The sequence below is a fragment of the Mauremys mutica genome, chromosome 7, assembly GCF_020497125.1.
Source record: "Mauremys mutica isolate MM-2020 ecotype Southern chromosome 7, ASM2049712v1, whole genome shotgun sequence".
NCBI classification, from domain to species: domain Eukaryota; kingdom Metazoa; phylum Chordata; order Testudines; family Geoemydidae; genus Mauremys; species Mauremys mutica.
In genome coordinates, this window is record NC_059078.1 from 20569183 (window position 1) to 20713361 (window position 144179).

The 144179-nt window shown below is 44.2% G+C and overlaps 1 protein-coding gene and 1 long non-coding RNA gene across 3 annotated transcripts; one reads left to right on the plus strand and one right to left on the minus strand.

Moving 5' to 3' along the window:
- The first annotated feature begins 7334 nt into the window (after positions 1-7334).
- On the plus strand, positions 7335-23124 carry KLF15 (Kruppel like factor 15). Of its 2 annotated transcripts, none has more exons than XM_045025144.1 (3): positions 7335-7696; positions 12578-13685; positions 21098-23124. In XM_045025144.1, the coding sequence occupies exons 2-3, from the start codon at positions 12643-12645 to the stop codon at positions 21264-21266; spliced, it is 1212 nt and encodes a 403-aa protein (XP_044881079.1). In that variant the 5' UTR covers positions 7335-7696; positions 12578-12642; the 3' UTR covers positions 21267-23124. The 2 variants fall into 2 exon arrangements, with proteins under 2 accessions (XP_044881079.1, XP_044881080.1); XM_045025145.1 differs by lacking the exon at positions 7335-7696 and adding an exon at positions 8692-9236.
- A 22539-nt stretch (positions 23125-45663) lies between these two features.
- Positions 45664-59712, minus strand: LOC123375001. The gene is made up of 3 exons (XR_006581287.1): positions 59568-59712; positions 48885-49020; positions 45664-46737 (listed from the first exon to the last, which is right to left on the minus strand). It is a non-coding gene; the product is annotated as an uncharacterized LOC123375001 (long non-coding RNA).
- Positions 59713-144179: the final 84467 nt, after the last annotated feature.

The window sequence follows — 144179 nt, forward strand, 5'->3', positions numbered from 1 at the left end:
CTTTAGAAATGGATCCATGTCACTGAGAAGGGCATAAGGACCCAATTTTGCTCTCAGATACACCTATGGAACTCGCATTGAAGCAAAGGAGGGTTTTGTGCATGCAGATATGGGGGCAGAACTGTGCCTAATGTACACCCAGGAAAAAATAGCATCTAGACATTTTGCTCTGATTATCTCTCTCAGCATCTGAATAAACAAAGCATTTGGGAAACGAAGAACCTTTGCCCAGCTCCCAAGCCTCTTTGATTTTCCAGAGGGCGCCAATATAACAAGCTGAAATGGGCTTCTTCCTTCATGTCTCCCTCTGGGCCTGTGACTCAGACTCCAAAAGGCAACATCGTTTCCAAACCAGCAAAATAAAATAAAATAATAGAATGCTGCCCCTGCAGCATTGATGCCCTTGTGAGGCCAAAGAAATTTGGCCCTGCGGTTACTGTTGCTATTTCCACCTTGTACTGCAATACTGCAGCAGAGAATAAACATATTCTTTGTGTCAATATTACTGTAGCACTAAGAGGACGTTATCTGCTAACGTTCAAGGACTGCAAATTAATGTGATCACAACATCATTGCTGTGCTGGAGGGCTTAACAGTTTTTCATTATTAATCCACTTTATAGCTAGGTTCCAGGATTGAAAAAAAATATGTCTTGGTGCTGAAAAATGATCCACAAGATCTCAGCTGGAGAGACCTATTTATTTTGCAGAACATAAAAAGTATTGATTTGGGAACTTTTAAGTTACAAAAGTCCCAAATAAAATCTGAACATTTTTCAGCCTGATTGTTTTGTGCTTTTGTCATGGAAAAAGCGGCTGTGATTCATAAATCACATATAAATGTGTGGGTAATTGATCCAGCATGAGGACCCTTTGTTCTGCTAAATGGCCATTTGCTTCAATTGCTTTTTAGGCATTTGCTGCATTGGCAAGTGGAAAACAGCTGGGGCTGGGAATATGGCAGAAGCAAAATGCGCAACTTTTAGAATTTGTCTACACTACAGAGCGTTGGCTGTCAAGGCCTCCTACTTTAGACTCAGAGAAAGTATAGCCATTCTGCATGCTATCTCCCCAAAACGCATTATCTGTGGAAGCCTTTGTGTCAACATAGTTGCATCTACACCAGGGATTTACCAGCGTAGCTCTGGCTGCTAGGGGATGTGGGTTTTGTTCACAGCCCGAGCCGACATAGCTGTGCTAGCAACACTTGGCTGAGTAGACCAGGACCAGGAATCCAAGGAAACGACCTTGCTCAACAGTGACCTCTCTGGTTGACCATTGTTCAAGTTCAAAAACCATCCTCTCCAGTCCCCCCAAAACTGGAAAGTTGGTGATTGTAACACAATACTTCGAGAATACTCACAGCTCACACACATGCATGGTAAACCTGTTGAAAGAAAGAAGAAAAGCAGTCCACATACAAACTGGCATGTTTAGCAATATGCAGACACAGCCAAAAAAATCACACTGCAAGGACAACTCCTGACTGCAAGCAGTGCTTAACGTTTGCCAGGGCTGAGCCCCAGTACCTTTAAGGTTGACAGTTCATATCCCCAGCACCTCAGGGCTTGCTGCATCAGTTATGAATGTAAAAAAAATTGCTTGAGTCCCAGCACCTAATTGCTTGAGGTGAGCCCTGGCACCTCTTTCGTTACAAATTAAGCACCGATTGCAGAGAAGGGGTCAGAAAACCGCACCAATCCTTTTAAAAAAAGGTTCAATCTCTACTTCCATGATTCTGTGATACATTAGCACTGAGGAAATTTAGACCACAGATTAACTTTTAGAACATGTGATCCTATCATCTGTGTGTCTGTCTTCACTACCTGCCAGATCAGCGGGTAGTGATCGATCCAGCGGGGATCGATTTATCGCATCTAGCCTAGACGTGATAAATCAACCCCCCGAGTGCTCTCCCATCGACTCCTGTACTCCAGCGCCGCAAGAGGCACAAGCAGAGTCGATGGGGGAGCGGCAGCAGTCAACTTACCATGGTGTCTTCACCGCGGTAAGTCAATCTAAGTACGTCTACTTGAGCTATGTTATTCACGTAGCTGAAGTTGCGTAACTTAGATCAATCCCTCCCCCAGTGTAGACCAGGGCTATATGTTTGTCTAGGCATTTATACCAAACTGATCACCAAAGATTGTGACACTCCAGGGAGGAAGGGATGAAATGAGGAAATTTGCCAAATAAAATCTACATTTTAAAAAAAAGGTGAGAGAATGGCAAAACCAATAATCTTTTCAATCAAAGATCATCCAACCCCAAGTCCCAGGTGCAGTGATCATGACTGTTACCTGTTTTCTTGTCATTCCCCTTTGTGCTATGGAGGTGCGGCGGGAAACATAACTGATCCCTGATGTTTGCGTAGTGGAACAGCTATTGCATGTATACAGAAACATCACACCCGTCTTTTTACTTCACGTTGGATTTAACTTCACACTAGTCACATATTTCTGTTCACAGGGAATGGGCACGATTCTGTGTTGGTTTCTGCCATGTGGCTACAATCACATGCTCTCATTAAGGCCAAGTCACTGTGAACTTCAGTGGAGTTGCACAGGTTTACTGCAGTGGTGGATTTGTCTCATTATCATCAAGACAAACTAAAGGGCCAATCTTAGTCACTACTCAGGCAAAACTCCTATTGACTTCAGTGGGAGTTTTATTTAAAGAAGAACAGAAGGTTCCAGGCCTAATACATTAAAACAAGCATGAAATTGACACCTGCACAGAGGGCAAGCACAAGACCTATGAACCACTTAAATTCCATGTAGGTGGAAGTCTGGCTCTCTACACAGTGGTGAATTTCACCCAATGTCAGCAAATATTTATTAAAAGTGTGCAATTATTAATAGTATTATAGTATTTATGTGCAATTACATGTGCTTTGGAAGGTGGGATTAAAATTCAAAATGATCTGGACAAACTCGAGAAATGGTCTGAAGTAAATAGGATGAAATTCAATAAGGACAAATGCAAAGTACTCCATTCAGGAAGGAACAATCACTTGCACACATACTAAATGGGAAATGACTGCCCAGGAAGGAGCACTGCAGAAAGGGATCTGGGTGTCATAGTGGATCACAAACTAAATATGAGTCAGCAGTGTAACACTGTTGCAAAAAAAGCAAACATCATTCTGGGATGTATTAGCAGGAGTGTTGTAAGCAGGACACAAGAAGTAATTCTTCCCCTCTACTCCGCATTGATAAGGCTTCAGCTGCAGTATTGTGTCCAGTTCTGGGAGCCACATTTCAGGAAAGATATGGACATATTGGAGAAAGTCCAGAGGAGAGCAACAAAAGTGATTAAAGGTCTAGAAAACATGATGTGTGAAGGAAGATGGAAAAAATTAGGTTTGTTTAGTCTGGAGAAGAAAAGACTGAGGGGAGACATTATAACAGTTTTCAAGATATAAAAGGTTGTTACAAGGAGGAGGAGGAAAAATTGTCCTCCTTAACCTCTGAGAAGCAATGGGCTTAAACTGCAGCAAGGGCGGTTTAGGTTGAACATTAGGAAAAACTTCCTGTCAGCGTAGTTAAGTACAGGAACAAATTACAAAGTCCTACCTTGAGTGCAGGCGACTGGACTAGATGACCTCTCAAGGTCCTTTCTAGTCCTACAATTCTATGAGTCTATAAAGGAGTCAAACTCCATATGATCCCTTGTATAAAGAAACCCTAAAAGCCAAAATCAACATATAGCCACTCTTTAATTAAAGGAACAATAGAAACTTCGGATAGCTTCTTTATAAAGCCAAGCCCATACCCTCACCTCCAATATCCATAGTAGATAATATAAAATGTAACCCCACTAAAAGCCTGGGAAATTTTGACATTTGAGAACTTACAGCTATATCAAAATTCAGCCAACTGTTTAGAGAGAAAATATTTATATTAATTGATTAAATAAAACTTGCAAAATACACCAAAATTCTATTATATCAATGTCTGCAACAGACATTTTTCAACCTCCCTCCACCAAGGCAAACCAAAGTAGAAAATAGATGGAATTTGAAAAATTACTCACTCTATCGATTCTACATACAGGCTTACTTTCTGTTCTATACAAAGTAATCTCTAGCTGTTACTTAGAGGAAATAATTACGTTCATGAAAAGTTGGAAAGTTGATGTAGCATAGACACCAAAACTGAGGAATGGGAGAATAAATTGAGCTATAGTCCCTACACCTCAACAAACACATTAATAAAAAATTACATTAAAATTTTATATCAGTGGTACTTAATTCCCCATAAAATTAAATGAATTTATAGTACAAGGACAGGCAAATTCTGGAGAGCATGTAATAAAATGGGGGGATTTCTCCAGGTATGTTAGACGTGCCCACAAATTAAGACATTTTGGAAAGTCATAAAAGGGAACTGGGTGTTAGCTGTCAGAAAACCCCTTTGTATTTTTATTAAATTGTCCTGCATCTTATAAAAGTCATAAAGAACTGATCACTCATCTCCTGGCTGCCACTAGAATTACTCCTACAAGGTGGTGGAAGAGGAGTGACTCCCCTAAAACTATTAACTGGAATCAAAAAGTGTGGGAAATTCCGGAACTAGAAACACTCTCTTATCAAGTCAGAGATCTACAGGAGACAAGCAAAAACTATATATAACTACTTAGAAGTCTGGTAGAACTTTCTGAAATTTGCTGGAAGAGGGTCATCGCCTGCCATCAAACCTGATAGCTTGAGAATATTTTGAATCCTAAGGAATCAAGAAACCCCTTCAACAAGTGTCAAAATTAAACTCAAAATCAAGATATTAAAGTAAGGAAAATAGATAGGAGGAAGAAGGAGAAAAGCATGATATTGTGTAGAGGTTTGACAGGACAACTAAGTACTGTAACAGATTGTGTATATAAATGTAAGAAGAAGAAAAGTTTGGACCTAAACATGAGATAATGAAAGCTTTTAACTAACTCTACCAACTGATAAGACAGAAAAGGAAGACAACGTAGAAAAGCATCAACCACAATATGTGATCAGTAGCACTAAGTTGAAGAAAGCGCCAGGTAGCAGGTCTCATCAATACAACTTTAGGGACTTCTATAAGCTAATTTATAATTGTGTGTTTGTGTATATACAAAGTGTATTTCTATTAATGTTGTAGGATAAGGTTTATAAGATTGCTGTTATAAAAGAATGGATCTGTTAATAAAATAAAGGAATCATCTTTAGCATGTGGAGGACAGTCCTGAAAGTCCTGTAATGCATCCCCATCCTTATATTTCAGTCATAATGATGCTAAAATTAAGGCTCTAATAAAGAACACTTGATTTTGGTTGTTCCTAAGATATTAATTACAGTGTGTGTGAATTTCACATCTGTGCAATGGGGTCTGCAGGAGTCCTATTTAAGTCCCACTTGGATCCTATTTTGAGGTCTTGGAATTTAGATGGTGCAAAAGCGTTGTTCCTGTTCCCTTTGCATGGTGGTGTATTTCACCCATTGTCAAGCAGTATAGCACCTGAATTTAAAGTAAACAATGAAGTAGGGAATTTGCAAAGTCTAATGTGGATACAAATATTTGAGGCCAGATTCTTGGCTGGTGTAACTCCATTGCATTTAGCCCTTGATATTTTCACATATATCTAACATATATAAAGTGTGTGTGTGTGTGTGTGTGTGTGTATGTACTATTAATTGAAATGTGTATATGTGTGGGTGTCTGTGTGTGTTCTTTTTTTCCAATGAAAACACTTTTCTTTTTTTAATTTAAACCTACCCCTGCAATGTTGGAAACTGAAACACAGACGTAAGTGTGCAGAACAGCTGGAAAATGAAAGACTTCAGTTTAGTTTCACTGGGTAAACTGGTGACATGCAAAAAAACTAAACCAAACCAACCAGAAGGAAAACTGATCATAAATGATGAAAAAATTGATTTTTTTCACTTTTAACAATGTATTATAATTGTATTAGTAACAAAAATAAGTATTCTTTAAAACTCTTCCTTTGAATCCTTCTAGCTCCCCTCCCCACCTGTTTTCGCCACAAGTTTAATCTTCTTATCGTCACCTTCGGCTTCTAGGTTCTGCATAGTTCCACTCCTCTCTGACCTGATTTTTTATCACATCATACCTTGCCCTCTCCTCTCCCCTAATGATGCCAGCCTCTGTGCATTATCCACCACCCACCCCTACATACAGCTGGCTCCATGTCTTCTTCTACCCCACCCTTCTGATTAGGATATCTTCCCAGCAATTGTGCACCAAGCCTTTATCCTGTGTCCATTCATATGCTCCTTCTGAGATGCTCCCAAGAAATGAGTCAGCAAGAGCAATTTCCCACTGTTCTCTCTGTTCTGTGTCTGTGTTGTCTTATTTAAGCTATAACCTCTTCAAAGCAGGGACTGTCTGTATTTTGTGCCTGACACAAGGCTGAGCAGATTATTGGCAGGCACTTAAAAATAATTGAGTGGAAGGATGGTCTGGTAGTTAAGGCTGGGACTCAGGAGATCTGGCTTTAAATCCTACCTCTACCACAGACTTTCTGTTCCACCTTGAGCAAGTGGCTTAATCTCTCTGTGCCTTGGTTTCCCCATCTGTCAAACAGGGATAAGCAAGCTTTCTTCTCAGATCCTTTTTCCTGCCTTGTCTATTTAGGAGATAAGCTCATTGGGGGCAGTAACCGTCCCTTGGTATGTGTTTCCACAGCACAGAACAACTCAGTTGGGCTTTGATATTGGTGATTTTTAATGCAAATAATTAAGAGTATTTGTTGCTGTGATTAATCATTTTAAATGTGTTTAAACACCTTTGCTAAAAACAGATCAACATTTTGTTGAAAAGAATTGAATCGGGTTCAGTGCATGTTTGTCCTGCATCCTTTCCGAACAGCAGCATCCCAGGGCCCATCAGAAACCAAGGACAGAGAAGGGAAGACTTAAAGAAAGGGAAATGGATTCAGATCCATTCATAAGACTGGCATGTGTCTTGAACATTTCCAGCTTTGCAGACTACAGTGCCACTCCAACCCTCCTCCTACACACCCCCACCAACCCAAACCGAGCCCTGTTAGAGAAAAAATTCTCCATGTGGTTTCTTCCAGGTTTTGCAGTCCTCAAAATATATTTCTCTCTCTCATTCACATGATCTTCCCTGTCATGGCTCAGAGATGGAGTAAGCAGGGAAGCAGCCAAACATTCCTGCCTGAGCTTGGTTGGCTGTGATACAGAACAGGAGGGGCGGCCAGGAGAGGGAGAGGAGGCGGAGGGGAAGGCAGAGGCAGAGAGAGGATAGGGTGCCAGACGCTTCCATTGACGACAAAACCCTCCGGCCAGCCCCTTTGCTTCTGCTTTGGCCAATGATGTGAGCGGCTTTGGTCGAGCCTCTTTCAAGCCTTCCCCTGCCTTCGGCGTGATCGCCTCCCTGGCAGTCATGTGACGGGGATATAGTACTACGCTAGGGGAGCTAAAGGACACATCAGCAGCCCTGCCACTGCTGTTGCAAATCGGGACCCTGCCTCCAGGCAGTTTTCAAGGACAACGTTTACCAAGCGGCCAGGCCCCCTCCTTAGGAGCGCTGTGGGGTTTGGTGATAGATTGCCGGGGCGTTGCGCCGGTTCTGAATGCCACGAGGAGCTGCTGCCCGCTGGGATATTGCTTGCCTTTGATCCGGGGTGTTTTTTGGTGGGTTTTTTTTTTTTTGGTGTGTGTGTGTCTGTGCAGAAAAGTTCAGGTAAGGAGCAAAGACACGTTTCTCACCCGCAGGCCGGGGGCAGGACTGTGTCCCGTAGCGTAGAGCGCCCTGCCCGCATGGGGCTGCGGGCCCGGGGTCAAGGGAAGAAGATCCAGGGTGGCTGGGGGGGACGTGCTGGAGAGACGCTCTGGGGAGGGGGAAGGAGGAGATCTGGACATGTTGAAGTGCCGTGCAAAGGGGTGTGTGCGTGGGGGGGGGGTCCTTCGTGCCATCCCGTCCCAATGGACTCTGGAAGATAAGACCCCACAAGCTGGCTGTATTTACACGGGCTCCTCTTGCTGCTGGGGCCGGGGGAGCTGGTCGGGCAGGAGCCGGGGCGATGTTTACAACCATATGTTGGCCGGACTGGCAGAGAAGGGACATTTCTCTCTGACCGGCGCTGAGACCCGCTTCAGTGGCGAGACGGGGGCCGGGAATCCCCCCTCTCTCAAAGCCAGGAGCCTGCCGGTCTCTGCCGATGCAATGCGGGCTCGTCCTGCGCCCCGGCATTAGAGAGCGCCCCCCCCCTTTGCACCCCCACCCTAGATGCGGAGGACTAGCTCTGTGCAGAAGGATAAGGAGTAGATGGTTAAAGCCCCCCCAACACACACACTCTTTTCTTTGCACGGGGGTGGCCGCACCGGACGTTGCGATGCATGGATGTGGATTGCAGAGGTCGGTTGTTTTGTGGCTCCGGGCAGGAGCAAAAGGGAGACACACACACACACCCCCGCCCCCACCCCCAAAGGAGAGCATCGGCTGCAAAGCTGAAGCCCATCTCCCCCTGGCGCGCTGGGAGGCGCGTGCCCCTCTGCCTGCAGCCCGCCCGGCCGGGGCTGCCGGAGAAGGCGCTGGTGGGGAGCAGGAGGCGGCGGCTGCGTGTGCTCTGCTCGCAGGCTGTTATGGTAATGTTGACAGGAGAAGCCGCGAGGCAGGGTTACTCCCGGTCAAGCTGAGCTCTGGGGCCGAGGAAAGGGCGGGGGGAGCAGTAGCAATGCACTGGGTCCCTTCGCTCCTTAGCCCCGCCAGGTGGGCTAAACACACCCCGGCTCTTCAGCCTTGAGTGCAAAGGAAACCCCAAGTCCTGGGCTGACTCACAACCCGGCAAGGCCGAGGGGCTCTGAACTGCAGCATCCCCGCTTTCTGCCCCGTGCAACGAGTGAGTTGCGGGGGCTCCATTCACTAATGAGAAATTAGCATAGAAATGCCTGGAACGAATGTGTGATCAGCATGTGTATGCGAGCGAGGCAGCGGATTATTGTTTCCCCAGCGCTGCAGCGGTTGCTGTAGATGAAAGCGTTTCCTCTTTAGGAAGGCAGGGGAAAGTGGAAGAGCTTTTCAAAAGCCTGCTTTCTCCAAAAGGGTTCTGGGGCGTTTGCAAGCTGTGGAATGAGGAAACCATGCGAGCTGGAAAGCATTCTTCTGAGCTTCCTAATAACGCTCAAAAAACAAGAAGGAATCCGGTGGCACCTTAAAGACTAACAGATTTATTTGAGCATAAGCTTTCGTGGGTAAAAAACCCACTTCTTCAGATGCTAATGTAAGATAACCCTCAGGCTGTCCCCTAACACCACCCCTTTAAAAGTAGCTATCACCATATCATGCTGTATCAAATGCATCCTCTCTTTAGTGCACCTCGCAGAGGTAATCCTTGGCATGACTACTCTGTATTGTAAAATGTACTGTAAGAGAGGCTCAGTACCAGGAAAATTACTTTGGAGAACTCATTTCAGTAATGCAGCTTCCAGGCTGCTAATGAGTTTTTCTATTTTAAAAATGCCTTTATATGTTAACTGGCTCCTGATTTCTTTGAAATTCAAGGCCCACAGTGTTTCAAAGTCACTTTATAGTCAGCATTATGGCCCAATTGGAGCAGGATCAGGCCCGTACACATTTTTAATCCTCAGAGAAAAGCGATTTCCCTGGAAAATGGTTGTCAGCATATCCACAGCTGCTTAGCAAGCACCAATTGGCAAAATATGCTGTTGGTGTTATCAGTTGTGTGATATGGTATTTCCTATGATGTTGTAAACATCACCAGGAATAACAGGCTGCTAAATTTCTGCCTATCTTTCAGCAAGCCTCTGAGGCCTTGACTCCTGTAATTGTTACTCTGAAACATTGCTGTACAGGGGCATATGTGTTCCATCCTTTTATTAGCCAGTCACTAAACAGACAACTGTTAAACAGAACAATGTGACTCTGGCATAACATGCAAGAAAACAAAGCTGAGAAGTCTTTTGAAACTTGGAGACCATAATGCTGCTGTGCACTGTTAATCAGCTGCTACATTTCACCCTAGAGGTGGCTGCATTTCAATGGCATAAGAAGAGAAGCCTCTTTTATAAATTGTTTTGGAATGCTTATGGATGCAAATGCTGTATATAAATGTTATATTTATGATATAATCATTATTTTGTATTAACTTAACTGGTTCTTGTTTCTTTTCAAATGTCTGGCTTGGGCCATATCTTTAGCCATGGTACTGAGGGTCTTTTGCCCTTTAGATTGGCAAGTAGTGTGGACATTTTGTCATTGATTTCAGTGGGAGCAAGAATGGCTTCCAGATTGAAATGGACATTTAAGAAATCTACAAAAAAACTTTTTTTTCTATGCTAAGTTTGCTGTCACTCAGATACACACACACACACACACACACACACACACAATCTCTTTAGTAAAAATGTCTTGTGTGCAAAATCTTTGTGGTCACAGCAACAGCAGTGAGAGGTTAGAGCTGGAGCAAAATGGGAATAGGCAGGATTTGAAGCCATCTGCCATATGGGAATGCACCCTCCCTTCTGCCCCACATTAAACTGTGGTTATCTCTGCTTTTGAGGCAAGCAAGACATTAATCAGAGAACCCTTTTTGAAAGCAATAAAAGATTCACAGAACCAGATTCTGATCTCTGTTCACTGGTCAGCTCCACTGACTTCTGTTGGAGTAATTGAATTTGCACTGAGATCAAAATCTGACTCCTAATCCCCTAGGCATATTTCAGGTATGCTGCCAATCACTTTTACCATTAGAAATGATTATAGGCTAAGGTCACAGAACATGGACACTAACCTTTGTTTGAACTTCCTCACTTTGAGCACATGTGAGTATTTCATTATCAGTTTGCAGGAACAGATGACTGACAGTGGGTGCAAACCAGGAAAATGTACAACTTGGCTTTTAATTCCCCTTTCTTCGAAATGACCACCACCCTTCTCCACACATAAACATAAATAAGGAAGCTGTAGCTTTAAGAAGTGTGTTTTTACTTCTACTTCCTGTGGAACGTTAATAGACTGATGCTGATGGAGCTTGTGAAGGTTGTTGTGCACTGCATCAGCTATAGATTGAGTGCACAGATTTATTTTTATTTCCTCCTACAAGACAGAGGCAATTTGCAGATCAGACAGCATAGGTGCCCTGGAGTAATAATAAACATCTCCCAGCCTTCCAAAAACTGGACGCTATTGACTATTCATGGCAAAGTGTCTCCAGCACAGCAACAGAGCCTGTGGAAAATGAGAGTGTGCAAGAAGCTTAACTGGCATTTCCTTCATGCTAGGTCACATGCCTTCTGATTGCCTCTCTCTCACTCTCAAATACACCCTTATTGACAGATCAAATGCTATCTATCGCTGCAATCCACATACCTTCCACAGAGAGGCGTGCTTTATGGTGTACATATGCAGCTCAGTTTTCAGTCAGTCACCTTGAGCAGAGCAGAGGACCCAGGGCGAGTGTTCAGCAAAGTCTGCACATCTTTTATTTAGCTCCTTAAGGGTTATATCATGCAGCTGTTAAGCAGTGTTTTCTCAGACAAAACTCCCAGTAAGATTGCTGTGCTTGAATTGAGGGCTGCAGGAATTGCATTGCTTTCACAGGGAGTTTCGCCTAAGAGAGAACTGCAAAATAAGCATCTGAGCCTGTAGTTCTTTGTTTAAGTGAGTAGTCCCACTGACTTCAACCAGAATGCTCAAGTGAGTAAGAGGTTGAAGGATCAGGCCCATTGGCCCTACTAAATTGCGTGTGTCCAGAATATAACAAAATGCAGTCACTTGCTGTAGTCACAATGAGCTGAAATCCTACGCAAGAGCTTGGTTCCAAGTTCCCAGTTTAGAAGTTGGCACCATGTTTAGATCATCTCAAGGCTGTGTATCCAAGTGACAGGCAGCGTGGAGTGATGAGGTGACACTAGCACAATCAGCTGGCCTGCCAGCACATGGTAATTAGCCCAGCATGGTGCCAGTCTTATTAAGGGTGATGCAGGTGATGATGACGTTGGCAAACTGATTCATTACATCTGGAAAGGAAAATCTTACTAGTAAATGCTGAAGCACAATAAATATTTTTGGCTCCTGGCAGATTGGTCCTTGCTGATTAGCCTATATTTGAATAACTGAGGAAGTTAATAATAAAGTCACTGGAAAGCTATAAGATAAGAAAAGGATTGTGTTCTTTTATGGACCCAAGTTATACACTTTATTTTTATTTGCTTTTTGGGTGGTAAAGATTTCCACACTTTTTTTTTTCATTTTCTTTATTGGCTCTCTGTTTCATTGTCAGGCAAAAGATTATAAATGTATTTCCTCTTGCCAGTAACAGTCTGAGAAGACACTGTAAATCTAAGGAACACATAGTTGTGAAATGATTTCTGAAAGAATTCTTTTGCAAACATGTGGTGCAATCTTGGAAAATGCCAAGGCACTCAGAATCCTTTGGGGGTGATCCAGCAATATGAAAGCATGTAGCAACATGTGTTCTCAGTGAAACTGCATGCCATTGACTCTCATTTGAGCTAGAGAGATTTGTAGGTCTTCTAGTGCATGAAGGTGAATGATTAAACCTGATTTCTGACTGTCAATATTTTTGTTCCCTATATTCAGGCTTTCGCTTGAACTTTCACTGTGTGGTATATGCTGGTGGGATATCCGTAACAGATTATCCAGGAATGGTGGATCATTTGCTTCCTGCTGATGAATATTTTTCATCCACAAGATCCCCTGTTGGATACTTTGGGGACATGATGCCTGGTGGGAGGTCGTATCAGATGCTGCCCTCACCTGTGTCAGAAGATGACAGCGATTCTTCAAGCTTTTGCTCTTGTTCCAGCCCTGATTCCCAGGTTCTCAGCTCTAGCTATGGAAGCACATCTAGCGCTGAAAGTCAAGATAGTATTTTAGACTATTTACTGTCCCAGGCTTCTTTGGGGAACACCCCTGCTTCTTGGTGGGACAAAAGGAGACTTCAGCCAGTAGTGAAAGAGGAATATTTCAGATTGCCTGAGTTCGCAGTGGATATGGAAGATTCTGGACCATTTCAGCCCACACTTGAGGAGATTGAGGAGTTTCTGGAAGAAAACATGGAGTTGGATCTCAAGGAAGGGCCTAAAAGTGAGACCAAGGACTTGAGAGCTTGCAGCCAAGTTTCTGTTGCTTCAGTCCAGCAAAAAGACCATCTGGTAGCTAGCGTTAATTTAAAAGAAAGTAAAAGTGAACAATCAAGTAGCTCAACAGAAGGTAGCGATGTTTCAAACGGAGCTCTATCCCTGGAGGGAGGGATACCTGTCATGCTCCAAATTCAGCCTGTACAGATCAAACAAGAGTCAAATACAAGCCCTAGTTCACAAGGACCAGCACAAGAGAATATTAAAATTGCACAGCTCCTAGTCAACATTCAAGGACAGACATTTGCACTTGTGCCGCAGATCGTTCAGTCATCCAATTTGAACTTGTCCTCTAAATTTGTCCGCATAGCTCCAGTCCCTATTGCTGCAAAGCCTATTGGGCCAGGAGGCATGATCCAGGGTCAAACGGGGATCATCATGGGCCAGAAATTTCAAAAGAACCCTGCAGCAGAACTCATTAAAATGCACAAATGTTCTTTCCCTGGCTGTACCAAGATGTACACTAAAAGCAGCCATTTGAAAGCACACCTGAGGAGACACACAGGAGAAAAACCTTTTGCATGCACGTGGCCCGGTTGTGGATGGAGGTCAGTACTAGAATGCAGTCAGACTCTGTATCCAAAAAACATATCATTCACTTGACATAATATGCCTGCCAAACAGGTTTGAACCAAGTTCATTTATAAACCATTTTGCTGTTCTCTGAAACCTGTTTGGTTGGTTTTAAAATTAAAACCACTTCTCTTAATGTTAGATAATCCAGGGACTTTGGTGCGTTGAATAGCATAGCATTACTGTTGACATTAACTGTACAAAAGTCTAAAAAAATACCCCAGTGACTGGTATTTCATTTCATAATGGCCAGATTAGACTTGCTACTGCAGGCATTGCTTTGTATATTCATTGGTCCCATTGCAGCATACCATCTCCAGTGTACCATTGATGTAAACTAGGATACACAAAGCAAATTAGGTCATTGGAGCATAGTCACTTCATCACTAATACTACATGGTTGTATGTATTTGTAGATTCAGCTACATGGAGGTCAAATACAATCAATGAAGGGCTATGAATGACATACATGCTTAATAAGACCCTAATAAAATTTTAAAACATTTTAAGCAATTTTGTAATTTCCAGAATAAAATACTAGCTTGGGAATGCTATCTCATTGTAGGATATGCTACTCAAATTTAATCTATGTTTATTTTATGTTCTGGTTTAGAAATATATATTAATGCCCATCCAGATGTGCTCCTGAGCGTTGTACATTTCAAAAGCAATCAGTGAAAACAATCAGAAGGGCTGGTTAAAAATTTTCTGTCAAAACTTTTCATCAGTGGAAAATTGAGTTTTTGAATAAGTAAAAATGTACACTGAATGTGTCAGCTTTCCTCAAAAGTTTTGATTATTTGTTGGAATACTGGAAACTGACAAATATTTCTTTTGTGATTAAAAAGTTGAAATTTCCCATGGAAACCCCTTCTCCTCCAGTTTTCAATCCGCTCTGGAACCCAGCCAGTTTCTTAACACTAGCAATGAAACTTCATACTCTGTGATGAAAACCAAACATCATCTCAAATCCCTCCTGTTAAATTATACCAAAAATATTCGAAAGACTTGGCAAAAGGAAAAACATCCTGTAGTGCTTTGGTGAGCAATGTGTGGTTAGGAAATGTATCACACTCATTGTGAACTGAAGAGATAACAGGAGAGACATGAGTAAAAATGCAGGTATGCGAGATATGGGATCACTAGGGATGGATGAATGTGTTTGAAAGTCTGAATCTTGTCCCTTTCATCAAGCTGATACACTGAGATTTCCCCATTGCCACTAGGGCTGAGTGGATCATTTGTAGCTAATACTTCCCGTGATCAGTTTCCTCCCTTTTCTAATTCATGGAGGTTCCAGCAGCAGATTGCAATTTTCCTTAATTTATTTGCTACCAACGAAATTTTTCACAAGCTTTGTTTACTTCCAGCCTTGCGATTCAAAATGAACTGAAATTTGACTGTGTCGCTCAGTTGTGATTGGTCACATAAATCACATGGCATTTTTGCATTCTCTCATTAGATGAGCATAGTCCTTTCTATCTGGCTTTCAGTATCAGTGCTTGCAGGGAGCATATTTAAGATTTGCTTTTCACTAGCATCTGTGCAAACTTAATGCTTGCTTTCCATGAGCCATGATGCTAGTGAAACTTAATTGTCCAAATTTTCACGGAAAGGGAACAAAACAAAGGGTTGAAATGTGGCCAAAATTTAATTCCTTTAAAAAGCTGAATGAATGTTTGTGGGAAATTGATTTGCAGTATTCAGCTAACCACCAGTGACAATGGTCCTGACCCAGGCATATCTGAGGTTAGAAGGTGACTTGCCAGGGCTCTGATTCCGCCTCTCTGATTCCCCATTGATTTCAGCAGTCCAAGATCAGACCTCAGGAGTCTGTTTGTGAATTGTTCTTTTGTGGATGATCTTCTGTGGATGTATCTTATGAGAACACTGGTATTTTCCAGAATGTCAGTCAAAGGTGAATGATTAGGAATATATATGCAACAATATAGTCTAATGTTCTCTTGGGTGCCTTCCATGGCGTGATACCCAGGGTGAGTTTAGCCTCTGTATGTCCATAGCCTTACAAGGGTTAAAGCCTAGTGTGAATAGTGCCTAGCAAAAGTGCCACAAGGGCAATGGAAGGGCATGTAAAGAGAAGTACTGATCCAGATGGTGAGTGCATCTAGAACCTGTAATTTAAAGAGCCAACTTCTTGGACAGCCACAACTCTTTATGGGCAGAAGCCCAGTGGAGGTTAGGGATTAAATAACTTCCATACCAAAAAGGCTTGTTTCTGGCCATTGGATGTTTTTCCAAACCCGACATTGTGATTGCGTCTTTGCATTTAGCATGACGGAGAGCATAAGCCAGAACCCCGGATCCAAATGCCCCATAACTTTGAATGAGTTCTGATCCCAGTTTGAAATTTTTCAGCTGGGGCCCATCACTACCATAGACCAAGGAGGGGGCAGACTTTCAAAGGGGCTGTTTCCCTCCATCACACATCTCTTAGAATAAACTTGAGATTCCAGCACTCCCATGTGTTCTTCTCAGACATCAAAGTCAGAGCTGCAGTGACATACCATAGCCAGACCCAAGTGAGCACTAAATTACACAGGCCCCTTTCATCAGTAAAGCATATTTACCTTTTCCAGAAGTTCAGGGAGAGCTGTGAGCTCACATGACTAAGTAAAGTACATCTGGAGTCTGTTCTTAGTATTATATCATCCCAAATGAATTTATGCACTGAGATGCTGCTGCTGGTTTCTTCCACGTTCTTTTCCGTGTGTGTATGGTGTAGTTCTTTTTCCACAAAATGAACTTAAAATCGGGGTTCATGGAAAATAGCAATTTAGAAGAATATTGCTTGGTATAATTTGAGTCATAGCGTTTAGCTGTGGGTGGGATGGCAGGGGGAGAAGCTTTTCCTTCTTCCTGTATGGGCAGAACAGCTAAACTAAAACAAACTCCCAACCAACTCTATGTAATCTTTAAGTGTAGCAAAGCAAAGTGATGGGCAAGGTTAAACTTTTGCAAGCCGCATACAGCGTGGGATTCCAAAGTTCCTTTGTTCTGAAGCTGACCTCTACTAACTTTTGCTCCTCCGTCACAGAAAGCGAGAGCTGCTCTTTTCAGTCTTAGGCAGTATGCAAACAGCAGAGTACAGAAACTGCCAGTGACCCATTTAGTCCAGTATCCTGTTGTACCGGTCAGAGCATTGATCCATGTCAGACCAGGTTACACCTTAGGTTCATCTAGGTCAGTGGCTACTGCCTGCTGCTTCTGAGAAAGGCAAAACCATGAAACGCTCACCTGAATTTCAGTCTCTTACTTGGGAAATTTGGTGAAGACAGATGCAAGCTACTGCACTTTGGAAGGAAGAGTTTAAAGGGCTTGTAAACCATGGTGATGAGTCTGAGTTGGCTGTAACTTCTCAGGAAGATGATCTTGGCAATGATATAGTATAGGCAAGTTGCTGGAGTTGCCTACTCAAGGCACCACAATGGCCCCAAATTGGGAATAAGATTCTTGGGGCTGATTATCATTTACACCAAGGCCCCTCTACACTGTATAAAGAAGTGGCTGTGTTAAAGGAAGCTTACTGGATGAGGCTGTGTATTTCCTGAGCACGCAGTGCGTTACAGGACACAAAGAAAGTCCAGGTGCTGTAACCAAAGCAGGAGGTGGATGGTGGGAGGAGATCCCTGTGGGGATTCCCTCGCAGAGATAGATCCCTCACAACATCCTGTTAGGTAGGAGGCTTTTCCTTTCAACTTAAAAGGCCACAAGGCTCAAGCCCAAGCTTCTTGGATCCCCAGGGACACCCCGGGAGGCCAGAGGCATCCACACAGAGACCCTGTGCTTCTGCTCTGGCCCTCATCCAATGTGTTGTTTCCCCATCCCTCTACCATATTCCAGCCCCTCCTCCCTCAAATTTGCTCAGTCTCGACCCCCTGCCCTAGCTGGCATCCCCAGAATGGCATAGAGGCTTCTGCAGGGTCTTGAGGACGGGGAAAGGTGCTGTGAAAATGGTTGAGCCTTTCTTCTGCATGGGAAAGGGAGATGTGCCTGAAGAACCTCTGTGTTTGGATCTTGCAGTCACAATGTGGGCCATTATTGTTCTTTCTTGTGTGGACCCCAGTAGCTCTCGGGATTGGGGCCGTGTTGTGGGCACTGCCCCTGCCTGTTTTATAGGAGTGGTACAGAAAGGGCTCGTTGGATGCTCCCTTTCCTATAATACAAGACGAAGAAGAGCTAGGGCACACAGTGAAATGTAAAAGGCAACAGAAAGAAGCTACTTTCTTAGGAAACTTCTAGTTAACTGATGGAACTGGAATGTGCAGGAGGTCAGACTAGATGATCATAATTGTGCTCTCTGAATCACCTTCTTCTCTGGGTTCCAGAGTTTTTTAAACAACATTGTAGTGAATGCCAGTTACACCAACTGCGGGGTTACTTTATTTCTGAATTCAGAGGGAAACTGTGAAGGGCTGACCCTCCCAAGTCCCTGGCAGCCTTTGAAATAAATCCCTCAGGCGGAAAATACTCTCACCTGTTCCTGAAGTGAGAATTCTAACAAGATGCAATCACTCCCTTACAAGATAGGTCTCCCATGAGCCGAAGCTGACAGTCTGTCTAAATAGTGTGATTCAGCTCCTTGACTGAAGCCAGCAGGTAGAGTGGAAGGAAGGCAACAAACTCAGTGTCATTCTGCACTTATGGGGCTATGTTCATCCTTGGCCCATCTCCATCAAGTGCAGTGGAATTACAAGAGGGGTGAATTTGGCTCCTTGTGTTTGTGTGAGTTTTCCAAACGGCCTCTGTCTTTATTTGGGAGGAGCTGTCATTTCTTAGGTGCTGGGATCATAAAATTTGGGCTCGTTATTCGGAAGTGGTGCCTCTTTTGCATTTGCTACCTGCTTGAATTTGGAATTCCATCAATTTTTTTAGACTGTAAGGCGAGATGGGACCTTTACGATCATTTAGCCCGATCTCTGCGTATCGCAGGCAATAGAATTCTACCAGCTTTCCTGTTCCAACTTTTGGGATGGTTTTTTTTTGTAAACACGGGGAGAGAGAGAGGGGTTTATTTCTGTGGGCCCGGTAAGGTGATCTTTCCATGAATGCTGGGTAACAGCATTGCAACATTCTTACCTCTTCAACTAAGGGCTTCGTTATGAGGCTAAGTGTATTTTTATCATATTAACTCACATTAGCTTCCAAGGCTCACGTAACACACACATCTCTGACATATGACTCCCTCACCTCTCCCTTGGTGCAATTGCCAGAGACCCATTGCAGTTGTCTTGCTCTGAGCTTGTTTCAGGTCCCTCCATCCCACTATTCCTTGTGTTTTATAATGATATTGACAACACAGACACCTGGATGAGGCAGCCCTGCATCTTCCGGCTCCTGCCCCTGCCATGAGGATTGCTCTGTGTTTGTGTCTCAAGGACCTCTCTCCTGAGGTGGATTTCTCTTTCACCTGAGAAAGTGACTACCTTCCCTGGCAAACAAATCAGTTCCTTGTCCAACATGTCTGATCCCATGTCTGTCAACTTGCCACTGTGATATCTTGGCGAAGTTCTGTACAGTGTATGCTGCCCTTCCCTTTCTCGCCTGTTGAGTTGCTCTGAAAAGTTTCTGAGTCCTATGAACTCATGGTTCTTAAAGATAATTCCTTTAAGGACACTGCATCAGGGCCAGCCCAGTGAAGGAGTTTCATGAGCAGTTCATGGTCATGTCAGTGTTCCAGGCTCTGGTCATGGCTGGGTACCCACTGCTGGCAAGGGCTAGCAGTGTGAGGGAAGTGTTTGCGGGTGCAGATGGGCCCAAATTCAGCCCTGGATCACGACACTCAAGAACTTTCGGAAAGTTTGGATCTGTAGCAAAATCTAAACTATTCACTCTGTAATGGACAGGGGAATAAAAACTTAGAATAAAAAAAAATTCCTAAATCCAAATACACCAAACGTTAGCAAAGTTTGGGTCCTGACCATCAACTGGTAGCGTGGGATCATCTCTAGTTGCAATTTTTATGTATTTTCTTGCATGAAGGGTTTAGAGTGTGAGCTGTAAAGTCTCTTTCCACCTGAAATGGTGCTCTTTATTTCCCCTCCAGAAATATAGTATATTTACATAAGTGGTGGTGTGATGTTTTTGTTCCACAAATGCACATTTTCCCACAGGTCCTTTCCCCTATTTATTCAGCAAACACTCACGACTTCATGTATTTATTGTAAATAAACAGCTGATACCGTTTCTTGAGAACTCTTTCTGTACCACTCTTTGTTAGTGTTCTGGCAACTCACACTCATCATCTTTATTGGACGGCAGTTCTGCATGCATACAGAAGGAACTGTCCTAGCACAACATTGTTAACACTTGGGCTCCCAGAAATAGCACCAACCCAGCTGCTCGGTCCCAAGGATTAGCTGGTTTATCTGAGTTTAAAGTGGGCCTCTGAGATTCACGACGGCTATTTGGGGACTATTCCTTGGCAGTTGCGGGTGGGAGATGTCTAAAAATAAAATGATATTGAGGAATCTAATTTTGGTAACTGAAGGCCAAATCCTTATCTCCATTTGTACCAGTGTAAATCCGGAGTAGCTGCAGTGTGGTCAGTGGAGTCATTCTGGATTTACTCCAGTATAACTGTGAGCAGGAATTGACAGTGAGACATTAATAGCCCTTTATTTAATCATTTGGGAGAGATGAAGAAAGGCCAAATTCTTAGGTCAATTCAATAAGCCAAGTGGCTTCAGAGTAAGTATGGCTGACTCTGCCTGGGTAGTCCCTCACATAGTATCTGGCCACAGTCTCACAAACTAGTCGTGATTGAGGATATTGCTGTTCCTCCAGCATTCTGAGCATGCCAACGTGAGACTGGCAGAAGCCTTAGCTTTGGAGCATTGGTGGTGGTCTCTGCTCAGGAGAGGCCCAGAACTGGAGTTTAAGGAAGATGCTGTGGGTTAGAAGTGATGTGCATTGGCAGAGCTTTGTGAGGTTTGGGATTGGAATAGCACAGGGTGCTGCAGGTCAGTCATGATGATGCAATAGCTGGGTTGTGTGTATGTGTAGTCAGGGATTAGGGTAAAGCTTATACACCGGTAACCCCTTTAGGACCTGTCTCCAGTCAGCGCTATCAGTTCTAATTTCCATAAGCACCAAAGAATGATGCAATGAAGTGGGTAGTGTGTTACTGCTACCCTCTGCTGGCTAGAATGAGAACTGCTCCACTGTATGTCATGGGCCTTATACTGCTGACAGATTCTCCTTTAGCTTAAGTGTTTGGGCTTCCGCAGCAGGAGGACTTGAGTTCTATCCCTGCTGCTGCCATGAAGTTCCATGCATGCAGCATGGGCCATGGAAAAGTAACAGTGACATTAAAGAATTAGCAGCAAAAATCTGAAGAGGTTTTTCTTTTCTAAACCTCTGCTTGCAGGTTCTCCAGATCAGATGAGCTCTCCCGGCACAGACGCTCCCACTCTGGAGTGAAACCTTACCAGTGTCCTGTCTGCGAGAAGAAATTTGCTCGAAGTGACCACTTATCCAAACACGTCAAGGTGCACCGGTTCCCTAGAAGCAACCGCTCTGTGCGCTCAGTGAACTGATTGGTCCCGCCTACCCCTTGCCACCCGTCCATCCCGGAACAGCCGACAACAGCACTTTGCTCACTATATTTCTTGTGATAATTTATTTGTCTCCATAGAACAGTCAGCGCTGTTACTTCACACTACCACCTCTGAATGTTTTGTGTCCTACAAACATGATTTGAGAACAAAGTTCTTTTGCGGGAGGGTGGGGTGGGTTTTTTATTAATATTATTATTATTATTATTATTTTATTTTATTTTCATTTCCTTCTATCTTTCCCTTTGCTGCTGCTTCTTTTTGGAAATTACAGTGTTTTATTTTTAGCTGTTTTCTGCTGCACAAGGCAAATTTATGGGCTACTTGCTGCTAGTTAATTATAGTCCTGGCATTCCTGAGGGCTTTGCTCATGTACAGGGCCATTCATTGTGAGTTTTTATTAAGCTGGTCTATTTGTCCAGTTTGGAAACAGTAAATTCCTTTTGAAATGAAAACAGCTCCTTTGTTTTTCAGTCGCCTGAGCCGAGGATTTGTGGGGGCAGGCAAGAGGAGGAGGAGGAACGGTTGGGAGGTGGGGAGTAGTGGGATTGGATTTGGTGTCCCTGATTTCGCTAACACACCATCCTTCAGTGGTCCTTGCCGTTCATAACTTGGTCGGCAAATCTGCACCCGGAAACTGGAACTGACAAGGTCTTTAAAACAAAAAACCCAAACACTCAGGCCAGATTAAATGGGCTGGAGTGAAGGCCTTTCGCTGTGGATCAGCGTAAACTGCCTGCATGCCTTCCATCTGATGTGGTCAATGTGTTGAGCATAGGGGAGATGCCCACATATTTAAGGAAACAGTGATGACACCTTGGCTCTGGCTGACACTATCCTCTTCATTATCAGGAGTGTTGTCGAGTGGTTAGAGCAGGGGGGACTGGATGTCAGGACTCCTAGTTTCTGTTCCTGGCTCTGCTGTCACCTCATGCTGTGACATTGGGTGAGCACCAATCCTGAAAGGTGCTGGGTGGGCATCTTTAACTCCCCCTAACTTCAGCAGATGCCTAGCAGGCTTGGGCCCTGAAACTCTTCATAGCTTGATTCCCCCATCTGTACAATGAGGATAATAATATTTATATCCCACCCAGGAGAGATTGTGAGGCGTAATTAATGTTTGTAAAAGCACTTTGAGATCCTTAGCTGATGGGGATCTTTAAGTGCAAAGCGTTATTTTATTATTAACAGCCATGTCAAAGCTCCACACAGCTGGGGTGTGAAAGGGTGGGAACAGTCGCCAGTAGAAACAAATACATATGGTAGTCACCTAAGTGGCTAAGAAGGGAATTTTAAACAATAATCAGATGGTAGCAGCAACAATATTATGTTTGTGTTTCTTGTTTTGTTTTTTTAACTCTGCCGATTGTAGGAATCTTTAGAATATAATAGAATTCAAAAATCAGAGACGATTATATAAAGGATATTGCATTTCCTTTCCACTCACAGATGGCATCTGTCGGTCTTCTTGTCAGCCAAATGGGAAATAAAACACTGCAATTCTCACATTAGTAGGTAGAAGTGGAGAACATACTGTATGTAAGAACAATAGAGCGTAAACGACCTTATTTTAGGAATGCATTCCTTTTGTCCTCTAGAAATTAATATAAATGAACTATCTTTTGTTGACTGGTTTATCTCACATCCTATGAATGTATGTAAATAAAACTGTACATAGATGCATATCTATATAAAATATCTTTTAATAACATATCAAAATTTGTGTAAATTGGAAACAAAAATATCTATAAAGCCAGTGTACATAAGTTACAATTCTGTATATTTTTCTTTTGTTCTTCATAAAATATATTTACTTTGACAATAAAATGAAAATGGAAATTTTAAATCCCTTTTGAAATGTTTTTTTTTCCCCAATCATCTTTGAGAGAAGAAATTAGTTCTTGAGTTTTGTTTCCCCTCGACATAACTTCTTAGGTATGGGGTGAAAGGGTGAGGCTGGAGCTGGTCCACAGTTAATTTCAGAAGCTTTTGTGATCCTGATAGGCCCAAAGTTAACTGTAGTGATGTTTGCTCTGCTTCATGTGACAGGCATAGGACCAATATTCAGCAGGGATCAAAGCTCAGAAATTATTGGGGGTCCTGAGACATTTCTGTTCCCCCTTCTGTTCTATTTGTTTTCATGCCATGCCTGTCAGTCACTGTGGTGGCCCCTGGGTAGGATGACCAGATGTCCCATTTTTAAAGGGACAGTCCCATTTTTGGGGACTTTTTCTTATATAGGCACCTCTTACTCCCCACCCCCTGTCCCGTTTTCTCACAGTTGCTATCTGGTCACCCTACCTCTGTGGTATCTGACTGCCATGGAACATGTTTGCAGTGCAAATGTGGTTAACGAATGAAAAGCTAATGGCTCAAGGCAGTGGGGTCTAATGGTTAGTGTGTAAAACAAGGACTCAGGGCTGCAGGGTTCTAGTCATGGCTCTGTCTATAGCTCACTGTGTGACCCAGGGCAAAGTACTGAACCACTATATGCCTCAGTTTCCTCATCTATAAAATGGGCATAATGATACACCACAGAAATACTGCAGGAGGTTAATTATGTTTATAAAATGCTAAGATGAAAGGTGCTAAGGAAGAGCCAGAGATTATTAGTAGTAATAATAGTCATAGGGCTAGACTGAGAAATTAAGCAGCCAATAGGAAGATCCTGTATGACATAACACAGATTTAATTGCTAATTCATTTTGGTCTGATTCTCTTGTGAAAGCCCCATATCCAACAGAATGGTACATGAGATCTGAAAGGCCTCCGTGAGTCTGGGGAGGAAGACAAATTCTGTCCTGCTTTCTACTCCTCTTTCACAGAACTGGGGCATAACATATGCTGCTCTCACGCTCTGCACAGGAGGACATCTGTACTGCCTGGAGTCTGTCTTTTCATCAATGAGGAGGAAATCAATTATGTATTTCCTGTCAGCATTGTGTCTGCATCTATGCAGGAACTGCTGTACGGGGTCAGAACAGCGGTCCACATAGTCCAGAAACATATCCCTAGCAATGTCCAGTACCAGGCTAACAAGCATTTAGGGACAGTGAATATTATTTTCCTGACCTACAGGTTACTCCACCAAAACACACTGACATATGACCCAAGTCTTTCTGTAACTTTGGTGGTGATCTTACAGAATCCTTGCATGACCAACAACATAGCTCAGTATCAGAGGGGTAGCCGTGTTAGTCTGGTTCTGTAGAAGCAGCAGAGAATCCTGTGGCACCTTATAGACTAACAGACGTTTTGCAGCATGAGCTTTCGTGGGTGAATACCCACTTCTTCGGATGCAAGTATTCACCCACGAAAGCTCATGCTGCAAAACGTCTGTTAGTCTATAAGGTGCCACAGGATTCTCTGCTGCTTCAACATAGCTCAGGAATGTGTCAAACTGGGTTCCGTTCTCCAGTGTGTGTTGTTAACTCATAAAATGTCCTAAAAACATTAGTCCTAAAAGCACTAGACTGCTGGTTGCGTGCAGGCTCTGAATAGTAAACATTCACCTTTCCCATCTCCTCTCTTTACAGACGTTATATATTAAACCAGTTACTTTATATTAACAAACACCACAATCTCATCCCCATCTTCCTTGTAGTTCTGATATGAATATAACTTTGCAATCTACTCTAAAATGAATTGGAAGCAGAAATTCTTATGCCACTGCAGTAGAAGGTACTGTATTTAAAGCAGAACTGGAGTTATTAAAAAAACCTACTATTAGAACAGAGCAAAAGTGAATATTTTTTTAATCCTAGTCTGGTTCCTGTTGCAACCTGGAATATTTTGTTTTCCATTAAATGGCATTTACCCCCTTTAAAAAAAAAGTGTATACATTCAAAAATGTGCCTGATTGTTAGGAAAACTAATATCTGTCCAAAAGAAATTAGAACAAATTGAATTTTTGCTCAAAAATAGGGACTTTTATGCGGTGCAAGTCATGCCATTGTTGAGTGAAAGTTTATAATGTTTCAGAGGTTTGTCATGAAAATTGGACAATTTTTGAAAATTCCAAATGAAGTTTTTGAATTTTACATACTTACTTGCATACATCCACCTATCGTGGACATAGGCCCTGCTCCAGTAACGCACTTATGCACGTATTTAACTTTAGATACCCGAGTCGAAGATAATAGGACTACCTATAGGCTTGAATTTAAACATATACTTACATTCTTAAGTGGATTGGGACCATAACTGGAGACACCTTCACTATGTCCCTTATTCAATAAAGCAGCTGTATTCAGCAAAACACTGAAACCCGTAACCTTTATGCACACACTTAATTCCTATTGACTTCAGTCGTCTATAGTTGCAGCCTAGAAATATGAATAAATTACATATTGACCCTACCATAAATCTAAAAGATGATTATCATGATCCCAAGGTTTGTATGCGTTGCTAAAATATTTTAATGGCCATTTTTGGTTGCTGGCATCTTAATTTCTTCAAAGTTTAGCAGAAAAAAACCCATTAAATGATAGAAGGTAAGAAATGAAGTCTGATAAAGTCAAATGCAGGTGGGGCATAGCCATAACAAGAAACGGCTGATGACATTAACATGCTTGACATATATCTATTTTACCTTTGACTAAATGGAAGCTTAGAATGGTTTAGTGACTTGTCCAAGATCACACAGCAAGGCTGAGGTAGAGCTGGGAATAGAAACAAGAAGTCATGAAACTTAGTCCTATTCTCTACCCACTGGAGCGGGCCACATGTAGATAACACACATTAGATTACAGAAGCCAAAGAGTAAAAGAACTTAAGGGCGGGACATCAGATAAGAGAAGGTCAGAACAGGGCACTAGATAAAGTTAGGTTGTACTGATAATTATTACAGTGGGAAAAGATGCCAAGGAGAGAAAAAGAACCAGTTTGCCAAGATCCTGATGTTGTGGCTCACTACTTAGCTAGGCCAAACTCACTGGGTCTGGCTCTCCTGTTACTTACATCAGTTTTATACCAGTGTAACTCCATTGGCTTCAGCGGAATTACTCCCAATTTACACCCATGTGATGGGAGAATCAGGCCTGGTCTCGGGCTCTGATTTGGCATGGTCAATATCCATGCGCCTCAATCCACTAGCTTCAATGGGCTGACTCATGTGATTAAGGGTGGCAGAACTGACCCCCGGTGAGGATTTCAACATTTGTATATATTTTTTTCTCATTGCTGTGGGGACTGTCGCACACCAAGGATTGTTGCAGTCTCTCTGCTTCCTTCCCCTGGGATTTCCTGATCTACAGGGTTGGTGGTAGGAGGAGGCTGGAACATTTCTTCTTTTCTAACATACCACTTATACATTTAAATCAAACAAGCAGGTGACTTCAGAACAAAGCACCTGGCACTGAGCCGAGGTTAATGACTACAGTGACCTCCTTCCTGTTATGTAAGCCTTTGTGTTTGGTAACACGGGCACTCAGTGCCTCCAGCTCGCTGATCCTGCCATCCCATTTGAGAGAAATAGCAAAGGTATGGACAGGGATGTAGTTTTCCTTCTCCCACTTAACAGCACCTATTAAATCTTTCCTGTTTGGTTCACTGAGCATTACACATTGTAGTAAAACACCAGTTGTTCTTTTATTTAGAAATACCATCGATGTGGCCCTTCTAAGGAGCACAGGCCTGATTGGACACTGACTTCACTGTGAGTTGTGGGCATTTAGCAACTCACAGGAGCTGCTCAGCACCGGGCTGGATCGTGCCTATAAGGCCTGATCCATCTGCCATGGAAGTTAATGGGAATCTTCCCATTGCTTTTCATGGGAGCCAGAGTGGGCCCTTAATCTGTTACAACAATACTTCCCCAAGCCTATATTGTGATCTCACTCTTTTGTGGGGAAGCTGACGTGAACCCAATTAAGGTGGCCCCTCTTTTCTCTAGATAGGGCTAAATGAGCTCCTTGGCACCGAGACGAGCACGTTGCTGAGAGCTTTCATCAGTGTACCTATCCTGCCCTTAATTTTATTCTACTAAGGAATGTGTATGTCTTGGCCTGCATTCTGCTAAAATGGGGTTATTCGTAAGGCTTCCTATGGTTTACAACAACATTAGTAAGGCGTCCTATAGTTTCAAACAACATCCGAGAAGGTTCCAGCCAGCTGGAGCAGAGGGCAGGGTTGCATCTTTCTGCTTAGCTCTGCAAGCCAAAGTATTATGTAAAACAGAAATGAAATATGTGAATGACAAGTTAACTCTTTGAAAGACTGGAAGACACAGGGCCTGATTTTCCTCTTACTTACGACAGGGCAACTAAGGAATAACTGCTCTATGGATGTCAGTGGAGTTATCACAGTTCTGAAACTGGTATAAATGAGAGGTGAATCGGACCTGGAAAGAAAGGAAAGCAAGAGGTATGTTAACAGGGAGATATTCTCCTGCCTCCTCCAACATGCACAGAGGGTTGGACCCCATTTATACAGCAAAAAGTATCCCTGCATTACTATTATATAGCACTGCAAGAGGGTCCTTGGTGGAACCATCACAGGAAAACTAGATTAGACCCCAAAAGGGAGAAAAATCTAGTGGTTAGAAATGGGGGATTGGATGAAAGGACAACAGAGGTCTCTTCCTGATGTTGCAACTGCCTCCCTGTGTGACCTCAGGGAAGTCATTTAACTGCCCTGTGCCTCAGTTTCCCCTAGTGTTAAATGAGAATAATTTATCTGCCCCACCTATATAGTATGAAGCTTAACTAATGTGTGCTTTGAGTTCCTTAGATGAAATGTGACATAGAAGTTACTGTCATGGGGTTTTTAGCACACCCCTTGACATAGTGTCTGAGCACATACCAGCAGTACAGCTAAGTAAAAGCATAAACTACTATTATTTTGCCTCTCAAAATATTCCCGCCAAAATTTTCAAACCTAGGTGCCTAACGTGAGGTTCCTAAATCTCTGGATAGGCACCTACACAAGAAAGGCATGATTTTCAAAAGTGCTAGGGAGCTGCAGCCTTCATTGATGTCACTGGGCATTGGATTGGGCTCTCAGAGTTAATATAATGTTCTGATTGGAAAGAGAAGCAGCGGGCTATTGTGCTGAAAAGACTCCAGGCATTTTATAAACCAGCCTCCAATAAGTGCAAGAATGCCACGAAGGCCGGGTTTGGCTGCTGGAGAGCTGGCTTCTTCTGAGAATTCTAAAAATGGCAGCCAGGTAGTTACCCACTTGGTGTTTTCTCTGATGTGTGCTATTTTTCCAGAGACAGCGTGTCCCAGACCTTGGAGAGCAGAAATTAGATTCATTCACAGGGAGGGTCCCCAGTGGCAGATAATCCAGCTGGGGGTAAAGTGTTTGCAAATTCAGTTATGCCAGAGAATGGCCATAATGGGGTCAGCGCTGTTCGGAAAGGGGGCTGTGCTAGACAGAGCAGGAGTCATAGCATGTGAGCTGTGGTGTGCACTGGTTCAGAAGTTCCCCTCATTGGTTGTTTCAGGCGGAGAGCATCCAATAGGGTTTAAGCTGCCCCACTGGAAAACCTGAGAGACAGTGATGATTCTACATGGTGAATTCCTGCCCAGGATATGGAACCTATCCGGTGTGTGGAGATGTAAATTACACCTGCCTACACTGGATTTTCTGTAAATGGCCTCTGAAATGGAAGAGGTGAACGATCATTTTGTCTTCCAGAAGCAAATGATGAAACATCTGCCCCCTACCATGAAGTCCATAATCAGTTCCTTATGAGTTTTGAAGTGGGAGTCCCAGCAGCATGCTGAAAGGTGGAAGGGAAGGTCACCTGCTGAGGTTTCTTTATTGATCTCAGTGCTACTCAGGAAAGTTTAATGGAAAAAGAGGGGTGAGGGGCTTTTTTCTATCAGAAAAGAGAGTCTGTAATATGTAGCTGACAAGTATATCTAGTAAACTCTTCCTCTCCTTGTCTCGGGAATGAATGAACCAACTTGAGCTGGGTTATTCACTTGCCATCTGGAATCATTTTTCTGTTCACAATGAATAACTGGTAAATAAACATGCTCTAATAACACATTTCTCCTTAAGAGTTCATGGTTTTCTTTGACTATGAGCTTCTCAAGGACTCCCTGGTTGTGTGAGCCAATGGTGACCCCATACACATTATAGCTGAAAGTGTCCTGTAGATAAAGCATGGGTGTATGACATATGTGACCCCCATAAAATGTTTAATTCAGACAAGACTGTGGCTTCCAAGCTGATAGAAATCATGGGATGACTCAGGGGATGGTTAGGAAAGTGGAGTTGGTCCTGATGGTATAAGGCTTGAAACTTGATATTTGCTGGAGCACCATGGCGGGTGGAGTACTGTGAATCCAGAGAACTCTGAAGTCACCTTCTCCAATTTGCTCCTGCAGTTTCATTTAATCTCAGTGGAATAAATCACTTACTCTAAATTATTATTATTATTATTCCATAATAATAATAATTAATAATACTAAATAGTGGGTGGCACTTCTCTAGCATCTTTCATCTCAGAATCAAAGTGTACTTTACAGATAGGAATGAACTAAGCCTTGCAGACCTTCTACAGAATAAGAACTGTCTCCATTTTACAAATGGAAGAAACTCAGAGACAGAGTTTAAATGACTGCCCCATGATCACAGAGAAAGCCAGTGGCAGACATAGGAATTTGCTCCAAAGTATCCTGATTCCCTGCCCCAGGCCTGTGCCTTAGCCACTAGCCTGTACTTCTTAAAAATCACTTGGTGTTTTTTTAACTCCTCTCTGATCTTATAAATACAATTGTCTCAAGCAAAACAGAGAGTGACAGGAATAGAACTTTTTGTTCTTCTTCGAGTGATTGCTCCTATGCATTCCATGTAGGTGTGCGCGCCGCGCGTGCACGGCTCTCCGGAACATTTTTACCCTAGCAACTCCGGCGGGCCGGCTGGCGCCCCCTGGAGTGGCGCCGTCATGGCGCCCCTTATACACCTCAGCCGGCCCGTCCGCTCCTCAGTTCCTTCTTCCCGCCCGTGACGGCCAGTTGGAACAGTGGAGTGCTCCCTTACCTCCACAACCCTAGTGTTTCTCCATAGTTCTAGTGTAGATAGTTTTAGTAGTTAGTTCAGTTCTTGTTGTAGTTATATATATATTTAGTGTTAATAGTGTCAATAGTTACGGAATTAGAGGGTTTGCCCCTCTTCTTCCGCCCCGGTGCGGGCTTATGCCCGGAGCACCGGGTTTCAAGCCCTGTGCGGCTTGCCAGCGGCCGATGCCGGTTAGCGACCCGCACGACTCTTGCCTCCGCTGCCTCGGAGAGTCGCATCGGCCAGATAAGTGCTCTATCTGCATAGCCTTTAAGCCTCATACGAGGAAAGAGAGAGACTCTAGGCTGAAGCACTTACTGATGGAGTCTGCGCTCCAACCTCCGGCGCCAGCTCCAGCGGCACCGAAAACCGCCTCGACAAGCAGCGCTCCGACTGCACCGAGCCGCTCCGGCACCGAGCCGGCACCAAAGACCCGGCACCGCTCCCTCTCCCCGGGGAGGAAGCACAAGGCGCCGAAGACGGCTGCCGCAAAACAGCAGCGAAAGCCGTCAGCCCAGCCGCCTCCGACGAAAACGGTGCAGGCTGAGGCAGTGCACGCTAAGTGCACCGCACCGTTGACTCCGGCGCCGCCTGGCCCGTCGAGTCCGGTTCCGCCCAGCTCCCCGGTGCCCACCGAGGAGGAGCTGAGGATCCCGTCGACGCCGGAGGCGTTCGCGACGGCAAGAGAGCTGATCGAGGCGACGGCCCCGTCATATCAGCCGCCGGCACCACTGGTGCGGACATTCAAGTCCCTCGGCAAGCCAGCGATGGTGCGCCCCTCATCTCCGGGCGACCGTGGCGACCGTGGCTCCAGAATCCGGTCTCGATCCCGGTCTATCTCCCGGCGAAGGTCACCGAGGCACCGCTCCCCATCCCGCCGTAAATCGCCATCGCGACGCCGCTCAGCGTCCCGGCACCGGTCGCAGTCCCGGCACCGCTCTCCATCGCGGGGCCGGTCGTACTCCCGGCGGCGCTCCAGGTCCCGGTCACGAAGTCACCGGCACCGCAGCAGGTCCGCGTCCAGGCACCGCGGACATCGGGACTCGCGCAGCCGTTCGAGGCGCCGCAGATCCCGCTCGAGGTCCGGTTCCCGGCACCGCCGGTCGAGCTCCCGACGTCGCCGGTCGAGCTCCCGCCGCCGCCGCTCCCCTTCTTGGCACCGGAGATCCAGCTCCCGACGCCGTAGATCTGGCTCCCGGCACCGGAGATCCGGCTCCCGGCACCGTGCGCAGCACAGGTCCCGCTCGCCACTGGACCCCCGAGACGCCCGGCACCGACCCTCGGCACCGGAGGATCGTCTCACGCCGGCGCTGGACGCCCGCCCAGGCATCGCCACGGCTCCACCCTGGCCCTCCAGGGAACCCTCGGTAGCCTCACCCCAAGGCAGTGCGGTGGATTTCAGAGCCGGTTCCGTTCCCCCGGATCATGGACCCCAGTATTGGGGACATTGGGTGCCCTGGGCGCAATATGAACAGGGGCCTTCCCTGCCACCCAGGCAGCCGGGCTCGGCACCATCGGTACCGGTGGCCACCGTTAGTCGAGCCCCCCCGTCCCCACCGACGCAAGCCGCCGCCCACGACCCTTCTTTGGGCCAGGACTCGCGGCGGCCAGATCACCAGGTGGGCGAGCACCAACAGGAGGAGGTGCTCCCGGGCCACTCCTCGTCGTCCTCTCCAGATGAGGCGGTAGCGGGGGCCTCGCCATCGGGACCCCCGCCCATTGACCTCAGGGCACACCAGGACCTTCTCCGAAGGGTGGCAAAGGCCATTAACTTGCCCATAGAGGAGGTGCAAGAAGTCGAGGACCCGATTACGGACGTTGTGGGAGATGACGCCCCTGTCAGAGTGGCGCTCCCGTTCATTCGCACCATTCAGAAGAACAGTGCCACTATCTGGCAGTCGCCCTCCTCCGTTGCCCCCACGGCGCGAGGCGTCGAAAGGAAGTATTCCGTCCCGCCCCAGGGCTACGAATACTTGTACGTCCCCACCCCGGACTCGCTGGTGGTCCAATCGGTCAATGACCGCGAACGACACGGTCAACCTGCCGCTGCGCCGAAGGCGAAGGACGCCCGGCGCATGGACTTATTAGGGCGTAAAATCTATTCGGCGGGAGGCCTCCAACTCCGTGTCGCCAACCAGATGGCCCTCTTATCCAGATACACTTTTAATATCTTGGGGTGCCTTGCGAAGTTCACGGAGCTAACCCCTCCGGAATCCCGCCCTGAATTCTCAGCGCTGCTGGAGGAGGGCAAGTTAGCCTCCAGAACACTGATCAAAGCGGCCGTAGACGCAGCAGACTCAGGGGCTCGAACGGTAGCATCCGGGGTGACGATGCGCCGCATTGCGTGGCTACAATCTTCCACCCTCCCACCTGAGGTCCAGTACACCCTCCAGGACCTCCCGTTTGACACGAAGGGGCTGTTTTCTGAGAAAACGGATGCCAGAATCCAGTCCCTAAAGGATGGGAGGGTTGCGATACGAACTCTGGGTATGCACACGCCGGCCACGCAGAGGCGTTCGTTCCGCCAACAGCCCTACCGTCCCTTCAACCAGGCCAGGTCTCGGCCGTTTAACAACCGCCGAACGGCCCCCTTCCGCCGTAGACCGTCAGGGGGGCGGCGCAACCAGGCGCAGAACTCGTCCAAGGCTCCGCAGGGCCAAAAGCCGGCCTTTTGACGGGACGCCGAGGACGGCCCATCACTCCCCCCAGGATCCACCCTTTTGTTTTCCAATCGCCTTGCCCGCTTCCTTCCGGCGTGGTCTGCTATAACATCGGACAGCTGGGTCCTCAGCACCATCCAGCACGGCTACCGCCTACAGTTTCTTTCGCCCCCCCCCTCCCACCCACCTTCCCCGTCCCTCTTCAGGGACCCCTCTCACGAGCAAGTCCTCTTACAGGAGGTACAGGCTCTGTTGAGCGTGGGTGCTATCGAGGAGGTGCCTCCCTGCAGGCGGGGCAGGGGATTCTACTCCAGATATTTCCTCATCCCCAAGGCGAAAGGAGGTCTTCGTCCCATCTTGGACCTCCGGGAGCTGAACAGATACCTCTGCAAGCTCAAGTTTCGGATGGTAACCTTGGGGTCCATTATCCCTTCCTTGGATCCGGGAGACTGGTTTGCCGCCCTCGACATGAAAGACGCTTACTTTCATGTGGCGATTTACCCCCCCACAGACGCTTCCTGCGCTTCATGGTCAACGCGACCCACTACCAGTTTGCGGTGTTACCCTTTGGCCTCTCCACTGCCCCGAGGGTGTTCACCAAGTGCATGGCGGTCGTGGCCGCAACTCTCCGTCGTCGCAGAATCCACGTATACCCCTATCTCGACGACTGGCTGATCCGTGGGCGATCTCAAGAACTGGTGACAGCCCAGGTGTCAGAGATACTGCACCTGTTCCGGTCTCTCGGCCTCCTCGTCAATGCCGAGAAGTCCCAATTACTGCCGACACAGCGATTGGAGTTCATAGGAGCAGTCCTCGACTCCACCCTCGCCAGGGCCTGCCTCCCTCGTTCTCGACACGAGACAATGGTCTCGCTCATTCGCAGCTTACAAGCCTTCCCTTCCACGACGGCCCGGTCCTGCCTTCGCCTGCTGGGCCACATGGCTGCGTGCACCTTTGTGACCGCGAACGCGAGGCTGAGGCTCCGTCCGTTCCAGATGTGGCTGACTTCGGTGTACCGGCCCCACCGCGACCCTCTAGATCTGGTGGTCACGGTCTCGGACCCCACTCTCCAGACGCTCACCTGGTGGCTGCATCAGGAGGTGGTCTGCGCCGGGGTTCCGTTTCGCCCCCCTCGCCCGTCGGTCACCCTGACCACAGACGCCTCGGCGCTTGGATGGGGGGCTCACATGGGAGACCTGCACACTCAGGGCCTCTGGTCGGCCCAGGAGCTCTCCCTGCACATCAACGTCAGGGAATTGAGAGCGATCCGCTTGGCTTGTCTCGCCTTTCTTGCACACCTCCGGGACCGCTGCGTCGCGGTATACACGGACAACACGGCAGCCATGTTCTATCTGAACAAACAGGGCGGGGCCCGATCCTCCCCGCTGTGCAAGGAGGCGATGCTCCTATGGGACCTGTGTGTAACCCACTCGATTCGCCTCGAAGCGTTCTTTCTACCAGGGGTGCAGAACACGCTGGCCGACCGTCTGAGCCGGTCTTTCGCTGCCCACGAGTGGTCCCTTCGCCCCGACGTGGCCCACTCCATCTTCCAAAGGTGGGGATTTCCCCAAATAGACCTGTTTGCCTCCAGGACCAACAGGAAGTGCCACAGGTTCTGTTCGTACCAGGGTCGGGCTCCGGACTCCATCTCCGATGCGTTCCTCATGTCCTGGACGGGTCCCCTTCTATACGCCTTCCCGCCGTTCCCGCTAGTCCACCGAGTACTGCTCAAGCTACGGAGGGACAAGGCCCGCGTCATACTCGTCGCTCCGGCCTGGCCGAGGCAGCACTGGTATACCCTGCTCCTCGAGCTATCGATCCGGGATCCCATTCCCCTACCGTTATGGCCGGATCTCATCTCTCAGGACCTCGGCAGGCTTTGTCACCCGAACCTGCAGTCGCTGCATCTTACAGCCTGGTTCCTGAGTGGTTGACCGACGCGGAGAGGACCTGTTCTGCGGCGGTGCAGCAAGTTCTCCTTGAAAGCAGAAAACCGTCCACACGCTCGACCTACCTGGCAAAGTGGAAACGCTTTGCCCTTTGGTGCGATCAGCAAGGTCTTAACCCCTTCTCGACCCCTCTCCAGACGGTCCTTGACTACCTCTGGTACCTGAAAGGCCAAGGTCTCGCGATCTCGTCCCTGAGGGTACACCTGGCGGCGCTTTCGGCCTTCCGGCCTGCTGTAGATGGTCGCTCCGTGTTTTCCAACCCCATGGTTGCCCGCTTCCTCAAGGGGTTGGACCGCCTCTACCCGCAAGTGCGGCCGCCGGCTCCTACGTGGGATCTGAACCTGACTCTCACCCAGCTGATGCGCCCGCCCTTCGAGCCCATGGCCTCCTGCTCCCTCCTCCATCTCACCTGGAAGACGGCCTTCCTCGTGGCAATCACATCCGCCAGACGAGTATCCGAACTCCGCGCCCTGACGGCGGGTCCCCCATATACCGTCTTCCACGCGGACAAAGTGCAGCTTCGGCCACATCCGGCCTTCCTCCCGAAGGTGGTGTCGGCCTTTCATCTTAATCAGGAGATCTTCCTCCCGGTCTTCTTTCCAAAGCCGCACGCCTCACCTCGTGAGCAGCAGCTCCACACCCTCGACGTCCGTAGGGCCCTCGCCTTTTACATTGACCGAACTAAGTCCTTCCGGCGTTCCTCCCAGCTCTTTGTCGCAATTGCGGAGCGCATGAAAGGCGAGCCTGTTTCATCTCAACGGATTTCTTCCTGGGTGACATCCTGCATACGGGCGTGCTACGAACTTGCTCGCGTCCCCCCGTGCCGGCTCACCGCACACTCGACAAGGGCGCACGCCTCATCAGCCGCCTTCCTGGCCCACGTTCCCATCCAGGACATCTGTCGAGCGGCCACCTGGTCTTCCGTCCACACCTTCGCTTCCCATTATGCGTTGGTGCAGCAGTCCCGAGACGACGCAGCCTTCGGCTCTGCGGTGCTACACTCCGCCACGTCTCATTCCGACCCCACCGCCTAGGTAAGGCTTGGGAATCACCTACATGGAATGCATAGGAGCAATCACTCGAAGAAGAAAAGACGGTTACTCACCTGTAGTAACTGGTGTTCTTCGAGATGTGTTGCTCCTATCCATTCCAGACCCGCCCTCCTTCCCCACTGTCGGAATAGCCGGCAAGAAGGAACTGAGGAGCGGACGGGCCGGCTGAGGTGTATAAGGGGCGCCATGACGGCGCCACTCCAGGGGGCGCCAGCCGGCCCGCCGGAGTTGCTAGGGTAAAAATGTTCCGGAGAGCCGTGCACGCGCGGCGCGCACACCTACATGGAATGGATAGGAGCAACACATCTCGAAGAACACCAGTTACTACAGGTGAGTAACCGTCTTTTCCTTGAGTTTGGATCGAGGTCTGCACTGTATATGACCATGATATGACACAGTCACCAAATGTGAGCTATGTTTGGCCACATTCCCAGTTGCGTGGATGGAAAAAGCTGCATTCACTATATCCACACGTGGACTATTTGGGGCCCTGTTCATTCTTGCCCTGTGGCACAAAGGAGCCTAGGAAAGGCATAACCCATCTAAGAACTGTCCCTCCCACATATTGCAGGACCAACTCTGCTACTTCTGCAGGAACCTGAGGAGCAGAGGGGCATTCCAAAGAGGCCTGGGGGAAAGCCAGGGAGTAGCCAGGGTTGTCCTGCTCCCTGGCAGTTCTGAGCCCCTCAAGTAGCTCATAATGGCCATTGCAAGAGGGGCTCAAGTTCGGACCCGCCTGAGGGCTTCTCTACCTTATGCTACGGGCTGCGTCGGCCCCCACCGTCCCCAAACAGGGGACACACCAGCTAACTTCCCTCCATTCCTACGCCAGTGCCTATTCAAGGAATGAATCTGGCCCTTGATTTAGAATGTACATTGCACCATACAGCAGCAATAGTTTAATCTTTAATCCTACATGCGAACAAATGAATGTGGCCGTGACCCTCAAAGGTTTACCTTAGCTAACAGTGGAATCATAACTCTCTTTTCCCTTCTATTCCTTACAGCTGCCATTCTCACTCTTCTCCATCTTTGATACTTTCTGCTGGTTGCAAGTACCCCCACATACTTTCCTTTAAAAAAAACCCCAACCCTCTGCCCCCCAGAAAAACCCAGCATTGGTCATTCATTCACTATGTCTGTGTAAGCTAAGTTGTTATCTATTAACACAAACATTTTGCTTGAGTAAGAGTTCCCGTTTTGAAAGCTAGTACAGAGGGATTTCACTGGAGTCAGTTTCTGGTGGTTAGTCTGATCTTCCATTTAATCTCTGTAACTACATAAATTGTGTTAAAATTAACAAATTCCGTCCTTTGTTGTGAACAATTCTAATTGCATTTTTAAGGCAGGTTTATTGGGTCAATAAATAACCAATCAGTGTCTAGAGAGAGATGCTACTTAGGGCCAGATTCTGCCCCTCTTACCTATCATGAGTATTATTATTTTTTCTATTTCAGTAGTACTTAGACACTGGGGCCTTATTTTGCTAGGTGCTCGATGTGTGCATAGCAAGAGCCAGTTCCAGACTGCTTACAATATCACTGGACAAGATAGACAAAGGAATTTTTATTATCCCACTTTACAGCTGGGGAATTGAGTGCCTTGCTCAGGGTCACCCAGGTAGAACCAGGAACTGAAGTCAGAACTCCTGAGCCCCAGTTCAGTGTCTCAAACCCAAGATCATCCTTCCCCTCACAGTAGCTGTCTCCACAAACTCCATTAGGCAACATCATCTAACACAGGTGCCTAGAATGGAGGAGGTTGTAAACACAGGTGCATGTAATGTTAACAGCAGCCCTTGTGCCTGAGGAAAGTACTTCTCTTCTCGAGCGCTCTTCCCACTCATTCTCTGTCCTCAGAGTCAAAGGTCTTTCACTGGTCAAAAATTTTCCATCAAATCAGGATGGTTTTATTTGTTTGTTTGCAAGATTGTGGGGTTTTTGACAACATGGAGATTTCCAGGGAAAATGTCTCTCTGTGTGGAAGATTTCAGGGAGGGGAGATTGTCAAAAAACTGAAAAACGATCAGTTTTCAGGAACCAAAAAAAAAAATGTTGACTTTTGACCAACACCACCCCCCATGAAAAACTTCATAGAAAATTTTTGCTGAAAGCAGAAACAGTTCTATAGAAAATGTTCACATCTCTTCAATTAGCCCATTCCTCAGCCCTGTGGCAACAACCTCTCAGAGCAACAACATGGCAAAAGAAACTTGCCTTCAATGGACCAGTTAAGCTGGCTCACGTTGCTAAGAAAATTCCACAGAGCTCAGCAATGAAGAGTCTATCAAGGCTATTTGCATACACTGAATAAGTACAATTGGACTAAAAAATAGCTCAAAGTCAGCTAAGTGCTCTAGGGTTTTCCAGCAGCAGAGGCAGCAAGAAGAGAACATGATAACTGAAGATTATCGCTACCTGTGTGAAAAACACCTTAGTTACTAGTGGAAAGGAAACTCCAGCATCACAAGCAGCTTCAGGTGGTGCTGCAGATAGTCAGGGTCCTAATTAGCTTTCACATGTAGGCTGTAGTATACAGTCTCTCCTTGCTTTCCCTAATTCACATATATGCTGTTCAAGTGATATTTTCCTCCATTGTACAAACAAGGAAACAAATGCAGTGGTGTGCGTGGGGCACTCCTTGAATCCTAGGTTGAGTTAGAAACAGAACCCAGGTCTCCTAACACCCAGCCCCTAATTATTCTGCTAGACCACAGCTCTCCACTTGATAAATGGGGCACATTTTGGAGACCATCCCACTCAGGACATATGTGTGTAGGGCACATACTAAAATTTCTATTCAGAATGAAATCTGAGCCTCAGTGAAGTCAATGGCAAAGCTCCTGTTGACTTTAAGGGGGGCCAGGATTTCACCCTTAGTGAAGCAAAACTCCCATTCAGGGCTTCAGGTTATGGTCTTGTATCACAAGGCTGACTCTTTAGGGGCTGCTTGACCCAGCCTCACCTGTGACTAATCAGCTGCCTCTCAGCTGAGGCAATGAGGCCAGAGATCAGGTGATAGTTTGAAGATTCCTCATTCTCATAAAAGCCAACAGGTAGCTCAACTGATGAGGGAATGCTGTAGGGGGTATGATAATTGTTGTGTATTTGGTTGTCATGGTTTTGTTGCTATGGCAACTGAGTTAGATTATTATGGGTTAGCTCAACCGGTTTCAACCGGCTGAGGGGCTCTCTGTATATATGTAAATAAAATGGAGGTTTTGGTTAGCTGCCTGCTCTCTGGCCTCAAGTGATTGCTTCCTACACCGGCTGCCCCAAGGATATAACAATAATCATAAAGGAGTCTCTGGCTCAGGGGAAAGAACTCTGTTTATATGAGACTCCCAGACAGATGGTCTGCAGAGTGTAATCCTACAGGGAGTAGATAGGCTCCCACAGAACACAGTGGGTCAAGGGGAAAGGGCAGAGATGACGTGGTGAACTTGTATTCAATAGTTTTTGTCTGAAGAAATAAAACTCAGTCTCTGAAGAAAAGGGAGTCGAGTCCTACAGCTGGAAAATGTTCTTTGGTATGCAAGTTTTTGAGTTAGCTCAGTGGCCTTACACTGTGTGTGAAGAGCAAAGCAAAGAAGGGACCCAATGGAAATAAGTGAGGTTGGAAATCTACACAAGTGTTTGATCACCAGAGGGGAGGGCAGGTACTCCAGCAGTCATCAGCTTACAGCAACAACTTCTAGGGGTTGTTGGGCACAAAATGTGACTTAGCATTTTAAATTATTTGGGGGCACTGGGGGGTTATTTGCACATCTCTCTGTGGCCTGATCTATATTGCTATAAAAGTGAAATGTTTTCCATGTGTTTTTATTTCATTCTTTTAAAAATAAAACCATCAATTATTTTCTGCTGAAAAAAAAATGCTGGTTATATAAAGTACAGAACACCAGGCACAGCTCTGTCCAACCACATGTGCTGAAAGTCATAAACAAAACTATAAGAGTGGAATAAAAGTCTGGGGCCTCTGAACAGGAGAGATTTCTAGTACATGTCAGGGTCCAGATTTTCCTACTTACAGGCCAAACATCACCATGACAAAATGCAACAACATAAATAAAAATAACTTCCAGATGAGATGTATGTAATGTTTTTGTTTTATTGGCATTTATGCTTATTTGGCTGCAATTCCCAACCAGATTTGTTTACAGCAACCATGTAATAGTATAATAACAATAACAACAATATTGTTTGTTCATACTGTGTCCTTCATCCTAAAGGACATGGGAAGTGCCATTCTATCCGTTGACAGGCAGCCTTCTGTTGGATCGAACATGACATTTGTTTTATAACAGTGCATGGCAACACTGCACAATAGTTTAGGACAGGAAGTGAAGCATACTATATCCAGTTCATGGGTGTTGTTTGGCATATGGTATGTTCATGTGGGTTACGTGTTTCATTTCCTTTTGTTAACAGTATATACTATTCTAGTCTGGGAAGAGGTCGGTGTCTCTGTTGTGGGGAAGTGGGAGGGATCAGAATAGAAAGTGGAGGGTCAATGCATCAGACAGAGTACACGTGCACACATTTGAAATAGCTGGCTCTATCTATGGAGGAAATTCAAGGAATCAAAATGTAGTTACCCAAACCAGAGTTAGCTTAGGATCCAGTGTTTACACCCCTACTGTTGTGAACATTTCTGTGAGATTATTATTATGATTTAATATTTGTATTATCATAGTGCCTAGAAGCCCAAAGGTAAGCAGGCAGGAACTCTGTTTTTATATCCCACCTCTTAGACATCATTAGAGCAGTTATACATATTTAGTTCCTTTTGTTGTGATCCTTCCTCATAAATCAATCCCTCAGACTCCTAGGTTATGATTGATTAGAACTGTACGCTTAATGCTCCTCAGCTGAGGGCAGCTTGAAGGGGACAGAGTGGGTAGTGCAGTGCTCAGCAACTTTCATATAAAGAAAAATCTTCTGTCACATTTGGCAAAGACTATGGTGTTTTGGCTGTAGGAGTATTGCATGGACTTATACCTGTGAGAGCAGAATTGTTGTTTCACTTCCTAATTTCCCCTGGGTAATAAGAGGATGGGCTTACACAAAATCTAGTATCAGAGGGGTAGCCGTGTTAGTCTGGATCTGTAAAAAGCAACAAAGAGTCCTGTGGCATCTTAGGGTACGTCCAGACTACCCCCGGATCGTCTAGACGCGATATATCGATCCCCGAATGCGCTCCCGTCAACTCCGGAACTCTACCAGGGCGAGCAGCAGTAGTGGAGTCGACGGGGGGAGCCGTGGCCATTGATTCCGCGCCGTGAGGACGGGAGTTAAGTCGAAATAAGATACGTCGACTTCAGCTACGCTATTCCCCTAGCTGAAGTTGCGTATCATACATCGACCCCCCGCCCCCCCCTCAGTGTAGACCAGCCCTTATAGACTAACTACCCACGAAAGCTCATGCTCCAATACGTCTGTCAGTCTATAAGGTGCCACAGGACGCTTTGTCGCTTTTTACAGAATCTAGTGTATAGCAAAGAGAGAGTCTTTTTCTACCACCCTGAGGCTAAAAATAGGGCACTGACTTAGCGTGAGCTTTTTCTGGTTTCTGAAAAATGTTATAAAAATGGACCAACTAGGCTATAATTCAGCTCTCTCAAGATGACAAATTAAAGGCATGATTCCTTCTGCGTAGTCATGGCTCATTGTCTTGCTGGACCTGATTCGCTGCTGATTTACCCTACTGTCAATCAGGAGTCACACCACTGAAGTCAGTTGAGCTGCATCCGTGTAAAACTAGTATGAGATCAGAATCCAGCCCATTACCCTTAGGGGCCCAATCCTAGCAGGTGTTGAGCACTCAGACTGCCCATTGTCTTTGGAGGGTGCTCAGCACGTTGGCAGATCAGGCTTTGTGTGCAGTGTAGATGAATTACAGTAGCCACCGCAGCTACTGCTAATTAATGTGTCATCTGTCCACAGATCTAAAAATAAATGGATAAATCAGATCAAGAAGACAGTTGGTTAATATAGTCAGCCCTTTGTCTTTAATAAACAAATGCATATGAACCTATATTTCTATGTAGGATCAAGGATCTGGGGTGTGTGTGTGTGTGTATGTGTGTGTGTGTGTTAAAACACTTAGCAGAGCACTGTGTGTGGCAGCTCAAGTGCACAGTTTCCACCGCACACATATTTGTGTTTGCTGAACAAGTGCTGCCTTAGGAAGGCAGAGAGAGGTGGGAGCAGGTGTCAGAGCAGTGAACTGCTGTTGCTGCTCACTTTCAGAGCTTCAGTTTACAAAGCACGTAGGGAAATGACTTTTTCACAGTTAAATTTAGGCTTTTAGGGGTGGTTTTAAAGATTGTAGACCAGGCTGGGAAAGGTGCCTGCTCACACCAACAGACCAAGCAGTCTAAGTCCAAACTGATTTCCCTCCCTGGGGCTTGGCTTTAGAAAATAGCAAGAAGATAACACAACAGCAAAGTTCAGCTCAGACTTTCTTTTCAGGCTTCACTGCTCCTAGGGTGCCTTGCTCAGATGTACCCTAGTCTCCTCTCTCCAAAAAGTCACTCCCTTATATCCAGGTGTTGTCAGAGCCACCTGCCTCACTGAGTCAGCAAACCCCTCTTTATCTTTTTCCAGAAAGATTAACACCAGCTAAAAAAGCAGGGGTGTTTCAGGAAAACATTTCCAACCTGTTGTCAGGCTGTCTAGAGTGGCTTGTGACCATGAGTGCTTACCTCAGGGCAGACTGTCAGAAAACAGGGCTGACATCCCCAAACTGGTGGTCTGATCTATAGTTAGATTTCACCAAGCCAGTAACAAATGTGAACTCCATTATCACTACACCAATCTTACCATGGAGTCACAGACAGTCCCTTAGACTCTCCAGTTCATCTTGCCACCCAGACAAACTGGACTTTGTGATAAGAGGTCACTTATACCAAAAATCACATCACATTTAGATGGCTTCCAGTTCCAAGAGACCAGTCACTTTCTCCAGATCAATTGGTACTCTAGATCTTACACAAAAGACAATGATGGAAGCCAGTTCTATAGTAAACTAACTACAAGTGTATTAGCTTAGAAAAGGAAATGAGAGTGATTGAGGGATTAAAGAAGATAAAATATATGCACAGGTGAGCCACAGTTTGTAATTCAAAATGGTGGCAATGATGTAATAAACTGCAAGTTTCTCAAAAGTCTTCTCAGGGTACCCAGATTGTCTCTGGGGATCTCCACTTTGCATCTGGTACACTTCCCTATAAGAATCCAAGCAGTCCAGAGATGCAGGCTCTGTCCTTGAATCCATACTTATAGCTGCTTCTCACAGAAACCAAGCAGACAGTGACGCTACCCATACGGGCTCTTCCTTTGATGACAGAGAGTAAGGAATGCAGTTACAGTCTTTGGCCTCCGATCATCACACACAATGATCGCTTGCTTTGAAATTAGCACTTTTCTGCTAAAGTTCTTCATTTGCATTCCACAATGTTTCTTTGTTATTTGATGGGTTATTTGGTTACAGGGTGTGATGTTGCACTCCCTATGTTTATGGAAATATGCTTATGAGTGTAAATATAATGTAACTGGAATATGCTTTATGCAAAAGGTCTCTTGTAAGGTATCATTACAAAACTTACAATCTACTGAGTGTATTCATCCTATTTGTATGAATGTATCATTCTTGTATCCGAAGCTAGAAATATGAAGTGTTACTCTGAACTCCTATTGTAACTATGAAAAGTGTGGGCCATTAATGGTGGCTTTGAATCTTGATGGCACTCATCAACTAGGATAATTGGTGGTAAATGGCTCTCTTTACTCACAAGTTTCCACTGCATACGTGCGGGCCAGTCCTGGAGAAATGGAGCAGGGCTCACAGGACATGTGACCATGTCACCTGGTACTGGAATCCATCTTTAACCTGGTGCTTTTCCATTTAGAAGGAGGGGTGGGAACCCAGAGAGAGACAAAGGATTCCTGCCTTGTGCCAAAGCTATAAAAGGGGGTGGAACAGAACAAAGGGGGCTGCAGTCATGAGAAATCCCCCAGCTACCACTGAGCTGGAACAAGGACTGTACCAGGGGAAAGGATTCATCCCAGACTAGGAAGGAGTCTAGTCTGTGAAAAAAGCATATTGGAACATCTCTGAGGGTGAGATTTACCTGTATTCAGTTTCAGACCATATTAGGCTTAGACTTGCGTGTTTTGTTTTATTTTGCTTGATAACTTACTTTGTTCTGTCTGTTACTATTGGAACCACTTAAATCCTACTTTTTATATTTAATAAAATCACTTTTGCTTATTAATTAACTCAGAGTAATTAATACCTGGGGGAGCAAACAGCTGTGCATATCTCTATCAGTGTTATAGAGGGCAAACAATTTATGAGTTTACCCTGTATAAGCTTTATACAGAGTAAAATGGATTATTTGGGGTTTGGATCCCATTGGGAGCTAGGTGTCTGGTTGCTAAAGACAGGAGCACTTCTTAAGCTGTTTTCAGTTAAATCTGCAGCTTTGGGGCATGTGGTTCAGACCCTGTGTCTGTGTTGGAGCAGACTGGTGTGTGTGGCTTGACAAATCAGGGTTCTGAAGTCCCAAGCTGGCAGGGAAAATGGGCTCAAAGGTAGTCTCAGCACTTCAGGCGACAGTCCCAAGAGGGTCTCTGTGACCGAACCCATCACACGGGGTATCCACAATGTCAGTGCTTGCTGCTACATTATAAAATGGGATACAGATAAGTGGAAGCAATGCAAGTAACATCCCACTAGTTTTCATGAAATTTAAACACCGAATATACACTTGCAAATTTAACAATCACTTTGATTTATACTAATACACAAGTGAATTGGCCTGGGGCTCTGGAATAGATTGGCACCTGGCCTGCCAGCGTCATACCTGTTACAGATGTCTTTTTTGATAATTTCTTTCCCTTTGTGACAGGTTCCTACTATTGTGGTGAAGATGTAAAGAACGCATGGAAGGAGACTCCGGAAAGAGCATGCCGAGTGCTTAAAATAAGCCTCATTTAAGGTCTCTGAGAAGGGAAGCCTAAGAGCTGGCATTCAAATATTATGGTGATGAAGATGGTGCGTGTGCTTAGAAAGCAAGACAGCTAGATGGATGAGGGGATGTGTCCATGCACCCTCTTTCCCTCAGAAAGTAATTAGCAGCATGTATAATAAAGACTATCTCCTGTGTTTATGATACAGAAGTCTTATTGAACGGGAGTCCATTTAAATAGTCATAAAGTGCAGCATAACTTTTCTGTGCACTGTTAAACACCTCTTGTTCTTAACCCCAGAGTAGCAGTAGTCAGTGGTGGGTGAATGATCCTTGAATATATTATATATAGATATAGATTTTCCCCACTCCTGAAGCCCTCACTCAGACCTGGAGCTCGTAGACCTATTAGTTACAAATAGTGTTTAGTTATGAGATTTCCCCCCTTTGGGGTTGGCAAGTCATTCACATTGTCTTTGAATGTCTTTATATTTGCCAAATAGTTTGAATGAATAATTATCAGGCAGTTGACTTGAACTATTCAGTGTCTGTTAGCGGTGGTATCCAAGTCAAATGATATTATTTTTGCTCCCTGATCGGGTTACTGAAACACGCTGAACGGGAGGCTAACAAACAACAAAGAGGAAATAGCATTTTTAGGCAAATAATGATTTATGATGAAATTTGTGAAACTTTTGGAATCCACAGATCTGTGAACACTATAACGCCATCAATAACAGCAAACCAAACTCAGCAATTTTATTTGTGCGCGTACTGTTTTTTTCCTATATGGCAGCTCCAGTTATATTTTGCTCAGACAAAAATCAATGAGTCAAATCCTTAGGGTCAGATCCTCGGTGGCAGCTCCACCCATATGCCCTAAAAGATTCCAGGGAATTCAGGACTTCCTCTGTCACCTTCCCAGCTCCTCCCACCTGACTTCCTGCTAAAGTTTTAAAGAAACAGCACATATGTCCTTCCAGATGGAAAGGTGAGCTCCATGCATGAAGGCATACACCCTGGCACAATCTAAGCCCATGTTAGGGGACAGTGGAAAATAAACATGGTTAAACCAGGGTTCCTTCACATATTTGTAACATGCGGGGTGGGTTTTTTTTCTATCTGCATTGACAGGAAGGGATCATTTTATAACATGGCTGGGCCTCACAATTGTGTGTCACAGCCCTGTTGCATATGATTGTTTATTTTCATTTTTTTGCAGAGACTTAATGCGCAAAACCTTTGTCCTGTGTTGAAATGACTGAACACAGTCTTATCTCCCGTTTCCTCTGGGTTTGGTGAACAGAGGGAGGAGAACAGGAAGATGACAAGGAACCATAAGAATTGGACATGATTCAGTGGAGTGATGTGAGTGGGCAACAGCCTCAGAGACCCAACAGTTTTTGCCCAGGGTCTGTTGACACTTAGTCAGAGTCACGAGGCAGACAACTGTCATATTTCCATTGAACTGAAATCTTCAGAGGGATTGGGAAACTTGAAATGGAGTGGCAACATCTCACCACTCCCCAAGGAAAGTCTGTGCTAATGTATGCTAGAAATGAATGCATTGTCTCCGTGATGGTGCATAGCTATTCTGATGATTTCCAGTATGGATCAATAAATCACCAGACAGAATGAATGTTTAGTGCCAGATGGTGGTACACAGAACATCAGACCTTTTGAAGTATGTTTTCTTGGGCTGGGTGAGACTTTTCTCATAGGCTTGGGAGTAGAAAGTGGGCAGTTTTCCTCCTGGATATTTTCATTAAGCGATGGGGTGAATCAGCTCCAGAAGAGATAGATATCCTAAAAGAAATAGGGGATCAGATGTAAAGCAGCTTAGCGCCTTTGATTTCAATGCATCATTGACCTCAGTGACTGATTTACACTAGCTGCAGATCTGTTCAGGGGTGAGTGTTAGCTTGCAGGTAGCTCAGTTGTGACCCTCCTTACCCCACCTTTAAACTAGCAATAGACTTGTTAAGTGGCCAAAGCTACTATGTTCCTACTGGCTTTTCAGAGGTGGAACTTCCTTGGGTGAAAAAAACGGCATGGGGATTGGGAAGGCAGTGCAGTGCCAGATCTTTGAAACAGCACTGGTTGAAGATGGCATATGAGGAAAACACCTGACTGCACTGGAGGTAGGTGGGTCATTTCATTCTGCTCCATCTTTAGTTCTAGTCCATTTCCATATACCCTGACCTCCATCAAACTCATCCTCCATCTGTTCCATGTCTTCTGGGCTCAGTGCATAGAGTAATTAATCTCTGGAATTCATTGCCACATGACAGAGCATGATAAAATTTAAAAAGAATTAGACATTTTGATAGATGCTCAAAATATCATCCACAGTTATATTAATTAGGGCAAACAATATCATTGTTCATGCTTAAAGATATAAACTGACCATCAGACACATAGAATTAGAGGAAAAACTTCCCACATACGCATGTTATTGCAAAATTGCCCATTATGGTGGTTTTGACTGCTATCAGAGACAGGATACCCAAATATATGGACCTATGGTCTGAACTTCTATGAAAATTCCTATGGTCCACAGTTATTTCTGAAGTAGCTCCACCAGGCAATTGGTAACATAAATTGAGCTAAAGGTTTTTAAACAAATAGCGGGTTCAAGTTAAATATTAACTTTTGGTCATTCCAACTCTGATAGCTTTGGCCTTCATGTTGATCATTTAATGTTCTCCTTTTTGTTGCCTCAGCAACTGCAGCCCTAGAAGACCTTGATTTTCAGTCAGCAAAAAAATAAAGCTTGTGCTGAAATTTGTTTAGGCCTCTGTTGATAAGTGTCTGTGCTCCGAGTCAAATTTCAGACAAACAAGGCCTGGAACTGTTGGAAATTTAATGTGTGTTTTAATGCAATTGTTGCATAATATTACCCAGCTGTTTGGTTTCAGAGCCTCAACACTGTAAAAATGAAATACCTTCTAATTCATATTCTTCTTCTTAATCAAAATGAGTGACATCCACTGCGTGATTTAGCAATCCAATAGTTCATTAATCACACAACACACAATTAATTGTGCAAAGAACATGTATGCCCTCTTTGTTGCACTAGTGAAACATACATTTGCAGAATGGACTGAATTTACAAACGGTGGGCTCAAAAATTTCTCCCTCAAAATATGTACTTTCACCCATTGTGTTTCCAAGTATCAGATTTGCATTAGAGATGGGCAGAAAACAAAACTCCAGGTATGAAGGACACACACCCTCCCCCCGCAACCCAAAATGTGAGGCATTAGAACTCAGTCCTGGATCCAGTACCTACTTTTGCAAATGCATTCTAGGATAGATCTTCAGCATAGATGTTCAGCTGGTGTAAATCAGCAGCGTAGCCCCATTGACTTCAATGCAGCTGCACCAATTTACGCCAGCTGAGGATTTGGCCCTCCATCTTTATAGTGCCCCAAAGCAATTCCCCGGACTTTTGATCCAAATGTTGCAGTTTGAGTCTATTTCAATATTGCAATTATTTGCCCTGCCAATTGTGCAGCACCTACATCTTTGGTGGCCTACTTGATGTGGAACATGGATACATAGTGTGTACATGCACAACCTACACACTTCTCTTTCAGCCTCTTTGGACATCTCTGACGTAGATGTCGATACCTTTTTGAAACGGAAGGCTACAGATACAGGGCTCAATACTCATTGAAGTCCCTGGCAAAGCGCCCATTGATTTGAATGGTGCAGGTTCAGGGCCATGTGGTTTATTCCACGGTTCACATCTGACTTTTAACATAAAGTTTTAGGGCCTGATCCAAAGCCCATTGGCAGTCAAAGGAAAAACTTTAGATGAATTCAGTAGGATTTGGCTCAGATCCTTAGTCTTTTGATATTAAAGATATTGGAGCCACATATGTTCTGACACTAAGATATTGCCACTCCTACTGGAGGTTTACATTGGTTCTGCTATTGGGACCAAATACCAATGAACAGAAAAGGGACCATCTTGGCATCACCAGGCTTCTCCAGAATTTGATGACCTTCAGATCTGGGGATTTGGTTTTGGTTTCTCTCTTCCAAAAGGAGTTTATTGATTTCTTCATTCGGCTGGAACAGACTCTGAAAGGACACCACACAGAGACATCCCTGTCAGATGTGTTTTCACACATATCCACCCTGCGATTAAAACAACAAAAATACCCCCCCACACACACACAGTTGGCCCTAAGTTAGCCTTAGCTTTTAAATTAGGTTGGAAAAAGCTCAAAAGGCAACAGCTGTAAAACCATTGTGAAGCAAAATACAAATAAACCGAAATACAATAAAGCCCAGATGAAATCAGCTCTTCATGTAACTCTGGCAGATGCACACGTTGATGACCAGGCAAGCTTGGTGGAGCACTGGCCTGCACAGCACTCAAGGCGCAAAGTGACCACATTCTCTTGGGAAGACGGGAAAGAAAGGGAGCCAGCTTCCAGCGTCAAGTGAAACAATAATCCTGAGCTGCAAGAAAAAGCTTCCAAGTCTTCAGCTGGTGAATTATTTATCTGCTGACATGGAACAATGCACACACTATAGTCCATGTGCAAGGTTCCCAATATGTGTTGCATTAGAAAGAAAAGAGACTTAGTTATATAATTATTCATTTTTCATTGGGGGAACAGCCACACTCTCCCTCATCTGCTTTAAAACCTGTTATTACCCACAAGGGACTCTAAATGTCCCCAGGAAGCCCCTTTGTAGGCGATCAGTTATTACAATATTAAAACTGAATGATGATGCTGGGGAAAGGTGCCCAATTCAAGCCTGGGAATCTTTTCTGGAACCACAGAACAGGTCTAGCACAGGTTATATCTAGGCACGTATCCCCAGAAAACCTCCTGCAGATGGGTGCCTGTTGCTTTTTGTTTCTTCCCATGTCCATTTCTATATGTCTATATAAAGTATAAGCTCTAATGGGCAGGAGCCCTGTCTTCAAATCAGTCTGTACAACACCTTTCATATGGGTGCTAGGTGAATAATAATGATGTGCCTCATTTCCAGTGCAGAGGGACCCACCTTCTGAAGATCAGTTTTCCTGCCCTGATGAGTGATGGGCCTCATTGCTGAGGTCACAGACAAGGGTGCCTGTTAATGTCACATACAATTGTGGTTTCCATGACATGGACTCCTTTCCATTAGGAACTGGACTGAGATGACCAATCTCAGTACAGAGGGGTCACTGAGCAGCTGGCACATTGTAACGACTTCACTTCCTACTGACTTGGTCTGGATTGGCAACAGTTATCTAGAGGAGAAAAACTTTGTATCTTGTTACCAAACCTCTGAGCTAGCTCTTAGTTATTTTAATCTTTAATTAGAGGTAGGTTACTCAGTTAACCAGTAGAGACACTGCCAGCCTAAGAATAACAAACATGAATGCCTCTGCTGATAGAGAAACGAAGTCCCTAAAATGCCATCTTTTTAGAAGGGACCCAGTGAGCTGACATTGAGGAGGTGTATGGCATTGCCAGGCAATGGGACCTAAAATATCACAGCATCACATGATGTGTTGATCTCAGTCTTCTTCTTGGGGCAAATGTTGAGCACCTGCTTTACCTGCTTCACAACCCATTACTCACTCCAGGCAGCACCTTCGTAGGTGACTGGCTATTTACACACTATTAAAACTGACTAGTGGGGCTGGTGAAAGGTGCCAAAGTCAAAGCCCTGGAATCTTCTTTGAAAACTCAGAACAGGGCCAATTTCCTCTTGATGCGTCTCACTCCAATTCCAAGTGGACTTGTGTCCTCATCACAAAAACCACCAACACAGTTAATTCTAATTGACTCTTTGCTGGCAGTCCCAGTAGAGAGGCCAAGGGCTGAATAGAGCGAATTCCTCTTTTAGGCCTACAGAGAGTCCATACAGGTCAGGGTTGAGGCACATTGCATTGCCACTGCCTGTTCTGTGGATCAGTAGAGGAGTTCAGACTCCAGCTCACTCATTCTAGCACCTTCCATCAGCATTCTGCTCACAAACATTCTATTTTTTAAATCATGGGGATGCAACATTACAGAAAGCTGTATCCTGAGACCATAGCTAAGGTATTCAAAGGGAAGGCTGGAATTCTGCCTTGTTTTGCCCACATATGTCAGTGCACAGGCTACTTCTTATGAGAAACAATCTCATCAGCACCTGGATGTTACGGAGTTTGGTATAAATCCCAAAGATCTAAGAGACTCCCATGATAATCAGACGCAGCGGGGAACGTTAGAGACACAACAATAGTGACATGGATTTTTCACAAAGTGTGCCATTAAGTTAATTCACTCTCAGGCTGAGGATCTATGCACAGGGGCGGCTCCAGGCACCAGCACACCAAGCGCGTGCCTGGGGCGGCAAACCACGGGGGGCGCTCTGCCTGTCGCCTCAAGGGCGGCAGGTAGGTTGCCTTCGGCGGCATGCCTGCAGAGGGTCCACTGGTCCCGCGGCTTCGGCGGACCTCCCGCAGGCTGCCGCCAAATCCCCGGGACCGGGGACCTCCCGCAGGCAAGCCGCCGAAGGCAGCCTGCCTTCCAGGCTTGGAGCGGCAAAATACCTAGAGCCGCCCCAGTCTATGCAGCCAGTTTGCATGCATCCATTCTGTGCGAGGCACAACATATATCTTAACCGAAACACCACAGACAAGATACTGAAAACAAATCACTCATTGTCCACCCAAGGAAGCCATTGTCAGATTTTGTTGTGCCCATCCACCCTAGTAAAAGTACAATGGGCGAGTGCAAATGAAATGGGTTTTTCAGCTGATCGTGGAGAAGACACCATGAACATTACTTGGACTTCACTGTGGAGAGCAGAGTAGACCTCATTGGGTTTAATGACACTGGAGACTAGCTTCAATTAGACTGAAAATTGGCTCTGTAGTTAATTAAATCCACTCTCTGCACAAGTTCCCTGGCTTTGCGCACTGGAGGCTGCTGTCGTTTTGCAGAAACTACTCTGAATTAAGGAAAGTTCTGCTCCTGATAAAAGTATCATAAAACACAATTTTATCTAGTGATAGCAGTTCCAGAAACAAGGGAAACAACACACATGAAACTTTACACTCTCTTTACAATATATAATCAGCCAGATCAGCCAGTCAACAGTAAATAATGTAATAAAGGAACAGCCTGTGATAGCTCCTTTTAGGGCCTTTGCTTGCTTGGTTCCATAATCTGAACTGAATGGCAGCTCCCCTTTCCATTCTTCATTGACTTTATTATCTCGGGGGTGGGGAGAGGGGAGATTGCCAAACTTGCTCTTTGCCTTCACTTTCCTTGCCCTTACACAATTTTGCTGCTAAGCACATTTCTGAACCATCTGGTTACTGATGAAATACCTTGCACAGATGACAGGCCACATTTCATATCCTCTCGCTGCCGTATTATTGTGGGGACAGTTGTTTGCTGGCTTGGCTGTAAGGCAGGGTCCTGGGTCCTGGTGTGTGTCAGCAATTTGAAAGCTTCAGACATGAGTTAGTGACGTGCTGGATAGGAAGCCACATCTTCAGCCTGAACAAAACAGCATGTCCAGCTCTGCCAGAACTGGATCCAAACACCCTGAACTTGGAGAATTCAGATATGGATCTAGAGGTGACCTTTGGACCTCTGATCCATGTGTGTGTAGAACTTTCCTTCCTAGGAGTTCGGAATCAAATCAATGTAAAGCCATTTTATGTTGAATTTTCCATGAGCTGCAGTTGTATCAACTTGCATCCACACTTTGCAGTTGCAAACATCTGCATTTGCATTAATACTTGCTTGCACCCTTTAAACATGCTAGCACCAGCTTGCACGTACTGGGGTGGGGCCAGAGTGCGGGTGCAAGGCAGAGGCTTGTGTGTGCACAGCTGTTAGATTATTTAAAGGGTGCTTACAAGGGTTGGAATTTTTAACAGGTTTTTCCATCTGCAAAGAGCAGGTGTAAGTAAGTGTGTGCACAATTTAGCGCATAGTCCAGTGGAGTAGAGGTTGGATAGAGGCTCAGCTGACAATTTACATTGCAGTGGTCAGATCTATGATTTCATTGCATCCTTTTGTAGGCACTGCCTACAGGCATCGCATCTCCATACAGAGGGCAGGATGCTTGGCCAATGCCTGAGGACTGGACTATGGTGTCTGAGAAGTGAGTCCTCCCTAGGTGAGGGGTTAGAGAGAATGAAAAGAAGGAAAGGGCTGTCTCATGTGGCACAACTGCTAAAGTTTAGGAAACTTTAAGGAAATTAGCTTGCTGGCTATTGTCCTCTGTGCCACATGCATTTAAAATGTGGTTAAATGGTTGATAAAATGAAACAGTTTGATGCACGCTATAAGTCTAATGTTAACTGTACAGGTGCAATTGTCTGCACAAAACTATGCATGAAATTGTATGCTTAATTTGTGTACACAGTTGTCTTGTTCACACCCAGCTGGAACTGTTGTGCTGCTGTCATCACAACTGCTCCAGTTCCTTCCACAGCCAACTCCTAACCAGCCAGAGAATATAAGAACATAAGAATGGCCATACTGGGTCAGACCAAAGGTCCATCTAGCTCAGTATCCTGTCTACTGACAGTGGCCAATGCCAGGTGCCCCAGAGGGACTGAACAGTCCAGGTAATCATCAAGTGATCCATGCCCTGTTGCCCATTCCCAGCTTTTGGCAAACAGAGGCTAGGGACACCATCCCTGCCCATCCTGGCTAATAGCCATTGATGGACCCTATCCTCTATGAATTTATCTAGTTCTTTTCTGAACCCTGTTATAGTCTTGGCCTTCACAACATCCTCTCGTAAAGAGTTCCATAGGTTGACTGTGCATTGTGTGAAGAAATATTTCCTTTTGTTTGTTTTAAACCTGCTGCCTATTCATTTCATTTGGTGACCCCTATTCTTGTGTTATGAGAAAAAAAGGAAAGTTTTTCTCATTGTATCAGATTCCTTTTCCCTGTCACTTATTGATTATATAAACTTACTATATTATTGACTTCCCTGCTTTCGGCTTCCTCTGCACAAATTAATAGCTTTGCACATTGACCGCCACACCTTGGGCTCAAGTCAGTTCCTGTGCCTGGTTCTCCCATGTAGAAATACCACCTATTGCGTCACCATCACAGCCTGTGTTTACCAGTATGCCACTAATCCATGAGTGCTTGCATAATGCAGGAGGCCAAATTTATTCCTGGTGTAACTCCATTGACTTCAGAATGGATTTGTCTCCAGGAGCTGAGTTTCCATAGCAGTGCCATCCATCAGGAGATCTTGGGCACCAGTCTGCACTGTGCTTGGAGCATGGCTATTGCTTTCTTAGGTTGTGAGTTTGAAGCCCACCAAGGGGAGTTGGATGCCTGATTCCAAACAAAAATGAATGGGAATGAGGTGTCCAAATCCCTTATCTTTGAAAATCTCGGCCTCAGGCTCTTGACAGTGCACATTGATAGCTACTTAGTTCCTTCAAGCAATTCATTGTCCTGGAACTGTTGCCACGCTTCACTGAGCTGGAACATTGACCCTCTGTAACTTTTGTGTTTGGACCTTATATCTGCTTAGCAAGTCTTTCACTTTAACCAGTGCATTCATGTGGCACACTTTTAATCCCTCACTGCCTCTGAAGAACAGTAATTCTACCCGAAATCCTGTCCCAGTTGAAGTCAATGGTTGTTTTGCCATTGACTTAAATGAGGCTAGCATTTCACCTTCTGTCCCCAGGAGAGCACTGAGCCTTAACATGGGAGAAGTGTTTGCATGTACTAAGTGCAAGATAAAAAGGGGGTGAGCTGGAGAACGAGCACAGGGCAGCCTGATCCTGCATTAAGGAAAGTCCCATTTCACAGCTACCAAGTAGGAGCCAAAGAGGGGAGCAGGTAGCTAGGCATCTAATAAACACATTCATTCTCCTCAGACTCAACCATGCTATGCCCATGACATACTGGGGGCTTTTGCAAGAAAGGTGGAAGGAAACACATGACAGAATAGGAGCAGACTCCAGCTCCAAACCAGCTCTTGAGGGTCTTGGTTGGTTGCCCTTGCATCCTCGTCTGTGCTTTTGGTCAAACAAGGCGAAGCGAATAGAACAGCTGATGGGGGCAAAAGGGCAGAAGGGAAAAATCATCCATAAAAGAAACTGAATGCAAACAATTCCCTAGTGTGAGCACGAGTGTTTGTCTTGGCCACTGATCTGACCTAACAACCCTCTCTCACTCTGTTGCTTTTTCTTTCTCTTTTGTTGACAAAGCTTTGTGCCCTGTAGGATGGTTCCTCAGACTGGAGGAAGTAGTGGAGAAGGAGTGCGCTACAGCCTTATCCATAAACGGAGGGGAGCTTGGAGAAGCGATGACTAAGGCAGGACATTCTAACCATCTGCAAATATTTGAAGTCTGTAAACATCAGAGAGAGAGAGAAAGTGGTCTTAGGGTGCTACAAGTGGAATAATTAAGAGTAATAGAGTAAGACTAACCAATGGAAAATTTAAGCTTAAATATCAGGAAGTTTCCTAACAGTGATTTCTATTAGACTGTAGAATTTTCCCATAAGGGAAATGGTGGAAACGGGAAACCTCATATTTTGAGACATTTTTCAAATTAGATTGGATCAAGGTACTGAAGAATAGACTCTTGCAAAGAGAGATTAAGTAGATAATCTAATAGCCTTTTTTCTGTCTCAAAAGTATCTTATTCTATAAACCACACAATGCAAGGCAGACAAATAGTTGTATTAAAAATGGATTAAACACAATCACAGATCTTTTTAAATGGCTTGTGATCCTAAGCATTCAGTTTGTCTGAAAGAATTAAAGTTTCTAGCCCATATATTGCTGTAAACTAGTTTCATGGAGTAGACTTAATAGGCATAAATCCATTTATGGGTCCTCGTGCTGGATAATAGGAATGGATGTGAACTGATATTTTTAATTTCTATGTGATCTTGAGAAGGAATAAAAAAAATGCAATTTTTAAAGGGCCTGATAGGACAAAGGCCATGGAATTGTTCTTTATATTAACTTTAAAAAAATGTATTTGTGTAGCCATTTGTTTCATGTAGTATAGGACAACTGCATTTGTGTTTTAATTATACAAACAGATACAATAACAGAGCAATTAGAACCTGATCCAGAGCCCCTGAGGTCAAGGGGAATATTCCCGTCTGAAGCCAATGGGCTTTGGATCAGGCCCTCTAAGAACCAAGTCCCAGGGCCTGATCTTGCAACACTTCCTCACATGATTAATCCTTAACCCACATGCAAAGCATGGTTGGAGACAACGGCCCTACTCACAAGAGTAAGGATCGCTCACTTCTCAGGATCAGTTTTCATTCCGTTTGTATTCAGGCAAAACTCCCATTGACTTCAGTGGAAGTTTTGCTGGAAAAAGACCTCAGGCTTTGGCCAAATGGATTGTAGCCCCATTAATTTCATTGGAGCTACTCCTATTAACAGCGGTGTGAGAGGAGATTCAGACCTTACAAATCTGTGCACAATTCATTTGGACTATTTGGGGGTGAGAGGGTTGACGTTTCCCTTCATACTTCCTGAGGAGTTTGCTATGAGTTGTTACTAGGGCTGGCCTTATCACCCAAGGAGGAAAACATTTTCAGTATCCACCTGCCCTTCTCTCCCACAAAAGGCACAAGCAAAACAACGAATAAACACAAATGGGGATTTGGTGCCCCGGAACGTTGGCTCTTAGAGTGGCTGCCCTGATTGGATAATGGATAATGATCTGGAGGATGGCATGGACTGAACCCTCAGCAAGTTTGCAGATGACACTAAACTGGGAGGAGTGGTTGATACGCTGGAGGGTAGGGATAGGATACAGAGGGATCTAGACAAATTAGAGGACTGGGCCAAAAGAAATCTGATGAGGTTCAACAAGGACAAGTGCAGAGTCCTGCACTTAGGATGGAAGAATCCCATGCACTGCTACAGACTAGGGACCGAATGGCTAGGCAGCAGTTCTGCAGAAAAAGACCTAGGGGTTACAGTGGACAAGAAGCTGGATATGAGTCGACAGTGTGCCCGTGTGGCCAAGAAGGCTAACAGCATTTTGGGCTGTATAAGTAGGGGCATTGCCAGCAGATCGAGGGACGTGATCGTTCCCCTCTATTCGACATTGGTGAGACCTTATCTGGAGTACTGTGTCCAGTTTTGGGCCCCACACTACAAGAAGGATGTGGAAAAATTGGAAAGAGTCCAGTGGAGGGCAACAAAAATGATTAGGGGGCTGGAGCACATGACTTATGAGGGAGGCTGAGGGAACTGGGATTGTTTAGTCTGCAGAAGAGAAGAATGAGGGGGGATTTGATAGCTGCTTTCAACTACCTGAAAGGGGGTTCCAAAGAGGATGGATCTAGACTGCTCTCAAGATGACAGAATAAGGAGCAATGGTCTCAAGTTGCAGTGGGGGAGGTTGAGGTTGGATATTAGAAAAAACTTTTTCACTAGGAAGTGATGAAGCTCTGGAATGGGTTACCTAGGGAGGTGGTGGAATCTCTTTCCTTAGAGGTTTTTAAGGTCAGGCTTGACAAAGCCCTGACTGGGATGATTTAGTTGGGGATTGGTCCTTCTTTGAGCAGAGGGTTGGACTAGATGACCTTCTGAGGTCCCTTCCAACCCTGATATTCTATTATTCTATGATTCTATGATTGCCTGACCCTGGTTGTTGTTATAAGTTATTATTTTTATAAAACTAGTGCTCCAAATGGGTGAGGCATTATAGAAGCAAATTGGAAAGCAAAGTCCATGCCCCAAAGAGCTTACAATCTAAATCACAAATTCTGTTGTTAGGGATCTATCTATCTATCTATCTATCTATCTAATCTGCCACAAATCACCATCATGCCTAGGCACAACTAGATCCAGATTTTACACCACTGAACTGTTGAAGCCAATTAGATTTTGCCATAGGTACTGGAACTAGGGGTGCTGGGGGTGCCGCAGCACCGCCTGACTTGAATTGGTTTCCATTATATTGAGGGTTTACAGTTTGGTTCAATGGCTCTCAGCACCCCCACTATACAAACTGTTTCAGCACTACTGGATTTTGCTACTGATTTCAATAAGATTAAGTTCAAGCCTCTAGTATCTAGGTTTCTCAGTCCAGGCAGGTGTCCCTGTTCACTAAATTCTACTGTGCCTATTTTTTAAAGAGAGTTTGCAAGAAAGAAATGTTGCTCCAGAGTTTCAGCTGGGGTAGATGGGTATAGCGCCAGTGAGTGGAGTTGGACTTTCATAGAATGCCACCAATTTTTCCAGCTGAGGATCCTGCCTATTAAAAATAAAGCAGTCTCTCCTCCTTTCAAGGCAGTGATGGATCAAGACATAAAAAATTCCCACTTTTTTTTTTTTTTGCTGCCCATTCGTTTTCTGTTTGGAAATGTTTCTTTCTATGTCTGTGTTTAAGCAATCAGAGACGATATTACCTTAGTCTCTAGATGATGAATCTAATAAAGAGTGATGAACTGATGTTATAAAATATAATACTCCCAAGAAAACATATTTCTGATCCAAAGTGGAAAAAAAATAGTTCCGATTGTAATGATAGGTAATTAAAAACTCCCAGAAGCCTAACTCAGCCCTGTTGTAACATTGTGAATCACGGCCTGTACTGGAACAATGAGCTCCAGTGATCAAGCCCTGCTGAGGAGGAATCACATAAAGGAAACAAACTTTACAGTTTATCATAAACAGCCATGGAGTTCACCTCTCCCTCCCTCCTGGGTCAGATTCTGATTTCTTGCATCACTGTAAATCTAGACTAGCATCATTGACTTTTGAGCAGAATCTGACCCTCTGTCTCTGGGTCCTATCATGCGTGTAAGAGCTCAGGACCATGCAAGATTGGGCCCTATCTCTTTCTCTCTTTGTTTAAAACCACAGAGGACTGTGTGTAGGAGGTCTAGTGGTGACACAGGGAAATGTACATATGAGGCATTGCTCTTTTGATTAAATATGTGGAAAACAAGCTGAGCCAAATTCTGTCCTCCATTCCACCCCACCAATAGTGAAGATGTGGTCTGGCCCTCTCTGACTCTTTGCTAAAGGAAAGGGGGAAGACTTCATCAAAGAGACACACACAGCACATCACCTTTAACTGGGTTTTATAAAAGGAAGACCAGAAATAGGTCTGGCGGTGAGATGGTGGACAAGGTATCTTCCCATAGCTCTCAGACTTGGCAAATTAGCCAGCTGGTTTTTTTACTTCATAGTTAACTCCAGCCAGGAGCAAAATGTCAGTCCTGGCCCTTAACTGCAAACCATCACAGACAACAGAGATCCTGTGAGCGTGCAGAACAAAGGAAAAAGGTCACTGTTACGTAGGGAAAATATGTGGTCTTTTAGAACAAGGGACTGGGAATCAGGACTCCTGGGTTAAAGTAATAGAATCATAGAAATACAGGGCTGGAAGGGACCTTGGGAAGTCATCAAGTCCATCCCCTTGCACTGAGACAGGACAAAGTAAATCTAGACCATCCCTGACAGGTGTTTGTCCAGCCTGATCTTAAAAACCTCCACAATAGGGTTTCCACAACCTCCCTTGGAAGCAATTCCAGAGTTTAATTACCCGTATAGTTAGATTTTTTCCTAAGATCTAACCTAAATCTCCCTTCCTGCAGATAAAGCTCATTAGTTCTTGTAACACATACCCTCCTATCACAAAATGGAACTTTACCTGAGTTTAGGACTTCGTGATTTCTCTCATGGTTATCCTACTTGCCATGCAGATTCCCATAAAAACCTTTTCCAATGGCCTCTGATCAATTTTTAAAAATCACCATGTCTTTTCTTTTGTTAGATATTATTCATTGCAATTCACATTTCAGCTTTCCCAACAGTGCCTTTTTGTTTTTTATTAGTCTATATTTAAGGCAGGAACTTTAGGGGCCTAATCAGCTTTATTGGAATTTTCCTTTGACTATTGAGCAACTAGATGACAAAACGCTACTCAGGGGAAGCCAGTAAACTGCATAATACTTCTGTCTTTGCGAAATATTACACACAAATGCGTGTCTGCAATTTGATGCTATCTTCCCTTTCTCTTTCTAGTCATAGCCCCTGTGGGCATTGAGCAATGCTCCTGATTTATTATCTAGGTTGAACATGTAATCAGCTGAACCGGCCAACTCCACATACAAAGACATTGGGTCAGATTTCCAAAGCTAAGCACTCAGTTGCATATGCGTATTTGCATGCAATGAACTTATGCTTGCAGATGCTGTGTGTGCAGGGGCGACTCTAGACATTTCGCCGCCCCAAGCACGGCGTGCCTGCAGAGGGTCCACTGGTCCTGCGGCTCCACTGCCTGTGGGAGGTCCACCGGAGCCGCGGGACCAGCGGACCCTCCGCAGGCATCCCGCCAAAGGCTGCCTGCCTGCCGCCCTCCCGGCAACTGGCAGAGCGCCCCCCATGGCATGCCGCCCCAAGCACGCGCTTGGCGTGCTGGGGCCTGGAGCTGCCCCGTGTGTGTGCATGTATACAAATCAGGTTTTTGTGTGTGCACACAGCCAGCTGGACAATAAATGGTCTATGTTCTTGTGAAAATACCTGATTTGTACATGCACACTGAATATTTGCAATCACACTGAGAGCATGCAACTGAAGTCTGAGAGCTATGGGAAGATACCTTGTCCACCATCTCTTTGAAAATTTGGCCCTCTCATCTCCTTCAGTTCATTCCTATCTAGAGATGGGTGAAATTTTTCAGCTGAAACTTTTTTTCACTGAAAAATGCAGATTTTGTAATTTTTGTGAATTTGTGACAATACTGGCTAATTGTTTCAGTTAAAATGAAAAAAGAAGAAAACCAGAAATGTTAAAACAAACCACTTGACATTTCCTGAATGGGTTGCATTCACAAGGTGCCATTTGCAAAATTAGAAGGGGTGCACATGGTCTCCTTATGCCCAATACCACTCACTCAGGTTCAAATCCCCATTTTGAAAGCTGGGTTTCCCACATCCCAGGTGAGTACTCTAACCCTCAGATTATTGAGTGTTGTAAAGTGAGTTTCCCTCAATGTCTCCTGTTCAAGCTGATCCAATTTGTATAAATAATTAAATATTCTTTGGAGCAGGGATTGAAATCCAGGTGTTCTCCCACCCAGGTGTGTACTCGAACCACCAGATTACAGTCATTATCTCTCTCTTTGCTTCAATGACTATTCAGTTCTATTCCTGTCCCCCTAACCTAGCATTCCACTTTGCCTGAGAAGAATCTGCTAAGAGAGCTTTAGCTGAGCAAAGGGTATTTCCTTCCTAAAACCTTCTAGTGTTTTTCTTAATGCTTCAGAAAATAAGTGAATTCTGTAAATTCATTATCCAGTAGGGTCATTTGGCTTCCTTCACGTGAGATCACAAGGCCCTGTACCTTTGTCAGAGTAAGTAGTATGTATTCCAAACAGAGGTCAAACAGGCTCAGATAGAACTACACGGAGAAAGATTTTAGACTTGAAAAGCTCGGGCTGCCATTCAGAGAAGTTCATTTCACAATCATACAATGGCGTGGTTTGTATGTCCTACGGCATCTTTGGGCCTTTGCTGGCTACATGACAGTGATGCAGGAACAATATGTTACTAATCAAAACTACCTGGCAAGGCTACCCAAAAAGAATACAGCTAGGAATAAATAAATATATGTAGCAAGGGAAATCACGGCAGCAGCCAGATTTCAAATAGGCTAATCTCAGTTTAAATGAGGCTTTGATGAGCAAAGATTGAAACCAAAGATTGAATGATGAGCTGGAAATCATACGGTATGAATAATGAAAACATCCATAGCTATATTAGCTAGGATAAAATAATCACAAGAGAGAGTAACCCCCATGCATCAATTAACTCATGAGAGGTAGGAAGAAACTTCCCATGTGGGCAAGTTACACCAGTACATGGGGCTTCTTTCATCTTCATTTGAAGTGTCTCTGGCTGTTACAACCATATGAGAGAATTCAGAGATTTAAAACACAGCCTGAGCCCAAACAGTCATACATATGTTATCTTAGCCCCATTGGGGTTTCGGAGTGGATAGCTGAAACTTTGGACTATATTATAAGTAATAATAATAATCCTTTGCAGCTTTCTAGTGTCTTTCATCACAGATCTCAAAGCACTTTCCAAATATTCAAGCATTAAGCCTCACAGCCCTTCTGTTGGCAAGGTACTACACCTCTTCCTCAATATAACGCGACCCGATATAACACGAATTCGGATAGAACGCGATAAAGCAGCGCTCCGGGGAGGCCGGGCTGCGCGCTCCAGTGGATCAAAGCAAGTTTGCTATAATGCGGTTTCACCTATAACCTGGTAAGATTTTTTGGCTCCTGAGGACAGCGTTATATCGAGATAGAGGTGTAGTAATAATCAGCAGCAGCCCCATTTTACAGATGGTGAACCAGTGGCACAGAGAGGGAAAGTGACTTTCTAAGAGCTCCTTAGCTGGTCAGCGGCAGAACTAGGAATGAAAGCAAGTGTTGCTTCTCTGTCTAGCACTCTAACTGCTAGAACACACAATGCATTGATACTGACAGACATGAGTGGTGTTTTCCTTCGCCAGGCGTTTCAATGTAGCGGGGGACTGTTCTGCACTGTAAGTGGTGTTTTCAAGCCCTGGTAAGCAGCTTTCTGTGCCAATCCAATTTATAACACTAAACAAAGGAGCACACCAAGAAGGCTGCTATAAGTGGACTCAGGCTGGATGGCACCGAGTGAAGATACAATGAAGTATTTTCAGAAGTGCTCTCAGCCAAGTCAGGTAATTAGCTTCCTGTCAGATTTCAGTACAGCAAGCCCAGTTTCACTGTGTTGTGAATTTCTGGGATGGGGCAGCATCTGCAATGAGGCCTACCGCTACTTGGTGGGACTATGCTGGTAAGATCCGTGCCCTGCATAAGCAGAGCCTGTTTGGATAATGCTGTTAAAGCTACAGCCACCTGGGGGGCTCAGGTATTTGGGGGCTCCCAGCGCCAGGGACAAGTTGAAATATCAGTGTGATCAGGAGCATGCACAAGGGGGGCAAGCAGGGGCACCCCCAATATTCATCTAAAATACATACCCTGGCCGCTGCTCCAGCCTAGCCAGTGATCCAGCCCCAGCCACGGCTCTGGCCCTGGAACCAGCTCCCACTGTTGACTTAGCGCACAGCTGCTGCACTAACGTGCCCTTCCAAAAGCAGTCAGGTGTAAATTCCTGCACAGACCCCTGAGTGTGATGTTCTTTATATTGCAGTGGCACCTACAGGCCTAATCCAGGCCCTTGCTCCAGTGCTGCATGTGGTGGCGTGTGAGCAGCTTTTTTCTGACTGAGAGCGGTGGGGGGATAATTAGTTCAGCTCCTTGGAGAGGAAAGTTGGTGCAGTGATAAATTAGCCTGGGACTTGGGGGGGGGGCAGCATTCAATTCCCGGCTGTGCCACAGACTTCCTGTGTGACCTTGGTAAGTCGTATAGTCTCTGTATTCCTCAGGTGTAAAATGGCACTTCCTGCCTCCCCTAGGGTATTGTGAGGATAAATACATGAAAAAACAGCTTGCAAGGGGCTCAGCTACTGTGGTGATGGGTGCCATATTTAAGTACTGAACATAGATCGCCCATGATTAGCCTAACTGCTTCCCCAATTTCAACCCAGGATACTACATCACCCAGACTCCTACCACCACCGTCCTCAGGTGGCATTGCAAAGGAATTTAGGGCAGGTGCCGGAGAGGAGATTGTCCTGGGCTTTGCACCTGGCTGAGGGAAGGGGACAACAGAATGACTTAGTAGGGGGAATGCAGATTTGACTGAACTATGTATAAACGGCTCGTGCTGTGAGGGAAAAGGAAACAAGGCAATTGGGCTAAGGAGAGAGAGAATGACTGGGTGAATCAACTCTAGAAGGTGCTGTAAAGCATTGCTTCTCTGCTTAAAAAAACCCCAAGGGTTATTGGTTTACCCTTGAACTTTGTCCTTGGCTTCATTTAAGTGGAATTCATTCATTTAAGTGGAGTCCAGATCAGAGGATTGTCTCACAAACTGCAGAATCATTTACAGACCTCCAATGGGGTTGCACTGTCAGACTTAGCTCTATCACCTCATAGCACCCATTTCAGCTGTATGTTGCAACAGTAACAACCGGTTTGCAAGACCCCAGCAGAGAATGTGCTTTGTTGCAGCTGAGTGCACAAAACCGTGTATATAGGCTTATTCTCAGTTTAGGTGGTAATATCTTTAAACTTTTATGCTTAGATTCAAGACTGGTGTTACGTGAAATGTTTTGCAAGGTTTCAGTATGTATATAAATGGGTGGATTATGTTGCCCCATTCCATTTTCTTACAAAACCGCCAAAATAGAATATCAAGGTCCCAAGTGGAAGCTGTTTGAAACAGGGAACTGAGAGGGTGTCTGCTGGAAAATTGTAGTTGTGTTCTGTGTCATCTTCATGGAGAAATCAGCACTTCAGTATCCCCTTGCGGGCTCCATTTTGCAGCATTTGTGAAGGGCTCTGGAAAGCCAAAGATGAAAAGGTGCTCTGTTTGTTGATGCATTTATTCACATAAGTGGATGGAGACCTAATGGAGACCCTCCAGCTGTGCAACTTGAAACAAGAGCTGGCAGAGCATCAGGCATCCTAGAAGAACAATCATTATTGTTATGTATCTTCCCAAGAATTCAAATCTCCCAATTGGACATTTCTTAGGGAAAAAAAAGTCTTGAAATTGTCATAACATTCTGCTTTGACATTTTCAAAATGAAATTCATTTTTTGGTTTGAAATGACTTTTCATTTTGAAATATGAAAAATATTTTTCAAAATATTTTTTGAAATATTTGAAAATTTGATTATTTTTTTAGAGGTCCAAATTGAAATAGAACATTACAATGGACCCAATCTGAAAAAACAGTTTGGATGATCAGTTTGCAAAATTTTTTGCGATTTTGACTTTTTGTCCTAATTTGGGATGGGAAAGTTTCAAACTCGCATGGGATGAGAGAACCATTTCCTGCCCAACTCTATGTATGAGCTGCTCTTTCTGGTCCCATTGCAACATTTAGGGCCTGATCCAAAACCTACTGAAGTCAAAGGGAATCCTTCCAGTGACTTCACTGGGCTTTGGATCTGGCTTTTAAATACTGGGCCCTGTTGCCAGAGTTGTTCGTGCTCCTCCTAACATTATGTATGAAGCATATGCCCTTCAAAAGGAAGCAAACGAACTAGAGCTACATTGTTTATCCTGGCAAAAGAAAATTGGTGGAGGGTGCGAAATGCAACAGTTTTCAAATGGACAAATGTGATGGGCAAAAGCTTGTTATCTCCAAGCTTCTATTTTGGGGTATGAAATACACATTTTAGGACCCATTGTTTGACTTGGTGTGAGGCTGGTGTGTTGCTGCAACAGTGCCCCCTTTGGCCAGGAGGAATGTTGTGCCAGGGTTCACTCAGTCCAGGTTGGTGATCAGTCAGTTCCTCCTGCTAGAGGGTGTGCGCTTTCTCCTTATTCTTGACAGGATCAGCTGGTCCTGGTGCCCAGGGGGTCTGGAAACCCCCTCATTTTTTAAGTCTCTCAGGGGTTGGTAGGGGAACCCGCTCAGTCCACTGTTTTCCTTCAGCTCATGGCCCTTAAGCCAGAGAGGCATAATTGGGACTTAAGTCCTCCAGTGCTCTGAGCTCCTTCCTACTTCCCCTGATTTCTGTAGGCTTTCAGCCTCTTGGTCCGATTGTCCCTTCTCAGCAGCTATCTTCTCAGAAGCTTGCTGGCAGGAGTTCCCTTCTCCAGCCTGCTTGCTCCTTTGGCAGTCGCCCTGCCCCTCTGCTTCCCAGCTATTTTATTCTCCCAGCTGCTGTGAAGCTGCCAATAAACTGTGCTCGGCTTAGGGTTACAGATTGGGTTAGAATCCGTGTAGAGTTAGTGTACACAAGGGTCCCAGTTAAGGTTAATGATAGGGCTTAGTTTAGGGTTAGGATCTTATTTTTGCTCAAGGGTCCCAGTGATTCTGATGTGCAGAGCTAGAACCCTGCTTGCTTCTATGTCCACTATTCATAGTGGGAGCCATGAGGCTAAGGGTAAATGTCATCTGTGTTTGCCAAGAATAGAGAGAATATGAAGAACAAACATATCTGAGGAGGGCACGTTTTTAAAAGCTGACAGTATCTAACCACGAGAGATACCATCTCATCTTCTGCATCGCTGTCCTATGCATATTGTACCTGACAGATGGATTATAATTTCAAACCCACTCTATCATGGCAAAGAAATATGAGCAAATAGCTCAGAAATGTCTCCCCCACTGCTGCGGACATGGTGCAGAAGTGCTGAATTCAAAACTGCCCTCTTAGTTTTTAAAACTGCCTAGGGATTCACTCCCCCAGTCTCTGCCACTACAAAATCTCCATCCTTCCCCTTTGATTGGCCTGTGCATACTCGACTTCTTCAGGTATGCCCTCCTCCCTGCACCCTTCCTAGGAATCTCCAAAATCAGGAATCTCCCTTTCAGTTTCAGCCCCATCTATCTGGAACAGCCTCCCATCCTCTCCCAAAGCCACCAAGTCATTTCCATTCTTTAAGGGCCAGATTGTTTAAAAACTGACCGTTGGTTTTGTGCAGCAGCTTGTGGGTGCTCCTTTACCTGCCTGTGTACGGAACCTGCCTGCACCCACAAATCAGGTCCTTCAGTAGCAGAACTGTGCCTGGAAATAACTATAGGTTCAAAGCTTCACCCGCAAAATTGCAGAGACGGAGACACATTTAAGACTGGGCTAACTATCAGGCCCTGTCCCCTACTTTAAAATCTCCTCCCTTTGTTTATGATTGACTTTCTCTGTATAGCATTTAGTGGTGCTGGGTAAGAAATTATAGTATATAAAAATAAAAAACACTGCATGTTTGAGCACTCTCCAGTGTCTTTCTAGGGACATCTTGTTCTCTCCCTCCTTTTGTCCTCAAGGTATCAGGTTTCCTTGTTTACAATCTGTCCAAACAAGGAGCTGGAATTCCTAGAGTAGCAAAACAATATCACGTGACTGAAGGCTTATTTCCAGGAAATGAAGTAGAAGTTCCAGAAAGGCGAATTAGCACCTCACTCTCCCAAAAAAGAGGAAGGAGATGAGTTGTTAGGCCCATATGGCGTCTCTTTAAAAATCTGACTGCTGGAGCTTTAAATACAGCTGTAAGAAAGAACTATCTGTTTGAATGTAGTTTCTCATACATGTCAGTTTGTTCTTCCTTTATATTGTCTTATTTAGGGACATCCTACATTTAAACAGGATTCCTGTTGCTTGAACATTAATCTGCTCTTGCATCGGATTCCTCATCTGGAATTATGATCCTGTTTGTGCTATCTCAATTGTACGCCATTGTAAATTAAGACTATGAGGATGGTTAGCTCTCCACTGGCACAGTAACTGGAAACAAAGACAAAAACCACCTTAGTACCATATGCCTGTGGCATAACTCATACAAGTCTTGGGCCAGCAAAGAATCAGTGAAATATCACTGGCTCCCTAATGGACTTCCACACCCAGTGGAGTTTGGGTGCATTCGAGAACTGAGCCCTAGGACTTACATGCCAGATTCAGCAGGGGAAGGAACTGCACTGTGAACGAAGACCATCCTTATTTTAAAATAAATCATAAACATACTAGCAAAGAATGTTGGGAAATACCATCTGAGGCCATTTCTTTTAGCTTACATGCCTCTTTTTTCAAATTTTGTCTGCTGCAGAAGTCACACTTTAAAAGCCAGATACAAGTCTTTCAATGGTGTCATGTCATGATTCTCTTACCTGGAATTTGCAGCGCAATTGAAAAATTGGGTGCATAAATGAACCCTTAGGTGAGCCTAAATTATGACTGATCCCATTGAAGTCAGTGGGAAAAGCTTCCACTGGTTTTCAGGGGGAACAAAATTCTGTCCAATGCACATAGGCTTTGATCCAGTAATGTGCTGAGTATGCTGGCCTGGATCCAGCAAAATTCTTATTCATGTGCTTAACTTGAAACATGTGAGAGTCCCACTGAGATCAATGACACCGTGTTTGTGCTTAAAGTTAAGAACATGACTAAGCGCTTTTCCAGATCAGGGTAGTGCACTCAGCACCTTCCCTTACCCTCTGTATACTTAATAAGCATGAGACACTTTGATGAAGGATTATGCATACAGATGCTTGTAAACAGTGATGTGTATTATTGTCTCATAATAAGAATAATGTATATAGTACTGTGAATGGATGTGACGCCATACAAACATGCCAGCATGCCCAGATACATATATGCCAGTTTCTGAGCACAGGTTTGCTGATGTAAATCCAGAGCAATTCCAAGGCAGACAACAGAGTTACTACATTTTTAGGGTTAGATTGTGGCTTTATCCTCAGCCTGTGCTGGGGGCTGAAGAGGTATGAAAGGGCTGTAATACACCCTCTACCTCGATATAACGCTATCCTTGGGAGCCAAAAAATCTTATCGCATTAGAGGTGAAACCACGTTATATTGAACTTGCTTTGATCCACCGGCGTGCACAGACCTCCCCCCCAGAGCACTGCTTTGCTGCGTTATATCCAAATTCGTGTTATATTGGGTGGCATTATATCGAGGTAGCAGTGTACATCCAAAGCCCCCAGTTGGAATTCTAGCTGAGTCAGTGGGTTATATGCAGCCAAACAATGATTTGGGATTAATATAAATCAACAAGGCTTTTACTTTTCTTGGGTCTTATGTAACAGACTGCAGGCTTGAATTGAATCCAACGTGGTGGATCAATGAAAGGTATGATGCTGTGGGGATTTGTTTTTCAATGACACTGATAAATCAGTGTTGCAAGATACCCAGCTCAGACTTGGAGTTTGGTTAACTGATGGTTGTGAAATTTCCAAAGGCGAAAAAAAAAACCATGTTAAAATTGTCAGTGCAATCATCCTCAAAACAATAATTTTCTAAGTTCATTAACAATGGGCATAGTGATTCACTTTAGCTGGGGTCCGTGGAAAGTCATTTCTAAATATATCAGCTAGACGTCTGACCCTAAATCTGCTTGCGCGAGAGTTCAAAATATAATTTTTTGGCACCAAGAGACCAAGTTCTGTCCTTGGCTAATAAACAGTCTGACTTAATATTGGGATTGTGTCAAGCAATTGGACAGCGGGTGTTGTTCTTCAGAATGGCTCTGTTCATCTGTAAGCTGAAACCAAGCAGCAAGATCCAACTGCAACTGGAATGCTTGATTAACGATCAACATAGAAATGAGGATTCTTGCTGTGAAACAGCTCCCAGGGCTGCACTGGTGCTTCAAAGCATTCTTCGTCAACGTCTCAGGGAGCTATGGTTTTAGTTGCTATGTATTGATGAGAGGACTCCATACCCCTCATTCAGCATTTTAGCTGCACTCTTTGGCTTATGACTTAGGGTTATTGCCTGAGACTTCCAGGTGCTGTGTTAATTGGAGTTCTTCCCCAGAGCCACTGTCGGAGACAAACCCACAGGAGCAAGAATTCCTGGATGAAGTCATACCAGTCTGCACTTGCTGCCAGTAAAGAAACTAAGGCTAGGCCTACCTGCCTGTGCCGTTCGGACTATGGGGGTATGAATAGCAGGGCATGCTAAAGTGGTGTGTTGTGCCTGACCCATGTGGATGGGAACTCAGCGTTTCCTAGTTCACACACATGTAATCCTGTTTGAAGAGAACTTCGTGAACGTGCACCAGGAACCTTTAAGTTCACATCTGCAGTGTCCACATGGAGGAGTTACAGTGCAGCACTTTGGTGCGTACTACTATTCACACCCCTGTTGTCCAAACTGCAAGGCAGTGTAGACAAGCCCTGCTGTAAGAATAAGGAAAAAAAAGTGGCTAGGAGAAAAAGCATTGGAAAATGTTTCCAGCTCAGTTTGTTCCTTATTAATTATTAGGATTAATAATAATATTTAACAACACACCTCTTTCATCACATCAGGGCAAAGCATTTCTCCCTCTGGCATTGGAGGGGCCTAGGCAAAATCAGTCCTACTGTGGAGGTTTAATTCTTCACATTGATTTATTTACAATATTTACAGGGTAGGCCCCAGGGTTGGGCTGAGAGGGCTTCTTTAAACAAACCCCCCAAAAAGTACATTTCCTAATTCCCATTGGAATCCTGCCTCAACCTGTGCTGGCTACCAATCACCAGCCACCCTTTCTAATCCACTCTGGGCCTAGCTATGCAGGGAACCAAGGCCCTCTCCCCAAACAGAAATAAACACAAGATTTCCCTTACAGGGAAAAAACAACTCTTCTTCCCCTAAGAGAAGCCTTTTTCCTTCACTGCCCACAACTCTTCTGCAGTGCTCACTGGAAGAGATTTTTAAAAGTCACAGGCTGCCCTTAATTAGACTCCCATGTCCCTAATGAACCGGAGGTACCCTCTTTCAGTTAATAGGAAAAAGGGCTTTAACTTTTCAAAGACTGGTATACAGGTCTGTCGCATCTTACGCGGATTTAACATGCGTGATTTCAGCTTTACACGGTCAGCAAAAACAAAACAAAAAAAGAGAAAAATAACAATTTTAATACTGTACCTGTAGTGCGGGCGATTCCGCCTGCCATTACACTCAATGTAATTTTGACTATACGCGATTTTCGCTTTACGCGCTGACTGCGGAATGTAACCCCAGCGTAAGATGCCACAGACCTGTACCTACTTTCAGCTGGTATACCTACTTCCAGAACTGTCGGGTCTGACACTGTCATGATAATAACAGGTACAATTATTTACTTGTATTGCAGTAGCACCTAGAAGTCCCAATCATGGCCCAGGCCTCCATTGTGTTAAGTGCTGTAAAAACATGGAACAAAAAGACAGTCCCTGCCTCAAACAGCTTGATCAGAGCTGACCGAAGGCTTTATTGTAGCACTCACATCATTGTCCTCCCAGGCCAGCATCCAGCTTCCAGTAGTGACCTATACCTGGTTCTTCTGAGGTAGGTGAAAAACCAACTGTGCAATGACATACATAGAGGGATATTTTACTTCTGGACCCTTTTACTCCTCTGCAGGTGAACAGAGGCATGACATTGCATTATGACCCTTATCATTTGAAGTACATAAAATGATCCCTTCTACAAAGTTTCCCCCCAAAGTTTTTAGTCAATAAAACTTCACTTCTGTGACTTTTGTTCCTGTTTCAGGATTCTAAACCCACATGTATCCTGGATACATCATAGTCTAATACTGAAGCTGTAAATTCAGATCCTCCTTAAAACCTACAAGTCACAACTTGGCCCAGTCCCCCCTTTGGGTGGCCACCAGTCCGTTATGAGTGGACTCAACCTCTGGATCCCACATGCTTCTAAACCCTCTGTCTGGATGGAGTCAGGTCTCTGTTCCTTGCTCTGGGTCTCTGAGGTGCAGGTGCAGACCCCATGTCTTCCACCTTTCTTTGGGACATGGAGCTCCATAGCCCAGCTTCCTTGAACCCGGAAACCAGTGCCCCAGCCCCACTGAGCCTCCAGTTACTCATACACACTCATTCAGGCTTCCACCTCCCTGGGGGAACACTGAGCTTCTTGATTAACCACTTCAGTTACAATGTGGCAAACAAGCAAGGAACACTGTCTTAGCAAAGTAATTTCTCACCACAGGCCCTTTACTCTTAAAAAGCACTAGAGAGTTACAGATCTTTACAAAATAACGAAGTCCTGAGATGCAACCTCCCAGTCTGATCTCACCCCTTCTCTGAATCTGAGGTCTTGGCAGTGACTCTGGAAAGAGCCCTCCTGCCTTCCCTCTCTTTATAGCCTGGTTTTCTGGCATGTGGTAGTGGATGGCCCCCTTGTTCAGAGACTCCTCTGTCATTCCATCCCGCACACCTTAAATAATCTGTCCCTCTTTGTCCATGTGCTCCAGCTGGAAAATCCTAGCCCCTTCCCCCAATCAGGCTTTTGTGCAGAGAGTCCATTGTCCCGTGGCAATGGGCTGGTAGTTGAAAGACAATCAAAGATGATGACCCTAGATTGCTCCATGATGGCTTCTCAGCCATAGTCCTTCAACTAGGTGCCAGCCCCCTGATACAGAATAGATGTTCTAATCCAATAGTGTAGGTTACACTGTGAAATGAAGGTCACGGTGAAGGTCGCAAGCCAAGATGGAGGGTGCAATACAAAATGCAGTTCACAACTGATAGAGCCATGTCCCACTCTGTCACACCAACTTCCTTCATGAAGTTCACCAACAATAATCCATGTCAACAAAAATGTCGCCATCCACCCAAACAACCACCATCCTACACTCTGTATCAGGGGTGTCAAATTCCTTCTTTGGACAAGCTCCGAATTCTATGTTTAGTTTTGGTCTATGGGCCACAGTACTACGTGCTGCCCACAAATCGCAATGGAATGCCTACTGATGTAGATCAAGAGATCAGGTCCCGTTGAATATGGCCTTTTTGTAGTAACAAAATGCTTAGTTATCGCATTCATCACTCAATGAGAAAATCTACTCCCCTTAAGGCCACCACTATTCCTGCCTTTTATGTCTCTTCCTTTCCTATCCTCCTTTCTCGTTTCTTTCCCCCTCTTCTGTCATCATGAGTCTCCACTGTTCCTTTTTCTGCGTTTCCTTCCCTGATGCAGTTCCAATCCATCATGCTTCCCTTTCACCCCCTCTCCCCATTCCATGCGCAGAAATGAGAAATGGCAAAGTAGTTAATGTTAACACTGAGGTGTCAACGTTACAGTTCATCGTCCAGTCAGATTCATAGGGGAAAGGGAAGTTCTCTGCTCTGAGTCATTATTTCAGGTTGTTTGCAGTCTAAGTCTAACATCACTGCTGTGGTTGCACCTGGCTGGCAGTTGAACGGTAATCTCTGCAGCCCCGAGTGCTAAGAACTTATTTTTTTAGAAAAAACAAAAGCTTAGATTCTGGAGCATCGGAATATGGCATGCGGGCTGGATCCTGTGAACAGACTGTGGGTTGGACACCACTGCCCTATAGACATCCTCTAAATCACAGTCCCTGGCTGTCTGATTTGCGTAGTCTTTCTGTGACCGTGACTTCCTTTGAGACTAAGCCTATTGTCAGCACTTAATAAATAAATAATAAGAGGAAGAATATGGAGAGGTGAAGGCCACAAATGGCAGGCCTATGGGGAGGGAAACTGTATGAGTGAGGTTCCCCTTAGAATTCCTCCATGGGGAATGGGTCAGCTTCATAGAGGAGGGAGTTCCATCCCCAAATCCTGCAGATCTCCTAGGATATGAGCCAGATCAATCTATTTGTCTCCTCTCTTAGATAGATTTTTCAGTGAAATAGTCTTAAAGAACACAATCTTTGCTACTTTAGGTTAATTAACAATGGATTTTGGTGTCTCATGTGTGCTGTCCCATGCAGCTCCTGCAATGGGTGAATTATCAGGCAACCTTTAGCAATTGCAATTATTGTTTAATTGAGTCTCTCTGCACCAGGAAATGTTTGTTAACGACAAATGTACTCAGGGATATCCTTGTGAACATTTGCACCATGTTGCTAATAGGAGGCTGGGAGTATTTCAGACTAAGGGGAAACTACTAATTTGGAGTGGTGTTTCCAAGTTCTATTGATGACCTTTATGTAATCACAACCAAAAGCTTCCTTTGCACTTAATTGCTCCATGTCTCAGTTTACCCACTGGTAAAATGGGTCTAACACAGATGGTACAACTTCCATGGAGTTCCATATGGGTGCAGAGAACAGCAAGCAGGATCAAGAGCCTTAGGTCCCATTCCTGCAATCTGATCTGCCTGCGTGATCTAATTGCAAGATGTGGCCAAAGCTTTTACTATCTTTAAATTGAAGTAAAATGCCTTTAATGGGGATCTGCATGGGTGCAAGGGTCCACCCTGACTGTGGCAGCTTGCAGGATCGGAGCCTAAGGTTATATAGTTATCATACAAGATATTCCCATTTTACTTTAGTAAACATGTCAGTCTTCAGTATTTTTTAATTAACATGTTGACATTATTACATATTTCTGTTTTGATGGTGTATTGGAATGTGGATATGAAGACTAAAAGGAAGAAGAAAGACAACGATGATGACAAACATTGTATTTTGCATAGTCTGCCATAAAACTAAAAATACTGATCTGCTGCACAGAAGTGTTGTGACTCAATTAGCGAAGGCTAGATTCTGATCCTCTTACTTATGCTGAATATTATCTTGCTCCATTAAGTCAATGGGACTACTCATGGAGTAAGGTGCTACTCAGCAGCATTAGTAAAAACATCAGAATCTGGTCCTTTCAACTTGCAAAGTGCTTTGAGATCCTCAGAAGAGAGGTGCAATGGAAGGGCAAATAATTATTATTTCATTTGACATTTTATGACTCCTGTATGCAAGTTTGCAAAATGAGATCATGTACTGTTATTCTGAATGTCACACAGTCCTTGTTCTGGTTCTTAGATCTGCCTTTGTGATGGCCACTTCAAGGACAATCCACCCTAAAGAGATCTATGTGCAGGCTGCAGAAGTTTAATTCAACCCTACTGCCCCTCACTGAGAATACAGAAGTGTTTTTTACCCCTATGTTTTTTCCAGCCCCTCCTAGTTTAAAGATCAGTGAATTAGTTCTGGGTGCTTTGATGTCAGCTATTCCATGTCCTCTCTAGGTGATCTATTACTTCCAGGAACCCGAGGATAAAACCACATGTGAAATCTTCCCACTCCAGATGGCCTTTGCATTACCTAGCAAATGGAGTTATAGGGGCCTCTGTTAATTTCAGAACCTGGGTGTGCAAGCTCAGTGGACAGAGTGTTCTGAAGAATTCTGCATGACGTCTCTCCTGATGATCACGGAATGATGGTTTAGCTCCAGAAATGGAGTTGCTAAGGTCCTGTATATCAATCAATCACGGAGTATCTAGCGTGCATGCAGGCACAGTGTCAGGTGGGGAGGATGTGGGCTGGAATTGGGAAAAATGGCAGCCCTAAATGAAGGAATAAATGAAAGCTCTGTGCTCCTATTGAGGCAGAGCTAGTTTGCCTCCAAGTTGAAGCACTGACAAGGTGCAAGCTTTGGTGGAGCTTAGTGGATGGCGAGAGAGCCTGTGTTTGGATGTACTTGGACACCACAGCACAATAAACAATTTTTAAAAAAGGAAAAATAAATAGTTTCTAAAGAGCTGAACCCCAGGAAAAACAACTCAATGTCTAACAAAGGCTGATTCTATCCACACGGAAAGGGATGTCTGCCACTTACTCGAGCTGGCAAGACAGAATCCCAAAAGGCAATTAAAATCAAGTTGCATAAGGCCTTGGCTGCATGGCAGTAGGAATACAGGGCCTCTTCTCTGAATGCTGGCCACAGCTGTTAAAGAGGCTGAAGGAATTGTCTCTATTTCTGTGAAACATCTGCTTAATAAGCATTTTGAAAGAACAAAAATTTTGTCAGTGCATACAACTTACTGTAATGTAAGGAGGCAGAGCCAGGATTCAGCAAGCAGCCGTTATAAATATGCATAACTTTGATTGACTGATGAGCCCCGGACCCATTGATTTAATTTAATCTGTGGCTTGTCATTCAAAATGTCTACTAGAAAAGTAGAGACCATTGGTCCTGGCTCTGACTGCAATTACACCAGTGTAAATCTGGTGGAATTCAATTGACTTCAGTGGAGTCAGTCCAGATTTATGCCGGTGTAAAGGAGATCAGAATCTGGCCTTACCTCTTTGTTAAATCAGCCTAGAAATTACATAAAATACTCAAGAATACTCTTAGAAGAGCTCACTGAACTATGTCATTTTCTCTCTCGTGTTTTTCTATTTCATCGGTGCAGCTTTCAAATCTTGAAAACAGGAACATACTCACAGGCCAGGGATCATTCAATGTACAGGTGGGTGCACCTCAAAGGGCTGATTCAAAAAATTGGGATTTGCACTGAACCCTTTGTGGTCACACATCTTCTTCTTTTTCTCCACCTTCCATCCTTCCTGCCAGGGCTGGTTTTACTCCCAATCATTGTGAACAGAACTGTGGGTTTCATGTGCCACAGATTCCATGAACTGAATGCTGAAGCCTCTGCGTGATATAACCTACCTCAGGCAGTAGAGGTGTGTGCTTTTACCACAGAAGGTCCTGAGTTCAAGCCCCATGCTCTGTCTAAGAGGGTACAAGGAGTACAACTAATATGGGACTTCAACTCCAGGAGATCTCAGACACATGGGATAAGCATTGCAGGCTGAGGGAAATATGCAACCCATACTCCTGGAAGTGGGTCTTCATCACCTTCCAGTGTCTGGTTCACCTAAGAGATTCATGAATCTGCTACTGCTACCAGCTAGGCCATGTAATTACTCCTTTACCTCAGGTGGCAGAGACCCATGCTGTTACTGCTGATGATCCCAGGATCATGTCTTGCTATTGGGCCAAGAGGAACTGGTTACATTTGCAAAGATTTTCCATTTGGGCTGCAAATTTGCAAAGCTTAACCTTCTTCCCCTCTCCCAGAGATTGGTCCTCATATCTGTAATCTGACTCATCTCCCCCTCGCAGTGTGAAAAACCTCTTAAAAGTAAAAGGATAGCGATGGCACGAATGGATGAATGACTGGTTGGATAGGAAAGGCTGTCCTGCTGATCTCACCTGTTTTTCTCCTGGCAGAGAGCTGCAGGTGCTCTTCTATGTGTGCCGGACCTGTTTATCTGTGTCTTTGACAAAATTTGTTAGCTCACAGTGATGCAACTGCACATTTTTTTATATATAATCAAAGATAAACAATTAAGATTGCCAGATCAGATGTCTGTGCCAAGGGGTAACTACAGTTCAAAGGACCTTTTACTCAGTTAACAACAGGTTGAACTACGTTTCCTCCACAGCCTCTGAACAAAGCCACCCAGTGTAATACCTAACAGGCCTATCCAATCAAGAACTTAGTGTGTGTGACTAAATTTTACATTCTAGCAAAGCAGATTCACCTTGGAATGTTGACGGCATAGACTAAACACAAAGGCCTTGGCTACACTGGTGCTTTACAGCACTGCAACTTTCTCGCTCAGGGGTGTGAAAAAACACCCCCCTGAGCGCAGCAAGTTACAGCGCTGCAAAGCGCCAGTGTAAACAGTGCCCCAGCGCTGGGAGCGCGGCTTCCAGCGCTGTAAGCTAATCCCCTTGGGGAGGTGGAGTACCTCCCAGCGCTGGCGCCGCAACCACACTCGCACTTCAAAGCGCTGCTGCGTGAGCGCTCCCGCAGCAGCGCTGTACAGCTGCAAGTGTAGCCATACCCATAGTCACCAACAGCTGGAAACATATTGCTAAGCCAGCAACCCTGGTCAAAGTGTTTTGTGTATTATTCTATCCAGCAGATGATGATATTCTGTGTTGGCAGAAGGCAGGAGACTCTTGTGGTTAAGGCACAACATTAGGAAGCAGAAGGACTGGGTTTTGTTCCTAGCACTGCCACCACCTCTATGCCTCAGTTTTTTTTAATCTGTAAAATGGTGATAGCAATACTGCTTTCCAACATTGTAGGAGTGCAGTGAAAATAAACTGATTAATTGCCTCTTTTTGCGCTTTGAGATCCTGAGGTTCCATGGGGATCTATTCTGGGTCCAGTCTTGTTTAACCTCTTTATTAATGGCCTGGATGTAGCTATAGAGAGCATACGGATCAAGTTTACAGATGACACAAAGCTGGGGGGAGTTGCCAATACTTTGGAGGGTAGAGCTAAAATTCAGAGGGATCTTGATAAATTGGAGAACTGGGCTATAGACAACAAAATGAAATTCATCAAAGACAAATGTAAGGTGCTACACTTAGGGGGAAAAAACCCAAATGCACAAATACAGAATGGGGGGGGGGGAACTGACTGGCCAGCAGTACTGCTGAGAAGGATCTGGGAGTTGTGGTGGATCACAACCTCACCATGAGTCAGCTATGAGTTGCTGTGCAAAAAAAGCAAATGCAATTTTTGCATTAACAGAGGCATAGCATGCAAGCCACAGGAGTGACAGTACTGCTCTACTCAGCACTGGTTAGGCCTCAGCTGGAGTACTGTGTTCAGTTTTGGTCACCAATGTATGGAAAGGATGTAGGGAAACTGGAAAGGATCCAGAGGTGAGTGACAAAGATGACCAGAGGGATGGAATGCAAGTCATCTGAGCCGAGGCTGAAGGAGCTGGTATGTTTAGTTTGGAAAAGAGGAGATTAAGGGGGGACATGATAGTGGTCTTCAAATACTTGAAAGGCTGCCATAAAAAAGATGGAGAAAAGTTGTTCTCTTTTGCCACAGAGGGCAGGACAAGAAGCAATGGGTTCAAACTACAGCATAGCAGATTTAGATTAAATCTCAGGAGAAACTTCCTAACGGTAAGAACAGTAGGACAATGGAACAGACGGCCTACAAGGGGGGTGGAGGAAGCTCCTTCATTGGAGAGTTTCAAAAGGAAGCTGGAGCATCTGCCTTGGATGGTTTAGATACAACTCCTGCATCTTGGGAGGGAGTTAGACTAGAAGACCCTTACGGTCCCTTCCAGCCCTGATTCTACGACTCTATTATGGAAGCACTGTGCAGGTGCTATCGGTGCATTAGAAATACCATAAGAAATAGGAGAGATCACTTTTTAGTGATGTCCACTCATGCGCCATCCCTCTGAAATCCCCTTACAATAAGATTTGCTCTAGTTGTTCACATAACTAGTTGCATTTACCTTGGCTAACACAGGCGGTGCTGTCTCATTGGAAGGATGGGCCATCATCAAATTTAAATTCAGACCGTTAAAAAAAAAAAGTGAAACCATTGGGACAGTGGAATTTTTTGGGAACTGTCTGGCTTGTGGAATTGGTAGTGGGATATAGAACCTTTCAGCTCCCTGGTTCAAACCCAGCACAAGTTAATAGAAACTGCATTACCATCTGGCAGCTATTTGGTAGCTTGTGTGGCATGTGTGGGTGAGTAACCCTGTTAGCCCAGCTGTATCTGTTTCCCCAGGTTACCACTGTAATGCATTAGAAGGGTGGCATGTTTAAGAAGCGTGTGCTGCCTGTGTCTGCATTCTGCATGTCCAGTAAATAGGCAGAGAACGTCAGTCTCTGAGGCTGTCAATGTGACATCTTTCACCACGGAACGGTGAGCATGGGCATGGTGTTGGCATGGTTCACAGGGTCCCCCTGACAACTGCTCTTCCTGCATCAAGAGGGAGACTCTAGCACTCACCTGCCTCCCCGTGCATCAGGGCGCAGACCATCTTTCAGCTTCTCCAGAAGCTCCTGCTGAGGTTTCGGCTGCACTTCTCCCTACATCTCTTCCTTTATGCACTCCCTGTCTGTGGCTCCACAGAGACGTGGGATCTCCTTGTCAGCCACTTCCTGGCACTGGCTAAGATGGCCACACATTAGCCCAGGAGGAGGAAGCTCAATTTGGAGGTCCTCTGTGGCTACTTTTGGCCCCTACTCATTTCATGTACCAAGGCGGAGTTCTTCTGTCTGGCATCCACTGCCTCCTTGGGTGAATTTCTTCTCGGAGCAGTAAGCACTGTCTAGAGTCTCTGCTCAGCATCCCCATCCAGTTCCCTCATTTGATGCCTGTGACCTGCTCCTGTCCTTTTCATTTCCCACCTCCAACCCCCCACGGAATTAACTGATGGTCCTGTTGTCCTGCCCTCAACTGAGGGGAAAGGTCTTTAGTTATAAGTAGACTCTGCCCACCTTTACTGGACATCAAATATGCCAACACTTTTCTCTGGCTCTAAATACGTTTTCAGAAATTGGCACCACCCATTTTGGTGTTCCAGGAAGATGCCTGGTATTGAATGACAAAGAAAAGGGATGGGACCCTGTTTTTTTTCTCTAGGATATAGCTTTATCTTTACTCTTTTTATCAACAGCTTTGTAAAATAAATTCCTTTTGCATTCATAATCTGGGAGAGGGGGAAGGGGGAAAAGAGGCAGAGGTGGACTGGTGGTTTGGCAACTTTATCAGTACTGCTAGCAGGACCTAAAGAAGTTCAATGACTCATGGATTTGCAGTGACATAAAACTTATATCACTTGCTTGAACTGTGCACACTGAATGTTAAACAACCCTCTGAAATTCAAGGGGCCATTGCTCAGAAACAGTGCTCCATTCTCCATTACACCAAAGTCTCTGGGGCTGCTACCTACAATCAGCCCTGCATTCTCTGTCATCCTGAAATCTTAGGGGCCCAAAACTGCATTAATGACATCCACGACAGTCCATGTGGGTGGACCCCACTGAAGTCAGAGGCAATTCATAAGGGTGCAGGGGTCCACCTGAGAGCTCTCTGCAGAACTGAGGCCTTGAAGTCTCCAAGACCGTGCTCAGAAATAACCTTGCATTCTCTATTCCAGTGAAATCTCTGTGCCTGCTGCCCAGTTCCTGCTCTGAATTCTCTCGGATATACGCATGTGTTCAGGCTTGTTTTCTACACTTGCTGCTGGCAATTTAATCACTCTCCTGGGATTTTCATTCACCATCCAGAACATGAGAGAGGTAGTGAATTTGGAAACCGTCTTGTCCCCCTTTTAGCCTGAAAAATTATTTGAGCTCAATTTTTAAGGCAGTGTGATAAATCAGAACTAATAGCACTTTGCATTTCTATAGTTCCTTTCCCCCAAAGATTTCAAAGTAGTTTAATAAGTAAACATTAGTGAAGGCTCGTGATGGGTTTATCATCAGGGAGGTAAATATTAGAGCTAGGCAAATACTTGTAGCAAAAATGTGTTTTCACTGAAATTTTGCCTGATTTTTGACACTGGTCAGAAGTTTTTTGTCAAAATATTTTTTTCGTCAGGAAAAGCTATTTCAATGAAACTGAAATTTTGATTACATTTCCTGTTGGAAAAATATTTGAAATAAAAAAAATGTTTTGGAAAATTTTGGAACATTTTGAATTTTTTTTTCGAGCTTTTTAATTTTTTTGTTTTTTCGTTTGTATATATTTTTATTATTTTTACGTTATTTCATGCCATCAATATGCACTACTATTGGCACGTCATAATACAACATAATATATTAGTTGAAATATTCTGTTATTTTTATTTATCTTATTTTTTAAATTGTTTATGGCAGCTGCTACTTTGTACTGAGTGAACCATCTTATCTTCTTTGTTAGATGAAAGAGTTGCCTGTTTGTGTGGGAATGAAAGAGATACCCAAGTGTCAAACTGTTTCACTCCCACACAAACAGGAGAAACTTTGATCTAGAGAGTAAGATAAGTGTACGAATCAGAGGAGCAGCTGTTTTCATTATCCTTGTGTTAGCTTGAAATCATTTTTCTAGGATATTGAAAATGGAAATTCTGAGTTTCGATCAGCTCTGCTGCATTTAAGCTTACCGAGCAGTCACAAAATTGGAGCAATTTTTCAAAATGTGCAATGAATTCTCACATTAGGTGATTTAGTGTTTGTAGATCTGAAAGCCAGAAGGGACTCACTCCTATGATCTAAAGCAGATGCAGCAATGGAATTCACAGCCACATAGCTTAATTCCTGCAGCCCATGCTAATTCCCAGAACATAGCACCATCTCACCACACTTCTGAGGACTGTGAACATTTTGTGCCAATGATTTTTTTATTTTAATTTTGACTAGGGATAGTTTGGAATTGACTGATCACACCCATCACATGATGTTGATACAATTTCCCTGATTGGCTGAATGTAACTCCTGCGGTGAGGAGAGTCATCAGAAGCCATTTTCTCAGAAAGAGTTATCTGCTGTCTCTGAACTAGCTAGGAAAGAAACCTGAATGCCTGAAGTTTTTCTAGCTACTACTCGCAAGGATCTAGGGTCTGATTCTGCTCTCACTTACACTGGAGAAATTTCATGTCAGAGGAGAAGGCTGCCCTTCCACCAAACATGCTGGTGGAGATACTGGCCAACCATCTTTCCCTGCAAGAAGACACCAGGTAGTGTGGAGAGGGGCTTGTTAACATAATGCTTATTTGTATAGTGCCCGGTATTAAGTGCTTGCTTTGTTGGGCCAGGGTTTGTCACAGGATGTATTGGATGGATGGAGAGGCATAAAGTGTCTGCTTGGGTCCTCCACAGTTTTGGAAAGCCTGGGGGAAGCATCCCAGTGATGAGCCTTTTGGTTCAGAATCTCCCTTCACTGGATTTATATGTATCTTTGTCATGTGAAAACTGATTGCTGTGTGCTGATACTGCATGTCATTTGGCCTTGTTAATACCATCTACTTTAAGTTCTTGTTTGACCTCCATCATCATAGTATCTGAGCACCTCACAGTCTTTAATGTGTTTGTCCTCACAATGGCAGGACAGTGCTATTATCACATTTTATAGATGGAACAAGTAAGGCACAGAGAGGCTAAAAGACTCGTGCAAAGTCGCACAGAAAGTCTGGAGCAGGAACTTTTATCTGGGCCTCTCGAGTCCTGGGCTAGTGCTCTAACCCCGGACTATCCTTCCCCTCTCAATACTGGGGTGATGCTTTTTAAAAAAAATGCATTTCCTCCTTGTGGTCATGGAAACAAAAATTGCTAGAGCTGGTTTGGTGCGCCCATGTGAAATTTTAAATGCCTACGTTTCTGAAAGCCTGATGTTTCTGGATAGAACTGGATTATGAAACTTTTTGGAGTCTTGCATAAAACAGAATGGTGGAAAAGCTTGTGCAAAATGTAAAAAAAATCTAAAAAAAATTCCTTTCCACTCTAGCAAACAAGTGTTATCATTCTCGTAGTACAGCTGGGAAACCTGAGGCAGAGAGAGGCTCAAATAGTTGTCCAAGGTTACATAGCGAATCAGTTACAGAGTTGGGAATACAACCTCTGACTTCTGGAGAAAGATTTTCAGAAGGATTTTGGGTGCCCAACCCGAGACACCTTAACGGAGCCTGATTTTGAAAAAGTGAGGAGCACCTACATGTTGAAAATGAGGCATCTTTAAGATTTCTCTGCTGGACACCCAAAGCTGAGCCGCCTAGAATAACAATTTAGTTCTGAAAAATCTTAGCCCTTCCTACTCCAACTCCCCTCACTCCTTTACTAAGGAGGAATTGCTATCGGGAGCTCCTTCCCCCCATATAACCTTGATGTGTGGGATCTGCCACTGAGAATCAGATTTTCCTTTCCTCCATTGGTGCATGCAGGTAAGAATGGAGGCTTGGTGATCTGTAAGAAAGCTCCTCCCCATTTGTCTTCAAGCACATCACCCCTGAACAAGAGATGTTACATGTAGCCACAAACTCTAGAACGCTGCCTTTTGCATGCACCTTGCGCATGTTACTTTGTAACAGACCTTGCCACTCTAAGGCGACCACTTGACAGGCCCATGATGGATGCAACAAGAGAAATTATACCATGGCATGATTTGCATATTAATATGGGACTCAATAACTATCTTTAACGACTAGCCAAGAGACAAGTGTTGATGAGCATTTGTGGGTCAAAGAGTGTGTGTTTGGCTACATCCAGAAAAGAATTGCACGTACAAATTCATTAAAACTTCCATCAGCGTGTTGTCTTTCTTCAGGACAAACCTGGTATTCCTTTCACCACACTTCGGGGTGCATGTTGAAACACAATCAACGTTCCATTTGTTCTTCTTAGGGAAAAGGAAGTGGCCCTGTGAATGGGATGGTTTCATTTCGATTAAGCATAGATGGTTTAATGATCTCTGCAACTTTTAGAGCTTTGAACTCCATAGCAATAACCCATAAGCAGAGAGTGGTGTGTGTGAGGGGGAGAGAGAGCGAGTGCAAGCATGTGCATGCGTTTACATGTGTGTGGCATGGAAATGGAGTTCTGTTTTCCCAGCCTATAGGTTTCATGATATTAACCAGTTCACTTTGCATGCTACTTACAGCAGCATGCAAAGCAGCCTCTCAAAATCTTCCTTGAAAGCAAAGCTGGGCAAACATGGAGGTGAAGGAGGAGATTCTACAGAAATCAATGACTTTTTGTTTAAAAAAAAAACAAAAAACCTTTTCATTTTTCAGGTATTTGGCTTTCCAATGAAAATTTTGAGTTTTTCAAAGAAAAGAAACACTTCCTGCAAAAACACTCATTTTGGCAAAACCCCAATTTCCTATTTAAAAAGTTTCAGCAGAAAATTAGCAACCAGCCCAATTTAGAAATGCCCGAGTTCAGATTTTGGCATGCTGTTAGTATATTTGGTAGATTGTTGAGCTTCATGGCAGGAGTCTTACCTAATTCCTACAGGATCTCACTCTCTAGGCTGCTCCCTGTCAGAATCCCCTAATAATATTTATGATGAAGAGGGATGTCGCTGTTAGAGTTTTAAGACCTAGAATTCTGAAGCTACTACATGACTGGCTGTTTTCTGCCACCTTTACTCCAGTTATGTTTGACCTCACTCTGTGTGGCGTCATCGACTTTAGTGGGACTTCTTGTGGAATAAGGTTCTACTTAACTGGAGTAAGGGTGGTAGAATGTGAACTTAGGCCCTGATTAACAAACATATATACACTTAGTCTTAGCAAAAAGAACAGGTGTACTTGTGGCACCTTAGAGACTAAGAAATTTATTTGAGCATAAGTTTTTGTGGGCTAAAACCCACTTCATCAGATGCATGCAGTGGAAAATACAGTAGGAAGATATATATACACAGAGGACATGAAAAAATAGGTGTTGCCATACTAACTATAGAGAGAGTAATCAGTTAAGGTGGGCTATTCTCAGCAGGAGGAAAAAAAAACTTTTGTAGTGATAATCGGGATGGTCCATTTCGAACAGTTGACAAGAAAGTGTGACTAACAGTAGGGGGGGAAAATAAGCATGGGAAATAGGTTTTACTTTGTGTAATGACCCATCCACTCCCAGTATTTATTCAAGCCTAATTTCATGGTGTCAAGTTTGCAAATTAATTCCAATTCAGCAGTTTCTCTTTGGAGTCTGTTTTTGAAGTTTTGTTGTTGGAGTATTGCAACTTTGAGGTCTGTAATCGAGTGATCAGGAAGGTTGAAGTGTTCTCCGACTGGTTTTTGAATGTTATAATTCTTGACGTCTGAGTTGTGTCCATTTATTCTTTTGTGTAGTCTTACATCTCTGAGCAGTCCTATTGAAGTGAGCAGGACTCTTCATGATAGTAAAGTTAAGCATGGGCACAAGTGTCTGCAGGGTTGCAGCTTTGGTGAACAAAAGCCAAGAATATTCCCAAGCATTCATAAATTCAGGTTTTAACAGTCTGATGTGTTTTACTGTGGATCCCTTCCTGAGATGTAGGGTCCCCCACTCTTGCCACATCCTGGCAGGAATCTTTCTGTAAGGTATTGATTGGAAATGAAAGAGTTGCAAGTGCAGGTGCAGGTCTCGGTGACAGTTGCTCTTTGGAAAAATTAGTTTTTCATTAGATGAAGTAATTAACTTTATTATTCCTTATGGGGTCCTGTTCAAACTCCTCCTGATGCACTGGAGGCTTATGTACATAATTCCCCAACACACCAGTGAAATAACATGTCCCTGAGGTGAATGTGGATTGGAGAGCTAATAAAGAGGCCTGCCAAGATGACCTCTGAAGCAAATGTATGAAAATATGAAATCAACTGCCATCGCTCTCCATTGAAGTGGCTGAAATGCTTTTAAAATTAAATATGGTGTGTGAGTATATACATAATATATAAAAGAATGACTTGCTTAAGAGAGAATGGGCTTCCTGGGCAGAGAAATACTGTATGCTGGAGCTCTAATTCTGCAAGCTGATCCTAAAGCTGCAAATGACAAGACAAAACAAAACAAAACAAAACAGGCCACTTAGATTCTGAGTCTGTTCTGCCATGCGATCTTTGAACTAGCCCTCTACTATGTAGTTCAGCAGGAATACTTGAACCTCCAAAGACTGTAGTGTACATGGTGACTAACAGACAGAGTGGTGATTACAAGCTTAAACTAACAGCATCCCAAGCTGTCTGATATCCTCTTTAATGTTGTACTCTTTAGTATGTGATTTAATTAGTTGGTTGTGTTCTTTTCCAGCAATGCTGGATGAATCACATTGTATTTGGTTTTAAATTAAATGAGTTCTAACACCAATGAATAGTCACAGGATTGACACTCTGGGGATTAGAGAGGGGACTTAGTTAAATATGGAGAGATACCTCTCTCATAGAACTGGAAGGGACCCCAAAAGGTCATTGAGTCCAGCCCCCTGCTTTCACTAGCAGGACCAAGTACTGATTTTGCCCCAGATCCCTAAGTGGCCCCCTCAAGGATTGAACTCACAGCCCATGGGTTAGCAGGCCAATGCGCAAACCACTGAGCTATCCCTTGGTGGCAAAGTTCAGACACCCTCCCCCCCGGCAAACTTCCCAATGGTGGCATGGACCATTGTGCTAGGCACTGCATGAACACCTTTCTTCCCCCACTATTCACAAATGTGTGCAAATGAGTGTTTGTTTCCATGGACGGCTGGAGAACAGTGCCTGTTTTCCATATAATTAGAATATTCTTATATGCACAAGGATAGCTGTACACAGAAGAGTATTCGCTGTTCTCTTTATTTTTTATTCTCTGTTCTGCTTTAAAAGTTTGCCATGCTGTCAGGGAGAATAAACAATGCCACACGAGTTAGGTGGCTAGCCACACATCACAAATGAAGGCTAGTGAACGGTCCATGAACACCCTGTAGGCTGGAAACCGTTTGGCCAAATGATTTGGCAGCTCCTTACAGATAAGACATTCACAAAAATATGAACCCATTTGCAAGCAATTTGCAAACAGAAAAAAGGGTCAAATTAATCTGAAATACATAATTCAACCAGCCCCAGCTACTTTGCCTCCACCGAATAGGTTCCCTGCCATTCCCCTCTACAAACTTGTTCCCAAAATCTGGGCCCACAAATGACAAGAAGGGGAGACATGAAGTGTAGTTGTAGCCCTGTCGGTCCCCAGATATTAGAGAGACAAGGTGAGTGAGGCAATATCTTTTATTGGACCAACTTCAGTTGGTGAGAGAGACAAGCTTTCCAGATACACAGAGCTCTTCTTCAGGTCTGGGAATGGTACTCTGAGCATCACAGCTAAATGGGAGGTGGAACAGATTGTCTAGCATAAGTAGCTAGCACATGTTTAAAGGATCTTTCAGGGTAGAGTGGCCTATTAACACTTCTGCAGTCATAGGACAAAAAGCAGTGATTAGCCTTAAATCCAGGGTCCATTTTAAGCTATTAAGAACAAACAAGTGTAATGGTACATTCAAGAAGATGTCTCCTGATTCCTGCTGGATGTGGATCTTGGAGAAGTGCTCAGCAGATACTTGTATATTAATTTACTAGGGCTATTTATAGCCTTCGACTAGGTTTACCCTCATGACAGATATTCCAGGAAATATCTGGATCAGTAAGAGGATAGCCCAGACTGTCACCTATATGCTGTAGTCTGAAATGCCTGCTCCACGGGGGTCAATGTGTGTGAGTCCTGAATCCTGGAGCTGTGTGGAACCGAAAGTGGAGGAAAAGCAATGATGTGTCTACAGACTTGGTCTGTTTTATTGTGCATCTGCTTCTTCCAGTTGCTCCAGGTCTCCCTTAATAAACCATGAGGGCCAGCACCAGGCACCAGTGCAGCAATCAGGTGCCTGGGGCAGCCAATGGAAAGGGGTGGCACATCCGGCTCTTTGGCGGCAATTCAGTGGCGGGTCCCTCAGTCCCTCTGGAAGGGAAGGACCTGCCGCTGAATTGCTGCCGAAGCATGAAGTAGTGGCGGTAAAGCTGCCGCCGATCGCCAGGGGCGGCTCTAGGAATTTGGCCGCCCCAAGCAGGGCGGCACGCCGCAGGGGGCGCGCTGCCAGTCGCCGGTCCCGCGGCTCCGGGGGACCTCTTGCAGACGTGCCTGCAGAGGGCGCGCTGGTCCCGCGGCTCCGGTGGAGAATCCGCAGGCATGCCTGCGGGAGGTCCACCCGAGCCGCGGGACCAGCGAACCCTCCGCAGTCATGCCTGCGGGAGGTCCACTGGAGCCGCAGGACCAGTGCACCCTCCGCAGTCATGCCTCCGGGAGGTCCGCTGGTCCCGTGGCTCTGGTGGACCTCCCGCAGGCATGACTGCGGAAGGTCCGCCGGAGCCGCCTGCCGCCCTGCCGGCAAAATGCCCCCCCAAGCGCACACTTGGCACACTGGGGTCTGGAGCCGGCCCTGCTGATCGCGCCCCTGTAAACCATGCATCTAGTAGCTAGTCTATTGCTCTCTTTCAGTGATTCCTACTGGGAAGTTTCCTTTTATTGTAGCAAACCAGCATAAATTAGAGTGGCCTGTAGAAGAAAAAGCCTTTCCAAAATTCTGTGCCTTTCCAGCACTGTATCTAATCTGTTTCTATTGTGCCCATCACCATGGTATCTGGGAATTGCACAAAGAAGAAAATTAGGTGATAAATAATAGTCAACATGGATTTGACGAGAATAAATGTCAAACCAATAGGGTGACCATATTTTCCCAAAGGGAAAACAGGACACCCCTGGGCCGGCCTGAGACCCCCGTTCAGGACCAGCCCAAGGCCTCCCTTCCTCCCACTGGAGCGGGGCTGTGCTGAGGTCCGCCTCCCTCCAGAGTCAGCTCCAGCCCCACTGTTCATGGGGCTGCCTGAGCCCTCTCTGCCTTCCGCCTGCCCACGGCCAGCCTGAGGTCTCGCTCCGAGTCCTCACTGGTGCCCAGGGTTTGCCCAAGATCTCCCCTCCCCACCCCCGCTGCCCACCCATGACCCCCCCACACCTGCCTGCACAGGGGGCTGATCCAAGTCCCCTCCCAGCTGCCCACCCGCATGTGGGGCTGGTCCTCCAAGCCCGTTCTCCCCCACCACCCGCCTGCGGTCCCCTTCCCCCATGCACGTGGGGCTGTTCTGAGCTCCTTCCCCCCCATGCGGGGCTGGTGGTTTGAGCCCACCCACCCACCGCCCGCCCACATGCAGAGCCACCTGAGACCCCTCCCTGCATGTGAGGCGGGCTGGCCAGCCCGAGCCGCTGTCCCTAGCCTTCCCTCCAGCACAGGGCTGGCGTTGCCATTAGCCTGTCCACTGCATATTCCTCTCCGTCCTGCTAGGGGTCCCACCCCCCTTTTTTGAGAAAACTGGGCCTTTGTCCCATTTGCGCTTGCTGACTGATGATGAGTTGGCAAGAGCAAATGGGACAAAGGCCCAGTTTTCTCAAAAAAGTCAGGACGGCCAGGACAGTGCCTAAAGGAGGGACTGTCCTGGCCGAAATGGGATGTATGGTCAGAGTATAACTGGGCAGGGAAGAGGTGGGGTGGGAAGGGCAGGGCGGGGCCTTGGGGGAAGGAGTGGAGTGGGGGCGGGGCTGGGGCAGAGCTGGGGGAAGCACCCCCTGGCAGATAGAAACTCGGCTCCTATGTCCCAGGCCTCGCATCCCCCTAGAGACGCCCCCGCTTATGGTTACCCTACAAACCAACCTAATATTCTTCTTTGACAGGGTAACAAGCCTTGAGGGTAGGGGGAAAGCAATAGGTGTGATATATCTTGACTTTAGTAGACTTTGATACTGTCTCACATGACCGTCTCATGAACAAACTAGAGAAATAGAGCCTTGATCAACCTATTTTAAGATGGCTGCACAGTTGATTGGAAAAGCATACTCAGAGTAGTTATCAATGGTTCACAATCAAGCTGGAAGGGCATGTTGAGTGGGGTTCTGCAGAGTTCTGTTGGTTCTATTGAATATCTTAAATGATTTGGATAATGGCGTAGAGATTACTCGTTTATAAAGTGTGCAGATGATATCAAGCTGGAAAGGGTTGGAAGCGCTTTGGAGGACAGGATTAAAATTGAAAATGATCTTGACAAAATGGAAAATGGTGTGAAGTAAATAGGATGAAATTCAAGAAGGACAAATGCAAAGTACTACACTTAGGAAGAAATAATCTGTTGCACAAATACAGAATGGGAAATGACTCCTAGGAAGGAGTAGAGCAGGACATAGGTGCCGACTTCCCTTGTTCACGGTGGGTGCTTGATCCCCTCCCCGCTCCTGCCCCCAAAGTCCCCACCCCCTGCCTGCCCCCATTCTATCCCTTTCCCCCAAGTCCCCACCCCTGCCCTGTCTCTTCTCCGCCTCCTCCCCTAAGTGTGTTGCGTCCCCGCTCCCTCCTGGAAAGTTGTAAGCGCCGCCAAACAGCTGATAGATGGCGGGTCTGTGGGAAGTGCTGGGAGGGAGGGTGAGGAGCGGGGACACGGCACGCTGGATGGCGGGAAGAAGAAGGCGAGGAGTGGGGAGCTTGGCTGCCGGTGGGTGCAAACCATCCGCTAATTTTTCCCTGTGGTGCTCCAGCCCTGGAGCACCCACGGAGTCAGCACCTATGGTGCAGAAAAGGATCAGAGATTACAGTGGATCACAAACTAAATATGCGTCAATAATGTAACACTGTTGCAAAAAAAGCAAACATCATTCTGGGATGTTTTAGCAGGAGTTTTGTGAGCAAGACACGAGAAGTAATTCTTCTGCTCTACTCAGTGCTGATTAGGCCTGGGCTGGAGTATTGCATCTAATTCTGGGCACTACACTTCGGGAAAGATTTGGACAAATTGGAGAAAGTCCAGCGAAGAGCAACAAAAATGATTAAAAGTCTAGAAAACGTGATCTATGAGGAAAGATTGAGAAAACTAGATTTGTTTAGTCTGGAGAAGAAAAGACTGAAGGGGGACATGAAAACAGTCTTCAAGTACATAAAAAGTTGTTATGAAGAGGAGGGTGATAAATTGTTTTACTTAACCACTGAGGACAGCGGGGCCTGGATTTCACCATGGCACTGAAGCTTTAATGTGGCAAGAGTTAAATTCCTTGTTCTGCTTTCCATTTGCAAATATAGGGCCAGATCCTTGGCTGGTTTAAATCAATGTAGCTACATTGATTTCATTGGACCTGTACCTTCTTCTGCCAACTAAAGATCTGACCCACAGTCTTAATTTTTCCCTCAATAAATCAATGCACCACTGCCTTGTTGAGCCATTAGCCAGACTGGGAACGCAGCTCAAATAGGAGCAGGTGTTTCTATCTATGTTCATCATTTTGGGATTAAATTACCAATATCAGACCCTTGTTCTGTGATTGTTTCACAGCTAACATAGCTTGGGATAAATCATATACCGGTAACTTGCTCTGTAGAGTGCCAACACATTTTTAAGAGCCTTTTCAAAATGTAAAGTATGTAGCATAAATTAAAATGTACTGTCTGCTCATAGTAAAATAAGCCCGTACCAGGAAGCAAATAGCAGGTTGCTTCTGGTATTTGAATAGTGTATGTACTGTTCTATAGTCTACTTAACCATTGTAGTCATTCCTATTTAACAATGTTTGCTTGTGCAATAAAGATGCAGAAGAGCACATGCTGTAAGGTCTTGTGGACAGTTCAGACAGCTCTTAAGCTATGAAGTAAGGCCAATCACCTTAATATAGGCAGTGCCAGCTCCAGCTTTTTTGCCGCCCCAAGCGGCGGAAAAAAAACCTCCGATTGATCTGCCACTGAAGTGTCGCCGAGAAGCAAGACAGCAAGTGAAGGACCCACTGCCGAATTGCCGCTGATCCGGAGTGGGCCGATTGAGCTGCCGCCGAAGTGCCGTCGCTACAGCTCTGGACCTGCCGCCCCGACAATGGATACACTGCCGCCCCTTTCCATTGGCCGCCCCAGGCACCTGCTTCCTTCACTGGTGCCTGGAGCTGGCCCTGAATACAGGCAGGGCCGGCTCCAGAGCCCAGCGGGGCAAGCACCCGCCTGGGGCGGCCCTTTCCCGGGGGGGCGGCAGGCTGGGCCGGCGGACCTGCCGCAGTCATGCCTGCGGGAGGTCCACCGGAGCCCCGGGACGACCGGACCTGCCGCAGGCATGACTGCGGAGGGGACGCTCGGCCGGCGGCTCCAGTGGACCTCCCGCAGACATGACTGCGGACGGTTCGCTGGTCCCGCGGCTCGGCTGGACCTCCCGCAGGCATGCCTGCGGCAGCTCAACCGGAGCCGCCGGACCAGCGAACCGCCCGCAGCTGCGGGAGGTCCAGCCGAGCCGCGCGACCAGCGGACCCTCCGCAGTCATGCCCGCGGGAAGTCCGCTGCTCCCGCGGCTCGGGGGCGCCTCCCGGGCATGACTGCTTGGGGCGGCCAAATTTGTAGAGCCGCCCCTGAATACAGGACAGTATTTTAAATCATCATGAACGATGCCAATTAAGCATATTCCAAAATCCCAGTGTACTGTAAAGGTTAGTAAATCAGGACCTGAATTTGTATAACCTTATTTATGTGAGTAATCCAAAGTTAATATCATTTCTGTGAATAAGAGACTATTCCTGTGCATCAGGTTTTTCAGGATCAGGCCCTAATATTTGATTCTATAATGCAGACTTATGATAACACAGCACTCCATTACAAACGGAAATGTATTTATAGCTTTCACAGTGGCAATAGCTATAGTTAGGGTTGCAACTCCACTCCCATGTTAACCCCTTTCTTGCTTGTTCGTATTTTCTCAAAAATTCTCCAATTAGGTTGGAACTTCCCAGTTTTCAAGGTCGTATCGTTTTCTAGAAAAAAGTCTGAGGTGAGATCTTCTGCAATTTATGAGTCAAGTGCAGGCAAATGATACAGAGAAGTGTCTCTGTGTAAATATTCTAACTCCCTGGCACAAAACTCGAACATCTGAATTTTAAATCTTCAAACTTAACAAGAGGCTATATGTTTATAAGCAATGAAGGAGTGATAAGCTCTGGTGGGGGAGGGGAGGGAGAAATGTAACAATTAAAATGTGCTTCCTTGCATGTTCAGTTGAAATTTTCCCTTAGGATTTTAGTTTTGGAATTGCCTGCAGCATTATGGAGTTGCATAACTAGAGTCCAGTCCTGCTAAGTGCTACATACCTACTCCCTGGTGCTGAGCACTCTCAAATCCCTCAGACTTCAATGGGTGTTGAGTGAGGGCTTAGCTTTCTCATATTTCAGGCATGAAATCCTGGGCCCCCATTGAAATTAATGACAAAAGTCCTATTGACTTCAATGGAGGCCAGGATTTCACCCAAGGATCTTAGGTTCACACTAGGAAAAAATATCACCTTGGAGTGGAGACCAATTCTGGGAAGTTTCAGCTAAATAGGAGACTTTTGAAGAAAATATAGACAAGCAAAAAGGGAGTTAAACTGGAAGTGGTACAGCAACTGTTGTATTAATTTAGATGGAATAAATAGGCCAACAGTGTTAACACAAACCGGTTGCTGTCCAACATAAAACTGCATTAAACAAAGTCTGGGGTTTCATATAGAGAGACCTCAGACTGCTTAGTACTGTGGCAAACACACCCTTAAAAATCCTTTTAACCTTTTATTAAACGTACAGAAAAGGAAAAACAGTTAACACATTTGAAATGTGAAGTATTAAATAAGTCTTTCATTTTAACAACAGCCCTTGTTCCCTTTCCCTTTAGCTGGAAAGAGTCATAAAAGGAAAAACTCCTTGTCTGACAGTCTCAGATGGTTTCAAAGGTGGTAATAACTGTCCTTTTTGGGGAAAAGAAGTTAGATGAGATGGACTGGAGCAGTTGCTGCTGCTGTTAAAGTCCAATCCTGTTTAATCTCTGGCGATATTTGGGATTCAGTGGGAGCTGGTAGGGGTGACGATGTCGTCTGGATCTCTCTCTCTCTCTGCTCAGGACACCCCTCAGGATTAAGATGAAGAAGGTCAAGGGTCCAGTAGGGGGTGGCAGCCATGTTGGTGAAGCTTGCTTCAGTAACCTCCATCTGTTCTTCTGTGTTACAGCCCCCTCCCAAGTCTTTCTTCAAGGACTCAAAAAGGGGGTGATGTGTGGAATAGCCCATCCCCTCATTATTTTGTCCATTAGGCCTAATAGCTGTCACACCAATATTGGTTAAATAATTCCCAGTTCCACATCTGTTTTTTACCAAGCATGATCTTAAGAGTCATGAGTTACATCAGTAGGCCTTTTTATTTAGACTAATTCAGTCTCTCTTTTGTACTTTTCCCCATAAACATTTGTTATTATAGATTATTGTGACATCTTATGCATTTTTACAACTGAGCTCACAATTAGGGTAAATTTGTTGGCCTCATGGATCATGACACAACCCTAACAGCAGCTGATGCAACTATGAAAGCTATAAAATACAAGTCTATTTTTAATAGAGTGCTGTGTTAGTATTGTAGGGTGTTTACCATATGAGTGCTAATGTGGTAATTAACTCATAATAAAATCCTGGTGAAGACAAAGGCGGTTTGCAGTTCTAACATGAGTTAGCAGGTCAAGTGAAACTCTAGGCCCCCTCATAGTCTTTAACTTGACCTGTCAAATTGTTTGTGTGATGGGTTGCCCCCCCACTCCGGGGTGCCACCTGATATCCTGGGGTCCCACTCAGCCCGCCCATTCCACCAGCCTGGGCTCCTTCACCCTGTCCTGCTGTGCCAGGGCCTCAAGCCTCCTCCAGCACACACATAGGGCCACACCCAGCTGCAGAAAGACACAGACACTGAGATCAGCTCTGGGTGGGAAGACTCAGCCCGGGGATTGCCCAGCACTCAAGTGCACACCTCCTTTGGGATGCAAACCCCAAATTATATTGTCTTGCTCTGTACAGAGATCTGTGCAGCATGCGCTCATGAAATTCGCTCCCTCTCTCAATGCGGAGGAAGATATGCACTGCTTTTTGCCCTTCCCTCAGTTATGAATTGCACAAACTGGGTTTTAGAATAAACAACAAAGAAGTTTATTAACTACTAAAGGTAGATTTTAAGTGATTATAAGGGAGAACAAACAGATCAAAGCAGATTATTAAGCAAATAAAACAAAACACGCAAACTAAGCTTAACACACTAAATTAACTGGTTAATAGTAGAAAATTCTCACCCTAAATGTTGTTTTATGTAGGTTGCAGAGTTTCTTGAAGGTAAACTGTACTGCTTTCAGCTTAAGTTTTCAGGTATTCCTTTCACAGGCTGACCTTTCTCATGTGGGCTCAGCCCCTTCACCCCGCAATCTTAGTTCCTTTGTTTCTTCAGGAGTTTTCAGCAATCTACCTTCTTGGTGGGGAGGCAGTGGAGAAGAGCCAAGATTAACTCCCTCCCCAGTCTTAAATAGGATTTGCATATGGCGGGAATCCTTTGTTTCCCAGTTTGACCCCCTCCCCCTCTTAATGGAAAAACACTAGAAGTCCAAGATGGTGTCCAGTACCAGGTGACATGATCACCTGACCCTGCAGTGTCAAAGCAGCATCCCAGGAAACTTCTCAGGAAGGAGGGTGATTAGTACCCTATTGTTCTCCCTAATGGCCCATTCCAGGCTGATTGCTTACTGTCTGGTGATCATTCCCCAGGTGAAAACACAGTTGTAATTGTTACATAGTCAACGGTAGTCTTCCGGTACAGAAATGATACATGCATACAAATTGAATAATCACATTCAGTAAATCATAACCTTTCCAATGATATCTCACATAGGGTGACCAGGTAGAGAGTGTGAAAAATCGGGACAGAAGGTGGAGGGTAATAGGCGCCTATAGAAGAAAAAGTCCCGAATATCGGGACTATCACTATGAAATTGGGACATCTGGTCACCCTAATCTCACATGACCCATCTAGCATAAAACATACCTTAGTTATGCCACATTCATATCATAAGCATATTTCATTGAAGAATATGGGGTGTAGGGTCACAGTATGCAAACTACAGACTGCCTTGCCTCCACTAGGCGGTACCTCATACTAATTACCATGTGTTAGCTAACGCATGGTAAACAAACACCTTTCCCCCTGCCCCCAGTGAAGACAAGGCCTGCAGGACCTGATCCAAATCCCACTGAAGTCAAAGGCATGTCAGTTGCGGATAATGGAGTGCTACCAAGGCTGAACATGTTTGTTGTGTAAATGGATGACTTCAGTCTCAGGAGCTGTCAATCCTGTACCTTTCAGAAGCATTACATTCACACAAATGCATATTTTGAAGACCTACATCCAGATTCTGATCTGGGGTATAGTGGTATAAATCTGGACTAAAACTCAACTGATTAGCTGAGTAACCAATATCAACCTGTAGTGCAATGAGCAAAGCAGGAAGTATAGGGATATAATGACCCAGCAAATAAAACAGTGGCAAGCCACATTGTGTAAAAGGCAGATGTCATTGTGACTTTGCTTGATCACCATAATAAAAGTGGCATTTGTCAGCCAAATAAGTTCAAACAATAATGTGCAACCAATGGTTGAGAAATCCTATGAGCTATTTGCTTAACTTGTTGCCTGTAGGAGCAGCAGTAAATATGGTATTGTGGAAGGATTGGGAAGACTGTGACCTACCAGGGCCCCGTAAGACTGATGGGTGACCCCTGGTAAACTTTTAGCATGTGTGTAGGAATTTTTATTATTTTTTATATGTTTGCTCTGTAAAGTTTTTGTCTTAAGAATAAATGTGCTTGCTTAGAAGGAGGGAGCTGTGGTTCCCGGTAACTGCTGGCAATGCTCATAGCTCTCGGAGGGAAAGCAAAGCGCAGGCACTGGCCATGAGGGAGACGGGGTTGCTGGGGATATAACAGTGCAAGGCAGGGAGCTGTGCAGCCCCACAAACCCCAGTCTGAACTCTTCTTTCTGGCCACTGCTTCCTTAGACAGACTCTCAGGGCTGAATTCAGTCTTGTTGAAGTAGGAGCGACTCCATTGACTCCAGAGGGGACAAACTTTCTTAAATTGGCCCTTTGACTCTTCCTTTCCCCCTAGAAAGACTCTTTCTTCCACTCCCATAGGAGGAGGTGCTTGTTTTCCTCCACTCCTGAGTCCTTGATCTTGCTAGTAATGCTGTGTCCCAGCCCATTCCAGTAGCCTCAGACCAGTCAATGTTGCTGCCTGTTCTGCCTCTGGGGGTCCTGATCCCAAAGAATCCAGAGATCCTGCCTTAATCTGTCACTGGTTAGAGGGATGGGGGCAAAGAAATATGTATGACTATCTACAGGTATCTAAAGTATGTTAGCACCAGGGAGGGAAGAGAGTTTGTTCAAGGGATATCCAAGAAGTATACATTGAATTAATGTGATAAAATTGAGTAAGAGAAATTAAGGATGACTATCCAGAAAAGAATCCTAGCAGTGAATTCCAGGAGGGTATTATATCTCCTGAAGGAATATGGTGGTAATCCTATCCAACTGAATCATTTAAAACTAGGCTGGGCCCAGACCACAAAGTTGGGATCCAGATCTGAACTTCCCCAAAGTGTAGAGGTACACGCATGTGGGGGATATGGTTCAGGCCTGTCTCTGCGGAACTGGATGTGGCACTGGGGAATAGGATGTTGGGAACAATCCTGCCTTATCTAGGGGGATGGGGCCGGGTGACCTGAGGAGAACTTTCCTTTTCTAATTCCTATGATATCTCTTCTCCTGCCAAACCTAAGAGAGCCCTCAGATGAATGACATAGATAACTGAAAAGAAAGATAAACATGCAGCATTAAAATTGACCTCTCTAAGACACATTTCTATCAACTGGAGAGTGTGGCTAAGTTCATGTTTCACCTTCCTCTGAAGCATCAGATATTGGACTCTCTCGGAGGCACAATACAGGGCGAAAGAGACCAGTGTTCTCATGTTGTATGGCAAATCCTATTGTATGTTCCTGGGAACCTGGAGGAAGAAATTGTGAGGTTTGGTGGGAACTTGCTGTTGATGTCTTGAGGAAAAAGATTTTGTTGCTGTAACTAACGAGGGATGGATAGAATTTGGGCCTTAATTGCCACTGTAAAACCCACTCCTTTGTTACAGACAGAGAAGGTGAATCGACATTTGTTTCCTAGGTAGAGTGACCATATGTCCTGTTGTGGCCAGGACAGTACCTTTTTTAAGACCTGTCCCGGCCGTCCTGACTTATTTGTTTATTTATTGCAAAAGTGGGCATTTGTCCCATTTGATCTTGCTGACTTGTTCAGCTGGCAAGAGCAAATGGGACAGCTGCCCACTTTTGTTAGAAAAGTGGGGTGCGGTGTGGAGGAACATGCAGGGGCGAGTGGAGATGCCACCCTCACAAGGGCGGGGCGAGGGTAGGCAGGGCATGGGAGGGGTAGCGTTCCAGCAACAGCCTCGCGGGGCGCAGTGGGAGGATGAGCAGCTAGGGGCAGCCCCACTGGGGTGTGTGTGGCCTTGGGCGAGTGGCTGGGGGTGTCCTGTTTTCCCTTTGGGAAATATGGTCACCCTATTCCTAGGTGCTAGCCTACACACTGTCTCTGCTGCCCAGCCCAGAGTCACTCTCCCTTTAGGATTACATGATTTCACAAGACTGTTGTGCTTTATAATACTTAGCACTCATACCTTCAAAACACCCAGCTTCCTTTCTCCCTGTCCAGCAGAGGAGAATTATTCCCTTTGCGGGTCCAGGCCTCATCAAGAGTAGGACTACGGCCTGGAGTGAAGCTTGTGAAGGGAACAGGGATTAGGAGTGCAGGGCCCCAGCCCCCAGAACATTTGAAAATCAGAACTGTCCTTGTAAGGTATTGACAACCCCATGTGTGGGGACATATCCTGGTCATATCTGCATGGGATTGTGAGCCTGGCCAGTGCTGCTGTGGTTGGCGTTAGTTGTCCCTCTGCATATGATTGGCAGCCCAGCTGCCAACGACATGTTTGTCTGTGTGTGACAACGTGTCATGCTTGGATTTCAGCATAACTTGGAAACCAACATGCCTGTCATTGTTTTGTGTATTTCTCTTTATTTATTGCAGTTCCGTCTCTCCCACATCTGTTTGAGACGGGCGATCCTGTTCCCTCCACTCTCTGGCTGTGCTCACTAACAGGCAGCAAGACCATAAAAACTCTGGAGTTGCAGAAATGTTTGATTCCCAATTATTAGCCAGACGCTCGACGGACTTAACCAGTTAGACCAGTGGTTTTCAACCTTTCATTTGCGGACCCCTAAAAATTTGAAATGGAGGTGCAGATCCCTTTGGAAATCTTAGGGTACGTCCAGACTACCTGCCGGATCGGCGGGTAACGATAGATCTTTCGGGAATTGATATATCATGTCTCATCCAGACGCGATATATCGATCCCTGAACATGCTTCGTTGACTCCAGAACTCCACCAGGGTGAGCAGCGGTAGCGGAGTCAACGGGGGAACCGCAGCTGTTGATCCCACGCCGTGAGGATGGGAGTTAAGTTGAAATAAGATACGTCGACTTCAGCTACACTAGTCCCATAGCTGAAGTTGCATATCCTACATCGACCCTCTGCTCCCTCTCCAGTGTAGACCAGGCCTTAGAGAGAGTCTGCGGAACCCCAGGGGTCCACGGACCACAGGTTGAAAACTACTGAGTTAGACGTTCCAACTCCTATGTACCTTAAGGCTGGATCAATTGTGTTCCTGTGCGATCAGTAGTAACTTGCTAATTAGTAGCATGCTAATCTTCTCAGTGGGATGATTATTGTAGCTAGCATTTGCGTTTAGGGCATGGGGAACTTCTTCCTGTGCTGGATGCTGCTTAACCAGTCCAGGTTAGTTGACTCTACATGTGCACCAGTGTAAAGTAATGGGCTTCTTATTTGCCTGCCCAAAGAGTGTAAAAACAAGAGGGTTTAAGGCAAATAGACCTGATTGAAGGGGAGAAGTAATTATCTATCAAAATTATATATTATAATTTACAGTTATCCAATATTACCAACCCCAGGTGTTCCAAAGCCATGAGTCAGGCCCCACCAACATCATGAGAGTGGCTTAATCATGAGATTTTAAAAAAAATAATGCACCTGGGGTTATTTTTGTTTGCCTTCTAGTTTTTGAGCCTTTAGGGTGCTCTCAGATCACATTTTCAAGCTTTTCTCCTCAACCACAAAGGCTAGAAACGTATTGAGCTTCTCACCTAATCACTTGACTCCATGAGCTGGGGCTTTAAAAAGAACACCAAATATAACAAGACTCATGATAAAATTGCAAGACATGGCCTCCAATAACTTTATCCTGTAAATCTGTAATTATAGCGTTAACAATTGGAAGGGCTGTGTAAGATTGCCCTCTATTGATTGGAGACATAATTGCTCCATTATGTGTCATAGGCTCTATGCTGCTAACTGCTAATGGAGAGTCTCCTTTAGCTCAAGTGATAAGAACCTGTGCTTTGAGATCTGAGTTCTATTCCCAAGTTGACATTTTGAGATGAAGTGTGTGCATACTGAGAGTTGTGAAACTCTCAGGAAACCATGCAAAATATGTATCCTGGGTATTCATTTCTTCTCTTTTTTTCCTCCTTTGTATTTGTACCCTGTAAAAACAAAACAAAATCCATATGTAGATGTACAGACAAAAGTAACTTTTTTTTTTAAGCTAGAGCTAGTAGAAATTTTTGACAAAGTTTCCCATCAGAAATGGGGTTTGATTGGAAGAGGAATTATCCACAGAAAAATGTCAGTTATGATTAACTTTTGCAACTGGAAAAACAGAAACAAAAAATGAGGTTTCCAACCAGCTCTATTTTAAACTTGGAAACAATGTGAGCATGAAGACTGGGCTGAGGTGTGCGTGCAAGAGAGAGAGAGAGAGAGAGAGAAGACAGGTTGAGCTAGCCAAACATGAGCAGACAGAAACGAGTTAGCAAGTATGTGAACACATGGAATTGACTTTTATTCCTTTCCTATTTTGGAGCTCTCTGCTGATGGTTGGCCCTTCAGCAGGTTATAATGGTCACATATCATGCAGTGAGCATCTGTGGCTAGAAGCATGATCCAAGGTATTAATATGTTCTGAGGTGTTTGCTCTGCTTCTTGGCTGTGAATTTTGTTTCTTCATGCATTAAAAGTGGGAGCTAAAGTTAGCAGAAGAGATAAAGTGACCAAGAGAGAAATCAGGGATAGCAACAGCATAGAGGACCAAGTATTGGACCTTGTAGGAGTCCTCTGAAGAGGGTCTTTACAATGGAGCCCCCATAAACTACTCCCCCCCACACACAGTAGTTAGATCATTTCTTTTTCCAAAGAGCTTTTTATTGTGTAACTATACCAAATCCAGCATTTATATTTTCTGCTGTTATACTGGATTTGCATGTCAGCCTATGGTAGACAATAAGACTAACATCTGTACCCACCTGGGAACTTCAGCAATTGTCATTCTTCTTCATTCTATGATCCCTTGGAATTTCATAGCAACCACAAGTGCAGAACATGCTCATCTGGTTCCAAAAGCACAAGCATTCATACCGCTTACACTGTAGGAGAATCTGTACTAGCGGTTAGCAACATAGGGCGTAAAACACAAGGATGAGCAGTTCTAATTCCATCCAGTAGAGGGCAGTGATGTGCACAAAGGCTAGTGCTTCACAGAATTATTATTTTAGTGGCCATTGAGGTTAATTCTTAGAAGAACATTTTACCTCCTGTGACAGGTTGGATCACAGAAACCCCCTTGGGAACTGCCAACTGATGTGCCAAAACTACTTCTGCCCCTGCTTTCCCTGACAGCTTGGGACTCCAGCACCCCACCTTGCTGAGCCAGACATGCCCGTCCACTCCAACACAGACCCAGGGTCTCAACCATGTGCCCCAAAGCTGCAGACTTAACTGAAAGCAACTTACAGAAGTTTTTAACACTCAGATGCCCAACTCCCAGTGGGGTCCAAACCCCCAAATAAATCCGTTTTACCCTGTATAAAGCTTAGACAGGGTAAACTTATAAATTGTTTGCCCTCTATAACACTGATAGAAAGATATGCACAACTGTTTGCTGCCCCTACCCCCGGTATTAATACATATTCTGGGTTAATTAATAAGTAAAAAGTGATTCTATTAAATATAGAAAGTAGGATTTAAGTGGTTCCAAGTAATAGCAGACAGAACAAAGTGAATTACCAAGTAAAATAAAATAAAACACGCAAATCTAAGTCCAATACAGTAATAAAACTGAATACAGATAAAATCTCACCCTCAGAGATGTTTCAGTAAGTTTCTTTCCCAGACTGGATGCCTTCCTAGTCTGGGCACAATCCTTTCCCCTGGTACAGCCCTTGTTCCAGCTCAGGTGGTAGCTAGGGGATTTCTCGTGATGACTTCCCTTGGTTCTGTTCCACTCACTTATATATCTTTTGCATAAGGCGGGAATCCTTTGTCTCTCTGGGTTCCCACCCCCTCCTTCTCAATGGAAAAGCACCAGGTTAAAGATGGGTTCCAGTTCAGGTGACATGATCACATGTCACTGTAAGACTTCATTACCCACTTGCCAGCACACACCTATACAGGAAAACTTACAAGTAAAACACACCCATCTGTAGTCAATTGTCCTGGTTCATGGGAGCCATCAAGATTCCAAACCACCATTAATGGCCCACGCTTTGCATAATTACAATAGGCCCTCAGGGTTATATTTATATTTCTAGTTTCAGATACAAGAGTGATACATTTATACAAATAGGATGACCACGCTCAGTAGATTATAAGCTTTGTAATGTTACCTTACAAGAGACCTTTTGCATGAAGCATATTCCAGTTACATTATATTCATACTCATCAGCATACTTTCCTAAAATCATATAGAGTGCAACATCACACCTCCCTCCTCCCAGATAATGTCATCTGAGGTAGCTGTTACAAAGCTCAATGTTTCTGTTCCATGAACTTATGAATACACAAGTTGTCTCTGTATCTTTGTAAGCAGCGAGTGACAGAGTAAGTCACTATTTGGCTGTCAGATTAACGGAGAATATTCAGAAGAAATCCGCTTAACATGAGGGTGATGGAGAAAGGGAGCCCATAGCCAGGGCATGCTGGGATGGGAAACAACTACGTGGCTCAACAAAGACACAGCTGGGTGGGAAGCAAAATGCTTCCTGCCTTGTTAAACTTAAGACTTTAAACTCCTTATATCTATCTTGCTCCGCTGGTAGCTAGACCACCAGGAAATTAATGTTAAGTAAGAGGTTTAGGAAGGCAGAACTCACTGGCTTAAGGATCGGCAGGGATGGTGTCAGCCAGAACCCTTGCTCAGAATGCAGTTTTGCTGATGCAAAATCTTTTTTTTTTAAAGACAGCCAGAGCCCCGCTGCCCCAACAGCAAGTGTAGACATAGCTAGGTTGATGGAAAAATGCTTTCGTCGACCTAGCTCCTGTCATTTGGGGAGATAGTGCTTCTACAGCAACATCAACACTATGGGATAAGCCAGTATAGCTACAGTGCCATAGCTGTGCCGTTATAATCCCTATAGTGTAAACATGGACAGTGATTCTGACCACTCTCAATCACTAACCCCAGTGCCTGGGCCAAATGATTCTTTGTACAGTTACATTCTTCCTCCCTCAGTTCTTTCTGTGGGATGGATGGAGTTTTCGTCACTTCCTGCGAAGTGTTGCAATATAGAGGTGGTGGTCTCTGTTGTTCTCTGCCCTTTTTCACCCCCAGAGGTGGCTGCACTTCAGTGATCGGTGTGATTCCTGTGTAGGGAAAGCTTGTGAAAGCAGTCTGAGATCATTTGGGGTGAAAGATGCAAATGTATATGTACAAGTTATTATAAATATAATTCTTTTCAGCTGATCTTTGCTGTGTAATCTCACCATATACTGTATGTTAAACTGATTCATCCTCTAAGCTAACTTGTGACCAGATATTAATTTTTGCTAATATCTGAAATCTAATTCTCCCCTTGGGCAAATGTTTATCATCCTCAGAATTCTAATCTTATCTGGGCCCATTCAGAGACTGACACTTTAAGAGTCTGGTTTATAAAGCTCTGAGAACAATGAACTCATTTTTAAAATGTATTTTAATGAACCCTTCATGTATTTATTTGCCACTGGCAGTACTGCAGTGAATTCGCACTGCTCAGCTTTTTGTCATTGGCTCCGGGCTGCTAACAGCTGGAGAAGATTCTTCTTTAGCTCTTGTGGTATTGATCTTTATTTGAGAAGGAGGAGGAATTAATTAACTTCTATCCCCACTGTCATCATTAAGTTCCAAATGGTCACGATTTGCAACATAGTGATAAATCTTAGGTGGCCCCAGCCTTGGTCCACTGTCTCCTGTTGAAGTCCCATAGAATGAATGATATTAAGATAAGCAGAATCGTGAAAAAGGGCTGTATCCTTCTTGTTTGGGTCTTGCTAACCTGGAAAGACCAGCATGTCTTCACAGTACAGATTACCATGTCTGGAGGAAATAAGATTGAGAGAATTCCCGAAGCCCATAACTGGAAATGCATGAGCAATGTGTGTAGTATTATCCCATTCAACAGGGCTGATCCTGCCATCATCACTCAGGGAAAGCTGCCATTCCAGTCAAGGAGAGATTTGTCTGAGTTAAGACATGCATGATCCAGCCCGATAACTTTAAGTAAATCCAGATCTACAGTGAAAGAATTGGGTTTAAAGGGATGGCCACAAAATTAAAGATACATATTCCAGAGCATCCTTCAAAGGATGGTGTCATGCTCCCAACAGTAATGCAAGAGCCTGAGTACCAGCCTCAGGGCAGACAGTTAAAAACCGGGGCACAACCTGGAAATTGGTTGAGTTCTAAACTTCGGGCAGGTCTACGCTACAAAGGGACATTGGCGCAGCTGCGCTGCTGAAGCATGTCATGTGAAGACACTCTACTTCCACCTCTGGGATAGGCAGGAGAAACTCTCCTGCTGACATAGCGCTGTCTACGCAGAGGGTTCAGGTCAGTATAACTACATCATTCAGGGGTATGGATTTTTCACACCCCTAAGCCACGTAGTTATACCGAAGTAAGCATGTAGTATAGACCAAGCCTTAGATTTCATGAACCAATTGCACCAAGTACAAACTCCTCAGGCACTTTAACAGCCATAACAGAATCGCAGCCAGTTCCTTCTGTCTTGCCACGCAGGTGAGCACATCTCTCTGGTAGATGGCCCCTTACACCAAGAATCACAGCAATATTCAGGTTACTCCTAATTGCAAAGGACCAGTCACTTACCCCAGGTCAATTGCACTTAGATCTCACACCAAAGACACTGCTTGTCGCCTATCCTATAGTGCAGGGGTCCCCAACCCCTGGTCCGCGGCCCGGTACCGGTCCGCGGCCTCTTAGAAAGTGGGCCGCGAACCGACCCAGTGGAGCTTCCGCAGGCGTGCCTGCGGGAGGTCTACCCGAGCCGCGGGACGAGCGCTTCCTCCGCAGTCGTGCCTGCGGGAGGTCCGCTGCTCCCGGGGCTCCGGTGGACCTCCCGCAGGCATGACTGCGGGCGGTTCGCTGGTCGCGCGGCTCAGCTGGACCTCCCGCAGGCACGCCTGCGGAAGCTCCACTGGAGCCGGTGGACCTCCCGCAGGCATGACTGCGGGCGGTTCGCTGGTCGCGCGGCTCAGCTGGACCGCCCGCAGGCATGACTGCGGAGGGTCAGGACGAAACCGGTCCCTGGTCCTAAAAAGGTTGGGGACCCCTGCTATAGTGAACTCTATGGAGTTATGAAATTGGAAAAGGAATTTAGAGAGTTATTTACAAGGTTAAAGCAAGGAAACATAGATACACAAATGAGTTACAGTCTTAGGTTTCAATAGGTAATTTAGGTCTCCATAACCAGCAAGCTGTATTTGTTCTTTAGGGTTAGCTCAGGCAGTTGGGGGTTGTGACGGGTTGGATCACAGAAACCCCTTAGAGGCTGCCAACAGATGTGCCAAGACTACTTCTGCCCCTGCTTTCCTGCCCTGGCAGCTTGGGACTTCAGTGACCTGCCTGGTTTGAGCCAGATCTGCTAGCCTGCTGCAAACCCAGACCCAGGTCTGAACCAGGTCCCCTAACAGCTGTAGGCTTAAACTAAAAGCAGCTTAAGAAGTGTTTCTGTTTTTAACACTCAGGTGCCCAATTCCCAATGGGGTCCAAACCACAAATAAATCCCTTTTACCCTGGATAAAGCTTATACAGGGTAAACTCATAAATTGTTCGCCCTCTATAACACTGATAGAGAGATATGCACAGCCATTTCCCCTCCTCCCAGGTATTAATACATACTCTGGGTTAATTAGTGAATTACCAAGCAAAAAAGTGAATTACCAAGTAAAATAAAATAAAACATGCCAGTCTATATCTAATCCAACTGAATATAGATAAAATCCTCACCAGTTCCAGAATGCTTCCTTTTACAGACTAATCGTTTAGACTGGGTCCAGCAACCATTCACACCTCCTGTAGTTACTGTCCTTTGTCCTAGTTTCTTTCAGGTGTTCTTTGGGGTGTAGAGGCTCTCTCTTGAGCCAGCTGAATACAAAATGGAGGGATCTCCCAGGGGTTTAAATAGACTTTTTCTTGTGGGTGGAGACCCTCTCCTCTCTCCTATGCAAAGTCCAGCTCCAAGATGCAGTTTTGGAGTCACATGGGCAAGTCACATGTCCATGCTTGACTCAGTTTTTACAGGCAGCAACCATTGTTTACATGCTACCCTAAACAGCCTCAGGTAGACTTCTTATGTGGATTGGAGCCTTCCAAGATTCATTGTTCTTTAAGTGTTTCTTGATTGGGCACTTAATTTGCACATTCCTTTCTCAAGAAGCCGACCAAATGCTTTACTAAGGCTATTTAGAAATCAAGCAAGTACACAGCCAATATTCATATCTTCAAATACAACAATGACACATGCATGCAAATAGGATGAATAGATTCAGTAGATCATAACCTTTACAGAGATATGTTACATGGCATATGTAGCATAAAACATATTCCAGTTAGGTCATATATACATTCATAAGTATATTTCCATAAAGCCTTATGGGGTGCAGCATCACAGGGGTCTCTTATGGATAAAAATCTTTGCCCCCACAGAGTCCAAGCAGCACAGAAATCCTTAGTTCCTTTGGTCTGGGGCTTTTATCCCCCTCCTGCCATGTGCTCTGAGCTGCAAACTCAGCTCATTGGAGGAGTCCACTTGCCTGACTCATCTTCACTGAGAGGAGAGCAGGACAGCAATAAGTGTCTTTAGTTTTTAGTTGATGGTTTCTCAATCCAGATGTAGGGAGTATCCTGTTGTAAGATCTGACTGTCTTGTATCAATGGGTCTCCTCTTTCAGGAGAGGCATGACAATTTTTGTAGAAAAGCAGCTCTTCACACTTGTTAATGTCCCTTCCCGGCATGGCAATTCAGTCACAGAGGCTCATAACTGCTCAAATATTACATTGCCATATGGAACACAGATATTACAAGTAAGATTAATGTATGCAGCAACTCACAAGCATTCAACAGAATCTAACGCTAAGTATTTTCTTATCATTCTAATTCCCATTTTATCAATATCACCCGACATGTGAGCCAGACAAATTCCAGCTATCTATCTATTAGTGTCCACTTCAGACATGGGGACTTTGGCATGAGCTGGCACCTGGTCTGTGAATAGCACAGTTGGTTGGCAGTAAACTTCCCAGGTCTGCTGTATGCAAGGTCCAGTAGTGCAGTGCTTTGATGTAGACTAATCCTTCACTTACAAACTCTCCTCCCTTCCTGCTAGACAATTCTGAATCCTTGGGAATTAGGAGATTATCTTCTCTCTGCAGTCCTTCCATGTTTTAACCAGTGTAAATAACTGTACAGAGGGGGTATAAAGGGATGTCTGGAGGTGTAGTCACCGCTCACCAGGGATTTGGGTTTGAAAGTAACATTCCATTTTGGCACAATCCAGAGCTTTTCAGAAGTATACCTATGGTTTAGAAGGACCATAAGGAGGTGAACACCACCAGAAGTAGTAGACTCCTTTCTTCAGTCTGACCATTGCTGTCAAAGATTTCATTTAGAGATGGAATAACATATTTTCCCAAAATCAGAACCCTCTTCAATTCAGGATTAAACAAAGACTGTGACTGGCTAGCCAACCACAAAAGCAGTTTCTCCTCCCTTGGTGTTCACACCTCAGCTGCTAGAAGAGGGCCTCATCCTCCCTGATTGAACTAACCTCTTTATCTCTAGCCTGATTCTTGCTTGCATATTTATACCTGCCTCTGGAAATTTCCACTACATGCATCCGACAAAGTGGGTATTCACCCACGAAAGCTCATGCTCCAATACGTCTGTTAGTCTATAAGATGCCACAGGACTCTTTGCTGCTTTTACAGATGCAGACTAACACAGCTACCCCTCTGACACTTGACCTCTTGATATGGTGGAATCTAGATTTAAGACTAGAGCTTGAAAATGCCGAGGTTTGGTTGTGTCAAAAAGCAAGTTCTGGGCTGCTGCATAGATTTCATCAACCAACTGCACAAAGTACAAACTCCTCATTCTAATTCCCTGATAGCCCTAACAGCAGTGGGATGAGAATGACTGTGAGATGAGGGTTTTTGTTTGCTTAGCATACATTTCCAATAAATGAGAAAACACATGGGGGTTTAATTAAACTTTCCTTGGAAAACAGTGGCTTTCAATTAATGGAAAAAATATTTCAAGAAAATTTAGTCTGGGGAAACTCCAAACTATTTTTTTTAAATACTAGCAGTTTTGTGGAGCCAAAATACCAACTGGTTCCAAGTTTAACTACTTTTCTTGTAACAGACATGAGCCCAAGCCATAGTATTCAGGTATGGATCTGAAGTTCTCCACTGTTTAGGGGTGCTCAGATCTTCCAGGTTTGATAGGCCATCCATAAAATAGAATTTCATTGGAGCTATGCAGCAGGGACATAATTCTCTATGAAATTCTGAAGACTATTTACAGGAGTCTACAGAATGTCACTTGTTTCATCCTGACTAGATTCTGTAATAATTTACAGTTTATTTATTTCAGTAGCACCTAGGAACCCCAATCAAAGATCAGGGTCCCATTGTGCTTGGTCTTGTATAGATAAGAAACAAAGACTGTTCTTGCCCCAGAGAGCTCACAATCTACATGTCAGATAAGACACAATAGGAGGGCAAAAGAGACAAATGTGGTGGGAGTGAGCTGGAAAGATGAGGTAACAACAGGAGCTTAGTTCAGCAGAAAAGCACAAGTCACAGTCTATAATCTGGAATTTGTCCCTCCTATCTCTGAGTCTGAATCCAGTAGTGCTAACCCTAAATGTTCAAAAATCATGAGTCAGCACCCCTCAAATCATGAGATTTTTTTTTAAAATCTGATTTTTAAGAAGAAATATTTTGGGTTCTCTTTATTTGCTTTTTGGGTTTTGAGCCATTAGAATACATTGGGGTCACATTTCATGCTTTTATCTTCAACCATGAGGGCTAGAAACTTACTTTTTTTTATTTTAATGAAATCTGAGATTCTCATGCAATTACATGACTCCAGGAGCTGGGGCTTTAAGAAAAATGCCAAATATCACAAGACCTGTTGTGATGGGGTGCCCACTCCACACAAGGCACAGCAGGATAAATTACGTCAATCAACCTGGTAGGCTGCACCTGGGAGGAGATTTCGGCTTGAAGGACAAGCACTAAGTGACGATGGAACCCAGCTGGGAAGGAGTAGGTTGGGCCTGTACAAAGAGAGAAAGCTGAGAATAGAAGAGTGCTGCAGGGTAAGTGGTCTGCAGTCACTCCTCGGGAGAAGGGAGGTGTGTTTGGGACTACAGAGTCTGACAAGATGCCAAAGAACAGAGTAGCCTCCCGTTACTCCCTGGGAGGAGAGTGTTTGGGCCAAAATACTTAGAGGAGGGGACCAGAAGACAGAGAAGGGAAGTGAGAAGGAATCTATGGAACTAGCAACAGGATCTGGGAGCAAGCAGCCCATAGTGGCTAGAACTAAGATCCTTGGGCTGGAACCTGGAGTAGTGGGTGGGCCCAGGTTCCCCTGCCTGCTGCTTAGAAAGTGGCACACCAGGAGGCCCTGGACTGGAAGACTGTGTGAAGTAGCATGAGGGCAACTGATCCACTGGGACTTTCATACGCTGGAAGGGGAGGACTGTACAGTGAGCTGGCTGGAGAGTGGAGTCAGGAGGAGGGAGCACCTGAGTCCCGGGAGGTGGGGGGGGGGGGTCATGGGGTGCAAGGAAAGGTGCATCAGACGTGAGTAGAGCTAATCTCCAGACCCAGCCACAAGGAGGCACCGAACAGATCCCTTCCAACCCTGATATTTTATGATGCTATGAACAGAGAGTGAATCTCATGATAGCTGTGATTAAAATCATGAGGGCTGGCAATATTGTGGATCCAAACTTCTCCAAATCTGGGTGATGCTTAGATCGGGAGTTTTGGTTTGGGCCCATGTCCTGTCAAAGACTTCAATCATTAAATGAAACTACAGGCTGTACTGGGAGAGTCCAAGATGGTTTTCTTTTACTCTCCTTAATTCTAGTTATTTGTTAAGGTTGTGTGTGTGCTGGAAGATCAAGTAAACAAAAGGGCCCTTCCTTCCCTTTCTACTCCCCTCTCCCCTCTGAATGATAATGCCTAACAAACACTACAGTTATGGGAAGAAATTGAACACAAAGGAGCTTTAGCAGGAACAATCCCTTCAGTCAACTGGCAGCTCATATTTAAGCCCTGTTGTGGTTTTGTATAGACAAAGATAAATGAATGTGACTTGCTGAAAAACTAATTTAGCCTTCTCAAAACATATTTTTCTTCAGAAAATACCACCATTATAAAGAGAACTTGTTTTTTCTGAGTTAAGGGGCGGTGGACAGGAGACTGAGTCTTTGTAGAATTTCACTGGTTTATTTTAAAATACGATTTCCAATTTCTTCCGAAACCCATACACACGTCATAGTAAGATAACCCTTATTTGTTGATAGTTCAGATATTATAGCTAGAGCTGGTTTGAAAATGGGTTGTTTTTTCTGTGGAAAATTTAGACTGTCAACCCCACCCCACCACATTTTTGTCTGAAACCCCAGTTTTCAGTTTTTGATTTGAAAACTTGAAATTTTTAGTGCAAAGCAGACACTTTTTGTGAAAAATTTCATTTAGTCAAAGACCCAGTTTTCTACTGAAAAGAAGTTTTAATGGAAAAATATTGACCAGCGCTAATTAGAGGTAGAAATGGATTAAAACTGAAACCTCAGCTCCCTAAAGAAAATGAGGAAAGTGACCAGAAAAATGGAAATTTAACCCTTTCATAAAAAAGCAATAGGGAATACATCTTGGTGTACTGAAGACTTTTGGATCTTTGCACCTTTTAGAAATGCAAGTATACTGTCTCTTACTAGTCCACAGTTTTGGATAGCTACCGTAAGAGCAAACAAATGGAGGAATATATTTACAGGAGAGGTCAGGAACCTGTGCAGCAAATACTACCCCTTGAGTTCTGCAAGGCATGCTGCATATTATATAAGCCATAATTCAGTAATTGTTTTGCAGTGTGCTTCAATAGCATCAAGATATTTGCTTGCATAATTGAATGTTTTCTTCTTAAAGCCCATTGATATGATCATTGTAATTTGTATATTTAATGCACAGAATCCTTGCGTTCGCATAGGGAGCTATTGCCATCAGACGTAAACTACAAAGGCAACAAGCTGCAAAATACACTCTTGTAGGAACTCCAAGAGTTTGACTTCAACTAATAAGAGTGAGGCAATTCTTAGTTTCCCCTCAACCCTTAATTTTCTCTCATGTGTGCACTGCAGGCTGGAGCTTGGTGACGTTTTTTCAGATGAATAGTTTATTCAACAAAAAGTGCAGTCTTAGTCAACCTGGAACTATTCATGAATTGGACACTGAACATTTTGACTAGTCACAAAATGCCTGGAGGAAGAGGAAGCAGTAGTAGTGTTGATGCCACCTCCATCCCTTGCGCCCCATGGAGAGGATACACTGGGCTGCATGGGTGAACCGCTCTCAGTTCCTTCTCAACTGCCTTCGGACTGAGACAGAGCCCACTTTACTGTATTTAGTAGACAGTAGTTACAGAGTTCTAGTTAGTTCTTTCTCCCTTGTTTTATGTTTTTCCTCATTGCTGGGATTGTTTTGGACTCTTATTACCGGGGATATGCTGGGATCCCCAGACTTTAAACATAGTTCTTCCTATCAGGAATCCGTCCTAGTTAGCAACAGACACTGTAAGTGTGTTGCATGCTAGGGGATACCCATATACCCTCAACAGTTAAAATCTGCTCTTTATTTAAAAGGAGATCCCATAAAATCCTGGAGATAAAATTCAAACTCCTCATGATGGAGCAAACCTTGAAATCGGCTTCCAACCAGAGCTCTGAGACTCCCCTATACATAATAGTCCATCAACCCTCTGGATCCTGGTCACCAAGAGCTTCTATGGGTAAGACTGTTGCTACCACATCAGCAGCTGGTGTAAATGGACAGAGCTCATTTGACTTCAGTTGAATTTTGCCCATTTACTCCCACAGATATTTTGCCCATGGTATGACTCCTTTCAGGCTGTTTTTCTTCTGGGTTTATAATTATTCTCCCTCCACAGCTGGGAAGTGTGTGTGTGTGTGTGTGTGTGTGTGTGAGAGAGAGAGAAAAGAAATTTGGCCAATTAAGGAAAAGCCCTTGGTAGTTTGCCAACAGCAGTCCATGATGGGAACATCTCTTTTCATTGACCTGGCTACAAGCATGTGGAAGATGTGTTTATAATCACCCATTTGTATGCTGGAACTCTAATACTCAAGATGTATTTCCATATACAGTCAAATCTGTGGGTCAGTGTCCTCTCTAAAGTACTGCAGTAGTAAGATACAAAAAGATAACCATGTGTTGTATAGTTCAGCTGTATTCTCAGAATTCTTAAAACCACAAGCTTAATGTTATGTTTTACCATCTGGTTTAAGGCTGTCTGCCTTTTAAAACCTAAAGGAAAAGAATTATTATACTTCTAGCTGCCTAAATTGCTATTTGTCATAGTGTGTTCATGAATCTTGTATACTCTGCACTATTTTTTTTAAAAGCATTATAAATAGTCTACGTTCAGCCTCTTACTCTCAGCAGACTGCAGTTTGAACTAGTTAGTTGTTTACTGGAAAATATTTGTGCATTTTGAGAGCCCACTGAGTCAGAGAAAGCCATATGGAGTGGTAGAAACTACTAGCAGATATTTTCCTCCCATGCAGCTAAGTGCCTGAAAAATCCCCATAAACTGAAGTGTGCTGAGATGAGGCAGCAAAAATTGGCTTCATTAGGGCCTGATTCTCATTTACAAAAAGGGCATTTGATACCAGTCTGGCAACGTAAAAGGGCCATAAAGTGAATATAAATGTAATTTACACCTATGTTAAGGCCTGAGCTCTGTGAAGGAACTTTAGTGTTAATGATCTCAACTCAATGACTAGATGATTAGGGCTGGATTCTGAACTTAGTTATTCTGGTGTAAATCCAGAGTCACTCCATTAACTTTCATGGAATCACTCCAGATACATGCAGGTGTAGCTGAATCTCTGATTGCACATGTGGTGTCTTTGTGATGTCCTTTCCTGGTTCTTAACTAGAACTATAAAACAACAAAATAAGAGACGGCTTCTCAGAGAGTCTGTTGCAGTGTTTTTGTGTTGTGCATGCTGGGGGCAGCTCTGGGAAGACACCTTTTACTCCTTAAAGATGTTTGCTCTAGTTCAGAGCTGAGGAACACTGCATTAGAAAACATAGGCATTTCTAAATCCATTTCCAAGCAAAAATATTATTGAATTTGTGGAGCTTTTTTATGCGCATTCGTATTTTTGTCAAAATTACAGAACGTACTTTTAGACAGGCTGAAATGTACTTTTTAACCAAATCTTTCTCTTCCTTTAATACACAGGCATGCAGGGAAAGAGTGTGGTAATGAATTTGGCTTGTTACTGATCTGTTGACTCTGGGCCAAATTCTGATCTCAGTTTTGCTGACTTCAGCTGGATGATTCTAGATTTGCACCAGTCTGAGGCCAAAATTTGATCCTCAGTCCTTAAATACTTGATTCCACCGTATTAATTTTTGGTTTGTTTTTTGAAGTCAGAATTTACAGCAGTTTTGTGTCTAGTTCTAAGTGAACAGTCTGAAAGCTTCTTTAAATATGTCGCAAACAAATCTCTGATCACAAAGGACTGGTCTCTTATCCGTTAGTGAAGAAGAGTGAATTAAGAGGCTGCTGCTGGTGAGGAATGCCAAGGTTTACTGCCCATGTTAGGGTACCTTTTGCACAGATGTTTACGTGTTGACTTTGCTCAATACAAGATTAGTTCACAGAAGCTGAGAAAGCTCTAAATATTGCCTGTGTGTATTGCCAATGGCTGCCTTGTGATGAACTATGGTGCCTTTCCTGTCCAGAGGAATAGAAAGGGAAATGTCCACTTTTGCATAATTAATAATTCCCAAATTTGTAGGGAATCCCAGGATTATTTTGCACCTAAACTAGAAGTATAGTTTTTAACATGCAGTGTTTACATGTAAAATTGTCATACAATGAGATGAGTCAGTAGTAACTATGCAATATTATACAATTTTCTATGTATAAAATTCCATGATGCAGTGTCTAATAATGAAAACAATGCCTAAATTGTCAGAAACCTTTCTTTCCAATTTTTTACACACACACACACACACACACACACACACACACACACACACACACACACACTGGAAGCAGGATCAGACTCAGTGACTCATAATGTATTAAAAATATAGGGCCTGGTTCACCGCTCCCTTACCCTGTAAGTGGGAATCTGAAGTAGCTCCGCTGAAGTCAGAGACAATCCATGGATGTAAAACTGGTGTAAATGAGAGCAAGATCAGGGCTGTGATAAATATAAATAGGCTTGCAAAGATTAGATTTTTGTTGATAAATGTCAATAAACGTCGATTTCACTGTACAGACACAAACTGACCAAAAAAAAAAATTCCATCAATGATTGCTGAAATTTACAACTAGGCAAAGAAAGGAAAATGCTGCCTGAGAACGTATTACATTAAGGCTATTTACTTTGTATATTTTGACATGTAATGTTGACGGTTTGGTTTTTTTAACCATTTTAAAACATTAACTTTTTGAATCGCGACGTCTACTGGCATTAAATGATTGTCTGAAACCCTTCCCCTTCCTGATTGCTTGCCTCCCTCACAATTTCCCACAACCGTAAAATTTTAAATTGATAAAAAATAAAAAAATGCTTAAAAATAAATACTGATGCTGTCAAAATTATTAAAAAAAAAAGAAAAGAAAAAGAAAAGCCGAAGGCGTTGAGCATCTCCTATAGCATGGATTCTAAATGCCTTCAAATCCATTAGCTGGCATGAAAGGTGAGGGTATTCAACCTGTGGGTGGTGCTGCAGGTTTGGTTCTTCCAAGGTAACAGTCTAGAAAGGTGAGTAAGACTGCAGTGGAGGGAATGTCCGTCCGTCACAGGGCTGGTAGTATTGTTTGTATGATAGTATCACTCAAAGGTCCCAGCCACAAATGGGGACCTTTCTCTGTTTGCTGCAGCAAATGCATAGCTAGACCAGGTCCTTTCCACAGAGAGTTTACAATCTAAGACCACTTGCAAAATACACAGGTGATATAAAATATATAAATGATCTGAAAAACTACAGTTTACTTTTCCTGTGTTATATGAATGACTATCCGTTATCCCACAGTGCTGCATAACCTAACCATCCTTCGTGAGCTGATTTTTATTTATGCTTCACGGCAAAAGTGTGCGGAGAGATTTAAAGGAGGGTAAAATGGCCTTATGCATTAGGTCAGGGAGGGTGTTATTGGGAAGTAGAATGGGAAACAGTAAAAAGACAGCAGGATAAGAGGCAATGGATTCAAACCACAGCATAGCAGATTTAGATTAAATCTCAGGAAAAACTCCCTAACTGTAAGAACAGTAGGACAATGGAACAGACAGCCTAGGCAGCTCACAGAACCACCTTCACTGGAGGTTTTCAAAAGGAGGCTGGAGCCATCTGTCATGGATGGTTTAGACACAATAAATCCTGCATATCCTGGCAGGGGGCTATGCTAGAATGACCTTTGTGGTCCCTTTGAACCCTATGATTCTATGATTGTGAGACAAGTAGAGAAACAGTGGCCAGGGCTGGTGGTATTAGTGGAGCAGAGGGCAGGAGAGGACAGCACAATAAGCGATGAGTATGAATGGGCAGAGTTATGGTAAGGACTAGGCAGTGATGTAGTAGCAAAAGGGGAGCCAGTAGAAACATTCATAGAAGAGGGGTGATGCAAATCAGATCAGACTTGGAAGATGATCTCAGCTACTGCATTTTTTTATGGACTTAGCGTGTGTGTGTTAAAATTAGAGAGGAAGTGGTAGCGGTGGTGAATATGGGGTATGAGGATGAGGACCTAGACGAGGGTTTTGCAGCATGGACAGAAAGAAAAGGTTGGTTTTAGAAATGTTAGGGAGGAAGAACTGGTAAGATTTGGACATGTGAGGCAAGGGAGGAGGGGAGAGTAAGATGCTGCTAGGTTACAGGCCTGAACAACAGGCAGGCTGGTGATATTATTAGCTCTGATGAAATAAGGGTGAGTTGAGAGGACTCAGAAGAAACATTGGCCATTTAGTTTGGGATGTTAGTTGTGCCCCTTCACTTTGGGGGTGGTCTGGGGTGGGAAGTAAAAAATACACAGCACAGTGGAGAATTCCTCACTTGCAAACCAAGTGGGTGGTGGTGTTTCTAGGAGTTACTGCGCACCCAAGGCCCATGTAACAATTGGCAGAAGTGGATGGAACTATGGAGAAATGTCACAAATCACAATGTGTAGCTTCTGCTCAGTTCAGCATCTGTTCCTTTGTTTATGGGAAATGTTAAGATTTGCTGAATGGACCTTTTACTGAAATCTTTATGCATAGTGAGCACATTGTAATATTTGGGAGATCATCTTAGATGTTCCTGTTTGGGTTTACATATACATTCGTCATATTATAACTATTCCCATGAAGCTCAGTATACAGTTTTGAGAAATATTTAAACAAGCGCACCGCACACTTAACTGAAAGGAGTACATCTTGGGACAGACTCTGCTCTTGGTTATGGTGGTGACAATTCCAAGTAACTCCATGGAAATAAATTGACTTGTTATTTTGGTCTTACATGAGTATAACCAAGATCGCACTCTGCCCTTTTTGAGTGATGAATGCCAGCAATTAATTGTGGACATTTTTATGTTCAGGAAATCTGTTTCTTGTAATAAAATGGGCAAGAAATGAATGTGCCATGTTAGAGAACTTTTAATTCCATCCATTTTTTTCCTACAAAAGATTATGCAGAGACTTGTGGTGTTTATATATCTTTTTTTAAGTTTTAGGTCATGGAAACGGAATGGAATAATGTCAACAGGCAACTGTGTCCAAAAAAGGAAAACACAAAGGAAAGTCAATAAAGTTACTGATTAAAAGATCAAATAGGAAGTGTCTTGTCCACTTAAAATGTCATGGTTACATAACAGTTGTCTAACACTAATTCTAATATCATGCATAGAACTGAATCTCTGACTCAGAAGCCCAGGGACTGAATGAATAGAGTAAAACTGGTGTGAGAGGAGAAGCGGGCCCTATATCCTTTCACCTATCTCCACTATTGTTCTCATGAAATATCCAGTATTATTAAATAAGCTCCTCGGGCCTTACAGAGCATGTCTACGCTGCAATAAAACACCTACAGCTGGCCTGTGTCAGCTGACTCAGGTTCACTGGCTCAGGCTGCAGGACTATAAAATTGCAGTGTAGATGTTTGGGCTCAGGGACTCTCCCTCATTGCAGGGTCCCAGAGCCCAGGCTCCCGCTCGAGGCCAGAAGTGTACAGTGCAATTTCATAGCCTCATAGCCCAAGCCCAGCGATCCCAAGTCAGCTACCATGGACCAGCTGCTGGTGTTTTACTGCAATGTAGACTTACCCATGGAAGTGTCAGTCTCTCAATTGGTATCTACCCGTGATTGTGTATCTTCCAGCTGGCAGACGTTACAGTTAGCTTTGAGGGTGGGATCAGCCCTAAGAAAAGGTGGAAAATAAAAAACATCCAGTGACTGCAATCTTGCCTGACATACTAGGTACTGAACTGAGGACCTTTGGAGCCAAAAGCATGAATCTCCACAGCTTGTGAGGTTGAGGCTTAGCTTTAACAGTAAACTGTGAAACAACCTGCATCCTCTGTGGATCAGGCACAGAGGGGAATGCATAACGCACACTGACCTGTGCAAGAGTGATACCCTCTGAAGTAGGGGGTTACCACAGCTCTCGTTGACTTGATCATCTTAAGACTGTCCTTTATCCTAGGAGGTAAATCAACTTCCCACAGAGAATTGAGGATTCTCATTTGGCAGTAGCTAGAAAACACGTAAGACATCAGCCAGGAGTTGGAGAACTTCAATAATGGGTTAAGTCTGCTCAGAGCATCTAGCTGCCACTTGTGAGATTCAGCTATCACCCAGTTTCTCTCCTTGCTCCTGTGTTATCTCTCCACCTTAGTCACTATCCCACATTCCTCATGCATCTCCTGAGTTAAGGTTCTTGTGCTCAGATTTTTATTAATGTATCAGAATAGATGAACAGCTTGAAGACCTGTGAGAACCTATTATTTGCTTTGGATGTTTGCATAATCTACAACTCTAGCATCAAATTCTGCTCAGCAACACTGATGTAGATTTGGAGTCACTCTAATGAACACAATTGTTTCTCTAGCTTTTTACTGATGCAAACTCAGATCACAATTTGGCTCCTGAGTTGCAGGTTAGGATTAAGAAACACAACCCTCTATATCAGATTCATCCTACAACAGCTACGCTAAGACAGAACGCAGCAGATACTAGGTTAGAGTTCTGAATAGCTTTGTCTCATCTGTCCATTAACGCATTACTACTACACATACGGGAGCTAAGTCAACCAAAACACTGAATGGAAAATTAATATATTAAGAGATAAGATTTTAAAAAAGCAAGGAGACACGGTTAAAGTTGAGGCGGGATCAAGCTGAATCCCGCACTAAAATGACTAGGCCATATTCTGATCTCTCTCACACAGGTATGACACTGGGGTAAATCTGTTGAGTCAGATTCTGATCTCACACAGGTATAAACGTAGAGGTAACCCCATTGGATCCAAATTACTCTACCAGGGTAATCTAGTTTAGAATCAGGCCTAGTGTTCCAAAATGTCACCTACAAGTGGAAAAGAATGTATTTTCCTCCTCTTCTGCCCTCCTATTCCTTCTGTCCACCTACCAGCTGTAACAGTATTTAAAATCCAGGCTGCTAGGCTAGTAATGCTTTGCTTTGAGATCATGGATGCACAAGAATTGTGAACATCACATCTATCTTCTCTATTCCAAAATAAACATTAGTGTGTTTTCTATTGACACTGGGCCCAGTATGTCATTGAGTATAATGTAGTATGACAGAGCCTAAAGCAGCAAGAAGAACAAAGGGGATGGGGCAAGATCACCTTTCATCAGTGATGGACAGGGTAATAGGTGTAGTGAAGAATTAAACCAGACAATTGGCATTGTGCGTTATATGGATGACTTGCGGATTAAAGTTTCTGCTGACTTGGTTTGGAATAGTTGAGAGATGTTAATTATAAAACAAAGGCAACCCATAAAATTAATAACTAGGACAAGGATGATGTTAAACTCAATTACCTAAAAACAAAACCTACCTCTGTCCTGTAACTTTTGTTGTAAGCAGTGACTCCAGTTGGTACATACAACTGTTGGGTTGAATCAGGCTTAAAAGCTTCTATGGTTTCCAGGTTATCTCCTTTCCAGTGGATGTGGAGCTGGGGGTTTCATACTTGTGCTGACCAGAAGTCCTCTCTTCGCACAGCCCTAGTCTAGGGTCTAATCTTATCAGGCTCTAGATCTACTCATCAATAGAGTACTGTGGGATGACACTGTTTAATTAATGGGGGTCTCCATATTGTTCATGACAGTGGCATGGCATCATATTTTTATACCATGTATGCTGCAGGCTTTTCATAACCATCTGTGAAATTCTAAATATGGCAAAATGTGAGGGGTAAGTGGCACAATAGTCTTGTATTACAGAAGGCCTGGTTTGAAGTCCCAAACTTGAGTCTGAAGTGAGAAAGTTTGATGGCTGTCATCCTACTTAACCGGTGCATATCACCAAACAACCACTGAGCAGATCACAATTTAGCATGACTGGTGCTCTCTGTTTGATAGATCCAGACTTGAATAGCAGGCTGTTCTGCAGGGCTGGAATGAGATGTATTGGCAGAGTGGTGTGTGGGAGGTGTGCTTAGCACATACCCAGCAGTATGCCTAGCTCAATCCAATCCTATCAATCACACACTTTTTCAAAAACTAAGACCCCGACTCTGCAAAGTAGATTCATAGATTCCAAGGCCAGAAGGGACCATTGTGTCTGACCCCTTGTATAACAAGCCAGACAACTTCCCCAAAATAATTCCTTGAGAGATGTTTGAGAAAAACGCCCAATCTTGATTTAAAAATTGTCTGTGATGGAGAATCCACCATGACCCTTAATAACAATTGGAACAAAGTACTTGCTCTGACCATTTAAAAAAAATTACTCATTTCCGGTCTGAATTTGTGTAGCTTCAACTTCCAGCCATTGGATCATGTTATACCTTTGTCTGCTAGACTGAAGGACCCATTATTAAATATTTAGTCCCCATGTAGATACTTATAGACTGTAATCAAGTCATCGCCTAGCCTTCTCTTTGTGAAGCTAAATAGATTAAGCTATTTGAGTCTGTCACTATAAGGCATGTTGTCTAGTCCTTTAATCATTTTGTGGCTCTTCTCTGAACCCTCTCCAATTTATCAACATCCTGCTTGGATTGTGGGCACCAGACCTGGATGCAGTATTCCAGCAGCAGTTGCATGGGTGCCAAATACAGAGGTAAAATAACCGCTACACTCTGTGACAGGTTGGATCACAGAAACCCCCTTGGGGCTGCCAACTGATGTGCCAAGACTACTTCTGCCCCTGCTTTCCCTGACAGCTTGGGACTCCAGAACCCTGCCTGATTGAGTCAGACACACTTGCTGGCTACAAACACAGACCCAGGTCTGAACCACGTCCCACAAACTGCAGACTCAAGTGAAAGCAGCTTAAGAAGTGTTCCTGTCTTTAACACTCAGATGCCCAGCTCCCAATGGAGTCCAAACCCCAGATAAATCCATTTTACTCTGTATAAAGCTTATACAGGCTAAACTCATAAATTGTTTGCCCTCTATAAAGTGATAGAGAGATATGCACAGCTGTTTGCTGCCCCCTTCCCCCCGGTATTAATACATACTCTGGGTTAATTAATAAGTAACAAGTGATTTTATTAAATACAAAAAGTAGGATTTAAGTGGTTCCAAGTGATGACAGACAGAACAAAGTGAATTACCAAGCAAAATAAAACACACAAGCCTATGCCTAATACAGTAAGAAGCTGAATACAGATAAAATCTCACCCTCAAAGATGTTCCAATAAGCCTCTTTTACAGACTAGCCTCCTTCTAGTCTGGGTCCAGCAATCACTCACACCCCCTGTAGTTACAGTCCTTTGTCCTAGTTTCTTTCAGGTGTCCTTTGGGGTGGAGAGGCTCTCTCTTGAGCCAGCTGAAGACTAAATGGAGGGGTCTCCCAGGGGTTTAAATAGACTTTCTCTTGTGGGTGGACACCTCTTCCTCTCTCCTATGCAAAGTCCAACTCCAAGATGCAGTTTTGGAGTCACATGGGCAAGTCACATGTCCATGCATGACTCAGTTTTTACAGGCATCAGCCATTGCCCACATGCTATCTTGAATGTCTCCAGGAAGACTTCTTATGTGGATTGGAGTCTTCCAAGATCCATTGTTTGTTAAGTGTTTCTTGATTGGGCACTTAATTTTCACATTCCTTTCTCAAGAAGCTAACCAAATGCTTTACTAAGGGCTTGGCTACACTTACAAATTTGCAGCGCTGTAGCAGGGTGTGAAAACACACCCTCTCCAGCGCTGCAAATTGCGGCGCTGCAAAGCACCAGTGTGGTCAAAGCCCCAGCGCTGGGAGCGCAGCTCCCAGCGCTGTCTGTTATTCCCCACAGGGAGGTGGAGTACGGACAGCGCTGGGAGAGCTTTCTCCCAGCGCTGGTGCTTTGACTACACTTAGCGCTTCAAAGCGCTGCCGCGGCAGCGCTACCGCGGCAGTGCTTTGAAGTGTAAGTGTAGCCAAAGCCTAAGGCTACTTAAAATCAAGAAAGTACACAGCCAATATTCATAACTTTGAGTACAAAAATGACACATGCATACAGATAGGATGAATATATTCAGTAGATCATAACCTTTACAGAGATATGTTACATGGCATATGTAGCATAAAACATATTCCAGTTATGTCATATACACATTCATAAGCATATTTCCATAAAGCATTATGGGGTGCAACGTCATACACTCCTACTTGAAATTCCCATTTATGCATCCCACGATTGCATTGGTGCTTTTGTCCACAGTGTCACACTGGGAGCTCAAGTTCAGCTGATTATCCACCACGAGCCCCAATTCTTTTCAGTCACTGCTTCCTAGCCTGTGAGTCATTGTGAGATTATACATGTGCTTAAAGCTACGCATTAGCATGTGCTTCAGTACATCATCAAATGAGGGCCTTAGTTCTCTAACACATTTCAACCCCCACATATTTCTAAGAAAAAAGTAATAAAATTGATCATTTTCTTATGTAAAATACTGTATGTGATGTGTAGTAGTATATTATAAGTATATTCTGATGTATATTTATAGCAAAAGATAATGCCCCATGTAATAATATATCCACTGTATTGCAATCTGAGAAACCAGGACTGTTGGTTAGTCTAGACCAGGGGTAGGCAACCTATGGCACATGAGCCAAAGACAGCACGCAAACTGATTTTCAGTGGCACTCACACTGCCCGGGTCCTGGCCACCGGTCCGGGGGCCTCTGCATTTTAATTTAATTTTAAATGAAGCTTAAACATTTTAAAAACCTTATTTACTTTACATACAACAATAGTTTAGTTATATATTATAGACTTATAGAAAGAAACCTTCTAAAAACGTTAAATTGTATTACTGTCACGTGAAACCTTAAATTAGAGTGAATAAATGAAGACTCGGCACAGCACTTCTGAAAGGTTGCCGACCCCTGGTCTAGACTATCCCTGACAGGTGTTTGTCCAACCTGTTTTAAAAACCTCCAATTAAGGGGATCCATGGCCTCCCTTGGAAGCCTATTCCAGAGCTTAACTACCCTTAGAGCTAGAGAGATTTTCCTAATATCTAACCTAAATCTCCCTTGCTGCAAATTAAGCCCATTACTTCTTGTCCTACCTGCAGTGGGCATGGAGACCCGTTGATCACTGGCTTCTTTATAACAGCCCTTAACATATTTGAAGACTGTTATCAGGTCCCCATCTCAGTCTTCTTTTCTCAAGACTAAACATGTCCAGTTTTTTTTAACCTTTCCTCATAGATCAGGTTATTCCTGCTTTTGGTCAAGCTCTGTTCTTCAAGTGCCCTCTCCCTAAAGTAAGTAGTGCAATACCTTGCTGCAAAATTTGACACACTCTACAGAGCGTCTCATGGATTCATTTTCTTTGGCTTCAGTTTGGAGTCATTTTTGAGCCATCATCATGTTGACTCGTCATGCAGAAAGATTCATGGTACTAGTTTCTAAAAAGGTCATGTAGCAGATCGCCAAATGCTACTCACTTTACAGATTGGAACTAGGCATATCTGACCATGTACAATGTAATTCCCACTATTGCCAGTTGTTTGTTAGGCTTAACATTAGTAGCATGTGCTTTAAAGCCTTGTCTTCAGTCTTCAATGTGCATTTACTGACTTCCTTCCACCTGCTTCACCAAGTGATTCTGATAATTTCCTTTCAGTCATTCATTGTAGCCGATGGTGCTTCCCTCAGAAGCGCGCGATTGCTTGCAGCCATTGGGTGTCTTTCAGTTTCTATTTTTAGATTATACAATTTTTGCAAAGTTCAGACGTGCTGTTGTGCACCCATAGCCCTGTCTAAACTATTTACGTCTAGCTCCAAATTAGTGGTTAAAGAACATTTTGAAATTTACCTCAGTTCACAGTTATTGGCTGGCTGGGATGTTAATTTGGCATTAAATAGGTGTGCATGGAGGCGTTCCAGGTTTTTCCAATGTTAAAACTATCATGTTCAGCAGTATACTGACAACAGGTGTCCTGTTTTTGCCAATAGTCGTCCTAAGTTTACTGCCAAAATGTAGTGGTTGCCAACATACCGCAAATGTTATGATTGACTATTTTAAGACTATAGTTTGTAATGGAGTAGAGCCTCTTATAGAGGATACCTGGTAGCATCTGATGGAAACTGCACATACAACATGTGTAGCAGTAAAGAGCACTCAGTAAAGCTCTTGTTAGGAACATAAGGATATAGGAATTGCCGTTTCTGATCACAGCAGTTGTCCATCAATTTAAGTATCCCACTCTCAGCAGTGCTGAGTACCAGATGCTTCAGAGGAAGGTGTAAAATCCTCATAACAGACGACTGTACAGTAACATGCTTTGGGGGATGTTTCTTCTTAATCCCTGTCAGTTAGTGGTTGGCTTATGTCCTGAAGCCTGGGGGTTGATATCCCTCATAAATGTTTATCCTAGCTAGTGCTGCTGTGGTTGTTATTCTTAATATCCATATAAATGTCTAATGTTTCTCTGATTCCTGCCAGTCTCGTTGCTTCAATGGTATCTTGTGGTGGTGAGTCCCCCAGATTAGTTAAAAAATAAATCTTATCAGTTTTAAATGTCTTGCCTTTTAATTTCATTGAGTGAGTGTCTGTCACTCTTGTGTTATGAGATGGGGAAGTCAGAAGTGACCTAATGGAATTGACTGACCGATATGCCCAGGGAGAAGGTCGCAATAAACATTTCAGTGTAAGGCTGGGTGAATGGCTTTACGGCCCTACTCCAGACCTTCCCTGTATTTCCGAAAATCATATTTCCCAAAGGGGAATAAACCGTTTGGTATAGATCGCTCTAGATAAGTGGTTCTTGGCCCCTCCACTCAACTTCCCTTCCTGGACTCCCCTCCCAGCTACCAATATGGGAAGAGTAGGGTGCATGTGACCCCTTGCTCTAGGTCCTATTTTCAAGCGGAGATGCATAAAATTCTGACACTTCTTTAGTGACATTGCTGTCAATGGAGCTGTGACAATTTATACTAGCTGAGGATCTGGCCTACTGAGAACGCGTATGACACATAGATATGAGGCAAAACGCTGACTTTATTTTGAAGTAAACATAATAATTGTAGTTGGTTGATTTGTTGTGGATAATTTCTGATGAATTCAGAATGATCTTCAGGATTTGAGCATTTTTTTGTTGCATAAATGTTTTTCCATAATTTAACTTGTTCTATAGGTAGCCAAATAATATTCAGCAGAGAACATTTTGAATTTTTTCCCTGTCCTTCATCCAGTGGACTATTTATGTGTGTATATTTTTTAATTATTCAGCCAGCTATCACAGTAATTGCATGTTGGGCTAATATGGAGGTTAGCTAATATGAATGCTATTGGCTTCCAGGGGGAAAAAAGCAAGTATAATTGGTAACGTCCCAGACAGCTTCTGCCAGAGTCTCCTGCTCATTTTCTCCTTCATGCTGTTGATTAATATAATCTTAACAGGAGTTCTTCCAGATAATTTAATTTTTCAAAGATCCACAATGGCATCCTTACTCGGTTGAACTGTTGGCAAGCATGTCACTTTCAGAATACTATTCTCTGTTCCTGTCTCTCACCTATTATTATCCACCAACAAGACAAGAAACCAAGGTGGGAGGTAAAGAGTGAAAGAAAAAGCTATCGTCTGTCTGTCTGGTCCAGGCATTTCCACCATCTCACCACTGAGAACAAAGCGGTTGGGGCTTACACGCGTAGTATGGTAGTAAACAATAGAAATGACTGGGTTCAGGACTTTCACAGATACTGTGTTATGCTACTTAGCATAGGTCCTCTTCAAGAAGAATCTTGTCTGTATTCAGGATGCTGCAATTCACATGTTCTGATCTCCAGCCCTTGCTTTGCCCAACCCCTCCAAGAGAGCTACAGGAATGCACTGTGTATGGTCTGTGAGTAAAGCACAAGTATGTGCTGGTCTTAAGCCACAAGAACATCATCTTCAGCTCAGTGGCTGAACACACAGGCTGTAAACTAATGACCTTGGTTCAGTGGATTGCTGTGTTTTCAAATCAGGACTCTCTGTATTTAAGGAGGTGAAAGCCCAGACGTTGAAAGTAACACTCCAGTAACATTAGACAACCGGGGATCTTAGTGTTTAGAAACAAACATAGAATTTTAGGGCACAAACTTACATTCTCCTTGCTCCCAAAACTCCTGCTGAAATCAGTAGGAGTTTAGGAGGGGAGGGGGGAAATGGATGCAGGATTGAGCACTGCATGTGTTAGGCAAGCTGGATCCTAAAGTGCTTTACAGAGTTAGGGCTTGATCCTGCCAGTGGTTACTGTCACACACATGTAACCCACTGGTCAGTGACAGTGGGTTATGCGTAGCCCCAGCCCAATTCGATTTTTTAAAATAATTTCGACAGATAAGATCAATGTTTATTTTTAATCGTTTTTAATTATTTTATCAATGTACATTTTCACAGCTTTGCTGGGAGAGGAGGGGTCAAGATCACATGTCAAAATACACAAAGTAAATATGTTCTCAAGCAGCATTTTTCTTTCTGTGCCTATCTGTAAATTTTTATGATCATCAATGAAAATATTTTTGTCATCCATTTGCATGTGTATGGTGAAATTGACATTTACCAGTACCAATCTAATCCTTCTAAGCCTAGTTGTGTGTTCTTCTCTGTGCTTCACCCATGTGGCTTGAGAACCTACCTCTATAGTTCAACCTGTAGAGACTTATGCTTTCAGCACCAGAGGGGCCCAGAAGCATAAATCTCTACAGCTTGAGCTATAACGCTATTCCGTGTCAGCCAAAATGGTGGCCTTCACACATGTAGTTACTGCCATGTGGCGTCCCATAGGGTATGTGTCTATTGCACACTATGCCAGGGCTCTGACTCAGGTTTGAGCCCAAGCCACCTCTTCTGTTCACACACAAATCAGTCTGACTCAGGTCAGCAAATGCTCAGAACCTGGGTCCTAGTACGTTGTTAGGGGGCTGGTTCAGAGCCTGAGTCCCACTGTGACTGAGATGCAAGCCCTGTCATTTTGCTGTGTGGGTGCAGGTCAAGCCACAGACCTGAGTCAGAAGATCTGCATAGTGCAGTATGGATGCATTAGCACAGCTGTGAGACCCAGGTCCAGCAGTTGTAAACCCAGGTTTACAATGCAGTGTGGAAGCACAGGCTTGGTGTTTCTAAGCCCACAAGGTTGGGTCCCACAGATCTGGACTTAGTTTGCAGTGCATTTGAAATGGGCATAATTATTTGCAGGACTGGAACCTTAAATAGCACCAATAGGAGAGAGGCAGAGACAAGGGAGAAAATAAATCTTCAACTGAGATTTCCAAAGAGATAAAGCCTCAGTGTAGGGTTACCAACCCTCCAGGGTTGTCCGGGAGTCTCCAGGAATTAAAGATTAATCTTTAATTAAATATTATGTCATGTGATGAAACCGCCAGGAATATGTCCAACCAGAATTGGCAACCGTAGGATGGAGAGATATTGTTGTGCTGTATATGGGCCCTGATTTGTTTTATAGACACATGTGCTTTGGGGGTAGTGAGGGTTGCAGAGCCCAGGGGAATGTTAGGTGGCACTATGCCTCCGGAAAGCACAGTACCTCCTGGAGCTACCTGGCAAGCCAGGAGAGTGCAGCTGTTGCACCACCTGTCAAGAGGCTGTACCGTGTCCTCCACAGCTGGCTACCCCTTTGGGTCGGCTCAGACTATGAGAGGTACTAGCCTGCCCTATAATTGTTGTGTTCAGGCCAGAGCAAAGACTGTGATTGTGTCTGGCCCCTATATGGGGGGGGGGGGTCGGCTCCTTGCGCCCTTTCCTACACTTGTACATCCATGCGGGAGCTGAGCGTAGTCTGTCCACTTCTTAGTTCTAGAATCCCACAGTTGAAGCGCTGTAGTCTTCAAATATCCCAGAGCAGCGTAATTCTTGTTTTCATGCCTGTCTCAGCCTAAGAAAGAACTATATGTTACTCATAATGAAAACCATCTTGGGTTGTAAACGGGCCCCTCGCATAACCGACAAATGGCTACAGAGCTGGATTTGATTCAACCTCTGGAAAGAAATGACAAACAAATCAAAATAGAAAAACCCTCAACACCTTCAAACCAAAATAAAATACTGATTGGCCACTACCTACCTACCTACAAACTGTCTGTGACGTCTGCTGCAGAATTTCTTTTCTAAGCAGAGTCCTCTCCTTGCTCCAGCCTAATTGCCTTACCAAGGCTGATTAACTGTTTATAGGCTACACATCCTGTTATGTATTCTTTTCTGACGGCGACATTCTTCTAAGGGCTTGTCTGTTTGTGGGGGAAAAGCCTGGAATAACTACTGCAGACTAGAACAGCTGAATAGCTCTTCCACGCTAGCTTAGTGCAGAATAAGGGTCCACATAGAGAGTTAACGCAGAAGAGCTATTGTGCTTTTGAATTCACACCCTAGCTATGTCTCAATAACTTCAGAGTGAAGGCCCCATGTAGACAAGTTCCACGTAGAGTTTGGGCTCAAACCATACCCACAGATCCAAACTTTCCTGAATTTTGGAAAAGTGTGGATCAAATCCAAACACTAATCTAGCTCATCTCTAGTACTCAGTGTTAATGTGGATAAAGTCTCACTTTCATTTATAAAAATATTCTCCCTATTCAATTTTGGGTCAGTTTCTCTGTGGGCTAACCACTGGTGTCAGTGGAGTTACATCAGCAGAGAATCCAGCACTTAATTGCCTCTAGCGCTCTGTTTTTAATCTTCTTTTCTCTCCCCCATCCCCAATAGCAGGGGAGTAGGACATTAGGGGAGGAGCTGTGAACCTGGATTCTCTTCCAACACTGCCAACTGTGGGAACTTGGGCAGTCACATCACCTTTTAGTACTTCAGCTTCCCTATCTGTAAAATGGGGATTATGAGACCTTCTTTTGTAAGGTGCTTTGAGATCTACGGTGAAAAGCATTTTATAAGAATTAGGTAGGAGTAACAGTATCAGTTATTACCTAGATATACTAAGGTAGATTCCTTCAGCTACCTGATGCTCAGAGATCAATAGAAGCATATGGTAGGAATATACCTTGCACAGCAGGGTGGGAAGGTGTGCGTGGAGGGAGCGGGTGTTTGAAGGCTAACACATTTTTTGAATGTGTGAATGGCATTGCACATAAATGTGAGAGACCAACAGGTATCAAACGCAGTCAAGTCAAAGAAGTTTCACTGAAGTAACAGAGAGTAGAATTCAGTGCTGGGCAAACTTCGCCATGGAGATCAGAGACACTACCTTGCCTTCAACACCCACTAATAGTCCAGCACCTTAGCAGAAAACTCTATGAGAGCTGTTTCATAACTTGCCCTTGTACGAGCACAGTCTTGCCATGTGCAAGGCATGTCTGGAGAGCTGATAAGTACCAACTCCCATTGATTTCTGCAGTACCCAGGATATGCTCTGCATCTCTAGGGTCAGGCACTAAGTAGTATCTAGTCTGAGAGCTTTCCAGACTCATTTCATGCGTGGATATTTTCAACTTTCCAACCAGATCTCCAGAGGCAAAAGGCTAATCCATCATAATTCACTCTGCAGTGATTCTTGCCCCTTGCTCCCCCCTACCCCAGCACATGTGTTCTTCCCCGTAAGCACTTCTGCTCGTGACTGTGAAAACTGATGTTAGTGGAGGAGGGTAGAGGAGAACGGATTTCCTTTGTGTGCATTTTTCTATGCTGGAATTCTCTACGTCTCCTTCCCCGTTGAATAGAGCTGGCATGTTCTATAATAATTTATCCTCAAATAAGCTTGGGTTTAGAAGACAATTAGGAGAAGTCTTTAGATTGCCTTAACACAGGTCATGGGCAGGAAACCATAAAGGCAATAGAAACTGATGTCCTCTAAATCTTTTCATTTTGTGATCTTAATGTCAAATGGACTTAGATCCTTCCTGAGCCATTTCAACTCAGTTAATACATTTATGAGCTGGATTACAAGGGTACAGTGTGGGGGAGGACAAGGCACCTTCACTAGCCCTCCTGCGTGTCCTGCATAAGAACTCCCTGCTCTCTCACTACTCCCCAGAGGGGTCACAGGGCCCCAGAATGAGTGGGGAGCATAGGCAGAAATATGACTCCCCTTCTCCTGCACCAGCCATCACAACTGGCCAACCACATGGTGAGAGTAGGTTGTACTCCTTAAGGGGATGGATCCATTTGTGTGCTCCTCAGCTTATAGGGGAACTCCCAGACTGGCAAAGTGCTTCCCGTGCTCCTACTATGACAGTGCAGATCCTAAAAAGGCGCAACATAAATAGTTATTTCAATTCTATATTCCATTGCATGTGACGTATAAGAGGGAGAGCTATATTGCTGGCACAGAAGACAGGACCAGGCATGTGGCTATTGGGGCGACAAAGATGACACTCAATATCCATATTAAAAGAACATAGGAAAGTTAAAACGACATGGACTGCTGGAATACTTTCCTTAGCTGTATAAATCACGCAGCTTAGGAAAATGAGAATACTTTACACCAGGGGTTGGCAACCTTTCAGAAGTGTTGTGCCAAGTCTTCATTTATTCACTCTGATTTAAGGTTTCGCGTGCCAGTCATACATTTTAAAGTTTTTAGAAGTTCTCTTTCTGTAAGTCTATAATCTAGAACTAAACTATTGTTGTATGTAAAGTAAATAAGGTTTTTAAAATGTTTAAGAAGCTGCATTTAAAATTAAATTAAAATGCAGAGCCCCCCGGACCGGTGGCCAGGACCCGGGCAGTGTGAGTGCCACTGAAAATCAGCTCGCGTACCGCTTTCGGCACGTGTGCCATAGGTTGCCTATCCCTGCTCTACACTTTAATGTTATACTCTCACGTTGTTGGACATTTATCCTGTTTGTTTGTACTGCGCTCTGCATGGGCATTGATGCTGGACTGGTCAGTTTAATTTGCATTTCTGGATCTCTCCGTTAACACAATGCTGTTCTTTGGGCTTCCAGCATTGCAGGGAATGTTTAGATTTTTTCCCTCCCACGCTACAAATGTTTTAACTGAATATTTGTTTTTTGTTTTTCTGACACACAAGCAAAAAATGTTCTCCTAAATGCTTTGAGGTTACAGTAGCATCATCAAGAAATTTCCAAGCTTGCATTCAATGAATCAGCTTTGCCGTACAACACTTAATAAACCTCACAAGTTCTGTCCAATGGCCAAAGATACGAAAAAGAACGAAACTATCTAGGAAACAGAAATACCGATGTTGAGTGTGCATTTGGGCTGCATTCTGCCCTGTTAGATTGTTGGGCATCTGAAGTAATTCCACTGAAGTCCCTGACACAACTGAGACCAGAATTTGGCCCGAAGTGTTTAATCTACGTCCTTCGGGACAGGGTTAAATCACATTCAGTTCATGCTTTTGTTACCGAACAGTCTGACGTGCACTTGCTTTCTTTGACCACATGAATAATTGATAACTTTCTCTTTTGTAGCTCAGAATTAGAGACCGCTACAGCAGCAAACCCAGTTAAACGCCTACTTTTAATATTTATAGGAAAGCAATTCATCTTGCTCCAGTGTGCATCTGTTCTAGACAAGAATTAACGTTGAGCTCCGTATTACAAGTCTGTAACAGGATCTGGGGCTTGGATAGCAGTGAACAACCCGCTTTGGTATAGTGACATCATCCCAAACGCTTTGATTGTGATCTGGAAGAAGCTCCAAGTCAATAATCTGTCCTGTATGGAAGGACAGGTGTATGGAAGGACAGGTGTGCTGTAAAGGAGTGATATAACGAAGGAAGGTCAGTGTCTGGGATTGCCTTACAGGGCCAAAGCAAAGATCACAAGAAGTGGGCTCACAATCTCAGCATGGGAAGAGATTTAGAGCAGAAAGTTCAGATACCTCAGAACAGGGGTAGGCAACCTATGGCACATGTGCCGAAGGCGGCACACAAGCTGATTTTCAGTGGCACTCACACTTCCCGGGTCCTGGCCACCGGTCCGGGGGGCTCTGCATTTTAATTTAATTTTAAATGAAGCTTCTTAAACATTTTAAAAACCTTATTTACTTTACATACAACAATAGTTTAGTTCTATATTATAGACTTATAGAAAGAGACCTAAAACGTTCAAATGTATGATTGGCACGCGAAACCTTAAACCAGAGTGAATAAATGAAGACTTGGCACACCACTTCTGAAAGGTTGCCGACCGCTGCCTCAGAACCTACTGAAATGTATGGGATTCTTTAATTGAGCTAACCCTCGTGGCATTTATGTATTGAACTTCTTATCTGTCATTTTTCAGACAATGCATGATATTCAGCCTGTAGGAACACACAAGAGGCCCAGCACGGTGTTATGCTTTCTGTGCTTTTATTATTTGTGTTACAGTAGCACAAAGTACATTTGGGGCCTTGTTGTGGTAGCCACGATGCATGTTAGAGATAATACCTGTGCTGAGGATGATTGTTATTTACTTCTATTACAGCAGTGTCTAGAGGCTCCAACTGAGATTAGGCTCCATTTTGCTAGGTATTGTACAATCTCTTTAATAGAGACAGCCCCTGGTCCTAATTACTCACACTCTAAATAGACAGGACAGACAAAGGTTGGTTAAAAAAGGAAATATTCTCATCCCATTATATAGGTAGAGACCTGAGGCACAGAGCTAAAGTAACATGCCCCAGAGGCACCCTGTGCGGCAGTAGAACTCAGATCTTTGGAATGCCACGTTTGTGCCATCACCACAAGACCATCCTTCCTCTCCCCACCTTTGTCCCAACACAAAGAGAAAATGGATACTTCTCAAACTTGGATTCAAGGTCATTTGGACAACTATTGACCTGAAGCAATACAGTGCAGTATAGGACAGTAAACCAGAATCTGATCTTGATGATATTGGTAAAAACCCAAAGTCACACCACTGTTTCCAATAGAGTGACTCCAAGTTACACAGATGGCACAAAGATCAGAATCTGGCCCAGTGACTATTCCTAACTGGATGACAATACTCCAGCTCTGGGGAACCTTTCCTTAGAAAAGTGGAAGTCACTTTGCCATAAGAGGGGATCTGCTGCGTAAAGGACATGCAATGTGATTTCCCAGTAGCGTGATGGTAGAGCAGCTCTATCATGTCATTGCATGGCATTTTGTTGGTGATATCTCATCCCTTATTATTACATTAAAAAGATATTTAAAAAAGTGGAGTAGGGACAGAGGAATCTATACCTGAAAGACAATACATGTCTCTCTCCTTTTGATGATGCTTGATTGGATCAGATAATTTAATACTAGGGCAGGACAAAAATTTTCCATCAAAACTTTTTTTCGGTGGAACATTGGGTATCCAGCTAAAAACATTTTCTGGAAAGTGTGTTTACCCCTCAATTTCTCCATTTTGTGTCAAAAACCCAAACAGCCCAATTGTTTGCTTTTGAGTTGCCAAAAACAAACATTTTGGGGTTTTGACAAAAAGTTACCATTTCTGCTGGGGCAAAAACCCCATTTTTTGACCAGTTCTATTTAATACGTAGACTGATCATCTTGGAGTTACAGTTTGATTTTTGGAACATCAAACAGAATTAACTCCTACGGAACAACCCTTCCTTCCCTGCCAGCTTCCAAATCCCTGATTATATTAAGAGCAGCATATACTGTAGCTAAGGACTCTGGCGACAGCATGTCAGACTTGTACAATTATCTTTCCAGAAGCAAGGGATAGTCTAGGAAACCAGCCAGGAGAAACTTACAATAAGCAGGGCAGGAGGTATACTGTATAAATGTGAGACTGGGGTGGGATGGTTGGATGTGGACACATTTGGGCTGGGTTGTGTTCCAGCTTCATGGCAGCCTCACTTAAGCAACACTGAAGCAAAGCCACATATAGATGCCAAGCGGTTGTGTAGATCTCTGTGTGTGCGTGTGTATGTATGTGTATATATTATATACTGTATATAAAACCTGATTAGGAAAGAGACATGTCATTCTTGGGCAGGTTGACACTTGAATCAAAACTTGGATACATATATCAGCAATTCCCAAATGAAAAGAATCTGGCTTTATTCAATGCTGGTCATATGACTGGGTAGTGAGTGGGAGCCAATGTAATATAGAGCAAATGAGTAGGGAAAACACATACCAAAACCAGAAAATCAGTTCAATTTGTGGCTACATCCCCTTATTTCTGCATCTCCTTTTATGCTAAAATAGGGTTGAATAAACAGAAGCACCAGTTCCAACCTGCCAGTAGAATCATTATTGTTATTAAATATGATTTATTTACTATGTATTACATGCCTCTATAAACACATAGAAGACCCACTCCCTGTCTTGGGGTTCTTGAATCTCATTCAGGCAAATAAATATGATGTACAAGAAACCAGTATAGTAAGATGTTAATATGAGGGTAAACTAGCGCAGAACAAAATGGGTTTATTTTTCTCGTAAGCAATGTGTGTGCTTGGGGTTCAGGGGGAGCATGCATCTCTGATAAACAGTACACCAGAATGTGTATCCACATACAGAAGAACAAGACGTACAAAAAGAAAATGTCTTGCAAATCCCTCTGATGAAAAAAGCAGCTGAGGATGAAATTCCAAAGGAGTAGAAAAGGGAAGAAAACAAACCCTTGGAATCCATGCATTCCAGACATAACATCCCAAAAACGGGGGTGAGGGAAGGGGAGTTTGCTATTTGAAAAAAACAAAACAAACACTAAAAAGAAATATATTTTGTAAAATAAGGGCTCATGTGTTTCTCCAAAACCACCAAACGCCTTCAATTCCAATCCCTTCTGGTGCCAAGTATGTTGAGGTAACCACATTGTGCTGTTTGAAAACAGGCCTTCTCATTTAAGAACTGTCTGTTGACTAGGCCTCAGGTCTGCTGAAGCACAGTGAGTGATTTCTCTTCGTCATTTACTTTCTGTATAAAGACCCTACTGAGTTGCGCTGAAGACAGGGTTGAGAACATTCTGCACTGTACAGAACGTTTCCAAGATCTGGGATGGTATTTGTCAACAGGTTACTGAGTTTTTTATACTGAGCATCCCATGCAATGTGGGCCCTTGGCTCCTGTGTCCATGAAGTTCATGTTTTCTGCATTGACTTTTTGTTGTGAGGGGGATGTGCTCAGTTGGGCACAATAAACAGAGTTTTAATGGACACTTTGTTTGGATATGACACACTGGTTAAATTAATCTGAAACGTGAATGCCAAGCTGAACTGTTCATACGATGCAAAAGTGTTCCAGCTCTCCTCTTTATCACCTTCACGGCCCAGCAGTCCTCTCCATCTCTAAATCCAGTGACCAGTCACCTGTCTGATAGCCACAGCTCCACACAGTTACTCCATCGTCCTTGTCTAACCAGGTAGCCATCTACTCGCCTCTCTTCTCATGCATTCCCTTCGGCTTCCTTTCCCTCCTCTGCCATAACCCCGACACCATGATCATGAGAATAGGTCTTTGTCCACCAAGGGCTAGATTCTCACAGCCCTGACTCAGACTCACAGGGGATTACAGCTCCCTCCACATGGCTTCCATGTGTGATCCTGGTCAGACTGGGACTCTCGCCACAGAAGAGAGGCAGGGGCTCCACTGCAAACAAGTGGGTATGGAGAGACTAGAGAAGAGCAGAGATCTGGAGGAGCCCAGGCTTGGTCTCCCACTCATTGACCAGAGCTGAGTGTATGGAAGGAGTAAGCTGCTCCACAAAAACAGGGTGAAATAACAACCTCATCCCCTCTCAAACAAGCAAGAAACAGATGAGAAACTGTGACCCTGAGCCAGTTCATGCTCTGCTCCTGTTACAATCTCTCTCTCCTTTGGAGCAGCCTGAAAGGAACAGATGGATCCGTGAAGGTTTTATGAAAAATCTATCCGAGTGTTGCATGACAGTATGAAAGCCACTTCCCTCTTTTCATTGACTCTTCTCTAAACAGCACATCCGTATACAAAATATCAGCAAATTATTCTTTTCATCCTTCCAGGTTCAGCTGGACTTAATGACCCAATTTTACATGCATTTTTTCCTCTGGCTTTTTGGGCAGAAGTGAGTTGGGGATGCAGCGAGGTTGATCCAAGGAGGAGTTGTGACTGTTTGGTGGGCTTGTTCTATGGTGGGGTTATGGGCAATCCTAGCAGTATGTTTCTGACTTTTAATTTGTTTGTATTAAATATTCCTCTAAACTATGGGAAGTGCCAGGCTTATTAGATGTGTGCTTTTAAATCAAACAAATTAGAAATAAATAGAAAATGCTGTAACTCTGGATCACTGATTTCAGATGCCATGTGTATTCTTTCTCCATCTCTCCTCCTCCAGCACAGCTGACGTCTAATGTAGGTTAACAATCTCCCCTTTTTGTTGTACAGACAGATGCAAGATAAATGTCTAACATCTTTGCTATTTCCTTCGCTTTTCTCTTCAATTCTACTTTCATTTTTAAGAGGACAGATCATTTCCTTCAACAGTTGTCTATTATATACAGAACATACTTATATAAAATGAATGTTTAAGCTTTCACAATGTTCTGCGGCAGTTGATGCTAATTTTGTCTGGCATAATTGATTGTTTTCACGTTTTATTCTTTTGCACTTTGTTAATTGCATATAGTGGTAGGTTGTCCATGTGGGAGCATTAGGTGCTGGGGCAGAGAGATGGCTAGTTTAAAAAGCATGTAACACCACCTTCTTTCCACAAGGGGCAGAAGCAGTCATTTACACCTGTGAAAAAATAGCAAAGGTGACAGCATGATTGGGTTCAGTACGTCATAAGACATAGCATGGGGAATGGTGATCTCACCATACGTTGACCTGTATCACATCTTTATTTTGGGGGGTGGATCATCAGAATGGTAACAGGTTCACACTGGAAACTTCTGAAATCCTCAGATTTCCTAGATCCCAGTCAGCTAGGTGGAGGTAAAACTGCCTGTATCTTCCTGATGTCTAATCTTCCACGCATAGTGGATGAGGATGAAGGGTCTATGTTGATTTTTAGATCTGTCACTTGTTTTTATTCATAGATTTCAAGGCCAGAAGGGACCACTCTGATCATCTAGTCTGACCTCCTGTAAAACACAGACCATAGAATGTCCCCAAAATAATTCCTAGACAAGATCTTTTAGTAAAAACATACCATCTTGATTTAAAAATTGTCAGTGATGGAGAATCCATCACAGCCCTTGGTAAATTGTTCCAATGGTTAATTACTCTCACTGTTAGGAATTTATGCCTTATTTCCTGTCTGAGTTTGTCTAGCACCGACTTCCAGCCATTGGATCGTGAGGGTTTGTTGGAACACCTCTCCTTTCTAGTGGGAGTGGATGGAGATGCTTTCAGGTGGTCCCATTCATTCCTATTTGGGAGGTTCCTAGGATGGTTTGGGGCAGTTGTTTGTCTAACCCAATGGCTCTGTCATGATGTACCGCAAGTGCCAATTTTGTCACCTGTCACAGGGTGGCACTTTAAAAGGAGATGGGTGTCAGCCACCCCACTGGTGACAAGTCAACTGTCATCCCCAAGTGGGGAAAATGAAGAAGGTCATGTTGGTGTGACGGGTTGGTCATGTGACCAAGTCAAGTCTCTACTTTAGGTAGGCCAGAGGCCTAGGGAGAAAGGGGAAGTGATGGCAGCAAATGGCTGCAGAAAAGCTATGAGGAGCAAAAGGAGCACATAAGGCATACAGAGGCCTGTGGAAGTCTCCAGGCAGGAAGGCCTGGGAGTGCCTGCCTAGGAAAGAGCAGGGCGCACCCCTAAGGAGCCTAGAAGATGGGCAGAAGAATTAGAGGAGAGGAGACAGACCCCTTGAGAAAGGGGGGCTGGGCCCAGATTGAGCCTGACTGATTTATTTGGGTTTGGACTTGCATACACCAGAAAGGATGAAAGTTTTAAAAAATGATGTAGCTGGAGGGCCAAGTCACTGCAGCAGCCATGCCAGGCTGTGGAGTTTTGAGGAGCCCTGAGAAGGGGGGAAACTGAGTCAGAGCAACTGCAGAGCCACCCCAGGCCATGAGGGAGTGCTCTGAGGGGCTCAGGATGTGGGGCTAAAAATTGCAGTGTAGACATTCAGGCTCAGGCTGGAGCCTGGGTTCTGAGACCTTCTCCCTCCGGGGAGTCACAGAGCGTGGGCTCCAGTCTGAGTCCGAACATCTATGCTGAGAGTTTTAGCCCTGCAGCCTGAGCTCCATGAGCTCGGGTCAACTGACCTGGGTTCTGAGACTCGGTGCCACAGGTCTTTTATTGCAGTTTAGATGTATGTTCAATGTTTAACCTATAAATGGTTTGGAACCTGGTAATTTGAGATTCCATCTGTCTCCCCGTGGCATGGGTGAGGCAACCATGCTGAAGTGCCTTCTGTACAGAGGCTGAGAGGGTGTTCTTTGTGAGTATCTCTTGACTGCTTCACTCCTTGACATTCCAGAGCCTAGATTTGTTCGCTTTCTGGGTATGCTGTAAAAACTATGTTCTTTTATGTACTTAGGAAGTTTGAATCTCATAGGTATTGTGGGGAAGGGACTGGGGACAGAGATCAAAAGATGACTTAAACGGATTGATTGGGCAGCTTTTGGTTTTTATGAGAGAGTTAGTTTCCAACTGGAAATCAAAGTTGGAAAATGGATGAATTGATACATTGTTACCAATTGATATATAGGTTACCAAGGAGGTTGTGGAATCCCCATCATTGGAGGTTTTTAAGAACGGGTTAGACAAACATCTGTTGGGGGTGGCCTAGATATATTTGGTCCTGCCTCAGCATGGGAAATGAACTAGATGACCTCTCAAGGTCCCTTCCAGCCCTACGTTTCTATGGTTGTGCTGACACATTACAGGTTATTTTTTTCCAAAATTTTGGTAAGGGCATAGAGCTCTGGATAGGTGCCTGAGAAACTGAAAAAACAAACAAACAAAGGACCACCTGCTCCCCGGTGTATGTCAGTGAATGAAATAGAGACATATTTCAGTCACACGACAGTGAGAACAAACTGATTTACTTATACACAGTAAGTCTGCACTGATAGTAAAATTACATTTCCTGTTGGAACATTCAGTTTCTGTTCAGCAGATCAGACAAAATCATTCCTGGAGTTCCACACATGATTTTGTGTTGTCATGTCTCGTGTGTGATTCCTATCAGGTGCACTATGAAATTGACACCAGGGATCAAATTTTTCTCTGTTACACTGATGTAAGTCTCAAGTGATGCCACTGCAGTGGCTTTGGTTTTCCACAAGATGTAACTAAGAGCAGAATTTGGCCCTACAACAGGGTACAATTGTTTTTTTAAAAAAAGGAAAGAATATTGTATATGTTTATTGAAGGGTTATTGTTTGGAGCTGGCAAATTTTGAGTCAGTCTAAACACGCATGTTTGTCTTTCATGTTAAATACTAAGTAAGCTGTGGCAAAATTTATAATATACAGAAATTCTTTTTTCAAGACTACTCTGTTTCACATGTTCTTCTTCATCCCAAGATCATGCTATTGTTCTCTTTAAAGCTTCCTAGGCCATTAATCTATCCCTGTCGTTTCCAGCTGGCCACAGGATAGGTCAGCTGGAAATTGCATTGCAGGAGACTATTCTGGTCTTGGGAACACAAAAAAGGAGTGTGGAGAAGCTCCAAATACTGTCAGTTTCTCCTTCAAAATGTGCAACTAAATAAATCAACAAAGGCCGTTTGTTACTAAACTCTCTAAATAGATCTACTTGAGGCCAGCAAAAAATGCTGGGCATCGGGCGCTACGTTCCACAACAGCCCCTAGTCTCCAGCTGAAATGCAAGTCTTTTCCGCTCCTATTTCAATGCTGCTCTGTTCTCCTCCTTTGTCTTTAACTATCCACCAGAGTCTAGTATATTGGATATGACAGGTCAGAATGTTTATTTAAGGATTGATGGCACTGGCAGCAGCACCACATGAGCCACTGTAGTGTTAAGGATCCATCAGCCTTTCCATTACAGCCCCTCCCCACCGCAGAGGATTTATAGACACTTTGTTGAGGGGGGTCCAATAGCTAAAATAAAGATTTATTTTTCTCAAGAGGAGTTTTTTGCAGCCCATTCCTCCTCAGTATGTGACTATTTGGAGAAAACAAAAATATTAAATCCCACCAAACTCAAGTGCTGGCAGTTTTGTCATTGTATTTTCAAAATCTTGTGCATGGCTTTAGATGCATAACTATAATTGTTTAAGTGTGTTTAGTATTTCTTATTTATGTAGCACTAAATGACAAATATCGGTGTGTTTAAAACAAACGACAGCAAACCTAAATCAACACCTAGAGCTGATTGTATGCTCTTCTGGGCGGCTTGCTTGTGCAATGTTAACTCGGTTCTTTATGCATTATGATTATAGTCTTTAATTACATGATCATGTACCATTTTCCACCCAGACCCTGCCTCATGCAGGACACAGGACGGATCTGCTCTGGGGATGAATCAGAGCTGTGTAGTGAAGGACACTGGTGTCTGTTAGGACCTCTGCCTCATTTGTTACAGAACTTGGAAGCTGTGTAGTGAATGAGATGGGGATTACAGGAAGAGCAAGGGGATGGGGGGTGGTTCATGGTTAAGGCAGTGGAATGCTTCCCCGGAGATCTGGATGGTATTCCTGATTGTGCCACAAAGTTCCTTGCTGGGCAAGTTGTTTACACTGTTACCAAACTTTCCACAGCTGGTCACTAATTGTGCGTTCTTCCTTTTCTGGGTGCCTGACTTGCTACACTGGGGTCTGATTTGCAGCACTTCTGAGTGCTCGCATCTGCAACTGTACTCAAGGGAGGGAGTTCGCTGAACAGATAAAGTGCTGAAAATCAAGTTCTAGGCATCTTAAATTGGACACCCAAAATTAGTGGATGGTTTTGCCTTAATCTCTTTGTGCCTCAGTTCCCCATATGTAAAATGGGGATAAAACCACCCCCTCACATCATAAGGGTGTTGTGAGAATAAACTAATCTTTGTGAAGCATTCGTCTTTGATAGTTATGAATGCCATAGTGTAGCGAAGCGACAACTCACTGGCATGGTGCCTCCTGCTGGTCATCTCGGGAATTAGCTCTTGTCCAGCCCGGAGCGCTCTCTGCAGGCCTCAGCTCCCTTGCCCTATTCCCCAGCCCTGCTGTACTTCAGATACGTCGCTCTCAGGCAGCTAGCCCTGCTCCCTCCAGGGCTAGAGTGAGACTCCTTCATCCTGGCCCTGCAGCTCTCTTAGAAGGGCCAGCTGGGCCCTGATTGAGCTGGCCACATCTGTGGTCAGCTATTCATTTAGCTGCTCTCACTCTCCAGGGCTGCTTTTGACCTTTGTTTTCCAGGAGTGGGGCAGCTGCCGCACTACACACAGACAAAGCCATGGGAAAATGTACTAGTTCAGAATTCAGACCTGGGTTTGAACAGTGTTTAATAAATAAGGCCTAGGGCCACATATTGGACAATGAGGAGAAAGCAAAATATTGACTAGCTGCTCAGCACTGTTCCTCGCTGAATGAGGTGGAGGCCTATGGCAAAAACAACCTGTGACCATGTCATTAAAGACTGCATCATAACACATATGCACGAGGAGGCTGATTTCAGGTTGCATCCTGTATTCTGGCATTTCCTAGCGTTTGAGTGCTTGCCTTTGCAACCTTAGTAATGTTCTTTTACTGCAGTTCTTCTATGTGGAATATACACACTTTTATTTTAAAAAAACTAACAGAAGGGCGCATATTGTGCAAGTCCAGTGTAACAGGTACATTTACCTTATCACCTTTTCATGTCCTGGCTCAGTACCTGCACACTACTGTCCACTGCTGAAGGGATTGCTAGGTCTAAGTATACGTGACTATGATGCCCTCTAGTGTTTGGAAGCCCAAGGAGGCTACAAAGCTTGAAACTACTACATCTAATGGAGATTTTTCGCCCTCCATCAAGTGATAGAGGCCTGTGATTTGGGATCTCAGGCTCCTGGATTCTACCCTGCAGTGCTGTATGTGTGTAGTTTGAACTATATGTTGTTTGTGTCCATGGTCTTGGTTTGGGGACCATCAGTCTGTAACAAGCATCATAATTATATACTAAAGTGCATACATTATTTGCTACTGGTTCCCTAGGACCTCTGGCTCCAAAACCATATGTCACTTGAGCTACAGGGGAAGCACTGTTACCTGTATTAGCATTAAGTTTTATATCCTTTATGGACCTCCCAGCCACTAGAAGCAGACATAGTCACACAGTGTACATTTCAGCAGGCCTGACGTTCCATATACATTAGAGTGACACACACACACTTAACCAGTACATTAAGTGCAGTTGTGTAGTTAGATGAGCAAGTGCAGAAGGCATTCACAAGTGTGTATGTTATGGGTGCGCTGCATCCATGTGTATTTCTGGTGGGCCCACCGATTGCATGCATGTTTGGAAAAATTAGTCTAAACAGTCTGCCACTTGAATTGTGTAAAGGATTACACCTAGGAGAGGTTCAGTGTGTAAAGGCACGAGGGATTTTATGTTTTCCCTCTTTACAGCTTAGGTCTGATTCTGATCTAAGTTACAGAGATCAGTGGCAGTGCTCAGTTGCAGTTGCTATAAACCAGCCATAGTTCCATTCACATCAATGAAGTTACATCAGTGTAAAACCGAGATTGGCGAGATCAGAATCAGACACGGTATCGAATTGTACAAGTCAGAGTTGGTTTATCTAATCCTGCCCCCGTGCAGGTTTTTCTTCTACTTTAAAGCCATATTGACCAAATTGTTTTCAGCTACACTTAAGTAAATCTGGAGTAACTCCCCTGAAATCAGTGTGGACTCATGACTGACACTGATGTAACTGAAAGCAGAGTTTGGCTCAAATGAGTTTTACTTTTGACCCCCTCTAATGAGGTTGCCTTCATAGCCCTCTTGGCAAGTAATCGCACTGGGCAATTGATCTGACTATATAACAGAGCAAAATGGTTCCACTGGGCCTTGAGGGTCATGACGTTTTTGATCATGCCAATCCCTTTTTCTGCGTAAATTTTTCAAAAGCAGTTCCTCTCCCCTCATTGTTATGGATCAGTGACATCATAGACATCAAATTAAAAAACATTTCTTAAAATGTGGACCATTAATCTGATGAAACTGTAACAATTATCTTTTTAGTTGCTGTCTGCCATGTAAATTGCTCTTAATTCACAGTTCACTGCAGTCCAATAATCTACAACCTAAAACAAATTTGCGTGCTATACCCTGAAGGTTTATGAGTGCCAGACCAGATTTGGCCGCATCCATGAAGCTCATTAGCTGGTACATTAGTAATCATCTTTCCAGATCATGCAGCTCCCCGTTCCTCTTATGGCAGTCTTTACTCGGGAGAGACCAAGGAAGTCACGATCGAAGTGCCTTGGCAAAAACTATATGGGGAGCGGGTTTAATAGTGGAATATTAGATATGCAAATCAGGAGAGAGGTGCATTGACAGAGCTGCATGGATTTCCCAGAAGTGAAATAGCAATGGGAGGTGCAGCTCTTGCTTAAGACACACTGGCAGAATTGCAGATAGTGGAAGGGCTAGCTGTTCGAGCTTATCTTCCTGCTTCTGTGCCTGGCTAGAGCTAGTGTAGTGAAAATGGGAGACTGAACTCCGAATTTAACTCCAAAATTTAAAAACAAAACAAAAAACTCTCCCAATATGAAGTGCCCAAATGAATACTTAGGCAGTCGTCCTACATCCGCTGTGCTTGTCACAAGCCATTTCCACTGTAAAATTTGATTTATGATCTATGCAGAAGACCTCGAGTGAATCCCAATCTAGCATTTGACCGTGCAGTACATACTTGTTCATAGCTCTTTCTAGGAAGGATCTGTCTCATTTAGCATTCAACACACTCTTTGTTAGCAAAATGCTCAAGTCATCTGGAACTCAGCTGTTGCTCTCCCGCCCCCCTTCAAATCACTGAAGACATAACAATCTCCAGAAAAACGGAACGTAATGGCTGTACAGAGAGCCCACTGTGCTATTCAATCACAAAAAAAGAGCTATCGTGTAAAATGAAAAGTGGCATGGATCTGAGACACATTGGTTGTTTTTTTTCAAACCTTTTCTTGCCTTCCTTAAGCAGATGCAGCGATAAATCCGCTAACGATGAGTCGGTGATAAGCTAGCTGCCCTGTTTTTTAGTAGGACAATGGAACTTTTAAAAGATATTGTAATGCCCTTGTCTTGGCTGCCGTTGAGATTGGAGGAGAGGTCTTTGGATGGAAAAAAGTACATGCTGGACCAAAGGTGGCACAAACATAGCGGGTTCAGCATGAATTCTTTGCATCAGTCTTCACTGCAGAGGATGAGAGGGAGATTCCAAAACCTGAGCTATTCTTTTTAAGTGACAGATCTGAGGAACTGTCCCATAATGAAGTGTCAGTAGAGGAGTTTTGGGAACAAATTGTTAAATTAAAGAGTCATAAGTCACCAAGATCAGATGGTATTCACCAGGAGTTCTGAAGGAACTCAACTATGAAACCTCAGAACTACTAACAGTGGC

What these genes read in the sequence shown, in the direction of transcription:
- KLF15 (XM_045025144.1), top strand. Translation starts at nt 12,643, where the DNA reads ATGGTGGATCATTTGCTTCCTGCTGATGAATATTTTTCATCCACAAGA. An exon ending in TGGCCCGGTTGTGGATGGAG is followed by an intron (nt 13,686 to 21,097) that starts GTCAGTACTAGA and finishes CTCTGCTTGCAG; the next exon opens with GTTCTCCAGATCAGATGAGC.